The 124,631-nt window shown below is 33.6% G+C and overlaps 6 protein-coding genes across 17 annotated transcripts; 2 read left to right on the forward strand and 4 right to left on the reverse strand.

The window, feature by feature from the left end:
• Window positions 1-13,718: 13,718 nt before the first annotated feature.
• Window positions 13,719-17,016, reverse strand: LOC108335918 (polygalacturonase 1 beta-like protein 3). The gene is made up of 3 exons (XM_017572129.2): window positions 16,910-17,016; window positions 16,297-16,657; window positions 13,719-16,190 (listed from the first exon to the last, which is right to left on the reverse strand). The coding sequence occupies exons 2-3, from the start codon at window positions 16,348-16,350 to the stop codon at window positions 14,364-14,366; spliced, it is 1,881 nt and encodes a 626-aa protein (XP_017427618.1). The 5' UTR covers window positions 16,351-16,657; window positions 16,910-17,016; the 3' UTR covers window positions 13,719-14,363.
• Window positions 17,017-44,559: 27,543 nt separating this feature from the next.
• On the reverse strand, window positions 44,560-52,303 carry LOC108335809 (uncharacterized protein At4g28440). 2 transcript variants are annotated; one of them, XM_017571979.2, is made up of 3 exons: window positions 52,174-52,303; window positions 51,510-51,742; window positions 44,560-45,006 (listed from the first exon to the last, which is right to left on the reverse strand). In XM_017571979.2, the coding sequence occupies exons 2-3, from the start codon at window positions 51,730-51,732 to the stop codon at window positions 44,816-44,818; spliced, it is 414 nt and encodes a 137-aa protein (XP_017427468.1). In that variant the 5' UTR covers window positions 51,733-51,742; window positions 52,174-52,303; the 3' UTR covers window positions 44,560-44,815. The 2 variants fall into 2 exon arrangements, with proteins under 2 accessions (XP_017427468.1, XP_017427469.1); XM_017571980.2 differs by having other exon boundaries at window positions 52,052-52,190.
• Window positions 52,304-64,782: 12,479 nt separating this feature from the next.
• LOC108336071 (uncharacterized protein At4g28440) lies at window positions 64,783-69,204 on the forward strand. Of its 2 annotated transcripts, none has more exons than XM_017572383.2 (3): window positions 64,783-64,939; window positions 65,503-65,735; window positions 68,698-69,204. In XM_017572383.2, the coding sequence occupies exons 2-3, from the start codon at window positions 65,513-65,515 to the stop codon at window positions 68,886-68,888; spliced, it is 414 nt and encodes a 137-aa protein (XP_017427872.1). In that variant the 5' UTR covers window positions 64,783-64,939; window positions 65,503-65,512; the 3' UTR covers window positions 68,889-69,204. The 2 variants fall into 2 exon arrangements, with proteins under 2 accessions (XP_017427872.1, XP_017427873.1); XM_017572384.2 differs by having other exon boundaries at window positions 64,851-64,975.
• A 1,658-nt stretch (window positions 69,205-70,862) lies between these two features.
• LOC108336064 (carbonic anhydrase 2) lies at window positions 70,863-81,598 on the reverse strand. Of its 5 annotated transcripts, XM_017572373.2 has the most exons (10): window positions 81,429-81,598; window positions 81,032-81,120; window positions 76,454-76,515; window positions 76,107-76,247; window positions 75,043-75,091; window positions 74,345-74,461; window positions 74,174-74,227; window positions 73,254-73,339; window positions 72,138-72,243; window positions 70,863-71,467 (listed from the first exon to the last, which is right to left on the reverse strand). In XM_017572373.2, exons 2-10 carry the CDS (start codon window positions 81,086-81,088, stop codon window positions 71,303-71,305), a joined length of 837 nt encoding a protein of 278 aa, XP_017427862.1. In that variant the 5' UTR covers window positions 81,089-81,120; window positions 81,429-81,598; the 3' UTR covers window positions 70,863-71,302. The 5 variants fall into 5 exon arrangements, with proteins under 5 accessions (XP_017427862.1, XP_052725458.1, XP_052725459.1 ...); XM_052869498.1 differs by lacking the exon at window positions 81,429-81,598 and having other exon boundaries at window positions 81,032-81,422; XM_052869499.1 differs by lacking the exon at window positions 81,429-81,598 and having other exon boundaries at window positions 76,454-76,525; window positions 81,032-81,422.
• Window positions 81,599-89,851: 8,253 nt separating this feature from the next.
• LOC108335198 (AMSH-like ubiquitin thioesterase 2) lies at window positions 89,852-93,879 on the forward strand. 6 transcript variants are annotated; one of them, XM_017571158.2, is made up of 11 exons: window positions 89,852-89,900; window positions 89,991-90,073; window positions 90,566-90,610; window positions 90,698-90,735; window positions 90,922-91,204; window positions 91,379-91,468; window positions 92,121-92,183; window positions 92,311-92,385; window positions 92,478-92,540; window positions 93,078-93,130; window positions 93,550-93,879. In XM_017571158.2, the coding sequence occupies exons 3-11, from the start codon at window positions 90,566-90,568 to the stop codon at window positions 93,728-93,730; spliced, it is 891 nt and encodes a 296-aa protein (XP_017426647.1). In that variant the 5' UTR covers window positions 89,852-89,900; window positions 89,991-90,073; the 3' UTR covers window positions 93,731-93,879. The 6 variants fall into 6 exon arrangements, with proteins under 6 accessions (XP_017426647.1, XP_017426646.1, XP_052725890.1 ...); XM_017571157.2 differs by lacking the exon at window positions 89,852-89,900 and having other exon boundaries at window positions 90,056-90,167; XM_052869930.1 differs by lacking the exon at window positions 89,852-89,900 and having other exon boundaries at window positions 90,056-90,167; window positions 93,611-93,879.
• Window positions 93,880-98,130: 4,251 nt separating this feature from the next.
• Window positions 98,131-99,131, reverse strand: LOC108335393 (uncharacterized). Its single transcript, XM_017571408.2, has one exon. It carries the CDS (start codon window positions 98,992-98,994, stop codon window positions 98,212-98,214), a length of 783 nt encoding a protein of 260 aa, XP_017426897.2. The 5' UTR covers window positions 98,995-99,131; the 3' UTR covers window positions 98,131-98,211.
• Between the last annotated feature and the right edge of the window lie 25,500 nt (window positions 99,132-124,631).

Genomic DNA, 124,631 nt, shown 5'->3' on the forward strand with positions numbered 1-124,631 from the left:
TTAGCAAACCCTATATATATATATGCGAAAGAAAGATTTACGAGAATTTGTGAGATATGTTTAGATTTGGAATAATTTTCTTTAAAAAATCAGCTTTGCCTTCAACTTTTTGTAAAATATCATGTCCAAATGTAACGTATTCGATTTCAACATTTGTTGGATAATTGATTTCAATGTGCATTGTTAATAATAAATAAATAACTTAAGTACATATCATGGTTTAGTAGTTTATTTTTTGGTTCATTAAGACATTGTGAAGTCACGAGTAACTTAGGAGTTACTTTCATGTGTCTTAGCTTTGTCTTATGCAGAGATTCGATTCCTAACCTTCTCTGCTTGACATAACCAGCACAGGAAAATTTTTTGCCAATACAATGAGCATTTGTATACTTTTCGTGCCAATACACTTAAGCATTTGAATGTGTTTGACCAACAAAGACCCATTAATAACCCAATGCGGTTGGTATTTGGTTAGTTAGTCTATTAACTTTGAGGTAGAAGGAGTTAATCTCATTGGTGTAGTGTGTTGTGCGATGTGTGTTGAAGTCTGTGTTGTGTCTTAAGTGCAGTGAAGACACAACTTAGGTTAGTTTGAGAGTAATTTTTTGTGTGAAAATTTTTCTTCTTTTTCACCTTGTAGGGATGTTGGTTAGAGATGAAGACCAAGAATGGATGCTGGTCTATGGTTGATGCTTCGAGGTTGATGACCGTATTGAAGATGAAGACCAACGAGTTTGAAGATGAAGAAGAAAGCTTGAAGATGAAGAACAACACTTGAAGGAGGTTGAGTATTCGGTTCCTTGATGTCCCTTCGGTTCTAACTGAACCGTATTCAGTTTTAACTCAACACACAAAAGAAGAGGGTGTTGTATTTGGTTCCCCTTGCTGGTGTATTCGGTTCCTCTTGGCGTATTCGGTTCTCGTTGCGTGATTCAGTTCCAAGCTTAGTGTTGAACGTGCCATGATTCGTGATTAAGACATTTTGGTAATCTTCAATTTTTACCAATTAAACAATTTTTTTATCTGTCACATTGATCAAATCATACATTAATTATCACAAACTATATTTCTAAATTCACTCTCACTCACATCTAAATCTTTTTAAAAAAACAACAATCAATTTATTTTCAAATCCCCTCAAATCTTTCTACTCCTTCTCCCCAAATCCATCATCTAAAGTGAACATAACCAACGTTAACATGAAAATACAATATTAAGAGAGATATTACTAACATAACATTGATATTATTTTAATTTAATTAGTAATTTAGTTTTTATATTTAAATTTTTAATTTAGTTAGATTTTCATATCTTTTTCTACTTAATCATTATCTTTTTAAAAATATTCAACTAGTTTTTCATTTGTTTAAAAAGACTCAATATAACTTCTATTAATATATTATTTAGAAGTATTACGATTTATATTAATATTATTTAGAAATATTATGTATTAAAATCTAAATTTATTATGTATTAAAATATAAGTTTATTATATATCAAAATATGAACTATTTTCTACATTGTGTTAAATTAAAATTAAAGAAATTTCAAATGGAAGATAACCAATATTTTAACAAGTCATAAATCTAAACTTAAATATATAACACTTTTAAATAATATTAACATCAATTTTAAAAAAATATCACATTAAATCCTTTTACAAAAATAAAAACTCAATTAAGTTAAATATAAGAATAAAACTAATAAAAAATTAAAAAAAATCTAAATAAAGAGACCATCTACTAATCAATCCTATTATTTTCACCTCAAAATTTTGAAACAAAAATATATGGATGTTGGTATTAACTTTATTTTGGATGGAGAGTCGGTTTAAGTGTCCACTGTACTAATGATAGGTAAAGAAGGTAGATGAGTAATGAAAGACTTTGTAGCAGACATGAGCGAGGAATGAAGTGAGGTTGACGAGAGAGGAAGATTAAAAGCTGTGTCCAAGGAGCTCTTAAGCTTGAAGGCTAAGACAGTCTGACTTCAAACTTCAAACCCTAGAAAATCCGTAGCCTTTGCAGCACGGCAATGTCTGTCAACTATAATTACTGTGCCATGCCTTTCTTTCAACCCAAACTTGCTAAATCATTAATGCACACCTTTTCTTTTACACTTTCTCTTCTCCACCTTGAAAAATAACACACACTAAGAAAACAATAATACAACTTATGTTAGCAAGTTCAGTTATTTTATTATTCTTAATATGATTTATCTTATTATTATTAGTTGGGTAAATATGTTTTTTCTTCTTTGAAAGATAATTCCATTTGATAAACCAACTCTTGTATTATAGTAAATATAGAATAATGTTGCTAACATTGTTTTATATTGACTAATAAAATATTATGTTTCGGGTCAAGGTTAATCCTTTTTATATTAATAGTATATGAACTCCAAGTTTAGGTCTCTCTTCAATCTTTAAATTTTTTTCGTCGTTTCATCTGATCAGGTGCTATCTGCAGAAAGTATTTTGATGCTAAAGTTAGTGTTTATCTGAATAACTTAGTAATAAATGTGCAATGAAAGTAACCTACTACATGTATATCAAACCTGTATTTATAGACTTTTGCAATGAGTTTCTGATTAGTGTTGGCCCAATTACGACCCATATGTTAATAACCCGATTCAGGGTTAACCTAATTATACTTGATATCTAATATTATTTGTGGTTCGACCGATTGGCTTGCTGACCATCTCGTTGTTGGACTGTTGACTGCTCGGTCCATGTCTGACCGGGCGGTCATACAATACATATTGAATTGTGTTAAATGATAAGAATGATAGAATTAACAAAAATTATATACTATCGCTGTGCTCGTTTGCATGGATGGTCCAGTTTACGGTGATTCGAAAGGATTGATTTGCAAGGCTTACCATGTTCGCTTTCGTTGATTTAATTTGAGGGATTGCAAATGTTTTGGTATCCTCGCATGTAGCTCAGATTTGCATTGATTGAGGATGAAATGAGGAAATGACCCTTATACATTATCATATTTACTTCACAAAAGTTCGAGATGAACACGAAGCAACCATACATGCAAGCTATTCGATACTCGTTAGCCATTGCAGAGATGGATCTATGTGGTCTGCTTTGCACATCAAAGTTGAAGAGGTTGAAGATGAAGGGGTGTCCATTGCAGAGGTTGAAGATGAAAGTGTTGTGATGGAAGAGGTTGCAGGTGAACGTGGGTGGGAGGACGTAAACGTTGTTGCTGGAACCGCTTCCATGGAGGCTTTATCTGATTCCGAGCCATTTGCACAAAACGAAAGAGTTGTATCTGATTCCGCAAGCAAGCGTATTCATTTCCAACGAGGAACGAAGCACCCGTGTTTGATTCCATAGGGGTGTATTCGATTATAACCTCCTTTATTCGATTCCACATGGGTGTATTTGAATACAACCCCCCTTATTCGGTTCCAAACATGGTTATTTGGTTCCAAGGTTCCTTATATTCACAAAATATGATATTTTAAAAATAATTATTTCACTTAACTTAAATACATTTTTCTTCATTTTAAAAATTTATTTTTATTTTTATTTCTTCTTATAATAATTTTAATAATTATATATATTATTAACAATTATCATTTTATATTACTTTTTAATGGTATTTTGGTAATCTTTAATTTCTATAAATTAAATCATTTTTTTATTTGTCCCATCAATCAAATTCTACATTAATTTTCACAAACTATACTTTTAAATTCACTCTCACTCACCTCCAAATCCCTTCAAAAAAACCAACTCCAACTCACTCCAAAGCCAAAGTTTCTACTGTGGAGCTCATAAAAATGTGGCAGAATGAAAACAACTTGGGCACTCATGATGCCAAAATGATTATTATTATTTTTGTGTTCCTGTAATTTCCTTTTCAACTTCTCATTCTTCTTCCTTAGATCTAGTACAACATTTTCCTTTTCAAAACAAACTTCCATTTCTTCAGTTTTTCTTTGTAAGTGTGCTTCAATTCCAAATTCTCCTTCATCAACCCATTCAAAGTAGTTACATGTGAATTACTCTACAATAAAAATTACAAATCATTAATAAAAACTTCATCACTATAAGTAAAGCATTTTCTCACTTACTGGCCAATTTCTACATCTCAAAAATAATCTTCCTTTGTTCTTTAAAGTAGTTTCCTTCAACAACAACAATCTTTCCCCATAACCACATATTTTTTATGTTAATTGTGAATAGGATCCCCATGTTTGCGATATTCTTGAACCAATGCTCCTTTGCGTGCAACCAAATCCTCCACTATCAGATTTCATTTCACTACAACAATGATTTCGAAAGTAAATTACCTACATGGTCAAACCCTATATCCCCAATCCCTCCCTCTATTCCCATGAAAACAAAAATCAACTTACTTCCCAAAGAAGACCAACTCCAACCTTTTGTTCTTCAGGTTTCTTTCAAGGTTAAATGATGATTTGGTCTTTCGTGAAATGCATAACAAGCACACCTCTAATCTCATATATGAATTTTGGTTCAAGTAAAGAACCCCTAAATAACCCTAATTTGAGCTTCCATTAAAAAAAAATGAAACTTTCATTTTTAGAAAAACATCTACAAAGTGTACAGATGTCATGAAACGTGACACTTCATTAGCCAAATCACTCAAAAATTAACGTTGTTGGTATTCGAGGACTAAATCCAATAGTTTCATTAAGGAGATGGATGAAAATGAAGCAAAGTTTGGAATAGGGACTAGTTGAGGGACAAAAAAATATATTTAACTCTTTTATATAAAGGGAAAAAAAGTTGTTTTGAAAATATGATTTATAAAAGTTATCATCTACTCTTTACAAAATATTATTTTTCTTTCTCTACACTTTTTCATAATTTATAATCAATCAAATTGTATAGTAGGAATCCTAATATAGAATACTACCATCTAATCGACAAGAATATCCTATAAAGTAATTTTATATTTTATTATTTTCTTGAATTTTTTTAAAATCTTACATGTATGTGATCGCATGATTGATTTAAAAGAAATAATTTCTATATGTGATTATTATGGTGCGTTAAAATAATTTATTTAAGTTTTTTTTTGTAAAAATAAAAAATTATGTGTGAAATCTATTAAAACGTTTAAAGAATAATTCTGATGTATTATTTTAAAATATAGAGTACCATATGCATATATATATATATATATATATATATATATATATATATATATATATATAAGGATCGTATAATTTTTCATCTATTAAAGGAACAGGTGCACAAATATGCACAAATTATAATAATATCTAAATTATGACTAAAACAATATTTGATTGCATAATATCCATTAATAGAATTGTTCATGTATGGGGTCGAGTCACCTAAGTCTGTGGGCTTGGCGCTACGTTCGTCTGATCTTCTCGCCGTCCTTAAATGCGTAATAAATGCGTAATTAATGAATCTGCCTACCTCTTACCTTTGACCTGTATTTATAATTTTGATCATGGGCCTAGGATTAGCAGGGCCTTAATCACGGCCCAATCCAGAGCCCAACCCTCTAATCGATGTTTTACCTTAATCACCTCTGTAGATCTACCAGTTATGCTCGTCCGGTCTGAGTGCTCGAGTCCTGCCGAACGTCCCACGTGTTTTGCCTGGGACCGTCCGGGGGTCACCTGGTACAAGAATATTTGGTATATCTTAACACTCTCACTCAAGTTGGTGCATGAATATCACACATTCCCAACTTGAATAGAGAGTCATCAAACAATCTTCTTGACACTAACATCAACCAAGTGCAATTCTTATCTTACAAAAGAAAAGGAAATTATTCTACCTTCAAGCTTCTCTTTGATGAAATGTCTATCAATCTCCATATGCTTTGTTCTATCATGTTGCATAGGATTGTGAGCAATTGTTATAGCCGATCTATTACAGTAAAAACTCATAACTTCATTTGGTGTAAAACCCAAATCTGATAGCACATTTTTAATCCATAAAAGTTCACATACACTTAGTGTCATGCCTTTGAATTCTGCTTCAGTACTAGATCTTGCTACTACAAGTTGTTTTTTACTCCTCAAAGTCAAGAGATTCCCTCCTACAAAAGTAAAGTATCCAGAGGTAGATCTTCTATCATCTTTTGAATCTGCCCAATATGCATAAGTGTACCCTTTTACCTTTAAGTTTCCATGATTTAAGAACAAAATTCCTTTTTCAGGAACGAACTTCAAATATCTCAAAATCCTTTCAATAACATCCATATGAAGCTTTCGTGAGTCATGCATAAATTGGCTAACAGCATTCACTACATAGGTGATATCTAGACGTGTATGACACAAATAAATTAATTTTCCTACCAGTCTTTGGTATCTCCCTTTGTTTATGCTTGCTAAATTTGAGCATTGAAAGAGTTTATGATTTTGTTCAATTGGTGTATCAGCTGGTTTACTCCTAAGCAGCGCAGTTTCAGATAGTAAGTCAATAATATATTTTCTTTGGCATAGGAAAATACCATGTTTTGATCTAGCTACTTCAATACCCAAAAAATATTTGAGGTTTCCAAGTTGTTTCATCTCAAATTCAAATGCAAGGTATTGTTGTAAACTAAAAATCTCATCTTGGTCATTTCCTGTAACAATCATGTCATCTACATATATAATCAACGCTTTCATTTTTCCCTCTTCAAAAATTAGGTGTGATCAGAGTTACTTGCTCTATAGCCAAAAACCTTCATAGACTTGGTAAACCTTTCAAACCATGCTCTTGAGGATTGTTTTAATCCATATAGTCTTCTTTAATTTGCAAACCTTGATTGAATCTGTCATGCTTGGTAGAGAATCCATATAAATTTCTTCTGAAATTTCTCCATGTAAGAAAGAATTTTTCACATCAAATTGTAGAAGAGGACAATCTTGGTTTTCAATTAGCGACAAAAGTATTCTCACAGTGTTGAGCTTGGCTATCGGTGCGAACGTCTCTTGGTAATCTACACCATAAGATTGAGTGTAAACTTTAGCCATAAGTTGTGCTTTATATCTCTCAATAGTTCCATTGCTTAATTGTAGATACTCATTTGTAGCCCACAATTTTCTTTCCTCTTGGTAAGGACACAAATCTCAAGTGTTGTTCTTTTTCTAAAGCTGTCATCTCATCAACCATTGTTCTGGTCAATCTAGGATCTGCCAAAGCTTCCTGTATATTACTAGGAATAAAAATTGAAGATAATTGAGATACAAATGATGCATATGACTGAGATAACTTGTGAGATGACACATATTTACTAATGGGATATTTAACTTTGGCTTGGAGGTCTGGTTCATATTTAGTTGGAGGTTGACCACGGTTAGAACAAGGCGGAAGATGATATTGAACAGTAGTAGACTCAGTGTTTGGTGTGTTGGTGGTCTCACGTAGACAAGAATCAATTTCCTGATCGGTTTCATCTAAATTAGTATTATCCAGGGTAGAACGAAGAGAAACAATTTCATGATTAGTTTCATCTACATTAGTATTATCAAAGATAGGATCAGAAGATATCTTTGAAGAGTCAAGTTAAACCTGTGGAGATGAGCCAATTGGTTATGATCAGAAGACACTATATTATCTGGAAAAGAAGTGTCCATATTTAAGATTGACTCACTTCCTGTAGAATCATCCTCAGAAGATAATTTATCTTCACAATATAATTTTATATTTGAGATATCAAACATACTAACATCATGATTATGCACTTCACTTTCATTGCCTCCTTGAAGTGAAAAATCAACATAAAAAAAATTCATGCTCATTAAATGTGACATCCATAGAGATATAAAATTTCTTCGATGGTGGATGGTAAATACGACAACCTTTTTTAGTTGATCCATACCCAAGAAAAACACATTTGACCGCTCGTGCTTCAAGTTTTGTACGTTGATGTGAGTGTAAGTGAACATATATAACACATCCAAAAAAATGAGGGGGTAAATAAACTATGGGAGGAAGGATACAATGATCAGACAACACATCAAAAGGCCTTCGGAAGTTAAGCACATTAGAAAGGGCTCGATTAATTAAATAAACAACAGAGCTCACAACCTCACCCCATAAATGAAATGAGACATTACCATCTATCAAGAGTGATCTTATCACCTCTAATATATGTCTATTTTTCCCCTCAGCCACTTCATTTTGTTGTGGTGAATAAGGACATGTAGTTTGATGCAAGATGCCTTTAGAGTTCATGAACTCTATTAATTCAATCTTAAAAGATTTCCCTTCATTGTTTGATCGAATGACCTTAATAAATGTGTTAAATTGTGTAACGATCATATGATAGAAGGAACGAACCACATCACACACATCACTTTTATGTTTAAAAAAAACATTCAAGTTATCCTAGTACAATCATCAACAAAACTGATAAACCATTTTTTTTCATTATGTGTAGGTTATGGGGCAGGGGCCCAAACATCAGTGTGAATTGATAAAAAAAATATAAGTAGTGGATATTCTATTATATGACGTTACCTGAAAATACACACAATAAAAATCTTAAAATATTTAATGTAAAAAAATTTAATAGATAAAAATAAATAAATTTTTGAAAGATAAATTAAGTAAATACTTTTTATACAACTTATTTAAATAAAAAGACCCATCTAAATACGAAAAACATAATGTTACTTTTAAAAAATAAATAAAAATATCAAAAAGTTTAATAAGAATTTAATTAGTTTCAAAACTTAAATGATAATTTCATTATAATATATATTTTTTAAATACCATTATTTTTATAACAAATCTTATATAATTATATCTTTTATATCATTTAATATTTATCCACTAGTTTATAAGCTAATTTATGAAACGACTCTAATTCAATAACTTAGTTTATCAACTTGGAAGTTATAAATTAAGATTTTATAGACTAATTTTGCTAAAACAAATCTCAAAATATTTATTAAATATAGTAATATAAACATAAAGTTGCTGACCTTATTTTCTTCAATTTGATTTAATGTAATTGTTACATGTTTCACATTAATAATATCGATAGATTCTATGTCAATGATATATGAATAAGAATTGAATGAAGGTTCTAACTATAGATGACATGTTGAAATTCAATTCCATAAAAGTATGATAAAATAAAGAGTGGAATACGGTGTATTAGAGCTTCATACAATACTCTCTATTTTATATATGTTAATGTATACACTTTATGAGCCTTTCTTTTTGGGATTAAATTTAACAACAATCATAAAATAATGATATCTTAGGGGAGTATTATAATTAATATTATTGAAGATAAATAAAAAGATAACTATGTGATTAATCTTTATCCTCTTTATAGTTATTAACTATCTCATATAAGTAGATACATAAACTTCCTATACTCAGAATCCTAGTAATTAATATATATATATATATATATATATATATATATATATATATAAATATATATAATTCTAAAAAACTCACTCTTACGTCTCCTATAATTAGTGGTTGTTAAAAAGAGACAAAAAGCAAACTCCAATCTAAAAAATAAAAAAAAACAAAGCAATTTTAGTGAATTATTGGTTTTCTTTTATTGCAATCCTGTCTATCATATTTTCTTTTACATTCTCTTTACTATTTTATAAAGAAAGTAAGAGAGGAAAATTACATAATATTTTAAAAATATAAAAGTGTAACATCCCAAAATACAGTAATAACCATAAATTAGAATTAATTACAATTAACAGTCACACAGTGCAGTCTTACATTAAAACAACGCTCACAAAGTCGAGCGGCATAAAGTACAGAAGCAGATTGTAACATGACAGAAATAATGAAGCACTAGGATCGAACGGTTTACAAAATAAATATCGAACGATCACTACAAAACACTAAAGTCTAAAGTCAGCTGGACGACCTAAGGCTCGGCCTTAACTTCAACGTCCACCAAGTTCTCCTCTTCAATAACGTCCTCCAACAATGCCTCGCCTTCTGCTCACATTCACACGGATGATCATTGCAATGACAGGACGGACGTACAAGGACGAGAGACAACACAAGGTAAAACGAAGGGTAAGCTTATGAAATTTAATTCATACACCAACATATAAATTTAACATTTCAAATCAACAAACATGCATACAGTTCAACATGTATAATCATACGAAATCTATCATTAGACGGACCGTCCGGACAGTATGAATCTGTGTAGCTACAGGCGTCCTTGCACCCGGGTGATGTAGTAACTGGAATAATCACATCAGCTGCCACCCGAGGTTAGCCCTACCAAAGTACCCCTAAGGACTAGGGCCTCCTGCCGTTCCCACACATGACCTACCCCCTCTACGTGAGGACGAGTACTCACGGAACATCAGGATGGACAGCCAGCATTAGCATAACCACAGTCATACTTTACCAATTCCAATATTCAATACATGAGTCGTTCCTCCCCGGAACGCTCGTTCAAATTCCATAATCGTATATTTGTTCCATATAAAGTTCACCCTTTATAATCCTTTACTTTATTATTATTTTCCTCATTAGTTACATGAACATAAAATAACGAACGTCCAGCCCTCTAAAGGACAAGGACGAACGATAAGAATGATACTAATGATTTTCCTGTTCAGAATAGAATAAGACTAAGAGAAGTATTTTTAGATAAAAAGGACCGAATAAACTAAGGAAATCTATGACGAACGTTAATTTCCACGTGAGTCAGTTAAATGAACTAACTCGTTTGAGCCCACACTGTTACTTAAACAATGATTCCATTAAGGAGACTTTAGACCAGATCCAATGTAAGGAGAAGAACCAAGAATGTTGAGAACTATCTTTGGAGTAATTCACATACGGAAGTCCGATGCCAGTATATGACCGAACATGGGTAAAAGGGAAATATTATTATAGTTGAGCGAACGTTATTTTATCAAGGTTGATTATACGATAGTACGAGCGCTTAGTATAAGACCGAGCACTAATTTGGGTGAACGCTAGGTGTAGGACCGAGCGCTACTTATTTCGAACGCTAGGTATAAGACCGAGCGCTACTTATTTTTCTTTTAAAGTACGAGGGTATAAATATATTATTATTTTATTTCAGACGTACGAATACCTCTAGGCTGAGCCGATCGTTCAAACCTAGTATTTTACAGGAGGACGCTCGTTCTCGACAGAGTTCTTTCCAAATGAAAGAATTCCATTTTTAACAGTTTACTAGAAAACCGAACGGTAAATGACCGTTCGATAACGAACGTACATTATCATAGTGGGAATTCCATATTTCAGATTTTCGTCTATTTATAACTCAAAGATTCAACATATCAGTTCATACTTTATAAATTCATATCAAATATCAATTTACATACTTTAGAAGTCACATTATTCATTCATACTTCAAGGTGATAAATCATATTCACATTCGTATATATCAAACATTATCATACAGGTCAACCAACATACACCATATTCATTCAATCAAACAACGATCGTTCACACAAAATACAAAATATGAATTAAATCAAATAAGCTTCCATTACCTGGATTCGTGAGCAAATTGTCCTAAACGCAAGGTTTTGTGGCTCGTCCAACTAACGTTTTTTTTTTACCCTCAACGACCACTTAATTCTTCCCACTAAATCTAACCATAAAAATCAAGAAATACTTAGAATTTAACTCTTCATGCAACCAGAATTTGGCTTTGCATGTGACAAGAGAACGTTCGACGAAGAAGAGAAACTTACCAGTTTCAGAATCTGGAACTGTTCGGTCCAGATTGTAGCTTACGACGCCGGGAGTTCTCCTATGGTCTCTGAAATGGAATCGGAGAAAGGAAGGATGAGTTACAGTAGAGAGAAGAAAAGGTTTTCTAGAGAGAAGGAGGAGAAAATGAAAAGTCAGGTTTCAGGAGGAAGAAGGGTGCATGCAGAGAGTGGAAAGAAGTGTTTCAGAAAAATCATTTTTCTTTCCCAGGCAAAACGAACGCGCACTCTCATACGGACACCTGTCTTCCACTACTGATTTTCGAACGTTCCATTCTTGACACCTGGCGTCAGTGTGCAGAGTTTGGGAGTGCGTTTTAAATGGTTTGAGCAGGGTTTTGACACATTAATTTTGATTTGACAGGTGGGTTACGGTGTTATTTTCCAAGGTCTTACAAAAAGACATTTAATACTTAGCATACAAAATAATAGCACTATCTATTTTTTATAATATAAGCAAAATAAATTATTTCATACGAATCTCAAATACAAATAAATTTGAACTAATTTTATTTCATTTAATCGGCTATCCTTAACTTTATTTCATTTAATTTAGAATTTATTGGTAATGATTATTTTCTTAATTTTTTCAATAGCAGGTTGAGAAAATAAAAATTTATGGGGAGGTGATGGTGTTCTTCCATAAGAGGAAATCACACCTCATCCACATAGCACAGTCATTGATTATAAATGAAAAAGTTAGGTTAGTGTATTTAATTTATTCCTTGGGCTTTGCACAAACTTTAAATGATGCATATAATCCTCAAGGCACCTACATTAATGCATAGTATAAATTTGTACACGGGGCAGTTGAAGCATTACTAGATTCTTCACCAAACCCACCTTCTTCGTTTTCAGAATGTTTTTTTTTTTTAATAAAAATCTTATTTTTGAACCAAACATTTTTTCCTAATTGAAAAAATAAATAAAACAAAAGCAACGTGATTTCGTCATATTTAGAAAAGAAAAAGAAAAGGAAAAAATTGTAGAGGCAGAGTTGAGAAGAATCTATCTTTATTAACTACGAGTTGATGATTGAAAAAACAAGATTTTGGATGGAGCGAAAAAAGAGTTTCCATAGTATGAAACTGATGTTTCTTAACGTTGTATCGATTTGAAAGTATAAAAGTTGCGATGTATTCGGTTCTTCTTTTTGCTTTAATCAAACACCAGAATGAGTATCTGTCATGCACCACCGATAATCCACTATGTGAAACAGTAAAAATTTTAATGATGGAACCGTTGTGCTTTCGCTTTCGCTTTCGTCGTTGCTCATGCACATTGCATTGAATTAGTGATCCCAGCTCAAACTTCAAACTGCTACACTAGCAAGTCAAGATCTCTCAGTGTCACGCTCAAACACGCATGCTTAATTGCAAGCAAAAGCTTACGTTTGTTTGGAACGTTCACCTTAGTTTTACTGTAACATAGATAAATTATGAATAAAAAGGCTTCGGGTCTTCTTTGGGGACATAGTGACCCTTGTCCTAAATTTTTATGGACAATTGATAAAGATGTGATACACAGTAGACGTTCACGTTTGATATCAAGTACCAAACACATGGGGGAAGTTGGGGAATACAAGGATTTCAATAATTCCATAATTTTCGGTGTGACATGTACCACTATAACTGTGAACCCTTCTTAGTGATATCATAATACTATAAAGCATTATGAATAATAGAAAACGGTATCTTACCAGCTCATGTGGCAGTACTGAGAATCCAATAATAATTTCAATGATTAAAATGATATAGAAGATAAGTGATTATGTAATTAAGATGGTTAATTTCGATGATTGAGCATGCAATGATATAATGATAATGAGTAAAATGAAAGAGTTCACGAGTTGAAAATGGAGGAAATGTGTCTCCTTGGAAGTGATAGAAAGAAGGGTGTAGTGTAGGTATTTTTAAAAGGGGGCAAAAGGAAAGACAAAGGGGTGATTAGACGTTTAGTTGAAAGAGAACAAAATGAGCAATTTGTGTGCTCAAATTTTGAGATGAGCTTAGAAGTGAAGCCAAGGTGCATGGACACATTCTCATTATTATAGTTTTATTTGTTAGAGACTCGTTTGGACATTGGGCAACAATAGCTGTCCCGTGAACTCCTCCCAGACCAATACAAGAGCATGTTTTGGGGGGTTTAAGGACCACCTCATCCTTCACTTCACATGCCTTTGTATATATCTGGAAAATCCCTCTATTTCTCCGAACCTCTCTACAATTTATCAACATGCACAATCTGGATCCTGTGTCTTTTTGTCTCCTCATGGACTCTTCTCGTGTCAACAATAATTCAACCAAACCCAAACATTCACAACCACCCAAACTCACAAATCATCCCTTCATCAAACTCAAAAGCTAACAGTAATCATAATCACATCAACACTCATGCTTCCAGTAAATAATAATCATCGTCTTCATATAAATTAATATACCTTCTTCTTCTTCTTCTTCTTCTTCTTCTTCTTCTTCTTCTTCTTCTTCTTCTTCTTCTTCTTCTTCTTCTTCTTAGTAAAACCCATATATGAATTCAAAAAAAATACATAACTTCATTTTCAAACTAAAAACAAATAATTCAAGGGGCTAAGTTTTCTTAGCGCTTTTGACACTTTAGCTTTCATTTCCTATAGAGGTGATCCTTATTCAGAGATTTTCTCAATCGGCAATGGTCCAGGCCATGTCGTTCTGGAAGATCCAGTGGCAAACCTCGATTCGACCCGGACCGGACCCGAGCGAGACAAAGGCTCCGTGGGTGGGGCTCCAATCGGAGGTGTCCAGGTGACAGATGGCAATGCCGTGGTTGATCTTGGTCTTGGATTTCGGGTCGAGAATATCCGCTTCGTAGAGCCGAACCTTAGGAACAGCGTGGCAGTAATAGAGGAGGTACGGGAACAGGCTCTGGTGGCAGGACACGGATTGGGTGACTTTACCACCGTTGATTCCCTTAACGGGTCCCACCATCACACTCTTCTTCGAGCCCTTATCGTTCTCCGTGCTCCGAACGGCGACGTTTCGCCCTAAAACGGACGTGGCGAAGTCGATCATGTCCTCCAAAGACCCAACGCACCGTTTGGTCTCGCCGCGACTGGGCGCACGCTCGCATTCCTCCAAGCTCTCGCGCATCATCCTCTCCATGGAACCGTTATCGGAGGCTCGGAACATGCGCTTCAATTCGTCAATCTTGGAAACGGAAAACGGTAATTTGGACAAAATGCTCCGGGGCAAAAAGGACCTTTCCGGCATTTTATCTCTTATGTCAGGCATCGGCATCACCGTTCCTTCCTTCATCATCTCCTCCCTGAAGAATTTACCCGGCTCCACCCACTTATTTACCATTCTACCACTGGCCTCGGAAGCCGAAACGCTCAGCGTGGTGCTCACGTTTGTGTACTTGGCGAACGAGAAAGTGGCTGTTTCTTTTGAGTACTCCTTGAAGGTGTTGTTCACGCCGTAGGAAGTGAAACCCACTTTCGTGCCGCCGTTCGAGGATTTCGCGTACGAGGTGAACGCGTCGGTGCCTTCGTTGAAGGATTTGCCGTAGTTGCTGAAACCGACGTCGGCAGCGTTTGCGGATTTCGCGTACGAGGTGAAGGAGTCGGCGCCAACGTTCGCCTTGTCGCGGTAATTGGAGAACTTCTCGACGGCGCCGTTCCCTCCGGCGGCGTAGTTGGAGAACGTGTTGGTGGGGTTGTTCATGTCGACGCCGTAGCCTTTGAAGGTGTCGTTGGGAGCATTTGTGTTTTCGGCATAGTTGGAGAACCCGGAACCCACAACGTTGGACCCTGTCCCGTAAGAGGTGAACGCGTTGGTCGGGCCGTTGCCGTTTTTACCGTACGAGGAGAACGATTGTTCTCCGGCATTGCCGTTTTCAGAGTAAGAAGTGAACGACTGGGTTCTCCCGTTGGCGTCGTCGGAGTAGGAGGTGAAATCGAGGTTCGGGACGTTGGTCTCCTCAGAGTAGTGCTTGAAATCGCCGGCTCCGCCTGTGGCTCCAGCGGCGTAAGTGTGAAAGCTCTGCTGCACCACGTTCCCCTCGGTGCTGTAGCTCAAAAAACTGTCCTTGTGCCCGGCGGAGTCCCTGCTGTAGCGCCGGAAATCATTCACCGGAACATTCTCCCCTTCTGAGTAGTTCTTGAACGAATCCACTCCACCGGGTCGACCCGTTCCGTAGTTGGTGAAGTTCTTGTCTCTGTACACAGCGAAGTTCGCGTCCTTGTCGTGCTTCTCAAAGCTCGACCCCACCTCCGGAAAACAGAGAAGCTTCGCGGAGGCGCAGAATTCCGGAAGCCTCTGGTCAAGTGCGTTCTGAGCCGCGAGTTTCACGAACGCCGCCGACTCCGCCGCACTCAGCGGCGACGCCTTGGACAAAAGAAACGGAGGCTTGGGAAGCGTGCTGCGGATCTCTTTGTCCCAATAGCGAATCGCGTAGGCTTTGGGCGTGAACGGATTTTTCTCTCCGTCGGCGGCCCCGGCGAAGCTAACCTGCATTGAGTGAACAAGACCCTTTTCAGAAGTGGCAATGGCATGAATAAAACAATCGAAAAAATCCAGACTTGTAACAGTGACAGTGAAGAAAAGTTTTGCTTACACTGAGAGACGAGAAGAGGATAAAGAGACAGAGCAGCGTGAGTTGTTCGTTCATGTTATTCTCACTCTTTCTTCTCTTTTTGTTCGATTTTCCCCTTTTCTTTTAATTTTCCGTGAGTGAGAAATGAGGGGAAGAAAGAAGGGTAAGAGATTGAAAATTTTTGTGGTCTTGTGGAGTTGTACTCAGAAATTTATATTACGTGAGAGTGTGTGTGTGTCCGAGAGATAGAGATAGAGAGAGAGAGAGAAAGAGAGAGAGAAAGAGAGAGAAGTGTGTTATGTGAAGAGTGAAAGTGTTAGAATGTGACTTTATATTGGGCCTTCAATATTCCATGCTCCTGTGTGTGAATGCTGAGAAGTTCCTGCAATGTACATTTGCAAAAATTCAAAACACGCACTATTAATTTGCTGTCGACATTAAACTAATGATTATTTACTCTAATCACCGGGAAGAATGAGTACAAATGGTGTAAAACAAAAATAAGAGGGTAAGGTGAGTTGATGCAGCACAGATAGTAAGAGGAAAAAGTGCAATGAAACAATAACAGCGATAATGGAAAACTTAGATAAGGCATTGAATTTTTTTGGTTATGAATGGAAGATGAAGGGTTCACCTCATGACTGCTGCACTGTTTGCATGAACTAGAAATGTTGATACATAGCCACACATGGGGATGTGGGCGTATTTATAGGCATAGAAAAGCGAAAACGCGCATTCTATTTCTTATGCAGCATACGCGGTGAAAGATTAAACTAGGAATGTGTTTCAACTCTCTTTTACTTCCCACCACTGATTTTTTATTTCCTGCTTTTACTATTCATAAATAAAGAATTGGTGTAAAAAGGAAAGAATGTTGGGTATTATTGATTCACACATCACTACATATCAGAACAATGTCAAGCATGAGGCAGCCTGCAGCAGAAAAAACTTGATGGCTTCTCACGCAATTGAAATGCATTCTTAATTGTGAAGTAATTTCCAGTGAACAAAACATCCACCTATATGCCACTCCCTGCCCTGCGCTAAATTTGCTGATCATAAACACTTACTCTTGTTCAAAACATAAATATGCACTCAGTTTTCATTAATGCATAAACTACTCCTATTTAAGAGTCTTTTTATATCTTGTTCAAATTTCTCTAAAAATACCATGATTTAAAAAACAAGATCTTGAGGATTTTATACGACTTTTTCATAAATTAATAAAATTGTTATCTTATGCATTTTTTAATTATTTCTTAGAGTTGAACTAGTCTTTCAGTTAGCTATTTTTAAGTGTGACCTATTTTATAGTCGTGCACGTATATTCAGTTTTCAACTGTTTTATCTAAAGGCTTATAAAAGTCGTGTTTTTCAATTTAGAAGTATATGTAGAATATTTTCTACCTTCAAATAATGTGTGTTCAGAGTTTTTAACAAGTGGTATCAGAGTTATGTAAGGTGCCTGATACGGTGCGATCATGAGTGATAGGAATGTGGGGTTTAGGAGACAACGTGAGCGCATAAGCAAAAGAAAGAAGCGCAGCTAGAGAAATTTGTTTAGTCGACCATCCCAAAATTCGATGGTCATTATCAGTTTTGGTCCATGATCATGGAAAATTTCTTACGCAGCAAGGAAATGTGGCAAATTGTTGAAGACAAGATAGCTCTGTTAGGTATTCACCCCATTGAGGCTCAACAAAAAATTGTAGTTGAGGCTACGTTGAAAGACTTCAAAGTAAAAAATTACTTATTTCAATCCACTGACAAGGAGATCTTAGAAACCATTTTGGACAAGGGTACATCCAAGATGATTTGGATATCCATGCACCAAAAATACCAAGGTTCAACCAGGGTCAAGCAAACTCAACTCTAAGCCTTGAGACGTGAGTTTGAATTACTCACCATGAAAGACACATAAACCATTGATCAATATATGGGACGTACCCTCAGCACCATCAACAAGATGAAGTTCAATGGAGAAGTGATGAACTCAAGTATTGTGATCAATAAAATACTCAGATCACTCATCCTGAAGTTCAACTATGTTGTATGCTCGATAGAGGAATCCAATGATTTGAGCATTCTAAGCCTTGATGAACTTCATGGATGCTTACTGGCTCATGATCAACAAATGCAAGACTCTCAACCTGATGAACAAGTGTTGAAAATCACTCATGATAAAAGATCAGAAACAGGTCATGGACACAATCGAGGAGGTCGTGGTTGTGGAAGAAGCCATAGAGGACAATCATTGAATAAAGCACTCAAAATGTTTTCAGTGTCTCAAACTAGGACACTTCCAATATGAGTGCCCACAAGTGGAAAAGCAGTGTATAAGGAATCATCAAAGGTGGAGGATGAAATACTATTAGTAGCATATGAAGAGACAAATCAATCTGTGTAACTGGAAGATTGGTTTCTTGATTCCGGTTGCAGGGATTGTGCAAGACTATCAAACTTGGCAATGACACCACTATGGCAATAATAGCAAAAGGGAATATTCGAGTGTGCATCAATGACATCTCACATATATTCGCAAATGTATATTACGTACCAAAACTTAAAACTAACCTTTTAAGTTTAGGGCAACTCCAAGAGAAAGGTTTGGATACTTGCAAAATTTTCCATGAAGATTGTGGATTACTTCTTCATACCAGTATGAAAGGAAATAAGATGTTTACCTAATTGCTTCAATGAATCCTCGTTAATCACAATGTCTTCATGTAAATGAAGTTTCTGAACGAGAAACACAACTTTGCCATAAAAGGTTTGGTCATCTGAACTTTAAGGAATTGGCACAGTTGCCAACAAGAATTTCCTCTAAAGTCTCTCAAAGAAGTATGTACCTCATGTCTCATTGGCAAAAAACATAGGGACACTATACCAAGACAAAGCTCTTGGAGAGCCTCGATGAAACTCAAACTAATCCCTGTTGATGTTTGTGGTCCCATTTCACCCTCGTTTGATAACAACAAAAGATACATTTTGAGTTTCATTGATGACTACTCTCGTAAGATATGGGTTTACTTTCTGAATGCTAAATATGAAACATTTAGCGCATTCAAGAGTTTCAAAGCTCGTGTTGAAAAAGAAGCCAATGTTTCTATTATCTATTTAAGAACTGATATAAGTGGTGAATTTACTTCTGAGGAGTTTGCAAATTATTGCAATCATCAAGGGATTTCAAGACAAATGACCACAACTTACACTCCATAACAAAACAAAGTTTCAGAGAGAAACAATCGTATTATCCTGAATGTTGTCTAGGCAATCTTACATGAGAAACATGTTCCAAAATCATTCTGACCTTATATTGTCCAGTGGTGTGTTCACGCCCAAAATTGGAGCTCATCATCTACAATAAATCAACAAACTCCATAAGAACTATGGAGTGGAGCCAAGTCACATGTGGGTTACTTTCAAATATTCAGTTGCATTGGTCATGTTCATATTCTAGATCAGAAGCGGGGCAAATAAGATGGTAAAAGTCCACCATGTGTTCTTCTAGGGGTAAGTGAAGAATCAAAAGCTTACAAACTGTATAAGCTTGCTAACAATAAGGTAATAAGAAGAAAAGATGCAATGCTTGAGGAGGACAAAAGCTGGAATGGCAATGTAAAGAAGTGCAAGGATGATATTTTTTAGAAGATAAAGTTGTTACTTTAGAAGATGAATCTCTAGGTATAAAAGATACACTAGTAGGTTGTGCCCCACATGAGAGTCATGTTATTCATGACACTACTTCAGACCCATTGGTAAATCTTGATTCAAAGTCAGAATCTCATCATCCTCTAGCTGACAAAGGCAATAAGACACATGTAACCACCTGCACTGATGACCGACTATGAATCTTACCTCTCAATAACTAAAGAAGGAGAGAGCTTACTAGCCATAATGATGTGTAAATCTAAATATCCTCCCACATTTGAAGAAGCTCGTTCAAATTCAAAATGAAGGTATGCCATGTACGCTAAAATCAAAGCAATATAAAGGAACCACACATGGGAGCTGGTGGATCTTCCAAAAGGAATTACACCTAGTGGTGTAAAATGGATATTTAAGACCAAACGTAATGAAACTTGTCAGATAGAGAAATATAAGGCCAGATTGGTGACTAGAGGTTATGCTCAAAGGTTCAAAATTGACTATACAAAGATCTTTGTCCTAGTTGCTCGACTTGATATTGTGTGAGTCTTACTAGCTTTGACAACTCAAAGCACGTGGGAAGTCTTCCAACTTGTCGTAAATAGTTCATTCTTACATGGTGAACTTCAAAAAGAAATGTTTGTCCAATAGCCTAAAGGATTTATCAAAAAAGGTAAAGAAAATCAAGTGTATCAACTTAAGAAAGCTCTTTATAGGCTTAGAAAAGCTCCACGAGCTTGGTATAACAAGATCGAAGCATATTTTTCCAAAGAACAATTTGATATCGATGCTCTAGTGAACACACCTTGTTCATTAAAAGGATTCATGGTAATATTCTAATTGTTAGCCTATATGTTAATGACATAATTTTACAGGAAACAATCATCAAATGTGTGTGGACTTCAAAAGTTCGATGCAACTATAGTTTGACATGACAAACTTGAGAAGAATGAGGTACTTCCTGGGAATTGAAGTTATACAGAATGATGTGGGAATTTTCATTTATCAAAAATGCTATGCTCATGAGATGTTAACTCAGTTCAACATGATAGAAGGCAACTTTGTTCATAATCCAATGGTGTCAGACTAAAAAATGTAAACACCTATCTTCTTTTTAGTTCACACTTATGATTTTCCTATGTGGAAAACACATTTATGAAGCTAAAAATTGTTAGATGACCACATTTATAGAGTTAACACCTATCTTCTTTTTAGTTCACTTTTTTGTCACATATGAATATAATTTATTCATATCTTTCTCATATTGACAAAATTTTAGAAAATTAAAGTTATTAGCAGCATTAATTGTGAATCTTTTCCTTTATTTTCAGGCATAAATATTAAATATTGAGAGTTTAGTTGTTGAAAGTTATTAATATTTCATTAATTCATAGGTTTAGAAAATTAACATCTTTTTATAAAAATATAAATAATAGATTTTATAGAAATATAAAGATAAAACATATGCAAAAATATAACAGACTCTCTAAAAGTATAAGGACATATAGTAAAGTTGACTAATTAAAAATATAAATCAGTGTATGAAGAGACGAATGTAATGTGAATTGCTAGACTCTTCTAATCAATGCATTGACGAACTCGTTCAATATGTGTTGTTGAACTCGTGTGATTAGTGTATGGACACATTCATTTAATGTGTATTTTTAGACTCATCTAATTAGTATATGGACAAACTTGTGTAATGTATATGACAAGACTTACCTTATCATAGAATGAATAAAGTTGTATAATATGTATTAATAGATTCATCTAATATGTATTTGAAGAGACTCATTCACTTGCGACATATATGTATCATTGTCCATAACTAATCTTGCTTATTTAAAATTAATTTATTATATTCAAACAAAATTATTAGCTAAACCTTTAAAAATATTTAACACTTTTAATTAATTTGAGTTGTCTTATTCTTACTTCTAACAACAGACTTCTTTTTACATTGTGGTGTTTTAAATATTGGTATGTACATTTCAAATTTCAACTTTCATTCCTAAAAGCTTTTGAAGCCTTAAATCTTTATAATTCAATGAGTTTTCAACTTTTCTTGATTTTCTCTAAATCTACAAAATCGATCATACAAAATCGATCATAGTACCAATCCATAAATGACATAACTACATAATTTTAGTTATCGTAATGTAATATATATAATATTGTAGTAGTGATTGTTTTTAACTTTTATAAGAATTTGTAACATAAGGTTTTTTTGAAATTTCCTCTTATATCATGTAACAAAAATGGTTTGTTGAATAACTCTCGTCCTATGAATCAATTCAAGTTATATAACTCAATAAAAAATCAATAACATTTAGTGTGTTAACAATTGAAGTTAACTTTTACTTATTCATTATAAACTTTTTCATGGACATTTTTTATATTAACATTTTTACGTGAAGGGTGCCACGTTTCACACATGGACAAGGAATATACACCATCTATCATTATTGGATCTCTTTGAATAACTCGAATTAAAGTATAATCTTCATTTCTAAGTTCTTCATTTACAATTAAATGATATTTTCTTGGTAACATCCAACTTCGACGATCAAGTCTCATGCTTTCCTATCATCAAATTCACATATTAAAATTTTTTATATTATGGACTAAGTGATATATTATTGAATTATATATATATATATATTTATATAATATACTATAATTTTTTATATAAAAATAAATATTTAGTCTATTTATGATGACATAGACAATTTTCTAGTAGTTAATTTAGGAAGGTTTTGCGAATGAATTGCAATATAAGAATTTGATAACTTATTTTGACGATAAAGTTCACTCTAAAAAAATGTTAAATGATATTAACTTTTTGCACTTTAATTAGATTATTTCGTTATTTTGAAATTTTGATTATACTAACACTTCAAATGTGAAACAAGGAATCACTTGAAATGTACAAATAAATCTATCAAGAATACTACTACATTATATAAATACATGTTAAGAATACTATAATACTGTGTAGAAACTTATTACAAGAACACACCTAACTCGAATTTATTGATGCTGTTACTATGGGCTCATAGCCGACCGAACGGTAAAAATGCAGAAGAGTCAGTCTGACCGATGATACCTCTCAAGTCAGTGAACCGATCGGTTAAGACATCCGTTAAGGTAATTAATAATAATAACTGTCGGGGGTTAATGAAAATAATTGTCATTTATTGACAATTAATATTGTTATTCATTGGTGGTTAATGAATGAAACTTAACGGTAAGCTCATTATAATTTATAAATATATTTCTGGCAAAGGAGACAGGTAACTTAACTTGAACTGAAAACTTAGAGCTCTGATAACTAAATCTTGATTACAAGATTATTACGCAAAGTCACTGACTTGAGCGTCGGAGTGTCTTTTGCAGGCACCCTCCCCCGCGGCTCGGACAAGGAGAAGAGAGAAGACAGCAGAACTGGACCGCTCGAAGCGGACAACTTTGAATGTTTTGGATTAGGGTTCTAAATCCTGCCGAAACATTTTGGCGCCCACCGTGGGGCCCGAACCCACGACCACAAGGTTAAGAGCCTTATGGTCTACCAACAGAACACCGCCCTTCTTATGTATTAGAAAATTACTTTGGAAACTAATTAAAATATGAAAGATACGTACATGAACCCAAACGATCCACCGTTGGCACTGTTACTTTCGTCATCACCCTCGCCCTCGCATTCCCGATCTCGCCCATTAATCTTCTCCTGCTCATTTGTTTAAAGACATTCAGAGCATCCTCCAAAAGAAAGCTCGAATTCGCCCCCACGATTCCTAAATCTCCGTCGCACCTTGTTTACTCTACAACGACTCCAATTGAACCTCACGGTTTCGTTTTGCCGATCTATTGTCAGCGCGTTAGAGTCTGACCATGCCAAGATCTCTCGTCCGTCTTACGTCGCCGATGGCAAGGGCTTTTGGCTTAGTGTGGGGAACAGTCGGCAGTGGCGGCTGCCGCGGAGCGGCGGCCAGGGGGGAAGCGCGCAGGAGGTCGTACTCCGTTGGTACGTTCGAGTATTTAATTGACAGCTGAGGTTGCGGCTGAGTTATGCTATCCAGGCTTTTTATCATGGCGCGGAGGATTGGGTCAGATTGCACTTCCTTTCCCTTGGTGGCGGACGACGATTCGCTGAACAGAAGGAGGGGGATCAATTGTTCTGTTTATTTTATTAATTTCTGGTAATTGATTAATTCTTGGAGTGGCTTGGATAATGCGACTGTGGATGTCCAAAAAGAGAGCCAAGAAGGAACGCAGGCGAATTGAAGAGTTGATTAGAAGTAGAGGAATTCAATACGGTTCTTATTCTTCATTCTCTGTTGCTGTCAGAGACCAAATGAGGTTGGCAAGCAGGATATGGAGGGCACGTTCAAGGTGTCACTGTCTTAGTGACTGGAAATTATGCAGGTAACGCTTGCGGACGCAACGACTACGGCGCCGACCGCGCCATCCGTTGCGCCGTCCTTCGCCACCACAGCATCAGATGTCGATCGGTATTCTCCCCCAGCGACCATCACTCCGTCGCGCCCAGCCTCTACGAAAGTCATAGCAGCCGCCGGTGGTTCGGTTTCTCGAACTGCGACGACAACGAAGGGATCTTCGTCACGATAGCCAAGATGTTGCTTGTGAACTCCCTGGAATTCCCCGTGGTGGCCTATGTCTCCTGGAGAGATCCGCGAGCGGCGATGGAGTTTAGCTCGCTAAGCGCGTCGAGGCACATGTCCTGGGATGCGTACCAGTACGAGTTTATTGGAAGAGTTGTCGAACGGGTTTCTAGGGTGATTAATCTTGCTCCATTACATGTTGCGGATTGCCCAGCTGGCCTATGGACACAAATGCTAGCATCAAAGAAGATGCCTACGAGGCGTTCATCGAAACTACAGAGGTCACAGTAATCATGATTAATGACTTTAGCTCTTTTGCAGGCCACAAAGTGTTAGACATTGATGTCTCTGACACATCTTAATATGGGTTTCCCCATTCTGGTCATCCAACCCACAGCAAAACGGTTTTCTTGTCTGGCCGTTTCGCCTTATAACTTTAACTAGCTTAATTTTATTGCTTCGGACATGAAATCAGATTTTTTATTGTCACTTGTCTCTTGTTATGCTGACTAGTGGAATCTGGAACTGATAGAACCTAGAGCATGGAACTCGAGGACTTGGCATCATGTTATCTCTTCTACTGCCCTTGGATTTCAGGCAACAGTTGGAGCATATAATCATTCCCCGTAGAGTTATGCTGTTACTGAGGCAGCGTTGTGTAACTGATTATGTATCTAATGAGCCTTTGGTGAAGTTTCCACAACGACTGTAATTATCGCCAGGTTTGAAGATGCATATAATTTTCTCACAGTTCAAAATTCTAGTGTTGTTTTTCTTCGGTGCAGATAACAGGATTCTGTATACAAACTACTTGGCCAACTCTGAGAAATCTTTCGTGAACTCTCACCTTGGTCTTAGGACACGTTTCTAGAGAGCTCCTAAGACCTAAACCGAGCGGGTGAGGCAGATTTCTTTCGTGAACTCTCACCTTGGTCTTAGGGCACGCTTCTAGAGAGCTCCTAAGACCTAAACCGAGCGGGTGAGGCAGATTTCTTTCGTGAACTCTCACCTTGGTCTTAGGGCACGCTTCTAGAGAGCTCCTAAGACCTAAACCGAGCGGGTGAGGCAGATTTCTTTCGTGAACTCTCACCTTGGTCTTAGGGCACGCTTCTAGAGAGCTCCTAAGACCTAAACCGAGCGGGTGAGGCAGATTTCTTTCGTGAACTCTCACCTTGGTCTTAGGGCACGCTTCTAGACAGCTCCTAAGACCTAAATCAAGCGGCAAAGCAAGCTCTTTCGTGAACTCTCGCCTTGGTCTGGGAACATTTCAAAGGAACTCTTAGCGCAAAACCCGCTCGGACGATAAAGAACACATGCTAGTATGAATTGAAACTCAGGTAAAAATCCTCTACCGATCGATATAGCCTTATAAACCCAACGCAACATCAAAATTTTTGCTAGGGCTTGGGAGGCTTATGTTACTATGGGCTCATAGCCGACCGAACGGTAAAAGTGCAGAAGAGTCAGCCCGACCGATGATACCTCTCAGGTCAGTGAACCGATCGGTTAAGACAGCCGTTAAGATAATTAATAATAATAACTGTCGGGGGTTAATGAAAATAATTGTCATTTATTGACAATTAATATTGTCATTCATTGGTGGTTAATGAGTGAGACTTAACGGTAAGCTCATTATAATTTATAAATATATTTCTGGCAAAGGAGACAGGTAACTTAACTTGAACTGAAAACTTAGAACTCTGATAACTAAATCTTGATAACAAGATTATTACGCAAAGTCACTGACTTGAGCGTCGGAGTGTCTTTTACAGGCACCCTCCCCCGCGGCTCGGACAAGAAGAAGAGAGAAGACAGCAGAACTGGACCGCTCGGAGCGGACAACTTTGAATGTTTTGGATTAGGGTTCTAAATCCTGCCGAAACAGATACAAATTCAGATAATAAACTACAAGGAAATATATCATTTCTTGTAATGAATATTCCAAAAAATTAAGATCAAGAGTATATATAATAATTTCATCAATTGTCTTCAAATGCAAAACTCTTGAAATGATATTTGAACATAATTTTTCTTTTTCTATTCTTTAATCATTTTTGTAAGTCTGAAAATTTAATTATAAATTATCAAAAACTTCAAAATTTTGAGAATTTTTTTTTATTAAAAAACGATTTTAAATTAATTTTAATAATAATATTGTTTATGGTTGAATATAAAAACTCAATACAAACAATCTAATTGATTAGTTGAGTATAAATTTATTTAAACTAAACTCCACTTTCACTTGAGCCAACAAAAGATAATAAACTATATTTTTGCATAATTAATTGTAATATTCTGAAAACACTTTTTAAAATACTTAAGTTCTCTCAAAGGTAATAAAAAAACATTAACATACATAAAATAAGAAAAATATATATATACTAAGGCATGATTTACACATAAAAGAAGAAAAACAACATGAAGGAACTTTTATAGCAAAAAACTTGTTAATTTAATTTTTTTTATGTTGCTTTTTAGAAGTACTTAAAAAAACTCATCCAAAATAATGCTATTCAAATTTAAACTTATAATATCTTTTATTTTCATAAAATTAAGAAAAAAATCACTTCTTTTAAGCAATTTGAATCTATTAATTTAAAATATAAAAATGTACATTAACGGCTAAAATTTCCATGATCAAAACTTCGAAAAAAAAAGTATTTTAATAAGGAACGTGTACTTTACAAAGAACGTTTGCTTAATAAAATACTACACTTTAGATAGATAATGATACGAGGAAGAAAAATCCTAATATATTGATATCTAGGACTACTTAACGACTGTAATATTTTAATTGGAAAAAAATGTAATACTCTAGTTTTTATGTACAACTCATTTTTTCTAACATATATATATAAATAAAATTTTGAAATAAGTAATATTGTATTTATGTAATAGACATGGAAGATATTATTATCCATAAAATTGTCTAAGAATGTGTTTACATGAGATAATTTAAGAGAAGATGAAAATAAATTTAAGAAACGTGGATAGATGGAACTCAAGTCGATTTCAAAATAAAGTTTGTATTGTTTTTTTAAGAAATATGAAAATAAAAATGAATGAAAGTCTGTGAATAATTTGATTAATAAGATAAATAATTTTCTTTAATAAAATTAAATATAAAATTATTATTTTATTCTTATAATAAATATTAATATATTATTATTTTATATATAATATATTATTATTATAATGTAATCTCAAGGAACTTGTTTATCCTCTCCCATGTCCAAATAAAACACACTCACACAGAATCAGTTTCATAATAAAAAAGAGTGTTCTTTGCCAATGACATGATATGAATATTATGGTAAAATAATATATTATCTATGCAAATCTTTTTAACTTTGAAGAGATGAGATTAATGTCATTGGTGTCTTCACTCTCTCAGTAGAAAGGAACACCATTCACATCTGTGACTTCCTCCCAACAAATGAGTTCATACACCAAATCATAGATTAAACATAGCAGATAAAAAAGAAAAAAAAAAACCCTTTTGCCTATAAAATCAAATTACTTCATTAAAGTGTAAGTTTCAAACTTCAATTTTCGATTTTACATTGTCATCAATCTCCCCTGTGGCTCAACCAAAAGTGAGAAAATAATAAAGAGAATGGTTGTGTGATATATTATTATTATTATGAATAAATAAAAAAAGAAAACAGGAGCACGCCATTATTAAAATATTGATTTAAAAAATGGAAATTTTAAAAATAATAGAAGGCTGAAACGAGAGACGTCTGTGATTAAGTGAGAAGAGTTGGGAGAATAAGACAGGATGAGAATCACAAGCGAAGGAGGTGAAGACAGGGAGGGACACGTGGCAGTGGATGATTGGTGAGAGAGCAAGATTATTATAAAATCTAACGCGTTTAGCCGCTAATGATTTTGTTTTGTAATTGCCCCCAACCTTTTCGTGATCCATCTTTTGGTGTTTGCAACGATAAATGCACAATGGTGAAGGACAGTGACAAAGGCTCGTGAAAATGGCACAGTTTGCAATTCATGGAAGGAGAAAAACTTACTTTATACATTTTACTTGTTTGCATTTGTGCCTAAAGACAGTTACTTCGAGATATGCTTTGTTTGAACTATGTCAGTTCTGATTGTGACCAAAATTTCACCTTCATAAACTAACACACCAACCATTATTATTTCTTATGCTCTTTGTTTTTCTCCTGTACAAACCGTCATCTGGGATTAAAAATATAGCTATTGTTGAATTCTAGTGATCTATAAACCCTAGCCATGTTCCCTTTTGCCCAAGTGGATAGATTATGTTATAATTGTTAAGAATTTGGATTTTAAGTCTAATTTAACCGTATAAAATTAGTTTATAAAATGAGTTTTGTATTCACTAAATTGATCTTTTTTTAGTCATGTGAGACTTCTACATGAGATAGACAAAAAAAGCTACCATTCATACTTCATTCTCGTTTAATTGTTTGATGATCTTATTGTTATTATAATTAGTGAGAAATTGTTTGGAAAATGGGAATAGTTGATGAAAGATAATGAAAGACACATGTGGAAGGACAAAGGAGCAGATGGCAAAAGAAAAGGAAAGATGATGATTGTAGGAGATTTGTTTGATATATAAGGTACGCGGTTTTTAGAACACATGTGATGATGGACCCAATTAACAAGCATATTCAATACTAACAAAATGTGGAAAACAGAATGCACAAGAATAAGCGGAAAATGACACCATCAAATTTCATCTTTTATCATATCAGACAATATCAACAATACCCTCTTTCAATTTTCTCCACAACTTGCCAAATATTTCACCTAATTCTTCTTTCAAATGCTCAATGTCAAACATTGAAACACCCTTTTACCACAATTAAACGTGTCAAGCTCTTAACAATTTCATGGCACACGGATTTTGTACCAGACTCAGAATAAAAGTACTTGTGCTCTTTCTGCATTATTCTTCCTCCATTGGCTAGTTTATCTCAAAGCATCACAGGAAAGAAATGACTTTGAACGTGACATTTCTTAGGTTTATTAAAGAAAAAAGTTTCCTGAATAGATACATAGTTTTCACTTTTATATAATGTTTTTACTTATTCATTCTACGCAATATAAGATTTAAACTTATACTTAAAATTCTAAAAATCTCTCGTTCAAAACTGAGTTTCTTCCATATTGATACATTCCCCTACAGTAAAAACATTCTTCATCACAAGTATCTTCTTACGTATCACCATTCATCTTTAACTGAACATGTTTACTTGTGTTGTTTGTGCATCATTCTTCCTCCCTAGGCTAATTTGTCTTAAGCTATCACTGAAAAGAAATGAGTTTGAACGTGACATTATAATGCTTGTATATTGATAATAACAATAGCTATTTTCTGAATTATCTGAATACATCACCTGTTATAAAAATCGAGTATTTCCAAATATATACTCTCCTATTATAAATATTTTTGTCTCATTTAAATAGTTAATAATTTTTCTATCCAATTCTTTAACCATTGTCCTTGAGGTAAAACTGTATAAAAAATGACACAAATTCGGTAAGGTCACCTTTTTAGATTGTTAGTTGGGTTCAATTAATTGATTGAATAGATTGACAAAATAGTAGCTAATTAAAGAACAAAAGCCTTAGAAAGAAGAGAAAGAACATGAATAAACTAAGATTCTTATTTATGATACATGTTGGTTTATAAAATTTGTGTTTTCCCTTTCTCTGCTTGATGCCTCTCTCAGCTTTAGCTTTAATTGCAGAACATAATAATTCAGTCTTTAGTTCTGTCACGTTCTTGATCTCAGTAGCAGGAAGAAACTCTGTTGAAATCAGAATGGTGACTTTTCATGTGTTTGTTCACAAGCTAAACAAAACCACGAGCATATCTCTTCTTTTCATAGAAATTTCACCCTTTGTTTAATATATATTTTGAGAACTTTGTCAGCTAAACTTTAATTTATTTTATCACTCTTATTCATATGCAGGTCAGTCTTTCTTAACTCTAATTTTTAAGCAAAGTTTTCATCATTAGGGTAACTCATCCAAATGCAAGCCTCTCTTGCATATCGAACAAGGACCATACAATTTTGTAAGACCAAGTTAATGCTTAGAAAGAGGTAAATCTTCTCTTTCATATTCAGTATTATGATCGACTGTTGTCAAGATCTTCTTAATATGTCAAAATGACGACAGAAATGGCACTATCACCGACTTCCCCATATGTGGAATCCATCAATGAGTTTCAGTATTGCAGCACATGAAAAAAAATGAAATTTCTGAATTGGATATGGGAAATGAGTTCTGCTATGCTGAGGGTCATGATTATGAGACTTGGAAGTACATGCATGTCTGATAAGCGTAGTCAACAAATTGGTTCAAAGTTTAAGCATTTGACTTTTGAACAAATGGTCAATTGGTCACTGTGATTTAACTAGACAAATTTTAGATGAGTTTGGTGTTTTAAGCAATGTTCTAACAAGAATTTAATTCAACTCTTATTTTTAATTAATGGGTTCCTGTTAGGGCCTGGCGAGTATATGAGAGAAGGAGATATAGGAGGGAGAAGGGAGAAGACGAACGTGCTAACATGGACGAGCAGAACATGGACGAACGTTCGGAGCGAGGGGCGAGGACGAGCGTCCCAACGATGGGCGAGGACGAACGTCCTAACATGGACGAGCGTCCCAACGAGGGGCAAGGACGAACGTCCTAACAAGGACGAGCGTCCTGAATAAAGAAGAGCGTCCGCAGCAGAGAGGAGCGACAGCGTTCGTCTAAATGGCAAGCGGAAGATCAGGCGGGAATTCAAGGGGCGATCAGCAGAGTTAATTAGTAATAAATACAGTAAATAAGGACAGATTGATTCTTTCCAAATAATTACTAATAATTACTAATTATTCCTTACCTTTTCTGGAAGGAGTGATTAATATTATTAATAAAGGGCACCTAGAGGTTAGGAGGTATGTTTTTGATTATTGGAAGTATTGTTAGAGAGGTTATGCTCTCGTGTGACTGAAGGAGAACCTGCTCCCAGTCATTGGTTGTGTTTGTGATTACCCTAGTCTCAATAATAAAGATTTTCATTCATTTGAGTACGTACGTTTACAGTGAAAGGCAAGTTACGTGGTCAGACACGTAACAATTGGTCCGACCTGCCGGATCTTATTGCAGGGAGTAAAGCGTCATGGAGGGAAGGCTGAATGCTGTGGAAGGAAGAATGGAGACCCTAGAAATATCTATGGGCGGGCTGGAGTCAGCAGTCCAGGAACTGGTGAGGGTGTTAGGGGAGCGAGGTCGACGGGATGACGGCCACCTTGATGGTAGCCAAGGATCAATCAACGGGAGGAGGAATGACGAAGAAGAAAGGATTGGAAGCGGCGCAGAGGGTGGACACCAAGAGGAGCAGCCATATTGGAGGAGGAGGGTCGAGTTACCCGTGTTCGAAGGAAACGAGCCTATGAACTGGATTTATAGGGCGGATAAATTCTTCGAACTGCAAGGGGTACCGGAGGACGAGAAATTGCGCCTGGCATACATCAGCATGGAAGGGATAGCCGGACACTGGTTCCGGTTTTGGAGGGAGAAAGCCAGGAACAGATCATGGGCCGGGTTGAAGGAGGCATTGGTGATCCGGTTTGGAGGCAGAAATCGAGGCACGGTCTTCGAAAGACTGGCATCTTGTAAACAAACGGGATCTGTGGGAGATTATATTCAAGAATTCGAGGTATTGGTGGGCCAAGCAGAGAAAATACCCGAGGCACAATTAATGGGGTATTTCATGGCAGGTTTACAGGAGGGGATACGTAACCAACTCAGGTTGCTTGACCCAAAAGAGTTTATGGACGTCATGAGACTAGCAAGAGACGTGGAGGCGTTCCAGGCTGGGACAAGGGCGAGCGGAGGCATCGTCAGCAAGGGACAAACGTGGGGAAAGCCGAGCGGTGCAGTGACAAGGGTGGATACTGGCCGCCACAATCAGAACCGAACGGGTACTGTGGAAAGGGAAGGAGGTACAAGACGAGAAGGTGAGCGAACGTTCTCTAGCGCTCAGGGCAGGAACGTACGGGATTTACCGTACGCGGAGTACGTCAAGCGCAGGGAGGAAGGGAGGTGTTTCCGGTGCGGAGGACCGTTCGGTCCGGGCCACCGCTGTCCAGAAAGAGGGATTCGGATGCTGATCTTGGCCGAAGAAGAGGAGCCAGGAGGGGAAGAAGAGGTGGAGGTGGAATGCGAACAACTGGAGCTGTCTGCTCTCTCAGCAGGAGGGCTCACCCAGCCCAGAACGATGAAGTTGCACGGACAGATAGGGACGCAGCAGGTTTTGATCCTAATTGACAGTGGCGCCAGCCACAACTTCATCAGCAGGGAATTGGTAGAAGATCTATCTTTACCCGTCGTGGATACACTACCCTACAGGGTGAGTTTGGGGGATGGACGGAGGAAGGAGACGAGAGGATGTTGTGAATCAGTAACGGTTCAGGTAGGGGAGATTGTGATCAACGAACGTTTTCACTTGTTCGAATTGGGCGGAGTGGATGTGATACTGGGGGTCGAATGGTTGGCCAAGCTAGGCGAGGTAATCATAAATTGGGGGCAGCTAACCATGGCGTACGTACAAGCAGGGAACAGGGTGACCATCAAGGGAGATCCAACTCTAACTAGGAGGTTGGTGGAACCTGCAGCTTTGCTTAAAATGAAGGAAGTCGAGGTCTGGTTATTAGTGTGGGAGCTGGCGGAGACAGAGAAGGAAAAGGAACCAAGCCCGTACGTTCCGGAAAAAGAGACGTTCGGTCCAGGACTGACTCGGATGCAGACGTTCGACATAAAGCGAATCCTGGAACGTCACGCTGAAGTGTTTCACGAGCCGGACGGACTACCGCCTGATAGGGGAATGGCTCATCGAATCCCCTTAAAGGAAGGGACAGACCCTGTGAATGTAAGACCGTACAGATATCCCCATGTAATGAAGGAGGAGATTGAGAAACAGGTGGCGGAAATGCTGAAGGCAGGCGTTATAAGGTCAAGCACCAGTCCATATTCAAGCCCTGTAATTTTGGTAAAGAAGAAGGATGGCAGTTGGCGGTTTTGTGTGGACTACAGGGCCCTAAACCGAGCTACCGTACCTGACAAATTCCCTATTCCCTTGATAGAGGAGTTGCTGGACGAACTAAGGGGAGCCAAATACTTCTCAAAGGTGGATTTAAAGTCAGGCTATCATCAGATACGAATGGGAGCAGGTGACATAGAGAAAACGGCTTTCCGGACGCACCAGGGCCACTACGAATTCATGGTAATGCCGTTCGGCCTAACCAACGCGCCAGCCACTTTTCAGAGTGCCATGAACCAACTGTTACAACCTTACCTGCGGAAATTCGTACTGGTATTCTTTGATGATATACTGGTGTACAGCCGCACCTGGGAGGAGCACTTGGAGCATGTAGCGACGGTGCTAAGGGAGCTGGTGACACATAGATGGGTGGCAAACAGGAAGAAATGCGAGTTCGGCAGAACTCAAATAGGGTATCTGGGCCATCGGATATCAGAGAAGGGGGTAGAGATGGACGAGGACAAAGTGCGGGCAGTGCTGGAGTGGGAGAAACCGAAGACGGTAAAGGCTTTGAGGGGTTTTCTGGGGCTAACTGGCTACTACAGGAGGTTCGTAAAGGATTATGGGAAGATTGCCCGGCCCTTGACCGACCTTCTCAAGAAAGGACAGTTTGCGTGGACGGAACAAGCAGAGGAAGCCATGCTTAAGTTGAAGAAGGCACTCACGACAGCACCTGTATTGATTCTGCCGGATTTTAACCAGCCGTTCCACATTGAGTGTGACGCGTCCGGGAGGGGGATTGGAGCAGTACTCATGCAAGGGAAGCAACCCATAGCTTTCTTTAGCAAAGCGCTGTCGGAGGGATCGCTAGGGAAGTCAATCTATGAGAAGGAACTAATGGCACTGGTTTTGGCCATACAACATTGGAGGCCGTACCTTTTGGGGCAACGGTTTGTGGTCCACACGGATCAGAGGAGTTTGAAGTATCTCTTGGAACAACGCATCACCACTCAGAACCAGCAGAATTGGCTAGCAAAACTCCTGGGATACGACTTTGAGATCGTGTACAAATCAGGTGTGACCAACAAGGTGGCGGACGCCCTATCACGCAAGGATGAGGATGAGCTGCGGGACGAGAAGGAGTTAACGGTGATGGTTCGGCCATATTGGCAAGATTTCAAGGAAATCTTGGAGGAAGTCGAGGCGGATGAGGAGTTACGGAAAGTGATTGATGACTTAAAGAAAGACCCCAACTCCCATCCCTCGTTCACGCTAGAGAACGAGCGTTTGCACTATAAAGGGAGGCTCGTGCTGTCGGCCCGTTCGGCCTGGGTGCCCAAGCTGATAGCCGAATTCCATTCCACACATACAGGAGGCCATTCAGGAGTCTACCGGACGTACCGCAAGGTGGCACAGTCGCTCTATTGGGTAGGAATGAAGAAAGCAGTGACCGAATTCGTTGCCCATTGTCTAGTCTGTCAACAACATAAATATTTAACCTCATCACCGCAAGGGCTGCTGCAGCCGTTACCCATTCCCAACGCCGTCTGGGAGGAGATAAGTATGGATTTTATTGTCAAACTACCCAAATCTAGAGGCTATGATGCTGTATTAGTGGTGGTGGACCAACTCAGCAAATACGGACATTTCATACCCCTAAAACACCCTTATTCCGCACGCACTATAGCCGAAATCTTCGTGAAAGAGGTTGTCCGATTGCATGGGGTACCACTATCGATCGTAAGTGACCGGGACCCACTGTTCTTAAGTAATTTTTGGAAGGAGTTGTTCAAGCTACAAGGCACTCGACTAAAGATGAGCACAGCCTATCATCCTGAGACGGATGGGCAGACGGAGGTTCTCAACAGGGTCCTGGAAGGGTATCTGAGATGCTTTTGTTCCGAACAGCCCAAGGGCTGGAGCACAGTGATACCGTGGGCGGAATACTGGTACAACACCAGCTATCAGGAATCAGCCAAATGCACGCCATTTGAAACTGTCTATGGAAGGCCGCCACCCTCCCTGCATAGGTTCGTCCCAGGAGAAACCTTAGTGGAGTCCGTCAGTCAGGAATTACAGACGAGAGATGAAGCCCTCCGCCAGCTAAAGTTCCATCTAGCCAGGGCACAGGAATTAATGGTAAGGCAGGCAGACAAGGCGAGACGACCGTCCCAAGTTGGAGTGGGAGATTGGGTCTATCTGAAGATTAGACCTCACCGTCAAACGACGATGTCGTCCATGGTGCAGTCTAAGTTGGCTGCTCGCTATTTTGGTCCCTTCTTGGTCATTCAGCAGGTAGGAGCAGTCGCATTTAAGCTGCAATTACCAGAGACTGCCCGAATACATCCCGTGTTCCATGTGTCACAATTAAAGAAGGCAGTAGGGGATCACCAGGTCGAGCCGGAGTTACCCAGAGATTTGGAGGGGGAGGCACCATCTCCACGACCGGTCAGAGTGCTGGCCAAGAGGCAAGTGCACCAGGGAGAGGACGCACGGCAGGAAGTCCTGGTCGAATGGCAGGAAGGAGGTCCTGACGGGGCTACATGGGAAGATGCCCTCACCATCCAAGACCAATATCCTGACTTCAACCTTGGGGACAAGGTTGATCTTCAGGGGGTGGGTAATGTTAGGGCCTGGCGAGTATATGAGAGAAGGAGATATAGGAGGGAGAAGGGAGAAGACGAACGTGCTAACATGGACGAGCAGAACATGGACGAACGTTCGGAGCGAGGGGCGAGGACGAGCGTCCCAACGATGGGCGAGGACGAACGTCCTAACATGGACGAGCGTCCCAACGAGGGGCAAGGACGAACGTCCTAACAAGGACGAGCGTCCTGAATAAAGAAGAGCGTCCGCAGCAGAGAGGAGCGACAGCGTTCGTCTAAATGGCAAGCGGAAGATCAGGCGGGAATTCAAGGGGCGATCAGCAGAGTTAATTAGTAATAAATACAGTAAATAAGGACAGATTGATTCTTTCCAAATAATTACTAATAATTACTAATTATTCCTTACCTTTTCTGGAAGGAGTGATTAATATTATTAATAAAGGGCACCTAGAGGTTAGGAGGTATGTTTTTGATTATTGGAAGTATTGTTAGAGAGGTTATGCTCTCGTGTGACTGAAGGAGAACCTGCTCCCAGTCATTGGTTGTGTTTGTGATTACCCTAGTCTCAATAATAAAGATTTTCATTCATTTGAGTACGTACGTTTACAGTGAAAGGCAAGTTACGTGGTCAGACACGTAACAGTTCCTGAAAAATCCGAGTCTAAATTTATTAAGAGATTCACGTTACTTTCAACCAAAAACTTTAAAATAATGAATTTATGAGTATTTTATCTTAACTTTTTTATTTCTATTCAATATAGATCACTCCATCAATGATTTAGGCATGGTACAGGTACCTCTCACCACCCACCATCATTTATGTTCTATATTTTTGGTTTTTAGCTTGATATGTACAAAGCAACCTCATTAATTATAAGTAGGTGTCTGATGCATCAGATGTGATTTTGAATAGCTTCAAATACATCTCTGGATGAATTTATTCTGAGTTTATGATTTCTTGTACTACATATCGTATCAGTTGGCCCCAGAAAGTTGCTGCAGTTCTTCATCCTATATCGTCTATTCCCTCTTCTCCTTGTTGGCATTCTCCATCTTCTTTAATCAGTTAATGGTATATATTCAGAAAATAATACTTTAGCACCTATGCTGCTATGCACTTTGTCAAACAAGAAGAAACGGATTAAGTTGCTATAGTTTTATTCAGTTTATCCCCTCTTCCACAAAATATCTTTCAATGGATCATTATTGTCAAATATTTTTTATATGGAATTTGTTTGTAGGTAATTATGAGACATAATAATAGATGCCATTGACCCAATGTGATCCTTCAAACAAAAGGATTGTTTTCAAGCACACTAGTTGAAATTGTCTCTGGCCAATATCAGCAGCTGTGTCGCTGATTCCCACGTGTTCCATTATCTTGGTGTTTTTCAACTATTCAGAGATGTTCACTTCATTATTAAAGCAAAAGGAGAGTTGTAGAGCATTGATTTATCTCAGCACCCCACATGCCTAACTTGATTTCCTGCATTCTCTTCATGATCTGTGTCTTTCTCTCTATGCTCCAATATACAAAATGGAATACGCTTTAACAATAATTTTACTTAATAATATATTGATTCTTTTAGAATGGAAGTGTAAGTTTAAGTCGCACGTTGAGACCCATAAACTCGATACCTTAAGATTTTTAGTAGGAAGTGGTATCAATATCTTGTGCGAGTTGAACTCAGATCTCATTGTTATTGTGTTTTTCCGATAAACTCTCTCTTATTTAGATCCATCAGTGATATCATATCCACCCAATTCACCTGAGAAAGAAAAATGACTAATGGATATGTAAGTAGAGGCTTGTCCTATTTAGTATTGGACCACATAACGTGCCTGCAAATTAATCATGAGGGCAAAACATAACTGTAACTGATATGATTAGACCTCTAACACATGACAAATTTGTTTTAAAATTGCATGTTCTTAAGTTCCACAAGATACAAACTAAGTATTACCTAATAATCCCAGAAACATTCATTGGAGCAAAAAGAAACATCACTGCATTAGTAAAACCTAATCACGTGCCATGATTGATTACATAATGAAATAGAAAATCACTTTGCTAGGAGCAGAGCATCCTAATCCACAAGTCAAACATAATTTTTTAGACCCCCCTTTATATAGTAATGAGTGTCTAAAACTATTAGTTGCTTAACTTTTGCTTATAGTTCTTGCGTGGGAACAATTATGACGTTCAGTTCAAGCTTTCAAAAGGAACACTAAGCAAAATTCTTCCATAGACCAAAACAGTTGTTTCAACTTTCAATGAGGAAAATTCTTCGTGTTAATTTCTAGAGTTCATGTGATGCCACGTGCATTTTCTTTTCTTGGTTAAAAGACAAATCATTAGTAAGTTTTTACCTTTAATTGTTTTATAGTATATGTATAGAATAAAGAGTCTGCAACTCTAATCTGTGCCTTCCTGATAATATTCTTTTATTCTGCTGCAGAGTGTATCTCACTTCTCTTTTCTTTTTGGACAGAGGGATTTGTCAGTTTACCACTTAAGCTGTATCATCAGAGAAAGTGTCATCCTCTTCAATATTTTAAACCTTGAAGAATAAAAAAAATGAAAAAGTCAACATTCCACATGCTGTTGAGTAGAAAAGCAAGAAATGTTCCAAGTAACTAGTTCTCTTATATTCAGAGTGAAGCAGCATCTTTGTCTTTACATTTCACAAAAATATTTTGGCAATCCAATCAAACACTCACTTCTCTGGTGAGAAATGGCTATCAATTTCAAAGTCAATAATCAGTAGCTTGATTAAAGCCAAGACTTCTGTCATGTGGTTATCTTTTTTAGGACCAAAACAATGTTATTAAGCATGATTTCAAGTTCTGCCATCTCTTACAATTAAAAATGGTTTAGTTTAATTATAAGAATAACATGTGCTTCATGCTTCCCTCCTTATTTTTTTTCATTTTCTAAGTCCTTCGAACTTCTGTTTCATCACACTGGAAGATTCTACTTCTTGTGTGCATGCATGAGTGGAAAGAGAAAAGAACAACAACCGAAGTCTTATTCCCTTAAGTCAACTACGTGAATTACAACATGATGTCATAGAATATCAGTGTGCTGGATTCTGTATTTAACATCTGTTTTTAGTACAAAATCAACGCCATTAGTACAAAATCTCAACACTTTGCAGACCAAAGTTTCATGAGTCTGCAAAGTGTGTTATCTAGTGTGGAATATATGACTCATGCTAATCTTGAAGATTGGATAATCATATTGTGTTATGAGAATATCATCTTAATATGTGTATAGAAAATAGATCTGTAAATGCATCCTACAAAGAGTTAGTAAGATATCAAATCAAACTTTCCTGTGAAGCCAAACTCTGTCATGTACTGAATGCGATCTGAATTACTGAACCTTTTTTCACTTGAAATTGAAGCCTCAAATGCACATGGTATTTGATAGCTATGGACCACAAAAAGGTTTTCGGTTTGAATTCATTAATACTATATATTATGCATGATTAAGAACCGATTAGTACATCATTATGGAAATCAATGAGATGCGAACAGTCTTACTATTAAACCGATTATTTACTTTGTATAAAAGTAAATCAAAGACAAGAAATGGTGAAGAAGCATGCCATTTTGCATAAAACAAAACACAAGTACTGTGGTTTTCATAATCTTTGTAGACAATTGAGAAACTGTTTTAAAAATTCAACTAGTCAAATAACTCAGGCAGTTCAAGGTGGTATTTGATTACTTTAATTCTCTTGGTGTGTAAAAGACGGAAATATTTTATGTAATTTGACTCATTCAGAACACAAATAATAGTTATATATTACATGCATGCTGGGAAAAATCTTCAATTTGAATCCTATGGAATGATTCTTCTAAGTTCTTTCATTGCTTATTTTCATTCAGTATAAAATTCTGTCAATAATCCTTCTCTTATTTGAAACACGATCATTAGGAATAACAATAAATTAGATCAAACACGGATATCCGCAATTTGATCCGAAAAAAAAAATCCACCTAATACTAGATCTTACTTGCATGAATATCTTCTTAAAAAATATTTATAAATATTTTAAAATCCGTAGATATCCGAAAATACCGTGATATATGCATATATTTAAAAAAATATATTTTTATAAATTATTAAAAGAAAATTTAAACAAAATTACAAAAAAATATATAAAATATAATATAAATTAAATATAAATTAAAATTTAATTTTAATTAAATTTAATCTTATAAAAAATAAATTAATTTTAATTTTAATTAAATTAAATATAATAAAATATAAATTAAATTTTTATTTTTAATTTCTGAATACTCAACATCCAATCCATTTATAAATGAATATTAAAATATCTGTTAAACGCAACATTTAGATAATAAATATCCACAATATCAACTATTCTTTACGAATTATACAGATTTTTTTACCATCCTAAGCATTACTGTTTATTACCACCAGCTATAGTTTTCGCCAATTTTAATTAACCAATTAAAACCAAACATGTTTTGCAGTCTTTACTGCGATTCTAGCCGTGCATCCTTGGATTTATCTTCCTTAATAACTGTTGATAATTTACAGTGTAGTATTTATGTTTTATTCTTATAAGTTTAATTTTAATTGTGCTACAATAATTACTAAAAACAATAGAGTACTTATTAAAAAGTATGAAAATTAATATTTTTAATACATATTATTATTGTGATTGTTAATAATAAAATTTTCATATATTACTTTGTTACAAAATATATTTCTTTAATCATTACTTCCATAAGACAGTAAAAGTAAAATAACTTTTATTTTAGTCTTTGAAAATGTTACTGTTATTTTTTATTGCACAACCACTCTCACCCAAACCGAAGGCCATTATTGGCTAAACAATAAATCTCCAACAATAAAAGTTGTTACTGTCTTGTCACATCCTTATGCAACTCATGCTATTATGTTGCTAATTCTTGTAATTTCAAATGCTAATTACAATTCGGATATGAATAATGTTTTTTATAACTCGATGTATAAAATATATATATATATATATATATATATATATATATATATATATATTTAAAAATATTGGTGAATATTTAAAAATATATATTTTATAAATTTTTAAAATAAAATCTAAATAAAATTATAAAATAAAATATAATATAATATAAATTAAACTAAATATAAATATAATTTTAATTAAGTTTAATCTAATAAAATATAAATTAAATTTAAAATATCTATGCATGTATATATTAATTATATATCACATATTTTATCCGTAAATATTTACAAATATAAATATTTTTATCATTCTTAATTATAACAATTTAATAAAATTAAATAAGTAGGAATTAAAAAAAAAAAGTTAGAACTACCATATTAAAAAAATAATATAAGTCAAAAATCCCCAAAATTATTGTTTAAGTATTTTGGTATAAAGACCTACACATTTAGACATTTAATATGTAATGCATCACTCTCGTGTGATTTGTAATTGTTTTCATTTTTTTTCTTCAGCTTGTTTTTGTTTATAATTCTCCTATAAATTGAATCGTTGGGAATATTATCCACAGCCAAAAGTATCCAATATCCTCAATAAGACTTACGTAAACAATTTTGCACTTTTGATTCTTACATTTACCAAGTGAAAGAGTAATAAAAAAAATGAGACTTTTGATTAAAAAAGAACATGACTTGTATACAAGTATAAGGTAATGATAAGAGTGAATAAAACTAAAATGGCATACCCCATTAGGTAAAGCTTTAGCATTAGTTAGAAACCCTAAGTGAGCTCTAGCCTAAACAATGTAGAAGACATATATGGTTAAACCTATTTCGTTTATCTCATCCTAATGTCGGTATCTATTTGTCCCGAATCAACTATACAAACTACATATTTTAAGGTGGTAGTTATGAGGCACCACTCACTACCTTCCAAAATTTTCACCAACATTACCAATTTCATATGCAACTATCATGACGTTCATCACTCGTCACATTTTGTTGCCTATGAAAACCTTTCTTTCTGCTTTTGTTTCCATCCATTCCTCTTCTTCGTCAACGATCTTCTTCTCTTTTTCATTACATTTTCCTTTGTATTAGCCATGTGAGTGAGTGGTCCTTTTGCTTGTTCAAAGGGTATCATGATAACGTATGGAGCTTGAGTCACTTTGGTACAAAGACAAATTAAGATGGTGTGTGGTATTATAAATTAGTGTAGGACCTACTATTCCAGCATGCCCACTTGTTTTTCATCCTTTCTTCTCTACAACTAAGCCACTATCTCCTAAAAGGTAGGTATGTATGGTACATGAACATGGATACACCATGCTTTCATTTTCTTCTTAAATGTCTCTACTTACAACCCTTGTATACTCACCTTAATTAAAATATTGCCTTAATCACACCCTTCATGCCTTATCTTCCTGCTTATATTAATTGTACCCTTTAAATTCTTTATTGGATATTTTGGTATTATTTTCCCTTTAACATTAAAACTATAATGATATTAACCTATTAAAATCTTTTTTCGAATTTAAGTATACGAGAGAAGAAAGTAACATATAAAAGTGAAGACTCGTTAATTCATTATTTTAAACTTTTTTAACGTCAATCCTGATGTGAGTAAACTCAGATCTATTTTTTTAGAAAACCCTCTTTTTCGATAAACTTAACACCACTAAGTGTTAATTTTGTAAACATTTGTTAAGTGGAGTACTTTCTAACATTCACAACATTGAGAGTATAGTAACTCATGTGGGTGTTCTTGTTTCACCTGAGTAGAGATGATTGACTTGGTGTAGGGTATGGTTTGCTTAGACCAGAAGCCCAAAGATAAGTCCTTAGTGGTGCCTCACATTATCATTCTCAACACAATGAAGAATGTTTCATGACTTGTGTTGAATTATTAGTTTTGGACAGCCCCAACAGTTCACACACTCCATTCTTGATTAAAGTATGCAACTTTATTCAGACCAGAATATGCATAATCATCACATGCTAGTAAAATTCTGTTAACTGACGCTTTGGATTCTCGTTTGCAGGACCTTGAGTTTCAAAAGAAATTGTCAAATCATTTTATTTATTTTTTTGCATTATAACCAGTTGCAGCAATACACATAACGTAATTTTGCACATTATCCCACTAGAACATTACTGGATGTTTATTACTCGTCCACATTTGCACCAAATAATTAGTCTTCAAGTTTTATGTATTTTTAATTATTATAGTTAAAAAAAAACTTTTTATCGCTAGACTAAATGTAAATAATTAGCATAACTATTAAGACACAAAGTATTTTCATAAATAAAAACACATTTAAAACTAAGTTTATCCAAGATGTTCCTTTATTACATTCAATCTAGGACTTGAATTTTCTATCAGTAAGAGTACAAAATGGTAGTAGACCATCCTATTCTTAATCCACTAAAATCCGATTTGAGTCGATCCATTTCATCATGAATTGCCAATGACATTGGCCTGGCCTGCCGTCCCTTTTGTTTAGAAAAGCAAAAAAATTTAATCATTTTCCTGTTCAATTTTTAAATCAAATGTATAAAAGAAAAAAAAAATATATATATATATATATACATATATATATATATACATATATATATATATATATACATATATATATATATATATATATATACATATATATATATATATATATATATATATATATATATATATATATATATATATATATATATATATATATATATATACACACACCCCTTTCCAATAAGTCCGACCCGATACTCAAAACTGAATACCATCCAAAAGTTCAACCTAAAGTTATGGACTCAATTAAATTCACTCTGATTTCATTTTAAATTTTATTGATAAATCCTGCTGTATAAGAAATTTAATAGATAGTTATTATCTCTGTGATATTTATTTTAATTTTTATTTTAAGATTAGAAAAATAAAAACAATTTGTAATTATTTCATCTATAAATAAAGCACTAACTCTCATGTCCAAAAACGGAACTATTTTGACCTAAAGATAGTATAAACTTTGAAATCAAGAGATTTTGATAATTTTTGTCTTCGGTAAAATATATATAATCATCTAATCAGGGAAAAAGTTTAAGGGATAATCATAACAAAAATAAAAGTATTTGTATATAGTTTAAGAAAAACATGATAAAATGGAGAGAGGCCCAACTTGACAGGGCAGCACCCAGCAGGGGTTAAAGAGGTTATTGGTAAGTCAGAATGTGCAACCCGTGTTGTTTGAACAGGTTATCAAGATCACGATAAAGATTGAGGTTAAACATGGATTATATCAAGTATAAACACCCACCAACCATACATAATACTTAGATAGATATAATCCATGGTAGATGAAGATAGATATAATCTAAAATGTCAATAGATAGCACAACAAAAAAGTATGATCTGAAAGCCAGTTCCCATTTTTTTGCTGCACTTACACATGCATCTGTTCAATGGTTGAAGCTACAAGATTCATAGTTTGCTGCAACAGTAAGAAGCAACTGTTGATACTACTGGCTTCTCAAATCCTATTCCTAGACTAAGGTGAACTGTGAAGAGCATGATTAGATGTCTCGGATACAAAATGAAAGAAAGCTAGATTTCTTTGCTGGATTTGTTTTATTCTCATTAGAAATTCCAGGATGTCCCAACAAGTCATTCTACAACAACATTCACAAGTTCATACTCGATGAGAGACAAGTTGTTATCTTCCTTAACAGTGAAACTAGCAGGTTCTTTCACTTCCACTCGGCCCCACTTGTCCACAGCAAGCCTCATTGATCCTTTGAACATGTCAATTTTGGCATTTCGCAGGATCACAGTAGCACCCTCTTCCATCAAATCCACTGAACATAAACAAAATTGGAAACATGACAAAATGTTCATCATCTCAGCCAAAAATACAATACTCAACTTATTCCAAATCAATACTTTAAATATTCGTTTAGATTGCAATTTAATTTGAAAATTCTACATAAATTATTTTCAAGATTGTTGTTCAACTTCCAACCTAAAACATCAGTTTAACTTTCATGTTTGTTAAAATGGAATACAGGAACATGTATTACTTGAGGTCTTAAACACCTCTACACTTACATTTATAGAAAACAAAATAACTAACCACACTCCTTTCCAACTCACTCTTAGTTGGAACACACTTGAACACAACTCATACACACATAAGTCATACACAATAACCAATAGTTATAACACTCCCCCTCACGCTGGAGCATACAAATTGTATGAACCAAGCTTGGAATAATTGAACTCGGTTTTGAACTGGATGATTTGTCTTCAAGAGTGTGAGGCAAACAAAGATGGGTTATCACATGTCAATGAACTAACAGCAGCTTGTGAAACTTCAACTTCAAAAGTGGATGAAGGAGAGCAGCGGTGGACAATGACAAACTGCAAGGACTGAATCCCCATCAATGATGAATGAGTGACGGGATCTGCAGTGGCTGAAAGCTATAAAACTGCAGGGACTACACTAAATCCCCATCAATGATGGATGGGTGATGGGATCAACAATAGTAAAAGCTACAAAACTGCAGGGACTACACCCATGCTAAACTGCCATACTTGGTTTGCAGGATGGGTGATGGGATCAACAATAGTAGCTGAAAGTTACAAAACTGCAGGGACTACACCCATGGTGGACTGACATTTCCTTTGCAGTGTTGTCTTGGAACGATACTCCCCCTCAGTGTGAACGGCATGGCGGAAACGGTGAAATTGTTGACTGAGATTGGAAGTATCACAGTTGCTGGTCCGAAGATCAAAAAGATTTGCAATCTTAAGAAATTGACAAAGCGGCACATATAGTGAGAAAAAGGCAAGAACAGCAACACAGAGGCGAAACCCCCTACGGCAGAGCTGGAGGATGACGAAAGCGGAAAAAGGTAGGACTAGGCACTGGTCCATCAACGGCGGAGACGAAGACAGACAAAGATGGCAGCAATGGCTGCTTTGGAGGGTCTGAACAGAGAGAGGGAGGTCCGGCGAGACGACCGGCAGCGGCGCGGTTTGATGCCGACGCCGAGAAGGCGGCGCGTGATGAACACGCGTCCGAGATCTACCGGAGAGAGGAGGCGCGTGACGGCGCATGCGGGCGAGACAGAGACGGCGACCACCAGGGTTAGGTCGCGCTTGAAGAGACGGTCCAGATCCACTAGACACTGGTCGGAACTGTGACGATGGCCGACGAGAAGGCGGCACGTGACAAACACGCACCCGAGACTAGCTGAAGACAAGCGGCGCGTGGAGGCGCGTGAAGAGGAGTCTGGTCTTGACTCCGACGAGGTTGGCCGTCGCTCGAGGAGACGGTCCAGATTCGCTGGTCACCAGTCGAAACCGTGACGCTGGCCGGCGTAGATTGGAGAGATCTGATGCTCGTGGCGACGCGTGAGGGAGAAGTAGCTTCCGAAACTGACGTGGTTGGTCGTCACTCAAAGAGACGGTCCAGATCCGCTGGTCACCCGTCGAAACTGTGACGGTGGCCGGCGGCGGACAAAGGTTGGCGGAAGACAGTGCCTGGCGACGGCGGAGAGGGGCGATCGATTGGGTTGCGGCTCGCGACGGCTGACTGTTACAGAGGGAGTGTCTTTCTAGGATTCCCAGGAGACTTTAGGTCTCTTTGATTCTGGGTGCTGAGATTTAAGAAGAAGAGAAAATGGATCTTATGAAATTTTTAGGGGCTGCCGGCGGCCATGGCGGCCGGCCGCCGACAAACAGCAAGGATCACCAGAAGAGATCAGAGAACCTGCTCTGATACCATGTTAAAATGGAATACAGGAATATGTATTACTTGAGGTCTTAAACACCTCTACAGTTACATTTATAGAAAACAAAGTAACTAACCACACTCCTTTCCAACTCACTCTTAGTTGGAACACACTTGAACACAACTCATACACACATAACTCATACACAATAACCAATAATTCTAACAATGTTGAATACAAGTTGACAACTATTACGCTATTATTATCAAGGGAGAATTACAATACAATCTAACACTTACAAATATAAATAGTCATTGCAACGGAGTTATAAGTAAATAAGATTAGGCACTAGACCAAAATATGGACAGTAAGTAACAACAGGGTAGATAAAGGGAAGAGAAACTAAGTGAGTATCAGAATTTCCGAGGGAAACATGTGTAATTATGTTGAAGAGAAGGTGATTAAAAGGAGAAAGAAACAACAGGGTAGATATGACTAGAGAAGAAAAGGGCATGCGGTTGGGCTAGAGATTTTGTGCATCTACAGAACTCGGGATCTTTTATTTTCTGCATTTATTTGTGCAGGGAACTGGTCTCGTTACTTTCAGGGGAAAAAATCGGTTCCAATTAATTTTAGCATTTCAAACCACTGATTTGGTTATTTTTTTCCTAAATGGTAATTACTTTTTTCTATTATTTATTAAATTTAAGTTCTCCGTCATATATGATCCCTATAATATCATGAGAATACTGAACTTTTTCTATTAGTGAAAGTAATGGTCCAAAAACACATTCCACACTTCCACTATCATGAAAAAATGACAGTCTTAATGTAAAAGAAAGCAATCAGCAGGCATACACTTCCACTTCATGCTTGCTACTCTTTCTTTCAAAACTTCGCATCTGTAAACATAGTTTCTCTTTTAGTTCTACACTTATCAGACCTCAGCCATAGGGAGAATTCAAAAGCAGGAACAAGTAATAAACAGGAATAAGCAATATTGCATCTGCAATTCTGCTTCATTCCTTAATGTTAGCAAGGAAGAGAGCTTGTTCGTTTCTAACTTTCTTCTCAAACTCTCTTCACCCGCTCCCATTCCCCAAAGAACCTCAACTTAATTTGTTTCTGCTCACAGCTTAAGTAATAGATATATCCAAAAGAGCATACAAAACGTTGTTAGAAACTGGAACACACATTATTTCCTGATTATCCTAGACTGTGTAAGCCCAATTCAACCCTAAAAGTCATTCTTTAGTAGCGATACAAAACCCATACAAACAGTAGTTATATAAACTCCTGAGTTGGAAAAAACAATACTCACATGTCAAGCAAGTGCACAAGGAATTGGTTATATATCATTTTCCCACCAATTTCACATATATGACTAAAATTGTAAAGCCTTGCTAAACTTCACAACAACAATAACTGAGAAACAAAGAAATTGAATAAAATTGCATTTCAAGTATTCATTAAGATAAACAAAAAACCACAACCAGGACTTATCTTACTATTTAAAATGCCAATAATAAATAAGATAAAAAAGCTGTTCTAATCAATAATAATCCCACCATTGTTGAGAATTTGAGTTCTTGTCTTCAGTTGCAATAATATAGCGAAAAGCATAAAACTCAAGAATTACATAATATAAACTATCAAGCATGTCCCCATGGCCTGAAGAAGTGAAATAGAGAGGGAATACATAATGAAACTTTTAACTAAAGCAAGAGTTTAAAAAGCGTTGTCAATTACGAAACTCAACAAAACTAAACCAAAGTCTTCAAAACTGCACATTGATCGGCTTCAATTGTGGTCAAATCAGTATAACAATATAAATATTTATAATATTATAATATAACAAGCAATAAACTAATGCAAAATAAATTAGGTAAAAATTAAAAGAAAAATAGAAATTTATATGGATGTAATGATTCATACATAGTAAAAAAACAAAAAAAAAATAGCAATCTATAGATAGATCTTACATATAAACCTAAGATCATTTAATTATTTTAAACATGTTTTAGAATAAAAAATAAAAATATTTGAGGCAAAGTTTAATCAGTTTTTTGCAGTGGTTCTTACCTGGCTTTGGATACCTTTTAACTAGTCTTTTTCTCCACCATTTTTTTTATGTTGTTTAGATAAGTGACCTAACTAATTCCCAATTGAATCAGCCAGTTAAGTTTTAGTAACTACACTAAAACACTGTACAAATTCTAGACAACCACTCTTAAACAAAAATATTACCGATGAGACCTTGATATATTTTAGTTGAACCAAGAAAGTAGTATAAACCAGAATGCAATAACTTATAGAAAAAAATAACACAAAGCTGGGCTTCTCTGCCCTAGATCCTGAAATGTAGTTTACCGGGAAAAAAAAATAAAAAAAAAAGACACAGGCAAAATATGGGAAGGCCCTGAATGACATTGTGTCTTTTGCTATCATTCTTCCCCCAATTACATCATTTTTTCATTTCTATATCTCCCTAGTACTTCAAGTCTTACACCTTCTCTGAGTTCAAGGAAAATAACCATACCATACAGAAGCAAAGAAACATTTCAACATTAGAAGGGAGGAAAATCTATCATTTTTTTTTATATTTATCGTTGAATCATTTATCACCGACAGTGCAGGATACATAGCACAAAATTTTGCTTTATCATTGCAAAAGAGAAGTATGCCATCATATCCTCAAGGAGTAAAAATTCTCCATTACACATACGTGTACACCAACCAAAGGACATTAACACATGTCAACAACTGCAAATTTACTCAGATTTAACTAATTGTAGGACTGATCTACTCTAACAGGCATGTGAATGTACTCTTGATCGACAATATAGATTATTTGGCATATGGAACATTAACTATACAGCAACAGAAGTTTTATGATATTCATGTCATTTCTAAATACAACACATAATACACAAATAATTGGATAAAATAATCAAGACACTCACAAGAACCAAAAAAATAGATCACAGAGTGAATTGGGAGAGACCCTGAAACATATCAGAAGATTTAGATTACTAAAACTGCGTTTTCCTACAACTAAAAATTACCTTTTCCTTTGATAACTATATGTGTACGTTATATAGAGATCTTTCTATTGTTACCAAATGCTGCCAAACAGGAATTTGAGCTTTTTTAGTCGGATAACAAGTTAACAACAGACTGGTTTAAATATGCTAAACACAAATAAGAAAAGACAGATTATTCCTTATTTTATCCTAATTTCTATAAAATTTTGAGACAAAAAGTGTATATGGTTGATGACGTTACTGCAAGAAAATAAAAATGGACATTAATTAGGATATTTTGGGTACAAGAAACAAGAAAAACACGCAACAGCAATTACACTGATTCCTCTATTGCATAAATTTTTGCAGTTATTTAGATCATCTAGTGCACAATTAACTACAAACCTGGGACTTCCGGAAGACTTCATATGGTAAATTCTCTATAAAATTCCACTAACTGAATAAGTATATATCTTTTATAGAAGTTTCTTTTAAAAAGCAAATCTATAAACGTTCAAGACCAATGATGCACAGATACATTATGCATATCGGATACATATCATGTTTGATATGGAGGGTATGATACATATTTAAAAATATCTAAAAATTCATAAGACATAATAAATATGTAACTACAATTCTGCAAATCAAAATTTAAAACATCTTTCTTATATATTGCTAAATTAAATACAAAATTATAACCCATTGCATCATAAATTACTTTCTACCATTTACATATATGAATACTACCATAAATCGCATTCCTTTCTTAAAATCATTTACAAAGAGAACAATTTGTATATTTGGTATATCTAGGGACAATGTTTCTTCATCGCACATCCTTGTATGTTTCATATAGTTGCATTGAATTTTCATAAAATGCTTTGCAGACTTGACACTTCACCAAAACATATCAAATCCAAACACTTACATACTCCACCAAGCATCTCCTATTGTTCAATGAGGGACTTAGATCTACAATACTCAAATCCCTATCAGCACATCTCCAAGAGCCAACACCATCACACCTTCTCTACAACATTTCACTTGTTGACACTTCACTCAACTTAATTAGAATTTAGGCATCTCATTGGTAGCTCTTATATATTTCAGTACACCGAATATCTTATTCTACTTAAGTAGAATTTAGGCATCTCATAATAACAAGCAGTATCAGATATGTAAGAAAAAAACATAGAAGTGGTTTTGGTGATTTATACATCCAAAACTGCATAGATAAGCAAAGTGAAGTATCTGTTATAGCTCAGGACAATTCACCGTCAGTTCACGGTACATACCACAAGCAGTAACTACAGATGCACATGAAATTCACAGAATAAAGCAACTAATGCATGTCCCTGGACAGATGAATGTCCAGAACTAACCGACATCAAAACAGAAATGGAAATGGAAGATGGCCAAAAAATGGACAAAACAGGACACTAGACACATGACATGCACTTATTCAGTGCAAAACAACCAAATAAATAACGCCCCTTCACCCAGCCAAAGAAAAACACAATGAGAACAATAGAAAAACACCATGCAATGACAGAAAACATGAATATGGACAGCTTTGTGAAAGCAATAACACATATATACCTTGATCATTTCTGGCAGTGAATATGATCATTCCAGTCTCATCACCAACCAAACATTCAGCAATTCGCATTTGACGGGACTGAGGACCATCAGAACGACCTTTCTGCATCACCATCTTAGCATTGACCACTTTCACAGTTAAAGTGTGCCCACTTGTCCCAGGGCGAAGCTGATCCACCTTGGTGAATACGGGCTTCCTCAATCCTGATTTTGAATCTGCCATGCTTCAAATCCTACAAAAGCACAAGAACCTCCACTAAGACAGCATAAAACTGCAGAAAAACGCATTATTCCTCCCTAGAAAGACCTTAATACATAACTCAACCTCACCTAACCTAACCCCAGGTTGAAGGGGCAAGAAAGTTCAGAAATTTTCAATATCTCAGGAACATAAATTGATAATAATATCCGGTTAGTAAAAGGGTAGAGCATAAGATCCAAACTCATACCAATTTCTCAGTTCCATCAAACATGTTTAAGAAGTTTGAAATAACATTCTTATGAAAGAAAAAAAAAAGCAAAATAAATTCGAGAAACCCAACCGTCAAAAATGAAGTTCTTTCACAAGAAAACATGCATGAGTGGAAAGCAAACAAGCAATGAAGTGAAAAGTGACATGAAAATTGAAAGATATGGGAACAAGGGAAGGAGATTGGAATGCAACCTGAAAATGGTGTGAGGGAAGAGAAAGATGAGGAACTGAGACTCAGACTGAGATGTCAAGTTTTAATAAGTGAAAGGGATAGCTATAGTCGTCACTCATTTCCGCGTTTTGTCCTCAATTGAGCCACCAAATAGTTTAAGTTTAGGTTTAATTATTTTTCAAATCTATTATTTATTTATGTTACTGATTGAATTTCACTTTTAATAAAAATTTAATCAGTTTTTCAATCTTTTTTGATATTTTATTAATTACCACTTGCTTTAAGTATTTTTGTTAAACGGAAAAAGTATATTAATGTTATATTTGATAGTTGAAAAAATAGTTTAATACTATTTTTCATCCAATATTTATCAAAACTATTTAATGTGATTTTTTAAATATTTTAGAGTTAATGTTGTCTCTGTATTTATTAAAAATTAAAAGTTGATAGGGTTGAAATTAATACTGACAGTGTGAATAACAAGTGATATTATCTAATATTTAAGGTTATTCATATATTTTAGTGATATATTTTATTTATATCATCATATTCAAATTATAATTTGAGAGGATTGTTGTGTTATTTATTTTAAAGAATAAAGATGTGAAAGTGCATGTAAAGTTTTTAATGATTTGATGGATACGTTATTGGTTTAATGTTTTTGGTAGGTTATTATTTTCGTCCAAAATCTTAAATAAGTTTCATATTTGTTTGATGTTTTAATTGAGTTTTTATTTTTGTAAAATTAAAATAAATAGAGATCTTCCATCAAATTGGACAAATGATGTTTAAGATGACGTTACGCGGCACGCTGAGGGTATTGTTTAATCTGACGTATCATTAAAAATGTGTGTGAAGTGTATTTTGTATTAAAAAATGGAGTGCAAAAAGGAGAAATCAAATTTAATTAAGGATAAAGTGGGCAAAACAAATAAGTAACAATAGTAATAGTTGCATGCACATTTTCAAACAAAACCTAAGAAACTAGATATCCAAGTACAACCACGGTCACTACAAATTGCAAACAAAACATCAAACATTCAATCCAACACACAACAATGCACAAACCTAAAAGTCTCCATCTGGAGAATTTAAAAACCTGGAAATTCAACCCCAGATTTTCTTCATTCCACAAGCATACTCCATTAAACCGAACCATTCATTCCAAATCTGAATCCTTCGCCTCCTTGCTACAGAAACAAACCACACAAGTAGGGTTTCGGAGTCAGCAACTAAAGGAACGAAGTCCACAATCGGCGGTTCAGTGGCAAGAATCGAAGGAAGCAGAGGACGACTTATCGGACACGTTGTCGTTCTCCTCCTCACCCTGAATTCGTGTCAGCAAGGAGGCGCAGATTAAGGTTAACAACGGCGACAACCTAAGGGTTTGGTGGTGGCATGTTGAAGTGATTTGGGTTTTGTGTGTTTTCTGGCTTTGGGTTTGCAGGTCCGGTGATGGTGAGAATGATGGAGGTGTGTCGCGATGAAGGTTGGGCAAAGATGATGATGGTGATTTGGTTTCGCGACGACAATTTTTGCACGAGTTGCATTTCTGTATTATAGTTGCAGGTGGTGACTAATGGTGGCATGGTGGCCTGAGAGAGGAGATTCTGTGGCAGTGATGCATGGTGTTGAGAAGTTTGATAGTTGTTGTGTGGATAGTTGGTGAGGTAGTGGCGGTGGCTAGGGTTATGGTGGCTGCATAAAGAAACGAAAAGGAATTATGGTTTTAGAAGTGGAAGACGATGTTGATTAAGCAATTCTTCCAATTTTTTAATTCAAAAAATAAGAAATTACACGTTACAAAAATCTAATTATTGTAGATATCATGCCACTTCATTTAAAATACTCTTGTCAGCATGTCACGTAATGGTCTCTTAAACGGTGTTTGTCCAATTTGACGAAAGACCTCTATTTGTTTTAATTTTATAAAAATAAGGATCTAATTGAGATACCAAACAAATAGGGACCTATTTGAGATTCTGAACGAAAATAGAAACTTACCGAAACATTAAACCTATTAAATGTGTATCATTATAAGGTTTTCCAAAGAGTGTTTGAATAAATAAAAATATAATCTATAAAAACAGCTATAGAATGATATAAAAATAGAAGAAAAATCTTATTAGTATATATTCATAAGAGCATTAGTCATATCAAAAGAGATATTCATAGTCATACCTGGTTTTGAATGAAATTTTGTGTATGTCTTGTACTTTTACTTTAATATCATCTTGTTCTCAAATCTATTTTAAAAAACACAAAAGTTATTATAAATGGTTTATCAAGTCATTTATTTTAGGGATAGATATTTCTTCTTTATGGTAAATTTATTTAATTCACGATAATCCATTCATAACCTAAAACATTTATCTTTCTTCTTAATGAACAAAACTGAAACTCCCATTATAACAGATAGATGAACTATTTTTCAAGTAACTCTTCCAATTGTCTTTAATTTTGTTAGCTTAAAAGATAATATCTTATGTGGTGTTATAAAAATTGGTCTTGTTTCGGACATTAAATCTATTGAAAATTCAATTTCTTTGTTGAATGAAAAACCAAAAATATTTTTTGGAAAAACTTTAGGACAAAATTAAACAAGTGCTACATTTTTTTAATCAATTTCCTATTTTATTTCCATAAAAAACAATTTAACTTGGAAGATAATTAGTTCTAATTGAGATCAAGATAAACAAACTAAGTTTAGAAGGATATTTCTATTACAAAGGTAAACAAATAAAATAATAAATATAGAAATCAATTAATATAACAAAAAAAAAACAAATCAATACATAATTGGAAATAAATATACATAAATAAGAAACATCATAAATAATGATAAATATAAATAAATAAAGATAAATATAATTAAATAAATAGGATTCACTTGTAATAAGAATAAAATTAAAAACACTTCACTTATAAATAAATTTTCGTATGAATAAATAATAAATAAATAAAAAGATAAAATAATAAATGTTTCCTTTCCTTACTTTATTATTACACAGGAAGAACATTTCTTTCTTTTCCTTTTTCTCCTCACTCTTTTCACCTTCTCTGTCTACTTTTTCTTCCTTCTCTTTTTTACTGTTTTATTTCTCTCTACTTTTACTTATACTATGTCTTGGTAACTTACCTTTTTAGCACAAACTTTAAATTTTTTATTACTGCCATCTTATCATATAGAATTAAAAAAAATCTTATCTCTCTCTCTATGTATATATAAAGATTTTTTCATGATACTAATATTTCTATTTTTATTATTCTATTACTAAATTTAACTATTATTGTCATTTTAATAATAATAATATCATTATTCACTATTACTATTATTATTATCTTTAATAATAATAATATTATTGATTCATTAATTTTCCTAATTATATATATTATTAAAATATTTATATGTTTATAAATAATATATTGTATGTGGAGTGTATTGCATGGTAAATATTTAAATGTTACAATATCACTTTTTTTTTACATTTATTAAATGTTTTGTTTAATATGTGAAAGTTGTAAGATGCGAAAAAAATAAGAATTTTAAAAATAAAGTAGTTGAAAGAAAATAGGAGATATAATTTTAGTGGGTTTAGATATTAAAAAATATATTATTATTATTAGTTATTGTAGATATTTTAAATGATATATTGAGATATTATTATATATAATTAGATATTATGGTTAGATATTAATAATATATATTATTGATAGACTTATTATAATAAATTAGAATAAAATATATTATTATAAGTGAGAAAATATTAGAGATAGAGTTTGGTGGATTCATAAATATTAAGATAGAGAAATGAGTGTTTTGTTATTAGAAACCCTAGAAACTTTAAATCAAAGAGAGAAAATAAGAGGAAGAAAGGAGATAGGCGTTTTGAGAGAAGAAGAAGAGAGAGCGACGAGAAACTCTTAGTGTAAAGTAAGATTAGTGATGTTTTAGGATTGTATATAAAGCCTTATGATTGATCAAGGTATGGGGAAGCTTACCTTTGTTTGTTTGTTGTTGTATGCCATGAATTATTGATTATCTTGATTGGTTAATTTTAGTTTTAATGCATGTGTGCATAACTATGATTATGATTATCTATGGTTATTGTTGGTTAAGAGTTTGTGTATGCATGGGCACATGGTTTATGTAATATTTGTGATGGTTTTTTCCTATGAATGTATTATGCATGTTTTGTTGGGTTATCCCAACATAGGATTTGATGCTAAGAGAGAACAAAGTTATGATGCTTTCGGGTTTTCATGCAAATATATGTTGTAAATGTTGGGTTATTGGGTTCCCTTCCTATGTGGAGCATAGGCCAAATAATATAGACCATTAGGTCTTAATTTGTTTTAGTGGAGATGAGTCAGATTAGTAGGGCATATTAGAGTCATTTGAAGAGAGGGAAAAACCAAGTAAGAGAGAAAGGAAGAGAAAAAGTCATTCTCACATAACATAAAACCTGCATTGGTGTTTTCGTCGTTGTGAACTCGTTAACCGTTGGATCAGGCTGACTTTTAAACGATGGGTTCCAGACGTATGGTTCTTCGTTTTGACCGTTCGGATCGACAATCGAAGGTCTAGTTTGGGAGGAAATAGCCTCGCATCAGCAACTTTGTTTTGAAGAATTACATAAAATCTACACTGTGTTTTTGTTGTTGTGAAGTCGTTCACTGTTGGATCAGGATGATTTTTGAACACTGGGTTCCAGACGTATGATTCTCCATTCTGACTATTCGGATCGTCAATTGGAGGTATAGTTTGGAAGAAAATAGCCTCGCATCAGCAGCTCAGTTTTAGATAATTTTCATCTTCATTGTTCTCATTTGCAAGCATTATGCTTAGTTAGCTTGACTGATTGAAAACCCTATTTGATTACGTTTATCAAAGACTCTTTTTCACCCTACTATTGGGGTTATAACATGTCAATGATTAGATCTGGATTATTCAAGTGATGTATTATATGTGTTTGAGTACGTTTACATGGGTGTGTGATGCTTGAATGCATATATGATGTGTTAACTATGTTTCCACGTGATCTAGGATTAATGTATGTATGTTGGAATGCTTGAATCATGTCTAGGATTGTTTCAATTCGGCAATAATTGATTATCATTAGTGATAATCTATTATCTACACGTTGATTTTGAGTGCGATTTCGAGAATAATCGATTATCTAGGACGATAATTATTGAGATTGTTGATAGGGGGAGCACAGGATTAGCTGAACCCACAATCTCAATGATATTTGTGTTTTTGATTATGACAACACATAGTTAATAAAAACACATGTGTATGTACTATGTTACATGTTACATGCTTATATGCTTATTGTGTTATATTTGTATAAGCATAATTGTGAACATAATGTGTTGATTATTGCATACTACTGTGTTGGAAATGTGTTTTTATCTGTGTATTCATATTATGAGTTTTCGAAAATGAAAAACCATAGCCACCAAGCTTCAGCTGTCTGAACTTTTTAACTGTAGCAAAACAATAAGTTTTAAGTCGATTACATTGGTGGTGAAATCGGTTAAAACTCGTGTGTTTGCACAAATTATTTTCAAGTGTGCTACAATGAATTTTGAGAAGAAAAGTTTTCAAAAATATGCTAAGTGTTACTACTTAATCGGTTGCATGCATCTTGTATTCGACTAAGTTTGTTAAAGATTTGAAAAATGTTTCAATGCTTAACATAAATGTCACAACAGTCATCTTTTTAAATATGTTGACCAAGCATTTATTGCAAATCGATTACATTAATTGTGCTTTCAATTAATGCATTTGACTGTTGTTAATCTGTTATAACTATGAAATGCATTCGAATAGATTAATAGCGTAATCGATTAAAACGCGTCTGATTTGTCTTATACTATATATACACTCATGGTTTGATTTCTGTAAGAAGAATTGATCTTTACACTTTCATATCTTTTCAGTGTGCTTTTTGAAATCTTATAGAAGAGAGAAAAGCTCCAAGAATTGATCTTTACACTTTCATATCTTTCCAAGAATCAAGAATTACCATGGTGATAAAGTCTTGAGGATTTCTTGTGAAGCAAGATTGTGTGATTGGAAACGTTTGATCGTTCTGCACAAGAAGGTGCTTTCTACGTGATCAGGAAAAGCTTTGGCAAACGCTGAGAGTTATTGGTATTCCTTGTGGTGTATAAAGGAAGAAGAACGTGGTTCTTGACTTTGAGGGGGATCTCAAAGGGATTGACAGCAGAAGATGATTGTTCTTGCTGCTTGTTTGTTTTGTGTATTGCCTATACTTAGATTAATGAGTTAGAGAGGTGATTTACATTTTGACGTGAGGTTGCTGTAAAGCCCTTGATGTAAAAACTCAGATTTATATAGTGCATTGGCTTCTAACTCGGGTTGAGTGGAATGACACTGAATGCAGGCAGATTGGCCAAACCAGTATAAACTGCAGTGTTTGAATTTTCTTATCCCTTTTCTCTGCATTAAGTCGATTATACTGTCATTGCATTCGAATACGCTTATTGTTTCATTGCATACAAATTTACTTGCGATTCAAGAAAACTTTAAAGACTTCCTATTTTGTGAAAAAGATTTTATAAGCAATCATTTTTACACATCACCAATTCACTCTCCCTCTTGGTGTGAGAAACGAAACACTTCTTTCTTAACAATAATCGATTATCCCATCCTACGTGATGTTTCTGGGTAAATTTTACTAAGATAATCGATTATCTTAAGTGATATTATCACAGTGCATTTTGGTGAAAAATGGTGAATTTGATGAAGACTGGATGTGAACCAAGCCTGAGGAGCTGTAGAACATGATGATAATCAGAGATTGAGGTTAGTGGTTATGTTTAGGGTCAATTTGATTGGTGGTTGAGAGTGGAGCATGAGTGAGTTTTAGGATGTACCTAAGTGATGGTGGTGTATCTATGATGAACATGGTACTTGAGATGCTCCAAGTTATGTTATGTTGGTAGTGGTGTTACTATAATGGTTATAATAAGTAATTAACATGGGTGTGAAAGAGTGGATAGAACAAGGGTCTATGTGTGAGAGTTAGTGATGTCATCAAGGGTTAGAGATCAAAGATCGATGATCGAAGTTCAAAGATCGATGATCGAAGTTCAAGGATCGAGTAATTCAGTATGATTTGAATTATTTATGTTAGAAGATTAGGAATCTTATTGTTATTATTACTATGTATGAGGTGTTTGATTATGGTTGATATATTCAGAAGGTATGTATCTTGTTGTGTGTTTGATTATGATTGGTATAATAAGAAGATATGTATCATGTTATATGTTTGATTATGTTTGATATAATTAGTAAGCATGTATCTTGGTGTTATAATTATTTTATCGATAACTTACCACATACATGTTTGTGTTTGTGAATGATTTTATCGGTGATGATCCTATAATGTGTTATACATGAGCAAATAATGTTACAAATGTTTTATATGCGTGATTGACTCGAGAAAGGATGGGGAATAACCTTATGATTCATTTAAAATTATTTTGTTTTACAAGATTAAGAAAATATAATTAGAGTATTTCATTCGTTATTTTATTACTTGAGATAATGTAACTGAATATGGTTTTCTTTAAATACGTTTATGCGATATGATAAATTTTGAATTTTACCGATTTTTAATAACTCGTGACATATCAGAAATTGGGTGTTACTGAAGTAAATGTTAAAAATAAGAAATTTTCCTGTTCAAGGTACATTATTTTTCTTCCATAATTTACTTGATGACGACGTGTGTCCTTTTCATATACAATAAATATATCTTTAACCCATAAAATTGTATTTTCCATAAGTCCAAAAAAAATAATTATATAAAATAACATGACATACAATTTAAGATGCTTATAACTATATCTCTGAATATACCAATAGTGGGTTGAAATAAACATAAATATAATTTTTTAGTTGTCTTAAACCTCTATATCATAACAAATAAGGGTCATATATTTATATTTTGTACATATATGTGAAAGTAAGTTGTAAACCACTAATAATATAAGTCATAAACTAAAACTCATTTCATACAAATTTATTTTTAATGCTTCTTAAACAATTATTGTGTTTAATAATTGACAAATGTCTCGAATGATCATATTTTTTAGTTTCATATATATGCATTTAATGATTATATTTGTCATTTGTACTAGTAAACATATGTACAATCCTAAAATTATAGGAATATACCTTAATTAAATGACCTTTCATATCGATAGTGTGATATCTATACTATAGACACTATAATAATTTTTCAAATTTTTTCATATATAATGTATAATCATTATAATATAAGTGATTTTTTTTATACTTTATACTCATCAAATTTAATATCTTATGTAACATCCTATTTTAGTAGCATAAAACTCCTAAAACAGTTACAAAGATGATAATTACTAAGGAAAAACTAAATATTTATGAAGTAGAAGATTTTGCACCTGAAGAACAAAAACATATCTATGCTGCTACTTCACCCTTAATCTCGCACAAAAAGATGTTTCCCCTAAGCTCACATCATTTGAGGTGATCATTGCAAAAGAGAAAACATACATAGATAGACAAAGAAAAAAGTAAGGGTAAACTAATAATAAAAAGAATTCAACAAGATATATTAATATTATGTCATATATCACATTTCACCCAAAGTAAAACAACCATCCTAATCATGCCATAGTCCTAAACTTGACCATCAAGATATAGTATGAATGTCAAACTATGGTGGTGTAGTGGTAATACTATTGGGCCCCCTAAGCTACCAAACAAGGTTAGTCTGTAAACAAGAGTCTTTGACCTAGGTAAAGCCCATAGACTAGGACCTCCTATTACTTTCACCACATGCCTCATCCCTCTCTACTTGAAAATGGATGACCATTAAAGTGTCAGGATAAACCACCAATACTTAGCTCCATACATTCATACAAACAACACAATGATAACCACCCATAAGAATTTCCTCCTTGGAATTCTCTTTTGCACACTTTTCCATCCACATATATAATCTCATGTAAACACATTAAGAAATCTCATGAAATCAGTGCACAACCATTAAAGTAAAAGAACCAATTCAAGTAAAATTACTAAACAACCCAAAAACCATCTAGACAAGACTTACAAAGGTGACTCTCAGTGCCTTAACTACTGGAACCTAGCGCTCAGCGCCAGGGCCACTGGAAAGTGGCGCCCAAGCACCCCGACAGATGCACTCAACACCATATCAGCTGACAACACTTATGTTTTCATGGTTTGATGCACATAACACTTATTTCTACTGATCAAATTGGATCTTTAATCATTAGAGTAAATGTGAAAACACGTTTATAGGTAATATCATGTACTCCCTTGATCATTAGACCTAAAACTAAGTGCATTAAACCATTTGACAACTCCAAAAGTACCCAAACTCAAATTACACCTTCTCACACTAAATTCTGCAAACTAAAAGTTTGGACAAGTCCTAATGAATTCAATAACATATTCCAAAACCTCATTTTCATCTCAACCTCTGTACTTTAAGTTTTCACTAGTTAGAACCTCCAATTTGGACTAAAACGTGACGAAATAACAACATAAGAACCAAGTATTAGATCCACCTCAGATTTGGCCTAACTCAACCCCTAAACAAGTATTAAATGACTTAAGAACTTACCCTAAACTACTGGTTTTCCCATCTAACCATTTTCTCAAAAATTCCATTGCCACAACCCCTTAAAATACACTTTAAACAACATTGTAACACATCAAAATGACTACCACCCCATTCTAAACTACCTATCAACTTATTCTCACCGTAAACAAGTTACAAAAAACCAAATTAACAGATCTAAATCATAAATCCACACCTTAGACCAATATTTCATTAAATCATCTCTCAAACCTCCATTCTAGACCAAAATTAACCTATAATTCTACTTATACCTTTCCTCTTAACATTTTTACCAAAATTAACACCAATAACATCATACCAATTGCAGTCACAAGGTTACTCCAAGTTCACACATAAATTACACAGAGGATCAAGCATAATTCATTCATTATTCTCAATCAAACATAGTTAACACCAAAACAAGCATTTTATACATAGCCAACCCTATATACAACAACATACATACCCCGAGAGTCACAATTTCATACATTATAATTTAATTGAAATACAAACATTAACTTCCCTTACCTTTTTAGAAGATCAAATTGTTTTAGAAGTCCCTATACCTGCCTTCACAACTCAAAGAGCTCTATTTGTACCTATAGACAACATAATCATGATCAAGGTACACCGTCAAAACTACTGATCAATAAAGAACCTAAAAGAAGACTCAAAACATACATGTGATAGAGCGAACCCCGACATGCATTGGAAAACATGAAACCAGAGAAAAAGCATAAACAAACTTATTCTTTTTTAGAAACTGATCAGGTAGAGTTGAAAATCTCACCGCGAAGATCACACTGAGACTTCTGATCTTCAAACATATAAACAAGGTGCAAAAACCCTTAAAGACAAGACATAAGACTCTAGAAAAATATTTCTAGAGAGATGATGTATTTTAAAATAATGAAACTCGTTTATAATAATTTCATTTATATTAAAACTTTTTAATATTAAAATAACTGAGTCTCATTATTTTTAACCTATTACTCCTAAAATACCATTTTTTAAGTCTTCACATCTTATATATCTCATATTTTCATGTTAGTAAAATATTGCCTTTAGAAAATATGTTATGGTCTAGTCAAACAAATTTTTGTAAAGTTTTTGTTAGTTTACTCACTTTTTGCCTTATTTTTTTTTTAAACTTTTGTTAAATACTCGTTGCTCTGAAATGAAATTTTTTAATGTAACAAACAAATGTGTGAAATGAGTGCATTTTTTACATTGAAAAACATCATGTCCAACTTTGCAAACCATTTTCCATTTTCTTTATTTGATAGCCTATGGTAATCAATTTCAAATTAGATAAATTTTATTTTTGAAAGTTTTTGATTTCTAACAATATATTTTATTTTTAAATTAAATTTCAATATGTACTTAGGCTTAAATAATTTTTTAGTCCTAAATGTATTCGAGGTTTTCTTTAGTACACAAAACAAATTTTGTTATTATTAAGTCTTCTCCAGCTGATGACACAACCATTATCTTTCTAAGTCACTCTTCCATATTACTTCCATATTATATAATTTTATAATTCTATTTCTATAATTCTATAACTCTAGTTTTATAGTTTTATAATTTTATAGTTTATTGTTTTATATTTTTATAAATTTATTCATATCTATAATAATATAAAAATAATTTATCTTATTACACATTTTACTTCTTTGCATACCTCTTAATTTTTGTAATATTAATTTTTTGGTTTAATATTTTGGTAGGTGTTTTTTTTTCGTCTAGAATCTCAAATAGGTCCCCTAATTATTCGGTATCTCAATTAGGTCTTTATTTTTAAAAAATTGAAACAAATAGAGGTTTGCCGTTAAATTGGACAAACACTGTTTAAGAGGACCTTACGTGACATGCTGACAGTCACCTAAGCTAAACCTTCTCGCCTAGACGAGATATGCAGAAAATTGAAACACAAGTTTTGCTGATATGTTCGTTTTGCAAAACTTGTGTTTCAATTTTCTGCATATCTCGACCAGGCGAGAAGGTTATGATGTTTGTCCAATTTGACGAAAAATCTCTATTTGTTTCAATTTTTTAAAAATAAAGACCCTATTGAGACACGTAGGAGGGAATCTATTTGAGATTATGGACAAAAAAAGACCTACAGATACATTATCTTAGATAAGTTTTCTCACACTTCTTAGGATTTTTTTTTCCTTTATAACTTTCAAGTACTTTTCTTGTACATTCAATTTAAATTATAAATTATTTTTATAATATTAATATATTTTTTTATTTCCGTCTGTCTGCAATTTAAATTTCTTAAATAGTATCATAAATTTAAATAAGATCATATATATTAAGATTAAAAGTAAATATATATTAGTATGTAAGATAATAAAATTTAAATTTTAAATCAACAAAATAATATTTAAGGACCACAACAAAAGTTTGATTAATTCTGGTCTTTCTCTTAGCTCTGTTTTCAATCTACTTTACCATTTTTTTCTTTTTCTTTTAAGTTATTTCATTACACTAACAAAAACGTTAAATCAATGATTAATGAATTTAAAAATATTGTTCTCAACTTTTCAGCTTTAAATTAAATTTTTACCAGTAAATATTCTGTAAAAAATAACTGACGACACTAATTTGAAAGAAAGTAGGAGAGGTAACCAGATTTTTAACATTATTTTTTATTATTTTATATAAAACTTTGTAATTAATCAAATAAATTATTTATAAGTTTTATATTTTATTTTTAACATTAAAATTAACACATAATTAATATCTTATATATAAATTAAAATTTGAAAGTTTATCTAAACTCAATAAAATAATGTTAAAATTTTAATTCCGTACCGCCGTCTTTTATGGAATCGGGATGCGGTGATATAAATCCAGTCGAAGCCACAAACTTTGATACCTAATTCTAACATGTGGTGTCATATTAAGTAATAAAACAAAATATCAAGAAAAAAATAAAATATCAAGTAATAAAATAAAATATTTATTTGCTTAATTTTGTTTTTGGGCAAGGTTGATAAATGTCACCTTTGTTTGCATTTATCTCTTTAAAACCCGACCTCGACGCTTGTGTCTCAGTCTCAGTCTCACTTTAGCTTTCAGTTTCAGATCTCTCTTTCATCACACCAATTTCCAGGTCACATTCCAATCTTCTATCTTTTTGCTTTTCTCTGTAATTTTCGTTCCCCTTTTCTTCAATCTCTTACTTTCTTTTCCACTTTCATATCTCGAATTTTATGTAAAACAACTCCTCCTTTTAATTCTTGGTTTGTCGAAAGTCTGTATTTTTTTCCTGTAAATTTTGTTTGAATGCATGTTGGAATTTGAATGTTGGTATGGTTTGGATCTTATGCTCGTCGTTGTTGTCACTAATCTGATTTTATTATCAATGTTTGTCCCATGGATTTTGAAAATTTCAAAACATTCTTACCCTTTTAAACTGGGGTTAGGGTAGGATGATTTTACATGTTTCGATAAGTTTATTTGGTATCCACTTAACTAGGTTTTTCCCTTAGCTTGAAATATTGGATGAGAAATGTTGGATAAGCGAGAATTTCTTGTTCAAAACCTATGTACTAAGAAACTGTTAATTAAACCTTTTATAGTAGGCTATGTGTTAAGATCTTACAAGATTGGGCTAGCGTGCATTACTGCTGTTTTTATGTTATCTCATTTGATGTTTTTGTGGCTTTTGTATAGGATTTGAAACATGGCAGATTCAAAACCAGGATTGAGGAAGCCAGTGTTCACCAAGGTTGAACAGCTTCGCCCAGGAACAAGTGGGCACACTTTAACCGTGAAGGTGGTCAATGTTAAGATGGTGATGCAGAAAGGTCGCTCCGATGGTCCTCAATCCCGTCAAATGCGAATTGCTGAATGTTTGGTTGGTGATGAGACTGGAATGATCATATTTACTGCCAGAAATGATCAAGGTATATATATCACTGCTCTCACAAAGCTTCCCCTAGATACATGTATTCCTTACTGCATTGTGACATTGTTATTGTCATCGTATTATTTTGTATTACACTCTTGTTGGATTGATCTTTCATTGACTGGAGGAAGGGGTGTTCGCATGTGATTTTGCATGGAGTGATCACATGTCATGAGTCAAGTGTTTTTGATATATTTGTGGTTATCTTGAATCCTTGTTTAGATGTTTGTTACTTCTTGTATTTTGTCTGTGGTCATGTATCAGGTGCTTTATTTTGTCAAATTCATGGCCATTTGTAATTACTGTTTGGGGTAGACTTTGTGAACCCCATGTTAAGGGAAGATGCAGATGCAAGATCGCCTTCGTTGTCTGCATTGAAATTTGAAAAATACCTCAATCCGGCTCTTGATTTTATCCTTTGGCTGAGGCCTGAGAAGTGTAGAAGCAAAAGAGAAACTGATTCAAGTGGTAGCCAGTTTTTAAAGAATTCATACAGCACTACACAGACGTATAGACTATTGAGAGAGAGCAGGATAGAGAGAAAAGAAAGCTGCAGTTATGTAATGACTTCTCAGTTTTGAAGATTTCAATCCTATTAGTTTTCTTAAAACCTACCACTGCAGTATTTACACTGCTATTTATAGCAGTTAACTCCTAACTACCCAACTGGCCCAGACAAATGCCTAAATTGGGTTTGTTATCTTACTACCTCTCTCCCCCACCCAGAAAAAAGATCCACCTGGTCCTCAAGGTGAAGGAGATGATTTAAGGCCTGCTGCAGATTAGTTTCTGCCTCCCAGCTGTCTTCACACGGAGGGGGTTTGTGCCACTTGATCAAGTCTTCTAAATCATCACCTGGTACTACCTGCCTGCAATCCAACACATTTTCTGGTTGAACTGGAGCTCCACGTCATCAGCTAAGGCCAGGGCAAGAGGTTGAACAAACTGTGGTGCGCTGACTGCCTCCTTGAGGAGGGGCACACAAAAAACTGGGTGAATTCTGCGATCCTCCACTAAATCCAGCTTATGTGTCTCTTGACCTATTCTTTACATTACATGAAAAAGACCACAATAATGAGGACTGAGATTTTTTATCTGGTCTTCTGTCTTCCGTCTGGAGAGCATGTCTTAGAGGGTTGCAAATTAGAAAATCCCAAACTCACCACGTACTCCAGACATCTGCTATACTCATGAACTTGCATTCTCATTCTGCCCTAGGCCTTTAACAAATGCTGCCTTAAATCATTTAGCAGCCCATCATGTTGCCGAGTCAACTTGTTAACCTCTTTTTCCAACTTTGAAGGATTGGTTGTCTCCTTCAACCAGGGTAGAGCTTGTCTCCTTGACAGCTGCATCAGCTCCAAAATATCAGCAATCCCTACCATGTCAACTACAAAGAGTGGAACTCCTCTACTCTTCTCTGTGCTCTATTTTCTTTAATACACAGCGTGGACAAGGTGCTGTGGAACTTGTTTCTACCGTTCTACCTGCTGGACTAGGTGTTTCAGCCTCAGCATTGCAAAAGGAGACTTAGTGAAAACTCCTAAAAGGCACATATTTTGCAATCCTCCCAAGCTAATTTTGGGTTGCAAGATTGCCACCATTGGAACCAAGCAACCATCCTTCCAAAGAACCCCCAATCTTCTGCATCATTTCTTCCATCATAGTTTCCAACTTTCACCATGTCTCTCAGGATCTTGGTTCTTATTTTCAACATTTTTTCCATAGTTTCCAGTCTTCCCTACATTTTTTTTGCCCACCATTGAATTCCTTGACCAATCCGTATCAATTCGAGATATTCACAGCTCCAAGATCTGAGCTTTGGTACTAGTTGATACACTTGGCACCCATAATTAATAGAATTCACGTAACAGTACAGGGGAAAAAGAAAGCTGTTATTTTGTAATAGTGACTTCTGGGAATCCCAGAGTGTCAGTCCTTTCCTCCTCCACAATGAGTTTTTGTTAAACATTACTACTTCGGTATCTACCCTGCTATTGATAGAAATTAACTTCCTAACTACCTAATTGGCCCATGTAGTCTAACTAATTGACTTTGAGGATCAGTTGAGTTTTTTCTTATTCCTTATGCTTGTTGATGTGAAGTTTAGAATGAGTAGCAAGTTTGAAATGGAAATTTATACCCACTGATTACTTTCTTTTACAATAAGACTCAGGGATACTTAACATACAAAAATACCCGACTTTATATAAAATGTGTTTTTGGACCATTGATGTTACTAATAAATGAAGTTCAGTCGGCTCATGTTATTGTGGTGATAATATATTATAGAATACTTAATTCTGGCAACTGATAGGAAAAATAATTCCCAGTTAGGATAAAAAATTGCTCAATTTTTAGTCACAATTTAACAAAACAAATGTTTTGGAATTTAAAATGGAGCTATCAATGGGTTATTCATCGATGTAACTCAGTTGTTCCCCTAAAATCAATGAAGGCCAGCTCCTTGAAAGAACAGAAAAATGCAGAAAATTTAAGATAGCTTTAGGGCTGTGTAGGTACACAGACCCTCTAGCCCAAGTACATTCCTTTTCCTCTCAATTCCTGTCTACCATGCTATCACTTTTTCTCTACTTTTAATTATCATGGCAAAATTCGCATGCTCTCCCCACTTCTCCCTATCTCATGGAAATTATGTTATATTATGTTACCATTTCCTTGAGCCACCTTAGTGTGCTTTTGTGTTCTATACGCAGGCATTCTTATTTAGTCACTTGTCTAGTTGTATTTCATGTGAAAGTTCAAATGAATTCCATGTGGGAAGAATAATTTCAAAATGTTTTTAATGTAGAAATTTCAGATTAAATAGGCATGTAAAGAAATATTTCAATCATGATTTTAAATGTTTAATTTGCAAATAATATATATTGTCTCATGCCTTTGAATAAGTAGAGTTTTGTTTTGATGTTGAACATTTTGTTGTGGCTTCACATTTTCAGTGGATTTGGTGAAAGAGGGCTCTACTGTGATCCTTCGTAATGCGAAAATTGACATGTTCAAAGGATCAATGCGACTTGCTGTTGACAAGTGGGGCCGTGTTGAAGTCACAGATGCTGCTAGTTTCACTGTGAAGGAAGATAATAACTTGTCTCTTATTGAGTACGAACTGGTGAATGTTGTTGTGGAATAACTTGTTTTGGAAATTGTGGAACTTCTACTTAGAATAAAAACATATCAAGTTTTTCTATGGGACATCTCAGCATGGCCATCACATTCACCTCAGTTTTCGATTTGAGAAGCCAGTACAGTACCAACACTGCATCTTACTGTTGCAACTTCTTGTAGCTTCAACCATTGAACAAACGGTTACTGTTAGTGCAAAAAGAATATGAGAATTGGCTTCCAGATCATGCTTTTTGTTATCTTATCTGTTGACAATTTTGGATTATGTATCAGAATATTATACATGGCAGGTGAATGTTTATATTTTATGTAGCCTTCGTTTAGTCTCAATCTTTATCGTTCTAGCCTCTGAATTCTTGCTCCAAGAAGTATATCTGGGATCTTACTGCAATATCATCAATTAATTTTTAATTTCTTTTACTGTTATTTCAAAATGGCAGGAGATAATTCTTTGAAAAGAGAATCTTGGATGCAAACTTCCTGCTTGAAAATTTATTTTTAGGTGCATTTGAGTTTTTGTTTCAATCTTTATTTATTTCAATTTCATACCTTGGAAGGCAAGAAAACCAGAGGAAGGGAAAAGATAGCTAGAGATACAAGTTATCGAAAGACTTCTCCTTTAACATGCAAACGAAGGAGACAAGCTAAGACTTCTCTTTTTAATTTGGAGAGAAAATAACAATACAGTTTAATGGATAAAAGTATGTTTATTAATTGCATCTCTTGGTTTATTTGTGTCATTCTATATTCATAATTAAACAACCTCAAAATTCATCTTTCTTTCTTAAATCAAACAAAACATCAGTGTTCAAAATTTTGTTTAAAATTTAAATAAATACTAGAGTTTTACAGCATTTGGCACACATGGGCAAGTATTAAGGATGAAGTAATACTCTAATGGTTCAGCATTATCTGATGTATTTGTTATTTTTACACCACTCTGCTAATTTTTCAAGAAATGTGCAGTGTAGGTATATCAAATAATGCTAAAGAGTGCATAGCTTGAGGAATATATTGTCAATAAGATTATCATTCGTAGAAATGTTGACGCCATGGCTAATCTGCATTAGGAATTTTAGACTACCTAGTGATGAAACCTATCTAATATGATATACACATCATTGGCAGTTTCTTCCTACACTTTATCAAATTTCTCCTTCCATTCCATTATTTTGAATTTTATTTTCTGAAACACTAAATTTCGGAAACATTTTTTTTAAACACTCACCACTTTTACTCCTAAAAAATATTTTCAGAATTGATTTAGTGCATTCCGAAAAATAAAATTCGGAAGGATGAAGTGCATGAAGAGATTTGATAGGATGCATAAAGAAATTGCACATATCATTTTGGAACTTGTGGTTGTTGAAAGCCCTCTCCTTTTTTTGACTTCTTATTTTCTCTTCATTTCTTCATGGATTTTAGCTTTCAACATGTTATAAGTAGTTGATTTTTTTCGTGTAGTTACAAATTGGTGAGAGTGGAAAATCCACACATTTTAAGTCATTTTCTTTCTTTAGATATAATAATTCTTAAAATGACAATTGTTTTTTTAAACTTTTTTGAGTTCCACAATATAATTTTTAAAATTTTGTTCTTTGATGTTAGTACTTGAATTGTAATATGGATGGATGTTTGGTGAAGTTTAATCTAATGTATTCATTATATTAAAAAACCTATTTGCTGCATTATTAATATTTGAGTTTTAACTAGTTTTTCTGGTTTTTGTAAACACTTCAACATTTTAGTTATTATGTCTATTAATTTGAGATTCCTTCATTCATAGCATCCAATTGTATCCAACAATGAAAAAAAAATCATATTAGTAAGAATCAGATTTGATTGTTCTGAAGTAAAGAAAAATAAAATAAATAACAAAAAAAAAAGATTAATAGTTAAGATTTCAAAACATTTATAATTTATTACATTATGAATAACTTACATTACTTTCTAAGAAGTTCCTCCCATCCATGGAATCAGGTTCAGAAAGAAAATCAAAGTAGGAAGTCATAACTGATATATAAAGTCATTGATACATCAGCCAAAATGAAAATAAATAACAGTAATGTATTATTCATAACAGAGATGATGATAATGATACTTTGGTGGAAATCAAAACCAGTTTACTAGTTACTACTATTACTACCTCACAGACCATTATTCTTTCTGAATGTCTGAATCTTTTCTATGGAAACCCTCAGCAAAAGTGTACATATAGTGCAGCTTTGCAGTAAATTTTTTACTGAATTTTTCAGTGCTGTTCTTATGTTTAATCTTTAAAATACACTGATTTTGATGTTTTAAAATAAACTAAAAAAGAATTAATATATATTAATATCAGCGTATTTTTTATTTTCTACAAAGAACAGCACTGAAAAAAAACCAGCAAAGAATCTAGACTCACTGTTGAAAAGAGAAATCTTAAATAGATATAGAGGGCAAAAGCTTGTAGTTCAAATCCCAGAGTTCAAAAGTGCCATTAACGAAATCATAATGTGCTCCTTTCAAAGCTAGAGATTTGTTCTCCACACCAGCTCTAACAAAAGGATAACTTAACAGATTCCCCAGTGACACATTCACAGCTTCCTGCATTGGAAATTACAAGTAAAGACTATTAAAATTTTTAAAAGTGACCCTAAATTTATGAATAACTTAATGATAAATAGAGACAGTTAAAAAAATAAAATAAGATTTAAGTGGGAAAGAAAGGATATTTAACAAGAAAAGAAATAAGTAGAAAGACAAATTACTTTTTATACAAGTCATTTTCTTATTTTACTTTCAATTATATTTTAAAATAAAATATTAGTTTTGGTATATATATTTCATTGTCCCAAGTTGGACGTAACAAAAATTTTTTTCTAGTGTATACTTCATTGTCCGAGTAACATAACAAAGAAAATCATTACAAAAATGTACATAATACTTAAAGTAACAAACCTTTTTCAGCCTAAATAATCCCACTAATACACAAAACATAAAATAAAGGGTGACTTGACTACCAACATAAACATATTAAATAAATAAAAAAAGAAAAGACGAAAATATATATTTTATTTTAAATATATAAAATTAAAATTAATATAACCATAAAATTCTAACTCGTTAAAATAAGATAATGTATAAAAAACATAATATCTATATTTCTGCCAATTATAATAAAATAAAATATACCTATAGTTATGAATGCATAATTAATTATTTTATAAAGAAACATTTAAATTGACTTATTCTAATGTAAGGATAATTTACTTACCTTCTCACAGTTAGTGCACTGCTCCTCGAAGCTTAATGCACTTGTTTCTGTTTTAATCTTGGACCTTGCTGGTGTACATATTTGGACCCATTGCTCTATGAATTCACTGAAACATTACAGAGGAAAGAAACGATTTTTAAGGTTATGTTGTCATTTTTTTCTGATGTCACAAAAGATAATAGTTTTGTTCACCAAAATCACTGTGCAGTGGTATAATATATTCGTGAGAGGAATCTTGTATGCAAGGATCCAACAACTAGTTAGAGAGGATTTACACTTAAATTCATAAAAAATGGAATCATTCATGTAATATTTTTCTTCTCCTTTCTCATGAATATGCATTGTGATTTGACATGAAAAGTTAGGGGAGCAGTAAAATAAGAAATGCTTCTGCAAGCTATATATAATGTTGGATTATAATTTGTTCTTGGTATATACCCAGCAACATTTCAAAAAGGTTGTTTTTATCTCGATTTGTTAAGCCTTTTCCAATTGTCTCCAATAAGGTAGAATCAACAACAAGGAAAGAATGGTGTACATCACTTTATATTCACTGTTATAAATGGTGGGATATCAATCATGATTCTACTCAAGTACTAAGCATTTGGAGTAATGCTTTTTACACATTAAATTCTATTTAAAAGTATATGTATCAGAGAAAAAGATATGAGTTTAAGAAGAAAAAGAAGTGATAAAATAAGTGATTTGATGAAAAAAATATTAACCAAATTGTATTCATATAAAATTATTCTAAAAATATATATTTTACTATAACCTTATATTCTTTCAAGCATATATGTGAAAAAGCAATAGTAATCACATACTTGGAAGTTCTGAAAAATTACATAGCTTCACAGTTTAAATTAATTTCATGGTGTGTGTAGCTATTATTCATCCTTCTGGCAAAGTTGTTCAGGACAAAATTTATATACACTTTTTTATGTGCTCTTGGAAATTTTGATTAAAAATGAGCTAAACGAACTGTTGTGAAACAGCATATAAGGTTTATCCAATTATTATTCATTCCTTCTTTTAAGATCCATTAACAATGAGTTAAATCCCTTTTAAGGATGTTCCAAAGAAATCCTAGTAGTAGTCAAAATGTATGAAACTTGCCTTGCAGTGGTCCCATCATCTGGGATAGACATGAGCCCCTTTATACCACCACAGCAACTGTGTCCAATAACTACAATATTCTCCACCTGTATGTTACAATACCCATATTAGAATCTAAAAAAGACAACAAGAATTTGCAAAAAATCATATTCCCGTTTTAGTAAGAGACATATATATATGTTCATATATATATACACACACACGCTAACACCAACACAAACATGTGTTCCACTTTCCTCAAACTAGATATTAAAAACGATCAATTTGAAATGAGATGCTGGCATAACTCATACATAATTACGGAAGACAAAAACGTTTTATATTAATTAATAAAATAAAAAGAACATGTTGAATAAATTAAATAAATGAGTAAAGGAGTGAACATATTTATTATATTGGGAATAATGCATAGTGGGAAGGTGTGGTAGATAGGGACTAGATGTTGAGTTATGATTATGAATTTGACTACCACTATGTGAGTAGATAAATGCGTGGTAGTTAGTTCCACGTTTGATTTTTATCATTCTTGGCATTAGCAATATGTGCACCAATTCAAAGATTCCTTAAGCTGTTCATAAACCACTTTCGTAATTTGCTTCATCAAATAGAATAAATGATGCAAGTTGAGATCGATGCGTGTGGATCCCAACAAAATAATGAATAACATAACAAATTGCACCAACCACTAAACTTTTTTCCTGCCGATAAAAAAAAAACTATACTTTTTCCTTTCACTCGAGAGTTAGCTCAGTTTTTTTTCTTAAGTATATGATAAAAGTTTTCAATATATTTTAAACTATCAAATCAATATAATCAGTATATATATTTTTGAAAGAAAACAATATTAACAAATTCATCTTTATTAAAATATTTTCATATAAGATAAGCATAGGAGGAACACAATTATGAGAAATAATTACCTTTAAATGCTCGACTGCATATTCAATGGCTGCCCCAGCTCCTGAATACTTTGTCTATGTACAATGAGACAAAGCCAGTAAAAAAATTGTATTGATTTCAAACACCAAAAAGGGTAACACAAAAGGAAGATGAATTTGGACGACAAATTGCATGTTAGTCAAACGTTAAACCTTATCATACGGTGGAACCATGTTGGCAATGTTTCGGACCACAAAGGCTTCACCGGGTTGGAAATCCAGAATATGGGATGGACAAACTCTCGAGTCCGAGCAGGCAAATACCATAAACTGCATGTGTTCATATAATGTTATATAATTGTCATCAGCGGCAACATAAATATATTAAATGAGAAACTCGCTGCATAAAACAATGATTTAAAAAGTGGATTGCTGGTTGATTCAGTCGAAATACTAAATTAATAGATTGTTAGTTAAATTAGTTAGTCACTAGTTCGACCATATAAAATGGTGTAATACTGTAATATCCAAACTAAGTATAGATGTTATATTGTGTTCTAAGTTACTATAATTGACTTTGGTCAAATGATAAGCATATATATATATTATATATATATATATATATATATATATATAATTGAAGAAAAAATGTATAGCTAGTATATAGTGTATGTAGTTGGCTAATAATAGTTAACACATGCTTATGCTGTACAAAAGTAAGAATAGAATATTTCATTAATAAATCTGAAAACAACTATTCCGTTCAAATTTAATTTTGTTTGTCTGTTTTCATGTCGTTATGTTGAAAGTATCAAATTCAATTTCACCACAAATTAATGTAATCAAAAGGGCAAAAAGGAATGAAGAAAAAGAAGTAACTAGTGAATATGCGAAACAATAACATGACTAACCTTTGGGCTTTGGCCTTTGGCAAGGTCGGCATATAGATCAGGATTTCTCCTGAAAAAATATACGAAGAATCCACCCAAATATCAGAAATTTGTATTTCTCTTAATTACTGGTTAAATTAAAGTAAAAACAGAACATGCCTTAATTTCCGCAATGACAAAGGATTCAACTCAACACGAAAAGTAAAGTGCCCTTTTAGCACCAAAAAGAAAACATCATTCGACATTGGCCATCTCATGATTTCCATTTATGTATGGAAGGAAACAACATCTGCTTACGTTTCCACTTAATATTGTAAACATAAAGTTCTACTTTCTATCACTCTTTCCATTTTCTTTTGAGTAGTGTGACGGGAAAGGAATGAAAGAGGAACATTTTAAAAATATTTTTATAGTCATTAATTTCATTTTTTTTATTTTGTTCTTTGATATTATTTTGTATTAAAAATATAACAATTATTGCTTTCAAAAATTAACGATTAATTTCAGATTTTATTCAATGATAATTAATTATAAAAATTTAATTAGAATATATTGAGGGTGTAAAGTGCAATTTCCAGATGTGTAAAGTAAAAATTTACAATAATATTTGGATTTAATTATTGCTAAAGTAACTTCTCAAAAAAACAATTATCGATATATAGAACTACTTTTTATTTTAAAATATTTAGAGATAGAATATGATGCTTAGGAAAAGTGTTCAAACTCAAATATCCTAGTATAAGATTAAATGAGAGTTTCTACATGCAAAATAATCATGTCAGTATAAAAGTCTTATATGGTCAACTATTTCGAAATTACTGTGTTATATAAATGTTAAAATAATTATTATAAGAGCCAATAAAATTATTATGATAATTCATGATATGATGGTATATTATTCTAACTATTTTATCAAATACTAATTCTTAATATTCTTATGAAGATATTTATTTTGTTGTTGTTGCTAATTTTAAAGGGGAAAAATACAAATTTCTTTCACCATTATTCCATCACAATAATAGCAAATTCTTATCGAGAAGGTTCCTAATTGAATAATGAGATAATAAATGAAGAAAAAGACTTACAAAAATTTCTCATTCCTAAAGGTGATGAAGCCCGTTTTGATCCTCTCCTCCGGGACACAGCGCTTCGCACCGGCAGCCTCAAGCTCCGCCGTCAGCTGCGAGATCTTTAAGGTGGCGACGTCGCCGAGTTCAGCCTTTTCACTGTTAAAAAAATAACAGAAACCGTTTCACAGCGCGGAAATCAAAGCGCGTACGAGGTGGCGTGGGGCCCGCATAAGAAGAACGAAGAACCACACCACCTACCACCTCCTTCTGAAACGCTCTATGTATCTCTACGTGTGGTCGTGTTTGTCATAAAAGGACAGAGTCAAATGACGAAAAAGGACAGCAATGTTTGTCTGAATTACCTGAGAAGCTTGGTCAGTTTTGCGATTGCTTCGCCGAATGATTCTCCTGCCATCTCTTCCTTCTGTTTTGGTCTCAAACAACACAATATACATTCAGTTAAGTGCAAACCTCAAAATTTCAAAACCACGAAATGATCAATCTCTTCATAAAATTAATTAATAATTAATCGATCAACACACGAATTCTGTCAACAATGAATCAAAATAATTAATCATCTAACAAAATGATTAGCGAAAATTAAAATTAATCTATCAGCTTAAACGTGAATGGTAGAATATTACGTGATCTGAAACTGGTGGACGAAGAAAAGAAGATAATGAACACATATATGTGTATTACCTTCTGAGCTTTCTGAGTTTCTGTTGGACGTACAGGTAGTGGTTAGATTTGGAGGAAAATAAGGATGTTTTAGTTTGTGTGTTTCTGTTTGTGTCTGTGATATTATATGCAGATATGAGTATGACGGTTCAGTTTTCGTTGGGCGTGTAGACTGAGCCGAGGGGAATTAGGATTCACCTTTGGTGTGCCACTAAACACGGGTCTTAACTCATCACCAACATCACACATTTTATTTCATTTATTCATCGATAAATAACTCTCTCTTTATATAGTTAATTAGTTCCAATAAAACTTGGTTCAGGTAATTTCTCAATAAAAAATATAATTCAGCCCAAAAATCTCAATGAAAATGATAACTCAGGTTTAATCATTAACAAAAACTTGATGATACTTCGTCAAAATAAATAAATATAATAGAGGGAAAGCAATAAAAATAAGTAATTTTATAAGAAGAAAGAAAAATAGGAAAACAAAAGTTATTATTTTTACTTGTTTTATAAAATTAAAAATGTAACATAATTAATAATATCGGTTTTATTTTTTTTAAAAAATTTCATTATAAAAAGGCAAAAAAATCATTTATCTATTTTTCTCCACTGTCTTCAAGTTGACATGAGTTGCTTTGCTCTCATTTTTCTTTTAAAATTCTTCCAAAAGTGATAAAGTAATGGTAGGATAATACTAATTAATTATAAAAGAGTGTGAACTTTTTTATTTTTAGATAAAAAGTTAAAATAAAATATAAAGAATAATAACATCAAATAAATAAATGTAAAAAATTTGTGTGTCAGAAATATTATTTCTGAAAGTAATATAACTTAAAAAAGTAAGAAAAAAAAAACCCTTCTTATCCCAGTAGAACTAAAAATTCACGTTCTTGCCAATTTTTCTAACTTTTCTTTTTTATGAACATAGTCATTCAAAATTGATAACTGAAAATTAATAAATGTGCTATCAAGATGTGGAGTTTTGACCTGCAAATATTCTCCATATATTTCACTCATTATTTAGAGTAAAAATATTTAATTTCTTTGGTTTTCCTTTTATAAGTTCAATAGAGAAAGAAAAAAACATTTAAATATTTATTTTAGTATTATTTTCTGATTAAAATAAAATTTAACCTTTCAAAGTTACATTAAAAAAGATCATGAATCATAAACATTCCGATTTGAATGGAAAAAGGTACAGATATAACTGCATCTAAATTTCAGTATTTTATGTTTGGAAAGGTTGGCATGAAAGATTTAATTATTATTGGTATAATTAGATAAAGAAGGGAAAAGGAATGGAGTTTGGTGTGGATAGGGAATCACCCAAACTAGAAGTGTGGTAGAAAGTGAGAAGTAGTGATGACCAACTATGAGTCATGCATTTCATCAATTAGGACAAATATTACCAAGAATTAAATTATTACATAATATATTTATGTAACATTATTTGTTCAACTTCAACTATGGAATTATTTTATCATTTTTTTATTTTATATTTTTATTGTGATGAAAATTTAAAATTTTTAAGTTAAATTATTCAGGCATATTTTTTTTTTAATTTTTTATGTAAAGTGGTCAACCAGATTAATTAATCACTAACCATCTATTGACCCAATGGATTGATTAGGTGAATAATAAGATTTAAATAAGAGAAATGAAAAATGTGACCCAAAAATAATCCCTCTTGTATTTAAAAGTATTACTTTATCACCAAAGTTGACACAATTGACAGTAACATCAGAAAAGAGCGTGATGGATACTTTAAATGCAATTAATTAGCTATTACGATAGCCTATGCTTATACTATATTCAAATGAAATTTCAATTTCAATTTAACAAGAGGAAATTATTAGTATTCCACAATTATTATTCTTTATGGAAATTTTATTAAGAGGGAAATTAAAACATTCATTGACTCCATAATTCATTTTAGTTTTCAGTTCAAATTTGAAAAAGAAAAACTGAGACAAATAATTTGTTTACCCCTTTAAAATGATTATATTATATTATTTATTTATTTATTCATATATTTATTTTTTAGTTCAATCACAATTTATCAGTTAGTAATTATATTTAAGTATTAACTAGTGCAGAAGTATTTAATTATAGTATATTATTTTATTAGTAATTGAACTAAAGTTAATTTTAGAGATTATAAATTAAAATTATTGATATTTAAATTAATATTATAGTTCATATTAAAAGTAGGACTACAATTTTAGATAGAGCTGTCAAAATGGGTCACCCGGTCCGACCCGACCCGACCCACCACGGGTTAGTCACTTAGTAAGCCAACCCAACCCGGCTCATTTATTAGCGAACCAGAAAAATTCGAACCCGGCTCGACCCACCACGGGTTGGTGGGTATACGGGTTGGCTCACTGGCTCACTTAATTACAATTTTTTTTAAATAAAAAAAGATTACAAATTTTCTATAATACAAATCTAAACAAATTTCACTCCCAAATTTCACTCCCAAACATGGGTGTTCAATTAATTTTGAAAATAAGAAACTTAAATAACTTTTTCAAGCAAAAACAAAATAATAAATATTTTTTTATAATATTAAAATTAAATTTTAATAACCCGGCCCACCATGGGTTCAACCCACATGAGCCGGGTTTAAATGAGTCGGGTTGAAATCTGACCCGCATAAAAAAAAAAATACAATTTTTTTTAACCCAATCCGACTCAAACCCGTGGTAGGCCGGATTGACTCGCAGTGTTGTGATCCATTTTGACAGCTCTAATTTTAGAGCACCGAAAATAAAGAATAGTTTTAGTAAAATTAAAACTAAAACTAATATTAGAATTAAAATTGAAATATATCTAAACTAATTGAGTTAAATTAAAATCAACATTAATTACAATTAAGATTAGAGAATTTATTACAACATTTCTTAGAAAAAATGTACTGAAATTTAATATTAGCTAAAACAATATTATAATTAATACTATAAATTATTAATTATTTTTTTAGCTAAACAGATTTTAAATATAAAAGTACACATCATATACGTTCTTTCTATTGAAAGGTAAACATGTACCTATTAAGTTTAAAGATTAGGTTGAAGTATATGATAGACAAAGTGTTGTTATTTTATGTTGTGAAGCTATATTTTTTTTAATTTTTTTTACATGATTAAGGGTAACTATAAGTCACACATGAGATTGAATTATAATTAAAATTTACTTTTTAACCGTTTATCTTATTATTTTATTTGTTATTAGGTTATTATCAAATTATATATTAATATCTAATCTTACATTCAATCAATGAAAGTATATATGTCTTGACTTGAAGACTGTATTAGAAATTTTACATTAACTTAAAAATGAGGTTAACTTTTAGTATATAAATGAATTTAAATTTTACTTTATAAAACAATTTTATAAAACAAATTTAGATTTAAATTATATTTCTTAACAATTTTATAATTTAATGAAATAAAAAAATTATATGTCTGTTAGTGGTTTTTGTTTGTAACCTTTATTTGAAAGCAATGGGATGTAGGTAGTGGTATTTGACTATAGAAAAATTATGGGATTTATCTTTTTAGTTCCTTTGTATTATTATCAATACATGTAATGTCTAATACCGTAAATTCACTTAGGGCATAATTTAAGTTAGGTATTTAATGATTTTTTATAATCATATTTATTAGATTTCTTCAAGAAATTAATTTAGTTAAATTTTAAGTATTAGTAAAAATGAAGTTTTGAGTATTGTTACTAAATATACTACATTGAATTTGAATTGTCAAAATTCTTGAAAATAGTTAAAACTTCAAATTTTTATAAAAAGCACATTTGCTATTTTATATATGCTACAAAGAATTAAATTTAATAAATGATGAATTAAATTCTAAGTCTCTCGTAAATTTATATACTTTTAATTGAATTTTATTCAATTATTTAAAAATTTCCATATTTTTAATAATATATTATATCGTCATTTTATTTTCTTATTTTATATATTGAGAAATATAATTATTTTAGTTAATATAAAATAATATTAAAATAGCAAAAATTTCTTACTATTTTACCTCAAGATGTAGAGATGAGCAAATAATATAACAGTAATTATATCATTCAATTAATGAAAAGAAGTTAAATAATAATAATTTAATTAAAAAATAGTAAAGGTTTTAAATATTCAACCAACAATATCTTTTTAATAAAAAGTGAATTAAAAATATATAAAGAAAAGTAAAATTGAATTAAATGTTTAATAAATGAAAAAAATACCGAGTCAATCTTGGTCGTGCAACAGAGCATCATACACTTTTTGAATGCACCAGCCATGCTTCTGTTTGCACTGCACAATCCTCTTTTCCCTGTCATGCACACACAAACCAATCTTCTTAAAATACTTCCCAACTTGCAATTCATAATCACACAAAATTAATTTCTTTGTGGGCTCAAAAACAGTAAAATTTTAATAATCAGCATAAAGTTTATATAAAAGTTGAGTAGTCTTGTGTCTGAGTAACAGTTACACTATTTAACATGTTTGAAAATTCTGATACACATTCTCAAAGTATAAAAGGCATGACAGAACTTTGTTGGAAAATGCAAACTTTGAAGGCAAATCCACATGCAGTACATATTAAAGCAGAAAATTGGTGAAGTTGTATGTTCTGACCTTGTTCTGGTTATGTAGACTTTGACAAATTTATAGGAAAAAAGTAAAGGAAGTAGCAAAAGGGTAGTTAATTCTGTGAAGGAATGAGAGAAAGATAGTGGCTAAATGGTAAGAAAAAAGTGCAGAAGATGAAAAGGGAATGGGCACAGAAAAAGAAGGGAGAATGAGAATGAAAAATGAGTTTGAAGGGAATCACTTATTTACCAAAAGATGATAAAGAAAGCGAAAGGTAAGTTAATATTAGGACACTGCTTTCTTATCTCAATTCTCAAAGCTAATATGAGTGAAGAAGAATGTTAGCTACATCATCATGCATGTGTGAGAGGTCACCAATGTTGCATAAATTTCTTTTCTTTTTTATAGGAAATAGAATATTTTCTGAATATGATTTCACACCGTTGTTAATTTTGTCTTCTAATGCATTTGAATGAATGGATCATGTTTGTGTCGTCCCTTCAAAATTCACTTTATTTTATTCCTCTTGGCCAAAATTTCATTGTCTTGGTCTTGCATATGAATAATATATTTTTTTTTAAATATTACGTCAACCATTAATAATAATTAATAATAATGTGAGTGTAGAGTACATAAGTCACTCTAAACCTGTAGGGTGTACTAAAATATAGATACGAGGTAAAATAAATAATTTTGTATTTAATGTGACATTAATATTTGAATTGTCGAATTTTTATTAATTTTGACATTTTCATGTAATCTCCAAATATTAAAAACAAAAACACAAACAAATAATGACATAAAAACGAATAGTTAAACTTAGTATTCAAATACTTTTGCAATCTATAAAACTTGTTGACACCTTCACACCCGAAACATTTAGTTTTATTAAAAATATTATGATATAAAATATAACTTAAGCAGATTAATGCAATGAAAATAAAAAGAGAAGCTATTAATAAAATATGCAGAAACTTATTGGCTAGAATGCATGCTCATCTCTATAATTAGATCTTTATAATATCTGTTGCATAATAAGTTTATTAAATTTTGTGAGAATATGTTATGATAACTCTTCATCAATGATTTTATGTATTTTCTTTATCTCTTAACCACTAATCTTATTTCTCATATTATTACTAGTTGTTTGATTAAAAGGTAAATCACTAAAAGGGGTTTAGAAGGAGAAACTAAGTTTTCTGAATTTCAAGTTTTTATATGTTTTAATGTATTTGTATTCATGTAATTGAATCGAATTTTATTGACCTATCTACTTCTTTTAATTTTTGTTTTAGAAATTATCAATCTTTTGTTTTTGTCTGTATCATATCGTTCTTTGTTATAAAAATGTGAATCTTATTTTTAAGAGTAGGAATATTCTTATGGACTAAATAAAAATGCAATATTAATTCTAAGGGTTAAATATGTTTTTCGTCCCTTAAGTATCACACGATTTTGATTTTAGTCCTTACTCAAAACTTTGATGGTTTTTTTAGTCCTCATAGTTTTGAAACTCTTACTATTAGTTCTTAAAATTGGACGACGTTAACTTTTAGTAGATGTGGCTAACTGCCAGCCCACGTGTGATGCCACCTTTCCTGACTACTTTTAATTGACGTGACAGTAAAGGTGTGGTGGTCGGTCGACCTGGTGGGTGGTCGGCATGGTGGTCTTTGCCCATAACCGTTCGGCCTTTTCCCAACACCGTTCGGTCTTTCATGTATTGCACTCCACCCGTCACCATAACCGTTCAGTCTGTGCCCAACACCGTTCGGTCTTTGCTCAATACCGTTCGGTCTTTGCTCAATACCGTTCGGTCTTTCATATATTGCACTCCACCCATCACCATAACCCTTCGGTCTTTAACCAACACCGCTCGGTCTTTGCGGAACACCGCTCGGTCTTTGACCAATACCATTTGGTCTTTGTCCAATACCATTCGGTCTTTCATATATTGCACTCCACACGTCACCATAACCGTTCGGTCTTTACCCAATACCGTTCGGTCTTTGCCCAATACCCACCAGGCCGACCGACCACCACACCTTTACTGCCACGTCAATTAAAAGTAGTCAGGGAAGGTGGCATCACACGTGGGCTGGCCGTTAGCCACATATACTAAAAGTTAACGCCGTACAATTTTAAGGACTAATAGTAAGAGTTTCAAAACTATAAGGACTAAAAATCATCAAAGTTTCGAGTGAGGACTAAAACCAAAATCGTGTGATAGGGAGGAAAAACATATTTAACCCTAATTCTAACTACAAAAGACAAAACACACTATGACCAGAAAGTAAAAAATGAAAAATAATAATTTTAATTTTTTTTATAAAACCTCTAATGAAAAATAAAATAAATTTATTCATATATTGAAATTAGTTATTGAAAATTTATAATTTAAAAAACAATGCGAGAGTTTAAGATGAAAAATTATTTTATTTTTCTCTATTGAAGACAGTTATAAAAAATCTTGTTCTAACATACGTTGTCATGACATTATCATGATTATAAGAATTTAAAAGATAGGTTTAATGTCTCAATAGGTCTCTATTTTCGTCCATAATTTGAAATAGGTCTCTGTTATTTTTGAAGTCTTAATTAGATCCTTATTTTTGTTAATTTGATGCAAATAAATCCTTTCCGTCAATTTCATAAAACGACGTTAATGAGTGTGTGACGTGGCCTGTGTGAATGCAATTTTTTAAAATTCAGAATTAAAGAATGAAGTAAATATAGTATAATTTATGCTGAAATTAATTAAAGAAAGGGCAAATATGGAAAATGGTAATGTTGTTTTTGCTGAAACATGTATCATCTCTGCAAGTGGGAAATCAAAATCAAATTGGGGGATTTTTCTATTCTAGGGCTCGTGTCGTCTCAAAAGGCAAAGACGTTGTTGTTGGAGTGGATGCGCAATGGAGAATCAAATGCAGAATTCACATTCAACTTGTTCTTCGACTTCCAATGGCTGGCGGAATGGAGAGCCCATGTTGTTTTTCGTGGTGTGTCACCCCTTTGTCTGTGTGGAGAGAAAACAGTGGTCAGAACAGCTGGAACGGCTAAGAGCAGAGGGAAACAATTTTGGGGGTGCCCTAAGTATAAGGTAACCGAAACGTGGATGAGTTGTTGTTTGTTTTACTTCAAAGTCGTATTCATTGGGTTTTAATTTTTTTTACAGAACGGGCATGAAAAAGGTGGTTGCAATTTCTTCAAATGGTGTTGTGATGATGGTAATGAAAGATGCTATACGAATCTGAAGTGGGAAGGAAAACATGAGTGTTTGTCAAAGACAGAAGAAATGGGTGGGGTAGCGAATATGGTGATTTATTTGAAAAAATCTGTTAAGGTTGTGGAAAAATGGATGAAGTTGTTGATAGGGACAATTTGTTATATTTGTGTGGTTAATATTATTGTAATTTCATTATGGATGGAAAATCCATAATGTATTGTGCATTTTCGTTGTGATAGGATGCAGTAGGTGATGTTAAACTTAGTTTGTGATGAAAACGGGATTAACAATGTATTGTACTAGCAAAAATGAATGAAATGATGTTGTATTTTCGTTTTTCTTCTTATTGTAATTTTACACTTCATCTGTTATTGGAAGCTCAAAGACAGGGGGAAATTAATTGTTGCAGTGAGGAAACCTTAGTGATTCAAAATGAAGAAAATCATATTTTGCAGGCTGGAAACAATGCAAATATTTAAATTACAAGAAAAAGCAAGAAACTAATCACATTAACCAAGCTTGGCAAGAACATCATTCAGAGTAGAAACAGTAGCAGCATATTACTTTTCTGCTTCTAGGATGCTCTTAATTTTTGCTTCATGATACAGCTGCCAAATAAAATATTTCTGGTGCATATCCTGCAGATTCTGTTGTTTTTCTGGTGCTGTTTTTCTGTTGCTGTTTTTCTGCTGAGCTTTGGTATATTAAAAGTATTTTAACATGTTTTAAAATTGTTGTGTATTTTCAAAGCATTTGAAAGCACAATTGAGAAATAATACTAAAAAGTTAACAAAAACTCTATTGCTGAAGAACATCAAAAGTATACAAAGATTGGATGCACATTCTGCTGTTTTTGTAATAAGTGTATATCAGTATATTTTAAAATTTTTGGTATGTTAAAATTTTTGTAATAAGTTTTAAAACATCAAAATAAGTGTATATCAGTATATTTTAAAAGCAAAACAGATAAACAATTGATGAAGAACTACAGAGTTAAGTATCTCCTTCATCTCCCTTTAAACCATAGATACAATCGTGTTATTTTTCTATCATCTTAGAATTTGACCTCAGTGTATAAAGAACTCTTTAATGTGTAAATTATTCATGAAAAAGAAAACATCAAATCTGATGAGAAAACACTTAGAACAAGATTTGAATTGTATCAGTCTCTAAGCAAACTTATAAAACTCTATTTCAAAATTTAGCAGATGAATCCAATACAAAACTCTGACAGCAGCAAACTTAAATAGGTTTGTATGATGAAAATATAGTTGTCTGTGTGGAGAAAGTTAACAGAAATAGCATAATTCAGAATATCACCTCCAAACAGCCCATTATGCAGACAAAAACAAAGAACCTCACTGAATCAAAATGCTAAACAACATAGAAATATGTAATAATACTGAACCAAGCTGGAAAACATCAACTAGGTGAACTTAAAATTGAAATGGACACCCAAAACAAGATTTAGTACATCCAACACAGTACATTAAAACAGTACATTGTAGTGTAGTATTGCATAAGTGTAGTATTACATTAAAACATTAAAAGAGTACATTAAAACAGTACATCCAAAAGCTTTTACGGTGCAGCTACTTGGTCATTACAGACTTCAGATAATTGGGATGATGGCATTAGAGGTTGTGATGAAGGAGTAGGTTGTTGGGTAGCTTTGGGGCAACAACTCCTGTTATGCCCAAGCTCCCTACATAGCCCGCATCTCTTGCGCAAACCAGCCTTGGTCATTCGAGAATCATCTTTTTTGATCTCCCACTGTTCCATTCTTCTTTTCCTTTTAGGTCTTCCAGGCATAACTTTTTTGTAAGGAGGCATAACATCCGGATATGGTTGTAGATCCCACATGTTGTTGCCATTGATGGGGAAGACGATTGATGCATATGTTTCTTCATAGGTGGACTTCATAAAGCAACTTAGAATGAACTGTTGTCCATCAATATTCAGAAACTTCATTGCGGCTAAGGAGTAGCAACATGGGATTCCCGTGATGCTCCATCTTCTGCAGGAGCATGACAAGTCGTTTATGTTTACAACAAATTTGTCTCCAATGTGGGAGATGTGTCTCACTTCAAACAATTTATTTCCTGACTAGCTGTAAAAACATTTTAAGAAAGATGAACAAAGTTTACATACAACTTAAGAAAGTAGATTACAATTCAGAAATAGAGAAGAAAGTTTACCTAGGAATCCAGTTCTTGGTTGATTGGGATTCCTTTTCAAATCTGTTCTGGATTTTTGGACAAAATGCTCTTGTAAAGGACTGTATCTTAGTCCTGTTTGTTGCCCATCTTTGCATGATGTACACCTTGATTTCTTCCAACATTTGTTACGATTGGTTTACTCCGGGTATGAACCAATACACTGTTAAATGCCTCACTCATATTGTTCACCAATGTGTCACAGTTTGGTCTTGGACTGAATCTGGACCTTGACCAGTATCTACACCATAAAATATAGACAATTATAGTGCCTATATATGCAGCAGTGAGTTATAGTTGTAATAAAAAAGTTCAAAAATAAACCTTGGAGGGATGGTAATCAACACCGGGAAGTAGCTCTTGTATTGCTGGTAGTAGACCTTGTGGGCAACATTAAATATGATTAAATATGATATATAAGTAATGAATTAATGTAAGAAAGAACCAAATTAAATATGATTGTTACCTTTTGTTGGTCTGACACAAAAGTTATTGATGAACATACTTCTTGATCATCAAGATCATCAATCAAAAGATTCAAAAACCACGACCATGAATCTTTGTTTTCCCCTTCTACCACCGCATATACAATGGGCAACATTTGATCATTTCCATCTCTCCCAACAGTTGTTAACAACTCACCACCATACTTCCCTTTCAAAAAGGCCCCATCTAGTCCAATTATTAGCCTACAACACAGAAAACTGTCTTTGCATGCCTTCAGATAACAGTAAAATCTCTTGAAAATTAACTCATCATCATTATTCTCAACAACCACTTTAACTGTAGATCCGGGATTTCTTCTCAATAACTCATGTGCATAATCATATATCCTCTTATATTGTTCTTTAAAGGACCCATCAATGTGCTCAGAAGCAATAGATTTGGCTCTATAAGCCATACCCCTAGATATACCTATGTTCCACTTCCTTTGAACTTTTTCACGAATATTTACACCATTCATTTTGGGATTTTCCCTTATTTTTTTCTCCAACTTTGAGCTCAACCACTTGGCATCAAGTAACTTGAGATTGAACTCCCTGCTACATGTGTGAATGTCATTTTTAGTTCTCAGTTGCCATGATTTCTCAGCCTCTATATAAGCACAATATATGGTCCATGGGCATTCTCCTTTTGCACCAAAGCACTTCATCCTCAATCTATTTTTGTCATTTTTGACAAACTTTATATTCCTACCATTTTCCAACACATACCCTTTTAAAGCATCTATAATATCTTTCTTTTTTGTAAAAAAAGTCCCTACTTCCCATGTAAAGTCCACCATACTTTTTGGCATACAAAAAGTACTAAACCTCCCATAACCTTCAATGTCATTAACCTCATCATCACTATCTGTTGCAGTAAGTAATTCCTCAGATTTCCACTCCTCATCTGACAAACCTCTCTCATCATGATCATCACTTTCAACACTCACATCATCACTGTCTTTAAGACTTTCTACTTCTACTTCTACTTCCACTTCCACATTACCATCTATATCACCATCTACATCACATTGAACACTCACATCCACAAGTCCCTCTAAGCACTCATTATTTTCATGTTCATCACGTTCATCAGTAGATGTACTCCAACTACAAACATGAACTTCATCCTCCACAACTCCTTCAACACAATTAACATCTTCTTCAACCTCATGGAAATCTTCTACGTCACCATGACCTTCAACCTCTACTTCAACAGCATCACCATGTTCTTCACCATGTTGCACCTCTTCTAAGTCACCATCAACTTCACCATCTACATGAACATTGTCACCATCTTCTTCACCGTCTTCTTGTACTTCACCATCATCATGAACTTGTCCTTGATCATTAGTAACATATTCAACCATATTTATCACTTCAGGCTTCGAAACAACATGTATAACGTATAAATGAACATCACCATTAAGCCTACCTAAGTTAGCCATATGCATGGCACCAGTGTCATCACTCAATTCTTCCAACCTATTTTCCAACACTGAACCCCCTCCTACACAGTACCATAATTCTTTAAAGTTATCATATCCAAAACTTTTCACTACACTAACAACCACAAAATAACTCCAGACATTAGGGTCAAAGGACAAAGTTGTTGTCTCTCCTTCATACTTCAAGGTACCATCAGTAATGAACTTCCCCCCATGGTGGAAAACACAGTGAAAAACGTCGCCCATTAAACGCACAACACAGTATCAATATATCTACACGCACAACACAGTATGACGACAAAAATAATATATTAAAACAATAACAAAACGCACTCACAAAGACTCATATAACTTTAAACATACATGGGGGACCACCAAATCGCAATCAAGAACGCGGACCAAACCATAGGGGACCACAATCGAATATTATACTTTCCCAACTATAAAAAACAAGACAATAAACCACAAAAACTGACCTTCGTTCAGATTAACCTCCACTCCACTCAACGCTTCAGCGTCGCGCTTCGAACGACACAAGGTCCCACAGCTCACCTCGTGCTTCAACCTTTTCCACACGCACATGCACCGGTAATTCACCCACCAACACTCGCGCATCCACTCGAACAACAACGTCTTTCTGATTCCTAAAACACTCGCGCATCCACTCTTTCCCAACTATGAGACGACACGAGCCCTAAAATAGAAAAATCCCCCAATTTGATTTTGATTTCCCACTTGCAGAGATGATGCATGTTTCAGCAAAAACAACATTATCATTTTCCATATTTGCCCTTTCTTTAATTAATTTCAGCATAAATTATACTATATTTACTTCATTCTTTAATTCTGAATTTTAAAAAATTGCATTCACACAGGCCACGTCACACACTCGTTAACGATGTTTTATGAAATTGACGAAAATGATTTATTTACATTAAATTAACAAAAATAAAGATCTAATTAAGACTTCAAAAATAACAAGAGACCTATTTCAAATTCTGGACGAAAATAGAAACCTAACATATTAATCCTACAAGATATTATCTTCTCCTTGAAACGAAACAAACAATATGCTGCGCAGTTTTCTACCTAACAGTTCAAATTTATTTATATAATACAATTTTCAGGATTGAGATTATGTAAGGTCTTCTTAAACTGAAAATCTCAGATGAAATTTATAAATATATTTGCCTTGTGTAAGAAGTTTGATATTTTTACTGTTGATTCAGTGGCAGATTCTATCAAAGGTGCACGTGCATCGTAGCAACTGAATCATTCATCTCAGTTGATAAAAGAAAAACTTCACTCGAAGGTACCATATATTAATCCCTTCCTTTAGTTTCATCTGCTATACCAGAGTGCCAGAAACAAATTAACAGATTTTTTAGCCAAAACAAGAAAAAAAGGTAAGTGTGTATGAAAGAAAACATGGATTTGATCATCTTTACAAGAAAAAGGTTGGGAAACAGAATAATTTTACAAATAGAGGGTTCTCGCAATTCATTTATAGTTGAAAATGTACAGAAAACCCTTTTTTTTTCTAGTCACTCTTTTTGATTGTGTTGCATGAGATTATTTTATTTGTTCGAGGGTAGATTAATCTGGATCTCGTAATTAGCAACCTTTTAGTGCCTAGGTTTGAATTCTTCTGCTCATAAAGGGATTACCCTTGGGCTGTGAAAGGAGAGGTAAAAGTACTTGGGTTTGATGTGAAAAAGAAGATATAGTATATGATTCTCTACTTTTTATGTGTTTTTGAATCTTCAAAATTTACAATTTGATTGTTCAACTATTGATCTCTCAGATGTACAAACAGTCTAATGAAGAACAGGGTGTAAGTAACAGGAAGGTAAAGGCTGCACATCCTCCAACCCCCTTTTTTCCTTTTTAACTTACATTTGGTGAACTTCATCATTTATAGGACTTTGTATGGCAGGTTAGAAACTGTGATGCTGCAGAGAGCAGTTTTCAAAGGTATGAATATAATATTCAATATCTTCTACCTCGTACTTCATCTTTTTTGGGTTTAGGGTTTAGGAATGGTTTTTCCAAGTTTCCTAGAACTTCCTGAGACCTGCACAGATTGTAGGTGTTGTTAGAAACATAGACTATAATATCTTAACATACAAAATTAATTTTTTCTGTACGGATTGAATGCAGCATGAATGTTGATGATGTGGATCCATCTGGGTGTTCATCATTCCAATTAAGAAATTTGAGTTGCTGCTCATTGGTTTGTAAACCAAGTGCTCCTAAGACAGCCAACAGACACTTCATGCTTCATAAAGTAACTCAGTCCTGGCCTTCCCCTGCCTTGAGTTTTGTGGAGAGAGTGCCCCAGGATGCACAAAGTTCTCATGTTACAGTTTTTAATTCAGGTGATGGATCCTCAAAAACAGATAACGAGTCAACCTCATCTAAGAGCATGCGGGATGTTCATATTGTAAGAACTTAGAACCACTCATGCATGTCTGAACCTATCTCACTGAACATCAAAACTGTCTATTTTCAAATCTGTGGCACTGCTGGACTGGTACTTTATGTGATGATTATCATAGAGACCCTTGACTATTGCAGACTACTTATGTTTAATAAGTATTCATTTTGTGTTTTCCAGTCAATGCGGTTGATGGAGGACTTTCTAGATCTTGCTAAAGAAAATACAGAAAAGGATTTGGAAACTTGTGGTATACTTGGTGCCTATCTTGTAAGAATCATTGTAAAACCATAACTTCGTATTTGGCTTGTCATCATAAAATGAATACAGAGATATTGGGCCTGTGTGTTGCCATTTTTCTTGTAAAAGAAACACCTTTTCTTTTTTCAGTTTTGCAGGTATTAGTCTCAACTTATCAAGATAATGGGAAACTAAAAAGAATATAAAACTGAATGAGAAAATATTTTGAAAAACTTAGCTTATCATACAATTAGCTGCTTCTTTTAAAAGAAAATATTGTAAGCAAACATAAAGTAGCTTCTGGATTTTTAAAAATATCTAAACGTAAACATAATCACTAGAATCACTTTTTTATAAAAACCGTATAACTAATTAACTATATACATCAGATTATCTAGCTCTATTAGATTATGTTATTATCAGAACATTTCCACTAAAGAGCAGTGAGTCATACCTCCTGCATAATCACTCCTTATTTTGTGTCTTTTCGTACATGAATACGCAAGATTATTTGTTAGTACTTTATATCTTGTATGATTCTTTTCAATTTTTTGTTAATGGTATTTAATAGATTTATATCTGCCAAGGTGGTGTGTTATGGAAAAGAAATGAAGAGCCTGATTTGATCAAATGCATTACAGAATTTCAAACTGATACTTGATCATATCCTTCAATTTTCCAGGAGAAGGGAACCCTCTATATGACTACTCTGATTATACCAAAGCAGGAATCTGCTTCCAATTCTGTTAGTATCTGGATCTCAGCGTTACATTCCTCTCACCTACGGCTTTAAAATGTTTTGGTATATATTTTCAAGAGGGCACGATTTTAGTATTAATTGTTTTGTTGCTATCTTGATAACTGAATCACAGTGTCAAGCTACGAATGAGGAGGAAGTTTTCAAAATTCTAAATGAAAGAACCCTTTATCCTGTAGGATGGATTCATGTATGTCTTCCTATCTTTTCACTAATGCTAATTAAGAGTAGAGGTTTTCTCTGGTAAGATTTCTCTAACCCTTTTCTTCAAAAAACTTTCAGACACATCCTTCTCAAAGTTGTTTCATGTCATCTGTGGATCTTCACACTCAATATTCCTACCAGGTGACAGATCCATGTATTTTGTGTTATTAATTATGATTGTGGATCTGCATTTTTCTTGTAAAAGCATTTCTTTGTTCAACTATTGTCTCCTTGTTTCAGCATTTAAACTATGATCTCCTTTAAGGATACATGTTACTTTTGTCATCAAAGTTTTCATTTGCACCATGGTTGCATTAAATAGTTGACAAATTCAAATATAATTTGTCGCACATCCTCTATGGTTTTGGTTGCAGTCAGTGATTAGAGCCATTATGGTTTGGGATAAGAAGACTTATAAAGAAGATGCTGTAGTCTGTATATGATGGCAACATATGGATACTTAATTCTTTCTGTAAAGTTGAATTGTATATGTGTGTATTAGGAAAGTACAATCGCAAAAGTTTTCCTTTAACAAAAGAACTTAAAATGGTTTGTAGGTGATAATTATAAGCAACCTAACTATTAAAACTTGAATGGATATTTACTCTAAATATAGTCTCGTTCTATTTTCTTTCTCCAGACAAATTTTGGACTCACAGTTTGGTGTTATTTTATCAGATGATGATTCCTGAGGCATTTGCCATTGTCTTGGCACCAAATGATAAATTAAGGTCTACCTACTGTCTTTTGTTCTACAATAAAGACAAATTCTGTAATTCCTGTTCATCTTTGTGTTTGTATGTTTTAACTGTTGTCTTTCACCTAAAATTTGGATATCTACTGTGTTGTACTTAAATGTTCTATCTTCTTTTCTTCCCTTTCCTTTTTAAAAGTAATTCCTTACTCCAATAATTTCATCCAACTTTCATTTTGAGATAATAAGGGAGCTGAATGAATGTAAGATATTTTGAAGAAAACCAGAATAGATGTTCCTCTGAATCTGATTTGGATTATAAACAAACCTAGTGTATATGATGCTAAAAGTACTTGTGGTAGCTTCTGTTGAACCACAATAATAAGCCTAATTCCAATTACCAGAAATGCTACATGAGAAGATATCTGGGAACTCAAATTTAGTAATTTTGTTCAGGAGCTGTGGATTATTTCGTATAGCCGACCCTGAAGGAATGAATATTCTGAAAAATTGCCAGGAGACAGGATTTCATCCACACAAAGAACCAGATAATGGCAACCCTGTGTATGAGCACTGCTCCAATGTGTACAGAAACTCTAATCTAAGGTTTGAAATCTTTGATTTGCGATTAAATTGACATTGAATACAACACTGTATAATATGATAGATTCAAGTGTTCTGAAAGAACAACACTGTATAATATAACAGATTCAAGTGTTCTGAAAGAACAATCCTGATACACAATAGTTACGTTTTGTCTAACGAAATAAGGTCGGTTTTGTATCCTCTCGCATGTTCATACTTATTTTGGATTCCAACAGTACACACTAAATTGAAAGATTTAGAAAATAATTTAATGAAGATTTATTTGCTTTCTAGCTCCTTGTCTTGGAATTCATTTGTCTAACGCTGTGTTCGTTTTGGGATGATATACTATAGACGATTATTTGAGCGGATGGATTTGCGGTTTAATTGAGTAAAAAAAAAATTCATTCATAGCTGATAAGGAAGATATAACTGATAGGGAAGATTTGAGGGTGATTATAATGAAAAGACATTTTTTACTCCTTGTAACAATGTATGAAAATGCATGGAATCAGCTTTCGAAAGCAAGCTGAATGCACTACTGTAATTAAATCGCATATATGAAGGAATGGATTCCAACTACGAAACTTAGTTAGTTTTAATAATAATAATAATAATAAATAATAATAATAATAAATATAATAATAATAATAATAATTATTATTATAATAATTACAATAATAATAATAATAATATAATTTTTTTTCATTTAAAAATTAATTTTTTATTTTTTTCTCTTCTTATAACAATTTTTACAATTATATATAATATTAATAATTATCATTTTATTACTTTTATTATTAATGATATTTTGGTATTCTTCAATTTTTATCAATTAAACCATCTTTTATTTGACATATCGATTAAATTTTACACACTTTATTTTCAAATCTACTTTTACTCACCTTTAAATTTCTTAAAAAAATAACAATAAATTCACTCTTAAATCTAATATATTTATTTACTCTTTTCTCTTAAATCCATCCGTGTACACAACCTAATTTCACTTTGAATTACAGAAGGTTGAAGTTATTGCAATAAGTCGTCGGGTGTTGCTCCCTCCACCACCACCCTATACTTCCTCCACCTCTCCACATTATTTTAAATACAATTATATCCTTAAGTTAAAAAGATTTTTACTTTTATCCTATTTTAAATAATTTGAAATCCTAATTTTACTTTCCCAGCACCCACCCACGGAACTCTTTTCCCCTTTCCCCATTTTCGTTTCACCTCCCCACCTCCCGCACTTCCATTCATTTTTCTTCCCAGTTTTTTTTTTTGGTTTGAAAGCTTTCATTGCCGTCGTGGTGTGAAGGAGCGTCGTCGCCGTGGTGTGGAGGAACATCGAGAAACGTCCAGAGCATCAACCAGCGTGAGGAAGTATACATTAACGGAGGTGACATCAACAGATGTCCCCCAATAAAACAAACTCTAAAATCGGGAGGTGACATCCTTCAACAAATGTCAACATCCGTTTAAGGTAAAACGAATGTCGACATCCGTTTTTCCTTAAACGGATGTTGACATCCGTTGAAGGATGTTACCTCCGTTTAAATGTTACGTTTTTTATTTTAGGATTTTATTTCAAGGTTTATTCGAATACGAGGAAGCACTCCACGCACTGCACCACGAGAGGAAGACTGCTTGATAATTCTTTCCACCACCACCAACCTTTGCAACTTGTAGTATCTCACAACGACGAAAGAAAGAGAGGAAGAAATATAATGTTAAAATAAAAGAAAAATATTTTACTCATGTACGGGACTAGAATAGGTTATTAATGAAATAGATTGTGAATGGGTAAAATAAAAAAAATAATAACCCTAAAAATAAAATTTTACTGAAAAACAAAATAGTAAAGAGGAGGTGGATGGAGAAAGATGTGGTGGTGGAGGGAGCAACACCCTAAGTCGTCACACAAGTTAGATAAAATCAAAGTCCAAATCGACTCGGCCCATATGACATTTCTATTTACTTTTAGAACTTGTAAAATGGATAGTCCAACCCAACAACGCAAATATAAAAAATTATAACAATTTAGGCCGTGTTTTTTCCTATATTTCAATCTGCACCCTTATGAGGTGGTGAAATGACTTATTTGTCTTTATGTTATCCCCCTTCATATTCTTCTATATATCTCGTATTTTATCTAGATCCAATTCGATTTCAGGTGTGCCATAACCAACACCATCATCAGGGTCGCCACTACCACCAAGCTTATGACCTCTAGGCTCACCACCTTAACCACTGCCAAGGTTGCCCTATAGTCACCACCTCTAAGTTCACCACTACCAATGTTAATTGTAATGCAACATTATATTATAAAATATAATAACGAAATTTAGAGACGAAATACAATTTTAGTCACTAATTCGAACACAAAAAAACATATTTAATTTTTATTTGTAAAATATAATGACTAAAAATATCTATAGATTAATTCAACTTAAAATATAAATAAATCAAGTAATTTTTTTACTTCAAATCATATCATTGTTCGACTTAATGTATTTTACAAAATATTAGAATCAACCTATCATATTAAATATGTTTCATTAGTTTCATACATGACATAATGAATATACTTTTAGATTTTTTTCTAAACCAAACCAAACCAAGGTATTAATCAATAACATTTTTTTCTTCACTTTTAATTTATTAATGAATATTGTACTGTACATGACATAGTATTCCTCGGTTACATCAGTGTTAGTCTTGTCCTAGGATAATATGATACATAACGTAATCAAATACATTATAAGTGTTTACAACAGTCCCATGGTGACTATCACTAAACAGCTTGACTGATAATCTATTGGTCTACCAGAACTAATGGTATACCAACTACTTTCTAACTTAACAAAATATGATCAAACATTGACTCAGACAAGGTAAATAGACCATTGATTCCAAGTTTGAATTCATCCAAATAAAGACGCACAAATATAATAAATTATGTTATAAATAACACAATCATTAAAGTATTTAATTTTCGTTTTCATTTTCATTAATTATACTTAATACTTTATTAACATTTGAAGCTAATTTGAAAGAAATATTTTATATATGTACAATCATATTTATCCTACTAATAACGAGTACTAAAAATATAATATACTTTAAAAGACGAAGATCGAAGAAATTCATAAAATTAAAATCTTTGCAAGCATCTCTTCGACTTTGAAAGAACAAATGTCTTAATAAATGGTTTAGAAAAAAACTCTTCTAAAAAGCAAATATTTGTAGGTTTGAACTTACACGCGCATAAATTATTTTGGACGCGTAAACAATAATGCTCCAAGATAAATTGTTTGTGGACATAAAGATTTTGGCTTGAAAGTACGCACCCTACCCCTCATGCTATGGACGAGTTTCTTAAAAAGTTCGGAGGTAATTAGGTTGTTATTTCCTATTGCTTATTACTTGAGAAATAAGCATCTCCTAGGAACATTGGAATCTTCTTCCTTTCACAACACAAGAAGAATCATAGTTGACGTCATATCCGCGTATCGTGATTCGTTTCTTCTGTTGCAACTTCCACGATCCTAATGTCATACACAAATCAATTTATTATCATTTCCACTCGTGAATAAAATATTTTAAATAAACTACTTACACTTTTGTGATAAAAAATAAGCATCTTCACCACTCTCTTTCTAAAATTAGTTAACAAGATTCTCTCTAACAGTTTTTTTTCACGGATTTCTTTTTAAAATATGTGTTTCATGGAAGAAATTTAAGTAATTAATCTCAATAATTTAAACTGTTAGTCTCAACTTTTAATGGATGTCTTATTTTAAACTTGTTTCAGTTTCTGCTCTGTAAGGAATGAATGGCAAAGAAGCTCTGTGCGTTTTTTGGTCTTTTTTTTTCGTCTGCAAACGCATTAAATACCAAATAAATATATAATTATATTATTAGAAAGAACAAATTAAATTATCCTTAATCTTCCCATATCATATTTGCAGATATGTTTATGTACATCAGTAGTAATTAGTTTAGGTGATGGTGTAATCTCTAAGAATTATAATTAAAAACGAAAATGAATGTTTTGGGAAGTCAAAGTTTGTGTGTTTCTCATTGGGGTTGTCAGTGATGGTTCTGTGTTTACATTTATGCTGGCTGCATGCAGAGGGTGGATCCACCGACGTTTTCGACAGATCATTCATATTTATTATGTCTCTGCTTAAAGTAGTTGAGACAAATATCCTCAAATAAATTATAATGTGTCCTTGTAAACAGTTAGCTATCTTCATTGCAATTCTCTTCTTATTATAATCGTTAACGAAAAACAGTATCGTCGGCAGGCACAAAAGAAAAATAATATTGCTGTTTGCAATTCTCTGATTATCTCTTTCCACGAAAAAATATAGCAAGTCCAGAAATTTCAACTTTAGAATATTAATTAAATTATAATTAGACTATAGCAAGAGATAATTAATTTACTAGTTAGGTTGGAGAACTTCAAACAATTATTTACGTACAAATCAATAAAATTTTTGAATCAATGAGAAGAGAAAAAAATTATTCTCAGTAAGGATGAACATTCCTGCTCAATCCGTGGGAATTGGCGAAGAACCCGAACAGATCTTGCCGGTACGGTAAGTAGGACTTGCGTTTATCGTTCTCTTTCCTTGCTCTGTTCATCACATAATGTTTCTCGTGCGCAGACGACGCTGTCGTTTTCCCCTTCTTTACCTCAACCTTCTTCACCACCACGTTTCTCGCCTTCTCCGCTGGCTTCGCCGCCGGCGCGTGGTTCAAGAACACGAACGTGTCCTTCCCGTCGCTGTTGCTTCGCAGTTTCACGTCGCGGAATCTCCACAGCTTCGAGAATCCCGTGGAGTTGCTCTTCACTGCAGACTTTGGATTCCATTCGCAGTACGATCCCTCCGGCGGCGGAGCCGCCGTAAGTTTGTCCGTCGCCGAAGGCGACGGCAATAGCGACTCTTCCGGATGTTCGACGAATAGAGTTAGCGGAGGGTGGACGCCGCCATCGTAATCATCAGAGAAGAGAAGATTCTGGTTGAAAATAGGAAACAGCGGACGAATCTGGCCGTTGTCGAAGGCGTCGTCGGCGGAGATCGGCGATCCGTCGGAATTCACAAGCATGAAACTAAATTCCTCCTCGTCCTCTTCTTCGTCTTCGTTTTGTTGTTCTACCTCACCTTCGTTGTGCTCTTCTTCGTTTTTGTGCTCGTCGATTTTGAGCTTTGCAATGAAATCGTGTTCGAACTTTCCAGAAGACTCGGCGAACTCGTGAGAAGAATCCCTAAACACGGAGGGCGTAAGTGAGTGCGAAACGGTTTGCATTTTAGTGAGTGTGCTACGTTTGCGTTTTGAGTTTTGTGCGGTGTTTGGTAAGAAAACTGAAACGTTATAGAGAAGGTTTTTTGAGATGCAGATATTTGGTTGAAGGGTGGGAAGGGGGATGATTGGGTTTATATATGCGGGGTATGAGGTGGAGGGTATTGGAATTGTATGTGGTCTTTTGAATTTCAACTTTCAATAATTTTGGCTTTTTTCGTGTTTTTTTTTTTAAGTGTTATCACACGTCGCACGTGGTTGTTCGTTGGTGGAGAATGAAGAACACGTAGACTCGGGTTTTTTTCGTGGGTACTTCGAGAAGGGAAGCGTTGAAGTCCAAATTTGAAAGCTTGATATTGCTTTTGGAAAAGGAAAATATTGTAGGTTGAATATTTAAATTTGTGCATGACTAGTATTGATGATACAGAGTTCACGGGTTATGTAATGATAATTAATGGAAGTGGCAGTTGCTGATCTCAGTGATGACTTTTGGTTCACTAACTGGTGTTGCGTAATTGCTGAGGTGATTTTCTTGCTGGTGAAGGTTGTGAACTATTGCCTTGATGACAACACGCACGAAGGGTTTAAAATATCCTTACCTTAATGGATAGTTTTTTTTTTTTCTTTTTAAGAATTTGAAATATTTTATCATTATTCTTCTAGGTAAGAAATTTTTGAAGAAATTCAAATTTTCGATTTTGATTAAAATAATTGGATTATTCAAAATTAAAGAACTTTACTTAAAAAAAGTAAGAATTTGAAATTTGAAGGTCTTAAGTTTAATTATTTGGTTGGTTCCAATTTTAATGAAAACGTTTTAAATTGGTTTTCACTTTATTTTTTGTGTCAACTATATTTTAAAAATTCGTTAAAGTGTTTCAATCAAGTTTTTTCACTTAGTTTTTGAAAATGACATTAAGAGGATAGTGATGTGAGAAAATGTAATGGATACATGTCAAAAAATTTAAATTTGTTGTGGAAATAGAGTTATTTATGTGTCAAGTTATTTTTTTTTAATGGAAAAGACGATGGTTGTTTTAATCAATGGTGAGTTACATCTTCTTTTTCATAGTTGTTGGTGGTTAAAATTTGTGGTTCTCAACATTTGTTGGTTGTTGAAGTCAACTATGTCTCGTAGTTAAGCGTGTTTATCTTTTTCGTGAGGGACATAAGATCACAATGTCTCCTCTCCTAGTGGTTGGTCTAAGGGGTTGGATATAACACCAATTTGCCATTGTGGAGAGGTTGTAGTGTTGAAAGTAGCTAAAACTCTTAAGAATGGTGGGAAACAATTTTGGAGTTATCCAAACTACAAGATTAAATCTATGGTTTAAAATTTTTTTTGACATATACTTTTTATGGAAAAAAAAAGTTGTTATTGGTAACAAAATTTGATTATTTATTGGATTTGTTTAAACAACAAAATGGAAGTGAAGATTTTAAAGGATACAGTGAATATAATAGGGATGAAAGGGATGCTACTTTGGTAGACAAAGAAGGAAAATCTATAATATAGAGAAATCCCTTAAGGTTTCTGAAAAATGAGTTAAATGCTTTGATTAACATATTTGTGTCAATATTGTGGAAAATTCCATGAAATGTTGCAAAAATTAGATGGATTGTCATCCTCAAAGTATGTAGTTTGTGGGTTGTAGTAAGTGTGATGTTAAGGTTGTAAACTTTTGTTATGCAATCTCATGAAATGAATGAAAAGTTTAAGTTATAAACAAATAATCAATCAATGTTAAAATCTTCTACAAATACATATTATATTATAATTCTAAATACATTCATAAAAAAATAATGTTGTTTAAAATTACATGAGAAAGGACATGGTTAAAGACAACATAAATACATCTCCTAAACAAAATAAGCTACAAAATACATAATAAAGTTTCAAACTACAGGTTAATAGAGGTTACAACTGTCAAATATACATAAATAAAGTTTCATGGCTTCCAAATTGGGCCCTTCTTATATGAATTTTTTTTCCTAGTGTTAGGTTTGGCAATTGTAGGTGGTGGAGGTTGCGATGCGGCATCACAATGTGTTGTAGCTAGTGGTGGCTGTGATAATGCAATAATCCAACTTCCTTGACATGGTATTGTTGGGTCTATTGAAGTTAGCTAAGTTTATGGAGTTGAGTGCTTAAGGGTTGCGTAGGTGGTGTGCTTAGGGGTTGTATAATTGGTGTGCTTGCAGGTTCTTCTGTTTAAGGGGCATGTGGACAAATATTTCATTTGTGTCGAAGTTCTTTCAAATCTCACATCTCTTACATGTTCCGCCTTATCTTAATTATGTTTGATCCTTCTTTAGTTCTCAAGATAGTCTTATTTTCATTTTTGGTCTCTCAGGCAAGACCCTTTTAGTTAGAGACAAAACATCAGAATTACAAGTAATTTTCTAGACTTGTTGAGCGTTGACCAAGTATATAATTGAAAGGTATGTTTCTTCATATGTTGACCTCCTAACCTAGTATGGGATGCAGTCTTCTCTATTCATATTAAAAAAATATCATAGCCATGAGTGAGTGACAATACATAATTCTAGTTTTATTCCATTTCCTGTAGTTACATTCCATTTTCTCTATGTTGATCACAAACTTCTCTCCAATCATGGAGGTGTGGTTGACCTCAAACAATTTCTCTCTAAACCAGTTGTCATATGAAGTAAATCCAGAATCAATAAACCTAATATAAATCAATAAATAATTAAATCACATCCAATATGCAATATCTATGACAACCAATAAATGAGTAAGCAATTGTTGATGACTAAATTACCATATCATAAGCAATATGCAATATGTAATACGTGTAACAACTAATAACTAACTAATCAGTTGTCGATCACTAAATCATAATCAAAATACAATTACTATCTTAGTATCCAATATTTTGTTTTTTCTAATTCCTTTTGGTGTCTATTTTGAATTTTGGATAAAGAGAACCTTGATATGAATTTATCTTCTATTTTTGAAACATGATTCCAAAAAACTCCTCGTACATCCAAACTACAATATATATATATATATATATATATATATATATATATATATATATATATATAACATTGTCAAATATAAAAATGTCCTAAAAATAAAATAGATATTACATTTCATACCATTAACACACTGAAACATAATTTTAAAATGGGGATGTAAGAACCTAGAAAATAAAGTATTAGAGTTGGTAGATGTATTAAAATAATGAGACCGAGTATTTTATTATAAAATAACCTTATAATATAAATAGAACTTTCTAAAGCTCGGTTCATTATCTAAACTACTTTTATCTCTCTAAAACACTATTCTCTTCTCTTTCTCTCACTTCTCTCTACAATTTCTTACTCCTCAATCATTTGTTCAACGATCAGGAAGTGTCTAGGCAATCCCTGCGTCAAGGGCTACAAATTTGACCGATCAATTGGTTGAATCGAGCAAGTAAGTGATAAACCCCTTTTTCTTTAGTGTTTAGGGTTCTTGATCATGTGGTTCTGTTTTGCATGGATCAAGAATCCCTCTCCCTTGATTCTTAGTTTGTTTGTGGTTCTAAGGTTAGTCTCCAATCACCGATCGGTGATTTGTAGGTTTCTAGAAGTTCCTTGTGTCGCAAGAAATCTGTGGAGCGTTTAGAGGTTTTGGAGCTGTTGAGTCGAGGTAAGGGAAGCTAGATAATTGCTTTTAATTGAAGTGTGTAGTATAAGTTCAATGGTATGTGAGTACTAAACTGTTTGGATGAAAAATGTTATTGTGTGTCAGTGATAATTGAACTAATTGGGTGATATTGATGATTTGAGTGACAATGAATATTGTATAACATGTTGAATTTGTTATATGTATGTTTGTGAGATTGGATTGGATGTTGATAAAGTGAACTGTGTTGATTGAACTGTTAGAAGAAAAAGAGTAGTATTGATGGAAATTTTGTTGGGTTTAAAGGGAGGTTTAAGGTAGTGAATTGGTGAGAAATGGTTGGTGAACTGAATTGTTAAAGTTGGGGTTTTTATGAATTAGTTTGGGTTATGTTCAACACTTTAATTAGTGCCGTCAAAATGGGTTGAAACCCGTGAGCCAACTCGGCTCACCACGAGTTTGAGCCGGGTTGGGTTGGAAAAAAATACAAAATTTTTTATGTGAGTCAATTTTGACTCGGCTCACTAAGAACCCGGCTCACACGGGTTGAACTCGTGATGGGTCGGGTTGGCTCACCAACCCACATATTTTTTTTTAATTAAATTAAATTAATTAAATTAATTATTCAAATCCTATTTTTTTTATTGAAATCAAATTAATTAAATTAATTATTCAAAATGTACAACCTTTACTTAGCAATAAAGTCTTTCGCGCTGCTGTCTTTTCAAAAGTTTCCCTCTGCAAGTAAAATCCTAAGATTATAGATTGGATAATATTATAGATGGAGATAAAGAAGAGGATGCTTTGTGGATTTATCCATTCAGGACTCCAATTTAATAGATGAATAATATTATAGATTGGATAATTTAGGAATATATCATTTGTTTTATCTTGTTTTTAGACCTATCTACAAGTATGACAATTTTATCTCTTGCTATATATTTTTGTTAACAACTATATGTAGTTTCTTGGTCAAACGCTTATGTATGTCTCATTAAACTAAATTGGCAAAATTTTATGCTTGATAGCTTAGAATATATATAACAATATATTTCTTGTTTTATTTTCTTTTATATTAATTGATCCAATTATTATTGTTTCAATTTGATCGATCAAAGTAACATATTATAAGAATCTAAGAAGAAGAGGGTGAAAAAAAAGTTAATTAAGTGAGCCAATGAGCTAACCCGTGGTGGGTCGAGTCGGGTTCAAATTTTTTCGGCTCGCTAATAAATGAGTCGGGTTGAGTTGGCTCACTAAGTGGTAAACCCGTGGTGGGTCGAGTTGGGTCGGGCCGGGTTACCCGTTTTGACAGCTCTAACTTTAATTGGGAGAGATTTCAGCTTGGGGTGAGTGGTGGTAATGGTGTAGAGTTCAACTTGGTCTAGAACTCAAATGGAGGAAGTGAAATAGTGAAAACGTGGTTTTGGGGTTCTATGTGCAAATGGTCATTTTGGAGAGCTTTGGTCAGTTGTTTGGGACTTGTTTGAGTCCCTAAGTTGCTTGAAATTATGCCACAAGTGGTAGAATTCAATTTAAGTCTATAAGTTGAGTTTTGTGAGTTTTTAGTTGAGATCTTGTAGCCATTTGTTAAAAATAGGTTTAGAAAGGTTTAGACACACTTATTTAAGTATAATTGGATATATAACATGATCTAGGAAGATTAGAAGTTGGGAAAAATATGTTCATTTGGTCAAGAGTGGTTTGTGGGTAATAATTTTGCAGTTTTCGTGCTGCAGAATTATGCAGACTTTCTGAGCGACCCCACTCGCTCAACAAGAGGTCAAGGAGTCTGGGTCACTGTCTTAGGTTTTTTGCTCAGCGAGTTGGGTAGCTGAGCGAGTGAGTTGGGGGTCTGAATCACTGTCTCTATTTTTGCACAATGAGAGAGGTCGTTGAGCGAGAAGTTGGAGTCTAGGAGCACTGGAAGTTTTATTCGCTCACTGGACTGTGAGTGGTTGGGGTCTAGGATCACTGTTTTTTTATTCTCTCAGCGAATGGGGTCGCTGAGCGAAAGGACTCTATATGATCAAAGAAGTGATGTGATGATGATGTTCAAGTAATGTATGAGGTGTGGATTTCAAGTACCATGTGAGAAAGGAATTCCAAGGAGGAATATCCTAAGTTGGTTGTGTTATGCTATGTATTGATGAGGGGCTCCTGGATTGGGGAATGATCCTGGCACTCTCAATAACCTCATTTCATGTAGATATGGGTGATTATGTCGTGGAGAGTAGCAGGAGGTCCTAGTCTATGGTCATTGGTTAGGGCCATAGATGTTTGACAGATTAATCTTGGTGTATGGTTTTATTGGTGGTTGTTGAGGATGTGGTTATTATTATTATTATTATTTATAGTATAGGTAGTTACTTTTGTTCTTCAGGTGAACATTTTCATTCACCTAATTTGTAATTCTTGTTTTATCATTATAGATGTAATGTTCAGTTTAGTAGTTTTATATTACTAAATTTGGGATGTTATAGGGGACTACAACCTCAACACATTTACACATAATGGTGGACTACCACTATCAACTGATTCCAAAAACAACTATTGAATAAACCACGTTACATAAAACAATTATGTAAAGCACAACATTGAAAAACAAAAAATTTGAACAATAGTAACCCTAAACCCAAGCATTGATAACAAGAACACAACAATGAGAAAAATGGAAACTTTGAAATACACTATGGAAGATATTCAAGTGATACACACCTTCGATATACAATCCTAACGAATTCGTTGCCACTAGAAGCTTGATTTTTGAGTTCAAATCTTCATTTATCCCCACATTTGTCTTCTTCGATCATAAGAAACACCCTTTTGCAATGTTTTTTTTAATATTCTAATCAACCCAAATTTCTACATCAGAAAATATTTATGTGCCACATCCACATCACTTGCCAAATAACCATGCCTAATCATGCAAATGTTAAATATTTTAACAACGTTAACGAAAAAGGACTTATGGAACATTTTAACAAATTTTGGGATGCAATATTGAAACAAAAAGTAAAGCAGGGACCAATTTGAAATTTTTATACCAAAGTGGGGACTAATCAAGTAATTAAGCCTTATTTTTATTCTTAAATTCATATTTTGATCTTCGTAATTTGGGTTGACCTAAGCCTAGGTTGATTCATCTTAACCCAGCTCAATTTGACAAGGGGTTGATATAATGTCTTAGCCCAACTCGACTTGATCAAACCTAGAACAATGTCTCTCAATCCTACCTAGGCCTAACCGAACTTAAATTAAGAAAGCCCTAGCTTGACTCGATCAACCATGATCCTACCCTAACCTGACATGACTTAGATCCCAGTCAAATCGAATCGACCGTAGCCAGGGTTGACTTGGCTTGACCTGGGTCCAAGTTGACTCAAGTCGATTAGAGTGGGCCAACTTCACTCAACAAAGTGTAGGCCAACTCGAATCACCTTGACCCAGGTTGACTCAGCTCGAACTAGGTTGGGGCAAACTCTACTTGACATAGCCTAGGGTAGACTTAGTTTGACTTTTTCTTGATCGAGTTAGGGTTAACCTAGTTTTGATCCGATTTGAGCCTAGTCCAACTCGACTGAACATGGGTCGTGTATAAAAAATGAACATTGACACACCCCAACTCGACTTAAAATTTTATTTCAGCTAAGAACTTTGTATTTTTTATCCCATATCAATAATATTATGATTTTTATCACATCATGAAATCTTCATCATGTCATAGCAGTCGAGCGGGTGAGGCAGATTTCTTTCGTGAACTCTCACCTTGGTCTTAGGGCACGCTTCTAGAGAGCTCCTAAGACCTAAACCGAGCGGGTGAGGCATATTTCTTTTGTGAACTCTCTCACCTTGGTCTTAGGGCACGCTTCTAGAGAGCTCCTAAGACCTAAACCGAGCGAGTGAGACAGATTTCTCTTGTGAACTCTCACCTTGGTCTTAGGGCACGCTTCTAGAGAGCTCCTAAGACCTAAACCGAGCAGGTGAGGCAGATTTCTTTTGTGAACTCTCACCTTGGTCTTAGGGCACGCTTTTAGAGAGCTCCTAAGACTTAAACCGAGCGGGTGAGGCAGATTTCTCTCGTGAACTCTCACCTCACCTTGGTCTTAGGGCACGCTTCTAGAGAGCTCCTAAGACCTAAACCGAGCGACAATAAAGGATTATTCGAGAAGGCGTTAAATAAAGCAGGAAAGTAAATGAGGCATATGCGTCCAAAATAAGAGTTCAACGGGTGTGTGTATTCATCCAAAATAAGTACATTACAAGGTAAGAAGGTAAAAAAGTAGAAAAATCCTATGTCTATGTCTAAGACCTAGTGCTGGACATCAGCCCCATTGGTCTCTGCAATTACTTCACTGACAGCTTCAACATGGGGGACGACCGGAGGTGAGGGTGGAGGAACATGGATCGGAACTAGCTTATCATCCACCACCATCATGCTCACGTCACGTCGGTGGGAACTTGAAAGAGGAGGTTGCATTGGGCGAGCGCTTTATCGAACCCGAGTAGATGCTCGTTCACCACTTCATCGCCCAGAAGCTTATTGTCTGCCTCCAATCTTGTCACTCGATCCTGGAGTGAATCCCTCTCGGCCAACAGGGCATCCCTCTCTACCGTCAACTTCGTATTGGAAGTGGTGGCTTTTTGGAGGTCCAGCTTGGCATCGTCCAAAGACTGCTGCATGCGGCGCTGGGTAGCACGAGCCTCAGCCAACAAAGTGCTGGCTTTCTTCTTGTCCTCCTCCGCCATTCTTTCGGTCTCGGCCAGGCGGAGGGTCAAGTCCTGGTTGGACTTGAAGGCGGCATCGAACTTCTCTTGAAGAGCTTGGAGCTTTGTGGAAGCCGAGGCTCTCTTGTGGGCGGCATAGGCCAAGCACATTGTAGACCGAGCGACCAACTCCATAGCCATGTTGAAGGCCTCTTCCTCGGTCATCCCGCTGACTAAAGCCTTTTTCCTCAGCAAAAAGGTCAAAATGGATGTGTTTTGCCACCCACGAGTTTGGGCTCAATAGCCTAGAGAGGGGTGGCCTGTCGGGCAGTCTTGGCGTGTTTGGACTCAGCAGAAGTTTCCCGAACGGCCTTTCGTTTGTCCTTCTTCTTCGGGATGGACTCCGCTGGGGAGCCTGGTCGGTATGGAGCCGAGTGGATTTGGGGGAAGAAATCCCGACCGGGGGCAGAGGAGGTGGCGCCTTTTGGACTGGCAGGGATGTTGCAGGAACGACGACAGTGGTCGGGGCGTGGAAGGAGCTCCCTCCTGGTTTCCTTACATCACCCCCCTTTGAGTGAATAGACGGGCGAAGGTGCTGCTCTTTGATGGATCCATCTTGGACAGATAATCTGCACATCAAAAATGAATTTAGATAAGTTCCAAATGGCTGCTCAACAAAAGGTGGTCAAAAGTAGCTTACCGAACACATTAGATGGAAGGTCTTTGTTGCCTAGAAAACCGATTAGAACGCCGCAAGAGGAATTGGGGGGCAGCTGACATAGTTGATTTATTAAGTCCAGATCCTCGGGTGTCATCCGGGGCTTGGGCCAGGAAATAACCTTCTTTGGGTCTTTGGTCCAATAGAAGGGGAACTTAGCCTCTTTGTTCGGGAAACAGAAGCTTTGGTACCCAGTTTCCAAAGGCACGACTTTAAAGAAATGTCCTTTAAAGTCCTTGTACGAACTGTTGAAGAGGGTCAGCAGGTGTCTATTCTCGATCGTGCGAAGGGAAACCCAAGGCTTGGACGGATGAGGCTGTACATGAAAGAAGTAGAGGAAAGCCGCAAGGGTCGGGCTAAGCGCTAAGCCGGAACAGATAGCGGAGAACGCTTGCATAAATGCCCAACCGTTCGGGTGCAGCTGCATAGGAGCCACGTTAAGCGTCCTTAGTACGCCCATTTGAAAGTCCAAGAAGGGGAGCAAAACCTTCAGGTCTTTGAACATAGTAGCATAGACGTAAAAGAAGTCGGTGGGGTAATTACCCCGATCGTGGCAAACACGCTCGGTCATTTGGCAGATGGCTAGTTTAAAATGCCTAGCATCTTCAGCCACCTTGACCAGAGAGATATTGCCGATCAAATCCCTAAATGGGCGGCGATGGTGGAAGGAGGAAGAAATTTGTCTAACCTCATGAGGAGCCCAATCGTAGCCGGGGACAACCGGCCAAACTCTGGGTTTCCCATCCCAAGCGCTCGAGGAGTCCACGTGGATGACGACTTCCTCAGGAGCATCGCTATCCACTAGGAGATCGGAGGAGTTCCCTGAAGGAGAAGCCCCAACACCATGACCCGTAATGGCAACCAAGGAAGAAGATGGACTGTTAACATCGTCATCGGCGTACCCCCTACCCTCTTCGCTGGAGAATTCAGAAGACATGATTACCTGAGAGGATGAAGACGAGGAGGATAGCAGTAAGTGTAAAGCTGAAGGCAGTAGCGATGGCGAGAAGAAAGGAGTACAAAATTAGGGTAAAGGTGGAGCTATTTATACAAAGTAAAAAGCGATTCACCTACCAAATCTGGAGCGTCAAACGCAGAAAGATCTAACGATCTGGGCGATCTGACGGTTCATTTGCAGAAAGATATGACGGTTTAGGCGATCTGACGATTCATTTTCGTCTTTCCCGCCTAAATTTTACAGTCGCGACTCTACGAAGTCCCACTCTTGCAAACATCGACAACATAAGGGAAGCCGAGAATCGATCGGAGGCCACTTCAAAATCCTACGCAAAAATATTTTTTGTTAGGGCTTGGGGGACTTGTGTTACTACCGAGTATGGGTCGACCGACCGGGCGCGCTTAATCAATAGTCAATACCGAGTAGGTGGGATCGACTGACCGATCACACCGACCGGGCACGTAAGGGTGATGGAAACCGATCTTCCCCGATCGGACGCCAGGGTAGTACTCGCAAATTCTCTAGCCGTTGGCTGGAGACAGCTTTTGAATGACCATGAATGCGTAATTAATGGCGTAACGGTCATTATCGAGCAGTTAAGGTGAACATTGATCGTCATTAAGAGGTAAATGAATGAATAATATTCGTTTAAACCATTTAAATAACAAGCGATGGAGAAGGTAAACTCTCTGATTTTGATTGACTTTCACTAGACTTGCAAAGATAAATTCTGACTTGAGCGTCGGAGTGTCTCCTGCAGGTCACCCCCGTTTGATATTGAGAGAGGAAGAGACAGGAAGTTAAGGAAGAAGCGATAAGGACCGATCAGAGGAGGAGCATTCCCGAGCGGTAGTAGCAGGAGTTTCCCTCGGTCCCTTTCAGCAGAAACAAGATTGAATTGGTTTTTCTTAACTCATCTTATTTATTTATGGGTTAAATATGTTTTTAGTCCTTAAACTATTGGCCGTTTCTAGTTTTCGTCCCTCTTTCAAAGTAAGGTACAATTTGGTCCTCATTCTTTTTGAAACGTTCGTTTTAGTCCTCGAAAACTAAACACTGTTTTAAAATTTGGTCCTCATTTAGCAACAAATGAGGACTAAAACCAAAATTCCGAGGACTAAAACGAACGTTTTGAAAAGAATGAGAACCAAATTGTACCTTACTTTGAAAGAGGGACGAAAATCAGAAACGGCCAATAGTTTAGGGACTAAAAACATATTTAACCCTTTATTTATTTATAATAGTAAAATCAGGTTAGATGGATAAGATAAGTTAATGGTGTGAAAGTCAATTAGTTTTTCTCATATGAGTTTACTCAAGTTAAGATAAAAATGAGGTAATTTAACTTGATTTATTTTTTGTTAAGCCAAAAGTTGTGTAGTTCATCTTGATAGTCACAAGGTCGTGAATTGACTCGTTTAAAAATGTTTTGTTTTCTCGGTTTATGTATTTATTGTAATAAATTTAAGGTAGATTGACTTCACTAATCTATTTATAACATTATAATCAAGATGCTGACAAAAACATACCATAAAGATAATAATGAAAAATTAAAGTGTATGGACAAATATTTAAAATAAGCATTTAAACCATTCAAATATTATAAATTTTATGTCAGTCTACGTAATTAAAAATAAAAAATAATTATAATAAAAAAGTGATGTAAATAATGATAAAAGATGATTTAATCTAAGAGTTAAATGAATTATATTTAATTTAACCCACGTTAAAAAAAAAATAAATTTTTTTCAACTCAATCCGAATTAAATATATAAGTTGGATTGATTCACATATTTAAATTCATTTGGACATTTTTAGACTAAGTGAATTAACTCATTTAAGTATATCTTAATTTTCAATTATTTTATATATTTAATGCAATACATTTAAATGGGATTATTTCATTCAACATCTATACTTTTATATAAAGAAGAAGTAATTTTCTTTGGGATCGTATTTTAATTTGAGAATTTATCCTTTAATAAAAAAATTTATTTATTTAACATAATAAATAATTGAATAATTTCTTTTATTTTTAAAAAACTATAATAATTAATATATGAATAAAAGAATATATATATATATATATATATATATATATATATATATAATATTGGTATGCTTAATAAATAGTTATTTTTAGATTATATGTTGAATTTTTTGCTGTTTAACTTAATTATAAATTGATGATAGGAGATGTAGTAATTGACTGAGGTACCTAATGTTTTAGTTCTCTTGTCTTGGTAAAGAAACTGTAGGATGGAGAAATATTGATTTTTATATCACATTAAACAAGATGAGAAACATAGTTTATTCCAAGACATGGTCTAAGTATTTACTATGTTCATTATAATATGCCAGTAGAACTATGCACCTAATAAAAGTTGTGTATGAGTATATCAATGCATGGTTTGTGAGCAAAAGAGAATACAAATGAATTGGAGACTCATTCAACTTTTTTCTAGAAGTCAATCACGAGGTAACGCGTTGATTAATCAAGTTCTTGAGATTGAAGCAAATAGAAAATGATATTATTATTATATAGAATAAACTATCGCACCAGTGTATACACGTGCTTAAACTCGTATTAATCTATAAAACATATATGTTTTGGAAGAAACTTAATACTTCCTATAAATAATGTTGACTCAATATTTTGTTGAGAATAATGTTGTCTTCACTCTTTCTTTGTACTTCAACATATTTATACACTCAAGTTTTATTTGTGTTTTATGGTAAGTCATTATTATGTTTTAAAGAATATAAATTATTCACAATTAATTGTTTAAATTAACTTTATAAAATTAATTTGATGTTTAGTTATAATGTAAATTTATTTTAGAGATTTTTAATATTTTTTTTTATGTAAGAATATATATTTTGAATGTGAAATTATATATTAATAAATGGTTTGACAATATTTTAATAAAAGGGTGTATCCAACAAATAGTAAATCTTACTAGAATAGACTTTTTATTACTTTAATATAATGAACTTTAAGTCTAATTTGGTCTCATTAATGATATTATAAGTCGACTTATTCCGTTTTCTCTTATTTTGTATTGGGTCTGTAAGAAGTGGATTGATCGTGTATTCGGTATAAAATATATTGTTTAATTTCTTTAACGCACTTTACATGATATTTGACTTGTGAGCTTGTAGGTCAGGTCAAAGATGTTATTTGTTTAGGTATTATTTCTTTTTGTAATTTTATTCTCTAGTTATAGCATATATATTATTAAGATGTATATTTTTAATAATCTTATTTTTATTTAATTAAATTATTAGAAGTACTAAACTTTATAAGTCTATTTCTTAACATAAGTAATATTCATAATTTTATAATTTATAATTTTTAAATACAAACTTCTTAAAAATTGTATATAATTAACACAACAACCAAAACTAATATTCAAGTAAATAAATTGTCAAACAATAAGAATAGAAAGACCATCTTCAAAGTAAACTTAATTAATGACAAATCCATTGAATACTTATGTAAGTGAATACTTATGTAAGTGAATACCTTATAAATTAGGGGCATATTAGCAAATACACATAAAAATACACATAAGGCAGAATATATGAACTAACTGGTCCGGCATTGTTAGTTCACATGAGTTGTAGGTTATACGAGATAAGTATAAAAGGACCAAAAGACCAAAATATTTAATCCATCTTACACTTTTTCTTATAAATATGTGAATCAGTTCATATCACCTTCTATATGTTGTCATTCTTATTTAACCTTTGATTTGTAAAATAAAATTTAATTCATTTATATAATATAAATTTACCTTATATTTAATAAAAAAATCTCCAACAACCATAAACATTAATGTAAATTGAAACTAAAAATCCTATAGATTATTTTGTGAATTTCATTAAGGAACGAGGACTAAAATCAGGCCAAACAACATAATTAATGGATAACAGATAGATATCCTTCCACTATATATCTTTGTTGGTCTCAAGAAAGTCAACGTATTTTTCTTTTCTTTTTTCATGTGTAAACAATACTTGCATGAAAAGATTCTTGTGGTTTGGTTTTTGTGAAACGGATAAAAGAATTAGCTTTGCTTGTTAGCCAAGCACTACGCTGAGATTAATATTAAACTAATTTAATCTTGGATGGTGGTAACCCAAGTTTGACTCGTATGTTTCCATATTTAGCAACCTTATGTTTACATTGACTTTCAAATTTATGAGAGGTGGATAAGCTTTACTTCTAGAATTAAAGGTGTTCAATAAATTGACCTAAAGAAGTAGATAACGTTTTACTTAGTCATAAAATATTTCATTTGTATTACAATAATAGTTTGAAAAGTTGTTGGACTTTACCACAATTCGATATATTGTAATAATAGTTTTAAAGTAACATTGTATTTTTTTTTCCTATAAAAAAGTTTTCTTTGTTGGTATTTTACTTTGTCTTTTAATCTTTACTTAACTCTTAATTTGAAAAAGGCTTTCTGTTTTTCTTTTCTTTCAAAAAGTAACAATTAAAAAGTTAGAGGACTGGTATGCGAGCAAATGAAATAGGTAGAAGTAGAATACTTAAAAAATGTGTTGAAAACATTTTAATATTTATAATTAGATTGTTGTTAAAAATTGTTAATTTGTTTTGATCTGATACTTTTATTCACACCTCTCCGTATCATTTCAGTATCAGAAAACAACATTGGTTTTCTGAAAAAAAGTCCATTTTTTATAAATAAAAAGTTATATAAAATAATAATATTTAAAGATCATAATACTTGATTGGAAGGATGATTTGGACACAGAATGAAAATGACTAGGTGAATTAGGGAAATAAAATATTATTTGAATTAAGAAAAAAATGATTAGATTTAAGTAAATTTAATATATAAGTTTTTTTTATGATGTGATAAATATGATAAATTAAAAAATATTTTAATAAATACAATTAAAATGATTATTTTATTTTTAAAGATAAATTGATATACATTTAAATGTAAATAACGAAAATAATATTAAAATTAAATTAAGAATGTTATTTATTTTTAAAACAAAGTTAAAATTAAAAAGATAAAATTAAAACTAAAAGGAAATTGTAGGAATAAATTTTAGTTATATTTTCTTAAAAAATAATTTGTATATTATTAATAAAATTATTTATAATTATAATAGTGATTAAGTTTTTTTCTTAAAGTTGTTATAGATTGACGTTATTAATATATAAAATGAAAAGTTCACTACCTCTGTTTTAATACAAAAAGAATCGATTCTAATTTCTGTTTTACAATCTAGAATTCATTCCCTAAGCACCATTACACTCAGAATCCATTCTCTCTCTCTTACGCGGTCAGCAAAAAATTCCCCATACGTGAAACTCGCCAATACCAGTATATGCATTTTCTCCATTCCCTAACGTTAGAGAAATAATATCTAAATACCAAAAAGTAAAAGTAATATGTATCTATCTATTATATAAATTGAAGGAACACTTTGGACACGTGGCAGCTTTCAAAGAATATTTTAGACATGTGTTAACTCTTCAATTTTTTCTTAAAAAATTTAAAAAGAAAAACAAATCTATTATTCAAACTTTAGTAACATTTTTATACTCTACAATAAAATTTAAAAGAATATTAATACTTTCTTAATATAAATATGGAAACTTCATATATTCTCTAACATTGAAAACGTCCTTCAGGAGTTTATTTGTGAATAATAAATTGTAGACTAAAATTTGATAAATTCTTTTGAAATGCTACCCCAAGTTTATTTATAATAAATGAAAATATATGCATTATGAAATAAATATGTTTATTTTTTCTAATAATAATAATAAAGTAAATAAAAATTGTATAATAAAAGATAATTTTTACTTATTTTATGAATATTTTTTGTTATTAATAATTATTTTAATTTAAAAATAATTAAATTTTAAAAATATCAGTAAAATTAGTAAGATAAATATTTTAATTTTAAAAAAAAATTATTTGTTCAAGAGTATAAATGAAAAAATAATGTATATATTAAAAATATAAATAATTTCCATATAATGGTATAGATAAAAATGATTTTCATTAATAGTAAAATAGATAAGTCAAATCAATAAAATTTAAAAGGATATCAATACTTTCTTAACATAAATATGTAAAGTTTAGATACTCTTTAACATTGAAAACATTGTTTTAGGAGGAGGAATCGTGGCTACGTTAAATTCTAAATTTGGAAATTTTTTAATTTGAAAAAGTAACTATAATGGATTTAGATTTTTTTTGTGATTTAGGCTGAATTATAGATGTAATATCTCAATTAATAGTTTAAATTATGCCTAATAGCCTATTTTGTCCCTAGTTTTGTTCGTTTGTGTCAATTAGGTTCTTGGTTTAAAAATGGCGTCTAGTTGGTCTTTAATTAGAAAATTTTGTGTCAACATTATCCTTTCCGTTAAAAAACACTAATGGTGTTAATGGATTGATGATATGACAGTTTCTTTTCAAATCCTATTTTTTTAATCTTTGAACCACCTAATCCCTCCTGTCACGTCAGCTTTGCCTTCCCCAAACAGTAGAAACCCTAATTCCTCCACCGTAGCTAAATCCTATTCGCCACCACCACCTTGCCACGCCGCAACAGTCCAAACCCTATTCAACTGTCTCGCCACCACCCACACCGTCAATGTCGCAAAGAACCTGCAACCACCACATCGTGTTTCACCATCAATGCCGCACCACCCACACCGTGAAACCCATCCACCACCATGAACCATGCCGCGTTGTCACCACCATGCCGGAAATCGCACAACCAGGTTCGAACCTACCCTCCACCATCAATCTCGCGCAACCCAAATCACCACCAACAACATCATCTTCTTCCTCGCGATTAAGACCCAGAAAAACCCAAAAAAAATCTCAATTTTCAAACTCCCAATTCGCGCAGATCAGACAACCCTCGCACCATCCCAATTTGCACTGCCACCATTGCGAGACCCGAAAGCTTTTACTTGCTCCACCATGACCTCGCAACATGCCTCCATAAACAACGCATCCATACTCGTCTGAACCACCACTGCGGCGTGATACAAGTGAACCCTAATCGCGATCTCCATTCAAAATGTCATCCACCACGAGCACGATGCCGCCGCAACCGCCTTCGTCGCGCCTTCAGCCTGCAAAGGGAAATACAGAGAATGCAAACCCAATCTGCATCCAAAACAGAATCACGAAACCATGTTCATCCCCTTCGTATCCAGAAGCTTTCCTCACGCAACCATGGCAGTTCTCTTGAACCAACACCATGAATCCTTCATCGCCCCAGATTGCAACCTACAAAAGAAATCATAAACCCTAATGCAGTTCAAGACCCTAATCGTGATCCAGTAACAACGAGCAACTCGTGCCTCCATTCATGGCCGAGAATCGCGAGTAACCTTCCTTCGTGGCGTAGGAGTAAGTAGTTTCCCTCTCCATCAAAACCCTAATTTTGGGTGGAAGAAGGGGCTACCATGTGCAGTATCCTCCTCAACCTTTAATTGCTTACCACGTCACCACAAATAACATTAAAATGACACGTTACCACTATGTACTATCACATCTTCAGACTATTAACTTCCTTTGTTTCTTTTTAACGGAAAGAACGATGTTGACACAAAATTTTCTATTTAAGGACAAACTAGACACTATTTTTAAACCTGGGACCTAATTGACACAACCGAGCAAAACTAGGGACAAAAGAGGCTATTAAGCCTTTAAATTTCTAAACAAAATATTATAAATTATGATATTACATAACATATAGATAGCAAAATACAAAACATAGATGCATTTATTCTGAGTAATAACTATGTTGATATTTTACATGCACAAGGTATTACAATCCAAACAAGTCTTTCTAAGAAACATAAAACATCTATAGCAAAGATTAGATGAAGAAAATAAAACATAGGTATCACTCTATAGCATCTTCAACCTCTAAAAAAGTTGTGTCAACAGTTAACTCATTTTCTGCTCACACCAATAGTTGATCACAACAAAAAGATATACAACATAGGAAAAAAAAAGAAAGAAGGGTGAACTAATGTTAAAAAGAAAATATCATAAAACAATTAAGACATATTATTTTAATTTCACATGTATATCATACTATCATTATGAAACATACATACAATTGACTCTAGACTCAATTATCTATATTCATGCTTTGACATATGTATTCAATGTAGTTGTGTACTCGTAATAGTATTTATACTCTATATAATCTTAAACACATGGGTTACCACCCTACCACTCACGAGGTTAAGCTTTTCATACCTAAACTAAAAGTCTAGGAATATCAATTAAATAGCTAGTAGAATATCAGAATACCCACTTTCAAAACTCTCATATGTCAAAGCATACCATAACAACCATCTAGACTTAGAATTTCTCTTTCAAATTCTATGAACAACCAAACCACTTATCCACATATTAAATTTTTCATATTCACATCCATACAGTCATTATACTCCTTAACACATCAAAAGAATATAGATCAATGCCAAAACCACAAAACAAGTTAGCCAAAACTCATGAAATTTGAACTGGCGTTCAGTGGTAAGAATGACGTTGAACACCATTCTTCTCGCAAAATGGCTCGCTCAACGAGACCATTTTGTTGCTTAGTGATAAAAACTTAAAATGGTTTCAGACTTGTAGTGGAAAGTGACGCTCAACAGTGCCCTACCATCGCTCAACGCTAGACCATTTGCAAAAATGGTCGCTTAGCAAAAAAATGACGCTCAACGACCTAATGCTGAGTTGCTTCCATACCTAAAACATTAAGGCAACACTCAGCACCACATCAGTCCCGCTCAATGCGATATCGAAAAGTCTTCACTTCAAATCTAAGATTTAGGTAAACATAGGCATGTTCAGATGATCATATTAGTATTTCTGACTCAGTATTTGATTCAAAAGTAATTCTTAATGTCATAATGAACATCAATTTGATCAAATGGTCACTTCTTGAGTTTTTTCAATCACTAAAATTCAAGCACACACAACACTTAATTCAGGCAATCCAATTCAGCACACAATTCAACACCAAAACAACAATCAAGTTCGACCTTCCAAGTTCAACGAAAAATCTCTAACTCACACACACTAAAGCATCTAGCTTCCCTTACCTTATAGATGCACAACAACTGAAAAGTGACCCTAAGATAGGTCCACAAGCATAAGGCATTCTATCTACTCCTACAAACAACAGAAACATGATTATGGTATGTTGTTAGAACCAATGATCAATAAAAAGTCTTATAGAAGGCGTAGAAGACACATGCAAGTTCAAATAACTCACGAGCATGGAAAAACTCAAAAACTAAGAAAAAAAGTAGAAATCAACTTATTCTTTTGCAAAAATTAATAAGTTGAAGTAGAAGACTTCGCTGCAATGATCACTAAGGTGGTTTCTAATCTTCAAATAAATGAACAAATGGTCATAAATCTTAGAGAGAGGTACAAAGCTCTTATAGACAATGTTTTAGAGATAATATGTTTATAAGTAATGAAACTTGTTAATAGAATTTATATTTATACGTTAAACTTTTAATATTAAAATAATTAAGTCTTATTATTTAAAATACATTATCATTTATAAGATCCTATTTTTCAGGATCTTACGATAAACTACTCTTTATGTGTAACATTCAATTCAAAATAGTTTTTTTTTCTGGGTTATGTATATTTAATTTTGGGAGCTACAAATTAGGATTTTGAATTCAATTTTCAATATTCTTTACATGCCTTATATGCTTTACACACTCATATATTTTGTTTGTAGTTTATCTTTATATTCAAATTTTGACTTGGTTTGATGAGTTTGTTTCTTTGTATTCAGTTTACCGTGGTCTTCACAACCATTTAAAATTTATATGTAGATGAATATGCACAAGCCAATTTATTCCTTCAATGAAATCACTCTAGAGAAAGGAAAATCGGAACATAGTTTCAAGGGTATTAAGGTTGTGGTGCGTGTGTAAGTTCACTAAGCACAAGTCTCCTTTCTCATTAGAGATGGTGTTACAAGATACGTAGGTAATATACTCAATTCATCATTAATATGAATGTGTTAGAACTTCTTATATGACTTATCTCTTTCAATATTCTTATATGACTTAAGTCTTTGGTAATGTTTTATAATTATGTATTTGTAGGTATCATTGTCCTAAACTTTTTTATAAGGTTTAATGTTTCAGTAGGTCCCTATTTTCGTCCAGAATCTCAAATAGGTCCTCTTCTTTTTCGGCGTCTCAATTGGGTCCTTATTTTGTGAAAATTGCATCAATTAAACCCTTACCATTAAATTGGACCTAACAACGTTAACGTATACTTGACGTGGCGCAATGAACTATATTTTTAATTGACGTGGCTAAATGATGTGGATTTAGATTATTTTAAAATTAAAAAATTGAGAGCCCTAGTCACCACCCACCCTAGAGCTTCTTCTTTCACATGTTAGGCTTCTCTCCTAAAGTTCTACCAGAGACTTCTCCCTCTCCATCGATTCTGCCATTCATCTTTCATCTTCACACCGAAGCCATGATTTGAAACTTGGATTGGAGAGTTGATACTCCCTTGGGGAATATATTCTATTGACAGATCTGAATTGTAAAAATTTATCTAATCCTGGTTTTTGGTCGTAGTTTACAAAGCAAACGGAGAGCATGTTTTGGAAAGCGGTGGTCATCCCGTTTGTGAAACCGTCTAGACGATCCAATTTTTTTTAATCTTTTTCATTGAATGGGATCGAAATGTTCCAGAGGAGTTTGTTTGTTTGGGCTTGGCTTTGCTTTGCCTAGTTATGATGATGTGGGGCACCTCTATATTTTTGTTTTTTAAAACAAACTCTAGTTTTTGGATTTTTCTTATATTTTTTCTCTGCTCCTTTTCCTTTGTCTTCTTTTCCTTTTTTTTTGCAATGCCTTCTTCTATTATCTAACGAGCTTTGACCCAAGCAAACAAAAATACAGTGCGGTTAATTGACAAGGTTGGATTGATGATGATGATTGCGGAGCATCTATTCTATTTCGTTTGTACACTCTACTGTAAGAAATTTTATGACAGTCTTTTGCTTTTCCCTGATACATCTCCAACCCACCCAAACCTCACTCATTATACAGAGCACCAAAACCTCACGCGTCAAATAGAACCCTAAATCCCCAAATTGATATCCCAATTTGTGAAATTGATTGAACTTTGCACGAATCCTAATGTCAGAACCAACTTCTCCCACCAACCTTCGCGCTTCCAATCGAACAACAACGATTTTTTTTTCTCTCACAAACCCTAATATGAAGCCCCAATCTTCTTCCCCAAATCTGATTTCGAATTGGCAATCGAAAGAGAGAGGGGTTGCTGCACATAATTTACATCCTTTTGACCACTTCACCCTTATTTATATTTTATTTCCCCTCAATCCATTTATTAATTCACAAATTCAAAAAATACACTTCACACATGTTTTTAATGCCACATCATTTAAAAACACGTTGTATGTCACGTAACACCCTCCTTAACGGAGTCTTCTTAATTTGACGTTGATTCAATTTTACAAAAATAAGGACCCAATTGAGACGTCGAAAAAGAAAGAGACCTATTTAAGATTATGGACAAAAATAGAGACCTACCAAAACATTAAACTTTTTATAATTAATAGTATATATAGATGATGCATTTGATATGGATGAAGATTTCAGAATGAGCGTTGGCATTATAGAGGTCGATAAATAATTGTAAAATTTTCTTCCTAACCAATCCCTCTTTATGTTTTATAATTTTTTCTCATTTTGTATAGGATTTACTTAAATGAGTCAAATGATAATGAAGCTCAGTGTTTAAGTGTTGGTTTGAGTTCTGATGTTTCTCACTTCTTAGACAGGAGATGGTACAAGTATTTTTACCCTCTACAGCAGGATATTAGAAAGAAAGTCTTCAAAAAACTATTAAGATTGAAAAGTGAGTGATTATAGCTCATAGCTATTTTAGAAAAGTCATTAAATTTGAAAGTATTTAAGAATAATTTATATTAATCTATCTACTTATTGAATATATTTTGTTCTTATTTATTTTGATGTTACTTCGGGTTTGAGATCAATTATGAACATTTGGTCTTGATGTTGTAATGTTATTATTGACATCAAGTCATTTTACTTTAAATACTCCATTTCTTATTCTCATCTCACCATATCAGACCTCGGAAAACCAAATCCAAAAACCCTCTGTTAGAGTAATTAAAACGCACTTAGAAACCCCTCTGCACTGATGCCAGGTGTCAAGAAACGAGGATCTGAAATCAGTTAGTGGAATGCAGGTGTCAGTAGGAGAGCGGACGCTCGTCTTACGTGGGAAGGAAAAATGATTTTCTGAAACCTTCTTCCCACTCTCTCTGCATGCACCCTTAGTCTTCCAAAAACTTGATCTTTCAGTTTCTCCTTCTTCTCTCTAGCAAACTTCCCCTTCTCTCTACTGTAACTCATCTCTCTCTACTCTGATCATGTTTCAGAAACCGTAGAAGTGTTTTCGGCGGTATAAGCTTCAGTTTGAACCGATCATTTCCGCGTTCTGAAACTGGTAAGTCTTCTATTTTCTTAACCTTCGTTCTGGCCAGCATGCAAGCCAAGTTCTGGTTTCATGAGTCTTTCGTATAAATTCTGAATCATTGTTGGTATGTTCTTTGATTTTGGTTCGTAGATTAGTTGAACTGTTGTGAGTAGAAGGAAATCTTAGTTCTTTGGCAAACCAACTACAGTCAGTAGGACGTCCGTTTACACTAGAGGTAAGGGAAGCTTATTCAATTTAATTCTTATATTTTTGACTATATTGCATGAATGTTCGTTGAATTGTATGAAGCATGACTATGTGAAGATTGATTATTTGATATGTGAAAATAACTGAGTTGATGTATGATTATATGAAATGGGATATAGTTGTGAGTTTGAAATTATGAAGTATTATGCTGAGGAATGAATTTGAATATATGTGAATACTGAATAATAAATTCCCTATGCTATTGAACGTTCGTCATTGAACGTTCGTCATTGAACTGTCTTTGACCGTTCGATGTTTCTTATAAATTCTTTTGAGAGTGAATTCTTTCATTTGGAAAGAGTTCCTGTTGAGGACGAGCGCCTTCTTGTAATAGTACTATGTTTGAGCGTTCGGCCAAACATAGATTCACTTGCGTGTTAAAGATATTTTATATGTTTAAGTTATTCTTCAACAATGTCTCCAATGTGTTTATCAATATAATTATAAATTGTTCCTATCATAAATTATTAATAAGTCTCAGCTCTCATTTCCATAATGAGTGGCGTTCGGTCTTATACCAAACGTTCATAAACCTTTTAACTTAGTTATACTAATGAAACCGCGTTCGTCCAAACTCTGTAGAAATTTCGTTACGGTGTTCGGTTATTGACCGGCACTCAGTCTTGATATATATATATATATATATATATATATATATATATATATATATATATATATATGAATTATTCTACCTTAATTCTTTAAAGGGCGTGGCACGTATACCTTCGATGTCTCCAACCTATAGTTTCCTTACCTACTGTATTCTTCAAGTGTTGATTTTAGTTTATGAGAATCAGTTCATTCAACTGATTCATGTTATAAGTAACGTTCGTTACATATTCTTATAGTCATGTACGATTTCTTCTTAAACTCTGAAAGTAACCCTTCAGTCTTATCTTATTCTGGAATGAGAGATTTCACGGTCTCGTTCATCTCGTTCGTCCTCGTTCTAAAGAGGGCTGAACGTTCGTTATTTGACGTTCTTCGAAAGTGTGATAAAAACGATATTAACATGAGAAATTATGAATGATGAAAGGTATATAATGTGAATATAAGGTTTTGGATTTTGAACGAGCGTTCCGGGGAGGAACGACTCATGAATGAATATTTGAAAGTTGTAAGGTATGACTGTGGTAATGCTAAGCTGTCGATTCATCCTGATGTTCCGTGAGTACTCGTCCTCACGTTGAGGGGGTATGTCATGTGTGGGAACGGCAGGAGGTCCTAGTCCTTAGGGTCACTTTGGACAGATAGGGCTAACCTCGGATGGCAGCTGTTGAGAGTATCCCAGTTACTACATCACCCGGGTGCACGAACGTCGTAGCTACACAGATGTCATACAGTCCGGACGGTCGGTCTAGTAATAGGCCTTGCTTTAAGGGTATTGTTAAACTCATATGTGTGTTGGTGTATGAATTGTATGTTTGAAAATGAATTAAATTACATAAGCTTACCCTGTGTTTCCTTGTGTTGTCTTGTTGTATGTCCGTCTTGTCGTTGCAATGATCATCCGTGTGGATGTGAGCAGATGGAAGCGCGCTACTTGAAGAGGCGCTGGAAGAAGAAGCTTTGGAGGACGAGAACCTTGTAGAGGTGGAAGTGCAGGCCGAACAGTAGACCGTTCGATTGTAGTTGTAGTTTAGTATGAAGTGACCGTTCGGTCACTTCCTTTTCCTTTTGTAATATTGACCGTTCGGTAATAGTATTTTTTTAAGCCGTTCGGTCATGTTTTCCCTTTTATCTTGTACAATTTACTTTTGTTAAACCTATGTAAGGCCGTTCGGCCATAACCGTACTCTTGTTTAATTATAAGACTGATTTGAATTATCATTAAGTGTAATTAATTCTATTATATGGTTTTACTGTATTTTTGAGATGTTACACACCATTTTACTTTTAATGTTCATGTTAACTTCATATATTCATTTCTTCTTATTAAATATTTTTAAGAAATTATTAAATATGTTTTTAAGAAAATAAAACATTATTTTTCATAAACCTTCAATAAGAATAATTACGGAAATTATATTCTTGAACGCAAACAATATATTATCTATATTATGTATTAGATATTATATTAGATACTACATACTATATATTATGTATATAAACTTATTGTTATTGATGATAATAGTTATACAAATTAATTTAAATTAATTTGTATAATTAATTGTTTCCTTAATTATTTCAATTGAATTTAATTACATTTTTAAAGTTAAATGATTTATTATTTTATCTGAATAATTTATATATTAATTGATCAAATTTGACACAATAACTAATATAAATTAAAAAACAATTAATTCTTATTTAATTTTTAATTTTAATATATATGTAGATTTACGGAAAATATACATGTATATATTATAATAGCACTGATATCTTAGCACTTGTTTAAAAGATAACCATTTTTTATTGAATTAAAATTTTGTATTTACAAATTTATATTTCTATTTAGTGAAAAAAAATTGTTGTAATAATTAATTAGCATTAGGTATGTTTTTATTATTATTAATGTTAGCAGTTATACAAATTAAATTGTATGATTAATTATTACTTTAATTAATTTAATTTAATTACATTTTTTTAAAAACCAAACATTAGTTATCTTTTTGATATATAATATTTGATTCATCATTTAATATTATTTTATGAATTATTAATTATTATTTAAAACTGAAATTATTAATATGGTACACATTTGTAGATAAACAAATTAAATTGTATGATTAATTATTTTTTGAATTAATTAAATTTAATTACATTTTCTAGAACTCAAACATTAATTATCTTTTTAATATATCATGT

This window comes from Vigna angularis, chromosome 10 (genome assembly GCF_016808095.1).
Source record: "Vigna angularis cultivar LongXiaoDou No.4 chromosome 10, ASM1680809v1, whole genome shotgun sequence".
In the NCBI taxonomy this organism is placed as follows: Eukaryota; Viridiplantae; Streptophyta; class Magnoliopsida; order Fabales; family Fabaceae; genus Vigna; species Vigna angularis.

Bases quoted from the DNA above. Each gene is read 5' to 3' on its own strand.
- LOC108335393 (XM_017571408.2), bottom strand. From the start codon at position 98,994: ATGCAAACCGTTTCGCACTCACTTACGCCCTCCGTGTTTAGGGATTCT.
- LOC108335809 (XM_017571979.2), bottom strand. From the start codon at position 51,732: ATGGCAGATTCAAAATCAGGATTGAGGAAGCCCGTATTCACCAAGGTG. The intron at 45,007-51,509 runs GTATATATGTGT...GTTTATGTTCAG, and splicing joins CACTGCCAGAAATGATCAAG to TGGATTTGATGGAAGAGGGT.
- LOC108335198 (XM_017571158.2), top strand. From the start codon at position 90,566: ATGTACAAACAGTCTAATGAAGAACAGGGTGTAAGTAACAGGAAG. The intron at 91,205-91,378 runs GTAAGAACTTAG...TGTGTTTTCCAG, and splicing joins GCATGCGGGATGTTCATATT to TCAATGCGGTTGATGGAGGA. The intron at 93,131-93,549 runs GTCTACCTACTG...AATTTTGTTCAG, and splicing joins GCACCAAATGATAAATTAAG to GAGCTGTGGATTATTTCGTA.
- LOC108336064 (XM_052869498.1), bottom strand. From the start codon at position 81,175: ATGAATTGCAAGTTGGGAAGTATTTTAAGAAGATTGGTTTGTGTGTGC. The intron at 76,248-76,453 runs GTAATTCAGACA...TTTTTTTAACAG, and splicing joins AAACTGACCAAGCTTCTCAG to TGAAAAGGCTGAACTCGGCG. The intron at 71,468-72,137 runs GTAAGTAAATTA...TTTCCAATGCAG, and splicing joins AGTGCACTAACTGTGAGAAG to GAAGCTGTGAATGTGTCACT.
- LOC108335918 (XM_017572129.2), bottom strand. From the start codon at position 16,350: ATGAACGAACAACTCACGCTGCTCTGTCTCTTTATCCTCTTCTCGTCT. The intron at 16,191-16,296 runs GTAAGCAAAACT...CACTCAATGCAG, and splicing joins TCCTCTTCTCGTCTCTCAGT to GTTAGCTTCGCCGGGGCCGC.
- LOC108336071 (XM_017572383.2), top strand. From the start codon at position 65,513: ATGGCAGATTCAAAACCAGGATTGAGGAAGCCAGTGTTCACCAAGGTT. The intron at 65,736-68,697 runs GTATATATATCA...TCACATTTTCAG, and splicing joins TACTGCCAGAAATGATCAAG to TGGATTTGGTGAAAGAGGGC.